General features: G+C 41.6%; 5 protein-coding genes and 1 long non-coding RNA gene across 19 annotated transcripts; 3 read left to right on the forward strand and 3 right to left on the reverse strand.

Moving 5' to 3' along the window:
• Window positions 1-2245: 2245 nt before the first annotated feature.
• Window positions 2246-22687, reverse strand: C10H12orf50 (chromosome 10 C12orf50 homolog). Its single transcript, XM_028746089.2, has 13 exons — window positions 22604-22687; window positions 18779-18855; window positions 16782-16901; window positions 15623-15746; window positions 13099-13257; window positions 12453-12530; window positions 12247-12360; window positions 9632-9742; window positions 9398-9505; window positions 7481-7588; window positions 7064-7267; window positions 4979-5068; window positions 2246-2880 (listed from the first exon to the last, which is right to left on the reverse strand). The coding sequence occupies exons 2-13, from the start codon at window positions 18848-18850 to the stop codon at window positions 2855-2857; spliced, it is 1314 nt and encodes a 437-aa protein (XP_028601922.2). The 5' UTR covers window positions 18851-18855; window positions 22604-22687; the 3' UTR covers window positions 2246-2854.
• Window positions 21451-30038, forward strand: RLIG1 (RNA 5'-phosphate and 3'-OH ligase 1). The gene is made up of 7 exons (XM_028746087.2): window positions 21451-21655; window positions 23048-23165; window positions 23853-23948; window positions 26698-26814; window positions 27367-27564; window positions 27994-28163; window positions 28789-30038. The coding sequence occupies exons 1-7, from the start codon at window positions 21566-21568 to the stop codon at window positions 28975-28977; spliced, it is 978 nt and encodes a 325-aa protein (XP_028601920.2). The 5' UTR covers window positions 21451-21565; the 3' UTR covers window positions 28978-30038.
• Window positions 30039-30325: 287 nt separating this feature from the next.
• Window positions 30326-84418, reverse strand: CEP290 (centrosomal protein 290). 13 transcript variants are annotated; one of them, XM_077934782.1, is made up of 56 exons: window positions 83979-84418; window positions 81750-81870; window positions 81566-81643; window positions 74818-74887; window positions 74377-74423; window positions 72787-72930; window positions 71887-71940; window positions 70971-71123; window positions 70104-70286; window positions 69710-69799; window positions 69505-69627; window positions 67017-67037; window positions 66798-66921; window positions 65738-65910; window positions 65017-65179; window positions 64095-64195; window positions 63885-63972; window positions 63199-63311; window positions 62259-62831; window positions 61670-61762; window positions 61239-61323; window positions 60779-60921; window positions 59658-59822; window positions 59102-59251; window positions 58501-58616; window positions 57871-57973; window positions 57252-57482; window positions 56231-56404; window positions 55699-55810; window positions 54899-55104; window positions 54075-54226; window positions 52203-52314; window positions 51616-52071; window positions 50933-51097; window positions 50637-50744; window positions 50370-50504; window positions 49320-49589; window positions 48798-48905; window positions 47502-47701; window positions 45779-45992; window positions 44904-45041; window positions 43004-43225; window positions 42285-42401; window positions 41419-41564; window positions 40903-41058; window positions 39769-39892; window positions 36447-36581; window positions 36122-36208; window positions 35379-35543; window positions 34976-35098; window positions 34340-34512; window positions 33235-33376; window positions 32708-32781; window positions 32512-32615; window positions 31279-31376; window positions 30326-30514 (listed from the first exon to the last, which is right to left on the reverse strand). In XM_077934782.1, the coding sequence occupies exons 2-56, from the start codon at window positions 81849-81851 to the stop codon at window positions 30326-30328; spliced, it is 8091 nt and encodes a 2696-aa protein (XP_077790908.1). In that variant the 5' UTR covers window positions 81852-81870; window positions 83979-84418. The 13 variants fall into 13 exon arrangements, with proteins under 13 accessions (XP_077790908.1, XP_077790909.1, XP_077790910.1 ...); XM_077934783.1 differs by having other exon boundaries at window positions 83970-84418; XM_077934784.1 differs by having other exon boundaries at window positions 31288-31376; window positions 83979-84416.
• Window positions 33372-49233, forward strand: LOC114605171 (uncharacterized). The gene is made up of 2 exons (XR_003708518.2): window positions 33372-33841; window positions 47410-49233. It is a non-coding gene; the product is annotated as an uncharacterized LOC114605171 (long non-coding RNA).
• On the reverse strand, window positions 36590-39759 carry LOC144328972 (uncharacterized). Its single transcript, XM_077934796.1, has one exon. The coding sequence runs from the start codon at window positions 38410-38412 to the stop codon at window positions 37654-37656; it is 759 nt and encodes a 252-aa protein (XP_077790922.1). The 5' UTR covers window positions 38413-39759; the 3' UTR covers window positions 36590-37653.
• Window positions 84419-84645: 227 nt separating the features above from the next.
• On the forward strand, window positions 84646-119370 carry TMTC3 (transmembrane O-mannosyltransferase targeting cadherins 3). 2 transcript variants are annotated; one of them, XM_028746084.2, is made up of 16 exons: window positions 84646-84885; window positions 87088-87186; window positions 91747-91841; window positions 92823-93038; window positions 94051-94269; window positions 96732-96831; window positions 99937-100052; window positions 102262-102434; window positions 104169-104421; window positions 105922-106070; window positions 110276-110396; window positions 111468-111579; window positions 112284-112387; window positions 113379-113548; window positions 115113-115339; window positions 116564-119370. In XM_028746084.2, exons 4-16 carry the CDS (start codon window positions 92850-92852, stop codon window positions 117403-117405), a joined length of 2775 nt encoding a protein of 924 aa, XP_028601917.2. In that variant the 5' UTR covers window positions 84646-84885; window positions 87088-87186; window positions 91747-91841; window positions 92823-92849; the 3' UTR covers window positions 117406-119370. The 2 variants fall into 2 exon arrangements, with proteins under 2 accessions (XP_028601917.2, XP_028601916.2); XM_028746083.2 differs by lacking the exon at window positions 87088-87186.
• Window positions 119371-143439: the final 24069 nt, after the last annotated feature.

Here is a 143439-nt window from a genome sequence, read left to right on the forward strand (position 1 = left end):
CAATCTCTGAGTAGTGCGAGATTCCAGGGATATCAGGTGCTTCCTCAAGGTCCATGTTTCTTTTTGGAAATGAGGGGTTCACAGAATTAACACCCCAAAAGGGCCACAGCCTTGGATTCAAACAGAACTCAGACATTGCTCTCAAATGTTGCTCTGACTCTCTCTCCAACTTGCTGCTTTGCTTCCAGGTCACATCATTGCCACTTTAACTCTAAACTCAGACTTGTCCTTCTAACTATCTCTGAGTTGAGAGGGGGCCAACTCATTGGCCATCTCACACAGAGCCCCCTTTCCTCTTTTCTCCTAATGGTCACCTGGGTCACACAGGAAGCTGGCCAGATTTATATTTTAACACTTGCTGGATTCAGGGGTTAGAGAAGGATCTCACATACAACCTACTTCTTCCTTCCCAAACTCATAACAATAAGCATAAATGATGGTGATGATGATGATGATGATGATGATGACGACGACGACTACCCACCATTCACCAGCAAGTCTCAGGACAGCTTGCAACAATTTAAAACTCAGGATTTAAAGCAGGTTACAGTCTCCGGAATAGGAAGGGACCTGAACACACACACCTCAGGTGTCAACAGCCAAGGTAAAGAGGTACCTCTATTTAGAAATAACTACCAAGAGGGCTCCCCCCTGCAGATCTTAACACCCAAGAGGGTCTGTGGAGAAGGAAGGGGTCTTGAACTCGTCACTGCAGGTCCGTGTTCAAGCAAAACTTTACCTGCAGATTTCAGCAGGTGACAATGTTGTTTCCATGCTATGAAAGAGTTTTTGCCTACTGATTTACCCAGACTGCTGTTGAACTTAAAAGCAGGCCAGGCTCTTTCCCAGGGTTATTTTACTATGCTATGCACATTCACTTCATAACTTGTTTGTCCTTTGTTTATCAAGGGTCAAAATGTTTGCTTTATTTCCATCAAAAAAAAAAACCCTAGCTTGAGAACCTCCTGGTTGGTGCTGGGTAGTCCTATAGAAAAATAGCCAAGCTGTGATAATACCCTCCCCTCTCACTTTTCATTCTGCAAACTAAACTTCTTTGGCAATGGGAAGGGAACTCGTTCTGCTCTTAAGGGTGCTTAACCTTTAGAGTGAATAATATGTCCCGGCTAGCACGCCAACATTTGCAGACATGAAACCTTAATATTGCACATTATCACAATGCAATATTTCTCGCACTGAATTACAAAATTGCTGAGCAGGTAGTAATTGCAAAAATGAACACTTCTGCCTGAAAAAAGCCTGTGAGTATCTGCCCCCGTCCAAGCCAGTTAACAAGAATTACGCATGAGGCCTTTTGGAATTAAAAATTTAAATTGCTTTGGGCTGTCAAGATGTGAAACATAGCTATAGGGTTATGTGGCCTAGAAATTCAAATGTACAGCATCCAATTAGGAAGGAGGGGGGGAAAACAGTTTCAACAACATACTGCATCTTTAGAATGTTAAAATATGATCCTTCTCAAAAAAAATCTAGGTTTTTCTATTGGCCTCAAAGCTGACATATATTCTGTGCTTGTCTTGCTTCTCTTTCTGATTGGAAGTACAAGGTAAGTTAGAATGCAAAGTGTTCAGGAAGATTCTGAAAAAGTATAGCCATAAGGATGTGCCTGTAAGAATGGGCACATCTAATAAGTCCACACAAGACAACAAGTTTAAGTTTCCAGTGACTGTAAAGGCAACAGAATGTGAGATTAGTGCTATGATCCTATTCCTGTCTTACAATGCAGAAGCAATGTAGCAGGGAAAGACAGGTTAAATTGGGTGCTACTTTGCACCATCTTTCTGCTCATGTAGAACTGCAGCATTCTTTTCTTGGAAAGGTCAGGAAGCAACAAAGCTTAACAAGGAGATGTGCGGTGTTGGAAAATCTGGAGACCAAAGAATTGGGAATAAACTGCAAGCATTCACAAGAATTCAGCCACCGCTAATTACAGAAATCCCAAACCACCTGCAGACTTGATATATAAACAGTTCATTTAAAGTCCTTTGTGCACATTTTGCTTGAGATATCTAAAGGCAAAAAAAAAAACACAAAAATCAACCCTCTGAATTTAGGAAAGATAAGACTTGATCATTTTCCATTCTAGCCTCCTCTCTCTTGACGAGAGAATCAGCTGGGCAAATATTATTGAAGCTTAGTGGAAGTCCAACACAAGAACTGGACTCAGATACTTTAGAAGGTAATGTTTCCTTTATTCATTCTTGCCCCAATGTCAAATTTGGGTAGCATGACTACTAAGTAAAAATGATTGCATTAATTGAACTCTCACAATGCTTGCATTTAATGAGCCCCTCTTATCCTCAGAATTTCAGACAGTTATTGTCTGTATTGTTCAGAAAACCACTGAATAAGCATTGTTAGGATTAGGCATGCTGAATCATGGTCTCCTAGAATACAGAAAAACAACAGCTTGTGCATTCATTAATCACAACATTGCTATTTCAGCATTATAGAAAAAGGGGAATCAGATTTGTCTGTCAAAATCTACCATATGATCCGTACTACCATCTCTAAAATCCTGCTGGCACTGTATTCTGGAGGGGGAGGGACATGGAAACTTCTAAAGCTGTTAAACTGTCAAACAATATTTAAACTTTAGTTGCAAAATAACTCATTCAGAAAGATGTGCCTTGTTTACATATTTTTAATACGTATGTTTTAGCCTCTCTGTACTTCCTGCTTTTTGAGTGTTAAATTTTGTCACCTTTGCACCTGCAGTTTAATTCCTTGATAACCGTATCATTTGAATTTTCACTTTTGTTTCCCTTATGATGGCAGTAAGATCAGAATTTCACTTCTTTTTTGCCCTTCCCTCTCCTTCAAATCTGCTTCCACTTTATCTGCTTCCATTTCTTCTGGGCTCTGAAATGAAGATACACACACAATTTGAAAACACAGGCACCCAAAATGTGAAGTTTACAGAATCAAAGTGTTCCACAACAGAGATGCTGTAAACCACTGACTACAATAATATATGGAACTGGGACTATAACTGACATGAAACGGAGCCTCAATAAATTAAAAAATGGAAATAATCTAATTATAGTTGCCAGAGTTTAAAAGTCCATCTATCAGCACCCTGGACAACAGTCTTGGGTACACTTCCTTTGCACAATACAAACTGTTGTCCTAGGGCCTGCCTTGAAGGCACTTGAGGTTATTACTTTACAAAAGCCAAACATCATCTGGGTCTGGTTGGTGCCTGGATGGGTCAATTACTGGGAACCATGTGTACATCTCCTTGGATTCCTTGACGGAAGGAAGATGGGATATAAAAGTAAGAAAATAAGATAAAAACAGATAATACTTGGAAGCAGGCCTCATTGAAAAAGAACTTCAGGAACAAGTTCCTCCAAGCAGAATTCATATTCTACTGTGTATGGCTATTTCACATGAAAGTATAATACATATTAATAAAATTCCTATCTTGCCCTCCCTCCTTCAGGGGCTCAGAGCAGCAACCAACAAAACAATGCAATTAAAAACAAAATAAAACAGTCACATATCCTTACAGCTAATAATTTCAACACTGCCAGAAACAGCATCTTACAGCCGTCAAATGCTTGGGTGAACAGGAATGTTTTTCAATTCCTTCTGAAAGTTACTAAGCACCCAAAAATTTAGTATAATACAGTAACAGATAATACATTATTATAATAAATAAAAACACACTAAAATCAGGCAGAAACGACTGGAAACTAAACTTCAAACCAAACAAACAAAAAGAAAGCTGGACAAATAAATGGCCTGGCACAGAAATGGCTGTAACATGATTTTAACATTGGCACCAGTCATATTCCTTTAAGAAAGGAATTCCACAGATGAGACGCCAACAAGAAGGTTTTATTCCTCATTGACACATAGCAAAGTTTACCCAACAAACACAAATGAAGAAGAGCCTCATCGCAAGATGTTAATACATGGGCAGGACTGTTCCATTTTCAGACCACCTTCTAGATAGAGCGGGGATAGCCAGCCTGCTACCATCCAGCTGTTGTTGATTCCAACTCCCATCCACTCCAGTCAGCATGGCCATTGGGGTAATGAAAGATGAGAGATGTAGTCCACAACATCTGGCACCACATTGGCAACCCTGGGCTGGTTTTAGGCAAAAGTACAGATTGACGCAAGTTATCATTTTGCATATCTGACTGCCACATGTCATCTGTACCCTCTGTTACTCAGGACACCATCACACTTCCCCCTCCCTTTGTGGTTCTGGTATGTTGGTTCAGCTTATCGGATCCCCTCCCAGCCCAACTTCAATCCCATATATCTCATTATAGTTTCCTATCAGACTATATGCTAGACTGGGAGCAATGACGATGGCACAGTCAGTGGAAATGGGTGCAAATGTGAAAGGGCAGCAAGGAAACTCAGGATACCATTCTAGAAGGCACAGGTGAAGTTTCCAAGAAGCCCAAAACAGGTGAAGGGGACTGTGCTGGGAATGGAGGTCAGTGGGATAAAAAAAGGGGGTGGCTGCATAACTACAGTACCAGGAGCTCTGAGGAATCTTTCACATAAAAAAACACCATATAATCTTGATATTTCTGAGATCAGTATTATCTAGTAAAGGACAGAAATGGTTGGGATAACCTCCCATGCAGCAACACTCGAGAGAGAAAACTGTCATCTGCATCCAAGCCCAGTTACTATGTGAGAGTAACAACTGAGAAAAGCAGTAAGGGATGTCCTGAGTCAGTTTGTCTAAATAACACAAGTTTAAAGAACAAATCTCAGATGTCAACACTTTTGCTTCTTATCCCGAGTGTCTCTGGGGCACAAGTGCATAGGCTCCAACACTAAACAGATTTCGTGAGTTCTCCCCTCCTATCCACTAGCAATATACAAAGATAAAGTAATCTACATAATAAGATACTAGCTCTTTAGAAATGTTCCCCATTTTCTAATTTTCTTTCATTTTTAGCAAATACGTTCATATTGGCACTGTAAATACCTGAATGCATTTTTTCCGCTTTAGTATATACTTTAGTATGTGGGCTTCTTTTTCGCCAAGCTGGTATATTATATGCTGAAGTGCACCTCTCTGTAAAGAAAAATACAGTTTGATTTACATTTTCAGCGATAATTATAATCATATTCTGGCAATCTAGTTACACACACACACACACACACACACAGAGAGAGAGAGAGAGAGAGAGAGAGAGAGAGAGAGAGAGAGAGAGAGAGATTTAGCAATTATGTTACCTGACATCACATAAATCATAGATCACTTCGAAAAGCATATTAACCCCAAGGGAGAATGCATTCCATTTTCAATCTGGGAACATGAACTAGATTTTGGGAGAGGGAAAGCTTAACACATATGGGTGGCAGGACCAGTAAATACTTCCTTAAAAGAAGGTGTAATTCCATTGGCTGTTTGGGACTTTTCAACCCTTTAATTAACACAACAACTCCTCCGCCAAATTCACTAATCTTACAGAAGTGCTATTGGGACTCCAAGTATTCTTGGATGAAACCAATTATTTAGATCTGTTCTAATATTCGATTTGGACTGGAACTGCTTTAATTGTCCTGGTGGTTGACTTCCATTAGGAAACAGACAGGAGGAAGATGGCTGCTGATTGTCCAGGTCCTAGCAATAGTGCTTAATCGCAATGACCATGATATACCGTATTTTTTGCTCTATAAGACTCACTTTTACCCTCCTAAAAAGTAAGGGGAAATGTGTGTGCATCTTATGGAGCGAATGCAGGCTGCGCAGCTATCCCAGAAGCCAGAACAGCAAGAGGGATTGCTCCTTTCACAGCGCAGCGAACCCTCTTGCTGTTCTGGCTTCTGGGATTCAGAATATTTTTTTTTCTTGGTTTCCTCCTCCAAAAACTAGGTGCGTCTTGTGGTCTGGTGCGTCTTATAGAGCGAAAAATATGGTACTTCTAGATCACCTGCCTGGAAAAGAACTCATAGGACATTGGACTCCAAAGATACTACAAAGTTCCATCTTATTTCCCACGCTATTTAACATCCATGTGAAAGTTTTGGGTGAGGTAATTCAGATGATACCCAAACCTCTCACTCATTTCTTTTTTATTTCTTTTTTTGCTGAGGTTTAATATAACAAAACAAGAAGAACTACTGCAAAATGACAAAATATCAAACCACACAGAGAATTAACCAAACATGTTTCTGAGCATAACGTAAGGCTTAGAGCTCGCAATACTTCAAGACAAAATTTAAACTAGAGGAACTCATTGTCTGATTTTTATGACATTCTCATTACAAAATTGGCAGAGTTGGGACAGATTTATAAGAAAACAAACAAACAAACAAACAAACAAAATAAACATTAAGAAGGATAAAGACAAAAGGAGAAGAATTAGACCGTCCAAACCATTCTTGCCACATCTGACAACAAATTATCTCTATTTGTATCTGAACTGAATAAAACCCCACCAAATTGCAGCAAAATCTTGTGGTTGTGCCTTGTAATAAACATAAATTATAAGTTGTTGTTTTTTCTTCAGAAATAGCTATTGACCAGACAGAGACATTACAAACAGACAGTTTAGAAGGTTAAAAAAATCAAGTTCTTATATATAACCTTACAAATAATAGATGAGACTGATAGGTAAAAGAACAGTCAACAGTATGGTAAGCCCTGAATTTATGTGGGGTTTATGTTCCGGAGATCATACCTATAACTAGTCAAAACACAACTGGGTGCAAGGGCAGGCCAAACTCTTATCCCCTGGATGCTGACCCACTATCTGCCTCCTATTTATGCTGAATGCACACAAGTTAAATGTGCTCAAGCTGCGGGCTTATTGTACATAAAGCTACCTTAAAATCTTGAGAAAATGGGAGAGGAAACTTTTCCTTTTTAAAAAAGAAAGCAGTGTTGGCCACGAGGCGAACCTGCTGAGGGAAAGCATTCCATATTCAGGGCGCCACAAAGGTAAAAGCTCTCTCTGTGAGACAGTCTTTTGTTTAAGTCAAATTTGGTATAACAGAACACAAACTTAATAACGCAGGCAAACTTCCATGCTAGGAGGAGGGGTCTATGAGACTATGTGCTCACCTGCAGCCAAATTCATCTTGGATTCTTTGGTTGCACCAATTTTACCATAGGTCAGATTGGGTGACCTTGCAGCTGCTGGAGAACTCAAGGAAATACTTCTCCCGCTGGCTCTCTGAGAAGGAACATAAGAAGCATTCTCAGCATTCTTGCTTTGATCATTTTGTTGGCAATACCCTTTACCTTTAGGGTTTGAAGTATGCATTGCTGCAAGAAATAATACGATAATCAATATTTTCCCCAGACTTGTAAGAAGCTACTGAGTGCTGCTCAACATATAGGGCAATGGACAGGGACATGCAATACTAATATGGAGCTCGCCCCTTTTAAGAGATTGCCTCTGATGTTGAACCAGGACCAAATGAGTCGATTGGCCCTGTGTGACTTTTTCGACCTACTAAAAACTGTTTTTCAAAATACCTTTTGCTGTCAACGGGAGAGGAAGGTTTTTGGGTTCCTCAGAAATCCATTTCTTTTTCTTCACTCCTTTAAAATGATGCTTCTTTATGCTTTCAGCATGACTCGTAGCTAAAGGGAAGAAAAAAATGACAACAGGATTTTGCCTCTCAGTTCTAGGGCGTTGAGAAAGGAGGTGGATTCCCAGGGTTGTTTCATGCATTCACTGAGGATTCAGTAAGGGGGGGGGCATGGTAAAGGCCAACATTGCTGTATTCATGACTTGGAATGCGATCCAAAAATGACCAGCAGATAGCTTTACATGCATAAGTATGGTTTTAACAATCCTCCCTTTCTCCTCCCATTTTTATGTGCAGTATAAATTGGCCATGTGTGTGTAGCACACCTAACAACTGAGCTGTTCCCTCATTTACCTGCTACTCAATCTATGTGAGGATGCAGGTGGCGCTGTGATCTAAACCACAGAGCCTAGGACTTGCGGATCAGAAGGTTGGTGGTTCGAATCCCCGCGACAGGGTGAGCTCCCGTTGCTTGGTCCCAGCTCCTGCCAACCTAGAAGTTTGAAAGCACGTCAAGTGCAAGTAGATAAATAGGTACCACTCCAGCAGGAAGGTAAACGGTGTTTCCATGCACTGCTCTGGTTCGCTAGAAGCGGCTTAGTCGTGCTGGCCACATGACCCGGAAGCTGTACGCCAGCTCCCTCAGCCAGTAAAGCGAGATGAGCGCCACAACCCCAGAGTCGTCCATGACTGGACCTAATGGTCAGGGGTCCCTTTACCTTTACCAATCTATGTGAACCAGTGCACAGATGCAACACAATATAGATTTTCCCCACCGCCATTCCAGTGCATTATTACGGGAGGCAGCTGGACTGAAGCAGCTGAAAGGAGCTGTCCACCCATACAGAGAGGGGACACAAAGAATAATTCCATGTATTAAAATGAGGTGGTTGGCATTTTATGCAACTAGATGCCTGTTGTGGAGGTCAATAATGGATATGTTTATGGTGCTCTTTCGCTGGCAGCCAGGGGCATCAGAGGTGGGCACCACGGGGTATTTGTTGAAGCTCCTGCCCTACCAGGTAATATATCATTGGTGCCCTGATTCTGCTGCTGCAACTATTTGGTATTGCTGCCTGTTTTTACCTGTTGCGTCCAAGTGAGTGAGAAGTGACTGGCATAATAAGAAGGGACAGCAGTCTTGGCTTACCTAGTGCACACACACACACTGGGCATTGGTGAACATTGGGCATGGAGGGATAGGGCAAGTGAATGGGCAACTCCAATGAAAATGTGGGACTGTTCAGTAAAGGGGATTCCCTGATCTTGCCTAGCCACCTCCCTCCCCTCCATAAAAGAACCCCCCAGTGCTTCCCCCACCTACAGAATGTCTGAATTTGAGGAAGTATCATGCTGTCAAAGAAGGCTATATCCAGGTTAACACAGAAGCATCTTTGGTGGCTGTGATAATTGGCGTTATGTGAAAAGTCCAGCTGATTATTTCACACATTTAAATGTGTCGTGAAACTGAGCCCGCTATCTAATACTTCTCAGCACGGGCCCCTTTTAGACTCTTGGGAAGTTGCAATGGTTCACTGCATCACAGAACAGGAAAAGTGATCACAGTAATTAATTGGATGATCCTGCCAAAGCTAAACTCCGTAACAAGCTTGTGTTGGCACCAAAGAGAATAGACAGAATGAGCTGTAGCTGGGGGTGGGGTGGGGAATGAACCGAGTGTTAACTCTGATAAGAAAATGAAATTAACCACCAGTACAGTTGAATTCCCTGGCACAAATTATAGAAAAATCATGCAGGCAGCTTGTGCAGATGCATTTGCAAACTGCAAAAAAGAAGAAACATATATCTTTCCAATTCCCCCCCCCCATCCCCCCAAAGACGATACATGAGCTCTGAATACCTTTAATGTTCGAACACTTCAGCATGGCAAATTCTTTTTCTCCATTGAATGCTTTTCTTTGTATCCCTGCAACAAATATATTTCTTTGTGGCAAATAGCAATCACCCCCTACAAAGAGAGACAAAAAAATAAATAAATCGCAGAACTTGTATTTGTATTTTAGTTTCCACTGTCATTTGATTGTCACGTAGATCATAAGAATTTAAATAGTCAATGTACGTTTGAAGTAATTACCTCCATTTTCAAAGGCACTAAGATCAGATCGAGAGCTACAATCTAATGATGCCGTTATCTCCGTTTGCCTTTCTGCAATATTAAACTTTGATGGAACTGCAACGCCATCACCTAAAAGGGCAAGAGACAGAATCGTTGAACTTACTAAACTTATTTTAATAGTAGGAAATGTCCATGGCATAGGTATTACCATAGCATTAGTCAAACTGCTGTTCTGTTAACTTCAGCTTTCCCATCTGCAAAATGGGGATCATAATATTATAAGAATCTAATAAGGATTGCTGAGATGGCATTTGTAAAGTGTTTTGAGCACTTGGAAGATAAATAAGGCTGGTAAATAAGACACTAAAGTTATCAGCCTGCACATTTAAAACAACAACCTAGGCTGCATTTCCATGCTGGGCTACCATGGAAATACAGGCATATTAGCAAGCTATTTTATTATAAATATCTTCTAGCATATGGGTTGGTTGAAGATGAGCAGGGCAATCCACCTCGCCTTCCAACAACCCATTCAATTGCCTACATGGAATTCCTAGTCAACTATGGTGACCAAGGTGTTCCAATTTTCATCTTTTCTGAGTATGTGTGTGAAAAGACCATTTTTCCTTTTCTGCAGATTTATCCCTTCTCTTCTCCTCTTCCTTAGAAGCACATCTTCCACTGCACATCTGAGGACATGTTTAGAGACACGCATGGTAACAAATCTCTCTCTCTCTTCCAGTTCCTTAGAAGCCAAAGTTTACTGTGCCACCATACTTAGATCCCTCCTTCTTGGTCTCCCTGTCCTCCCTGTGTGAAGTCACTAAATCGCTACAGTGGTACCTCTGGTTACGAACTTAATTCGTTCTGGAGGTCCGTTCTTAAGCTGAAACCGCTCTTATCCTGAGGTGCGCTTTCGCTAATGGGGTCTGCCTTTGGTGCACAATTTCTGTTCACATCCTGGGGCAAAGTTCGCAACCAGGAGCAGCTACTTCCGGGTTAGCGGAGCTCGTAACCTGAAGTGTTCGTAACTAGAGGTACCACTGTATTTTGTTATTCCCCAAGTAGTCTGCAGATTAAACACATCTATCGCAAGCAAATGTGGCAACAGATAATGCACAGCAGTTGACAGAAAAACACAGTTTAACAAATCAAAATGGATTATTCCGCAAGCAGCTTTTTTGAGAGGGTCACTGTTAAACACACCTCCAAAGAAAGGATAGTGACTGAAGCAGGCTTTTTAGGTTTACAGTCATTAAAGGCTTGTTCAAAATATAAAGTCACAGTGTGGTGCCTCTTTACATTCAGTGGGGTCCACTCTGAAGTCAACACACTGATGAATCAGCAAAATAAATCGGTGAAACTAAGTTGAGCCTTCCACTAAATATTTTCTCCTTAAATTGACTGGGCCAATTTAATGATTTCTTCATTTTTGTCCAAATTACTGTTTCTCATCAGCACTTCCTAAATATTATTATTCCTGAGTTCTCTTATTTTAAACATATATTACAGGTTCTTTTTTCCTGACTGCTCCTTTAAAAAACCTACTGGGGAAAACCCTGGGGTCACTAATGGCAGAATAATTTGCCCATTTACAGTGAGCAATGACTTCCATCTCTATCTAATAAAAAGAAATCATATAAAAATATACATTTTTCTCACTTTGTTAATTTCCTTTACATGACCAGTATTGTTTGTTTTTATTTAGTTTGTTGAAAACATTCCAGGGTGGTTTACAACTCAATAAAAACAGTCCATTAAATCTGAATAAGTACAGTAAAAATAGTAACAACGAAAGTAGATGGGGGCATTTGTATCAATGTTCAGAGTTTGTTTGTTTGCTTGCTTTACTTAATTCAGTTGATTTTGAAATTATAGTAGCAGATTCTGATAGTTTACCCTCACATTAATCAAGCAGCTTCAAATATTTAAGACAATTTCAATGAGCCACTTATATTAGCATCTTACTTTTAAAAGAACAAGAACAAGACTTCAGCACATATATCACCATACCTCCTGGACCTGAAAACTCAGGACACATAGTACATCTGTCTTATCTGGATTCAACTCAGTTTCCTGGCTCACTTCCAGCTGGCTCCAAGCGCCAGTTCAGCACCTGAATTGCCTCTTGATGGTATAGGGTGAAAAAGCTGAGTGCCACCCACAGGACTTCTTGGGGCACACACCACTTCCTACTGTAGCCTTTTAGACCTTTTCCACGGGTCGGGTGAGCATTGCTCCCGGGAGGGAGGAAGGAGTCAATAGACACCGAGGGTCTCTACACTACACTACATGTCTCTACACTACAGTCCTTTTGGAGAACTGTCTATTTATTCCTACTGTCTGCTTCCTGCTACTAAACCAATTTCCGATCCACAAGAGGACCTCTCCTCTTGTTCCATGACTGCCAAGCTTCCTCAGGAGGCTTTGGTGAGGAACCTTATCAAAACCTTTTGAAAGTCCAAATACACTATATGTCAACCAGATCAGCACTAGCTATATGTTTGTTGACACTGAACTCATTAGAGTTAGTAAGTTAGTAAGACAGGACTTGCCCTTGCTGGCTCTGCTTCAGCAAGGCTTGTTCTCCTATATGAAAAATAAAATAGAAGTTATATTGCTCAGGTCCTTGCCTTCTTGTAAATCTCTGCCAGTTTCCATGGGTTTCAAGAGCTCGTTCTCCAGGACCAAAGGTATGTTTTTTGTTAAGTGGTTTTCCTGAGAAGTCTGAATTCTGTAGTATTCTCCTGTTTCACCCCAAGGAAGAGAAAATGGGGGCAGTTACCAGAGTGATATCAGCTGAAAAGTGAGATAACAGAATCAGAAATCACATTCTTACCAGATTTATAACACATTTCCTTTATTGCCTTTTCTTCTTCTATGTCTTCTGGTGTCTTAGACAGTAAATAAGAGGCATCTGTAGGGACCGAATTTCACAGAGCTTACTAAGCAAAGACCTTGCCAGATATCTTCTTGTACCATGTAAAGCAAAACTTAACTGCAATTGCATTCATAGTACAAATTGCAATATAATTTTTTACTGGTGGGGTTCTTCAACTGGGCTGTATTCTCGAGGAATTTTTTCAATATTCTGGATAAAATAATATTATTGCTTAACATTCTATTTTTTATTAATAAAAGTTAGAATCCTCAATTCAGCTGTAATTTATTTTAGGAATAATATTAAATGCAATAGGCCAATTTCTATTATCAAACAGGGTTGGTCATTTATGAAATATATTAACATTACTTTGGGATACATATGGGTAGGTAAAGTCTAAAACATTTTTTCTTTGTATTTGTTAAAAGATTGAAGTCATTGCTTGGGATGGGAGCTTTTAAATACTATTACAGTTATCACAAAAACGCTAAAAAACCTCTAATATAATGTTATATGAGATCCTATTTTGTAAACTTTTTCTAGGTAGATTCAAATTGCTAGAAACATTGAACAAGCACACAAAAATGCCTGGCAAAGTATTTACATTTCTCCTCCTGTTCTTCTTCATCGTCGTCCTCAAGATTGATGGTTATAATCAGTGGAGGATGGATAGGTCTTAATGTGTTTTCTTGACCTTTTGTGGAATCTTGATTTTGGGCAGGAGGTAAAATCCCTTCCTGAACTTCCCTTTGCAATGTAGAATCTATAGGAAGGAACTTAAATTTCAGTATAAAACTTTGAGTAAAACTTTGAAGTCCTCATCATACTTAACTCACTCATAAAAGCCAAGACAGTGGTTTGGTTTTGCTCTTAGACACATATGCAGTGGAAACATATTACAACTTGGGCCATCACCTAACTATATCATAGTTGATTAATTGTATGAATCCTACACAGAGCATTGATTCATATGCCTACTATTCTGTTCTGTTGACTTCACTCCTATGCTAGTGTGCAGAGGATTGCAGCCTATTAATTGATTAAGGTTGCAACCCTATGCACACTTACTTGGGAACAAGCCCAATCAAATTCAGTAGGTTTTTTATTTATTATTTTGATTTCAAGACCACCCTTCACCATTCATGATTCTAGAGCAGGGTACAACATAAGACCCCAGTACTATCAAAGCACCAGTGAAAGCATATATCACAATTGAAACCTCAAATACAAATATGCAACCTTTGCAACACAGTAGGCACAAACCCATAATCTCACAGCTGGCCATATCAATTTACCTCTGTTGACATGAGGTGGGCCTAGACTTAAGAGTGTGCCTTCAAATGAATACAACAATGGTGCCATCACACTCATGTTAATCACTTCCTTTGCTACCTCTGTAAATCTAGAGCAGGGTTTCCAAAACTTGTGTCTCCAGCTGTTTTTGGACTGCAATTCCCATCATCCCTGACCACTGGTCCTGATAGCTAGGGGTGATGGGAGTCGTAGTCCAAAAACAGCTGGAGACCCAAGGTTGGGAAACCCTGGTACTGTATAGACAATTCTATGCCCTCTGCCATTACAGTGGTGCCTCCGGTTAAGTACTTAATTCGTTCCGGAGGTCTGTACTTAACCTGAAACTGTTCTTAACCTGAAGCACCACTTTAGCTAACGGGGCCTCCTGCTGCCGCCGCACCACCGGAGCACGATTTCTGTTCTCATCCTGAAGCAAAGTTCTTAACCCAAGGTACTATTTCTGGGTTAGTGGAGTCTGTAACCTGAAGTGTATGCAACCCGAGGTACCACTGTATCATAGCTTTTTGGGGGAAGGGGCTTTTATTCCACCCATTTCCTCTCCAATCAGAGTTAGTTCAGAGAAAATATATTTCTTCTGAGCAGGAAATGCATGTGGAATCCATCAAGAGTGGAATGGAAATGCACATGCATTTTGCAAAAAAGATACATGGCAGAATTCAATCTGTGGATCTTTCCTGCAATATTCAAGCTGATTCTCCCCACCCCACCCCTGCTCATTATAATACAATGCTTTCCACATGTATTCTTCCATATACAAACATATTAAATTGGAACCATATTCTTGTGTTTGAATATAAAATGTAACATTCATTCTTCGATGGAACATGTACACTTACACTTTAAAAAAATAAACAAACAGAAGATCCTGAAGTTATGCAGTATGTAAAATATTGCGCTTGAATTCCTCAGTAGCACAGATATAGACACTGGCAGCACTGCAACTGCCAGCCACCTCTCCCCCTCCTCCCAGGATTATCCGTGGTGCTGCTGTAATGGGCTGGCTGGAAGCAAAGGGGTTGCTTGTCTCCAATTGGCCCCTGGTGGTCACCATGGTTTCACCCCTTTAATGCAGTATCTGGTTGTCAGGTCCAGCACCTGTATTACTGTGGGGATGGCAAGGTAGGGCAGTAATGATTGGCAGGGGGCAGCAACTCAAGTCCATCTTTGGGGGTGGTATTGGTGACATTATGCTGAGGGTCCACTCAGCCTGGTGCCTGCCCTGTTCTTATCCATATGGATGGGCCATTAATATGTTGCCCCATTTGCCTTGAATTCTAGACATTCTACTAGTGATCTACTAGTGATGCCATCCATCTCTAGTTCAGACAGCTGCTCTAGAAGGATACATGGTCAATGGTATCAAAAGCCACTGAGAGGTTGAGAAGAATTAACAGGGACATGTTTCCCCTTTCTCTCTCTCGACAGAGGTCATCACCAAAGCAGTTTCTGCACCAAAACCAGACCTAAACCCCGATTGAAATGGATCCAGAAAATTAGTTTTTTTCCAAAAGTGTCTGGATTTGGTCTGCCACCACTTACTCCAGAACCTTGCTCAGGAAAGGGAGATTAGCAACCGGCCAGTAGTTAATTAGGTATTCCAAATCCAGCGAAGGTTTTACCACTGCCTCCTTCAAGAATGTTAATCTTGAAAACACTGACCTCATTCTGATGGGTTAGGCAACAGCCCAGAGTATTTCAGTGTGTAAAAGACAGTGTCCTTCTACAGTGATGTCCTTAATATTTTAAGACTAGACTCTTCTCTAGAACATTTATATTTCAGTTTTCCGAATATGTAAAAAAAATATTGTACTCACCATTACTAGGTGGCAAAAAAAGTCCATTTATGTTACGAGGTTTCCGGTGATGGAAGACACAACTGATTCTCACACAGCCCAATGGCTGTGTCTCCCAGAAACATGAAATGCTGTTGTATTTTTGCTATGGAAAAAAGAAAAAAAAGGTGGTTCCATATTTAATGATTACAAAACACTAAAGCGGGTCACGGCTGGAACACTGGAATCCATAAAACTAGACAGTGAAGAGCAATGGCTGAGAAATTGCTGAGAAGTCAAAGGCAGCTCTGTCCCTTATATTTTGCAATGGAAACTTGCAGAGACATCAATAAAAGATGTGTGAGAATGTGATCTTATTGAAAATGATTTGGCTGATTTCCCTACCCAATCAGCTATCAAAAGAGAATCAGGCTTCTGGTTCTTTATACATTACACATTTTCTGTTGAATCTAAAGGTACGCTTCCAATCACAGGAGTTGTGTGAGGAAAGTAAAGCTCAATCCAAATTTATTGTTCTACTTGTGTAGAATACGAGCACTTGAACATTTGCATTATAACATATTGAGCTCTTCCACTTTTGCAGAGCACTGCTAGTGGCTTTATCTTGTGAACCACCCTGAGACCTTTTGGTGAACGGTGGAATATACATCTAATAAATAAACAATAAAGTGAAATAAATATTTCCCTTCTGCCCATTTCCTTGGGTTCCAACCCATATGTGGTATCTGAGAGAGGAGGATGTTCCCCTGCCCAGCTTCCTTTTAATCGACTTGAAGCGCAAAAACAAGTTGCCACTAAATTTAAGAAGACTCAAGATTTGACTAAAAAGCTCATTTTTCTCCTCTATATTCACTGCAGTATAAAAACATTCTATTCTTGCAGTGCAAAGAAGAGCGTTATGGGAACATAAAGCTGTAATAAAGTACAGATGAAGGGATCCTTAAAATTCAGTGAATTCGTTCAGCTTTTCAAGTGGGGTAGAAGGTGTGAACCAGTTCTATCTTTAGGTGATAAAATGATGTTTGACTATTTCCAAAGCTGGGCGTCACAGGAACATCATGCATCTTAACTGTGAAACTTAAGATGTCACATCTGCAGCAGCAGAGGCGAGAGACAGCCAATAAATGCTTATAATAGATCTCTTCACAAGAGAACACTTCAAAGCGCTTGCCGTTTCTACCTGTATTTCCATATGTCTAAATTTGCAAAGTTGATGGGAACATCTCCCCTCTCTCCATAATGAGCACACGGTGTCACTACCAATGGCTTTTTCACAGTGACGGAATCGGCACTTTGATCCCTGAATAGAGAAGAGAGAGAGGTTGGAAAATTCGGCCAGGCAGCATTTCTTTTAGTGTTCTTTAGGCTGCCCTTCAGTTTCCAAAAACTCTAGCGTGGATCACAAACAAACAATTAAAAATACAATAAAACTCCAGTCAGAGAACCAGCAGAAAGGCAGCAGTGCAATAAAAACCAAGCTGAACTAATAAAATAACAAATAAGATTGGATTATATCAGATTATGTGACATGCTAGAAGGCCTGAACAAATGAAAAGCACTTTTTGGCTGGCACGAGAGATACATCAGATGTGGTGTCAAGCAAGCCTCCCTCGGGAGGCCACTGCACAAACAAGGCCGCTGGGGTGTGTGGGTGTGAAGGAGATAATGACCCAGACCACCAGAAAGATCCAGTTCCACCCCTGCCTTAGGACAAAGACTTGCTGCAAGCTACTGATCAACAGTTAGAACCTAGACATTATGCACAGACAGTATGGGCCGGAAACCAATGTGGAAGCACATTTAACATACTGAAAGGGCTTTGTAGGTGTAGAGTATTGAGATGACCATGCCAGTGGAGCGCATTGATATTTGAAAACTGGTGAGGTGTAGGGACTGTCTGTAACTGAAGGAATTTCTCGCTAGTGTTTGCAAGTGATGTGGAAGTAGAATGGTGGGAGCCTGAAAGGATGATTAGCTAACTGTAAATATTGTTTTGTTTTGAGGGACAATGATGGTCCAACTTAGGAAGATGTATATCTATATATACTTAGTCACACAATTCATTCATTGCTAATGGGAAAAGATCTTCATAACCGATAAACAGCTAACTACACATAGCCTTGTATGTTCCAGATTTTTTGTTAATCTTGTCAGTTATCTCCTACTGGGGAAGCCTTGTGATCACCACCACTCTTTTAAGCCATATTTGTAACGGAAGAAAATTAATTACGGGAAGGCTGCAGGCCCTCTTTAGCCTTCTAAATGGGATGCCCATTTGAACTTGGAGAAGGTGAACACTCCTCCTGAATGGGGAGAGCAGAGGAGCAGCAAAAAGTAGTTTGCACTTTCCATAATTATTGTGGGTTTCAATGGAAAAGGCAAATGAACATTCCTTCTGCCAATGACAAGGGGAGAGAAACAGCAAAAGTAACCTGCAGTTTTTTAAATGGTAGAAACACAAAGAGGTAAATCAACTGAGACCTGAGAATTTCAAGGTGGAATTAAACAAAATGAAGCATTTGTGCTCTCTAGGGCCTCCTTTGCCCATTGTGGGAATGCATGTTTGCTTTTGCTGTGCAATCATCATCATCCTATTACAAAGACAACTGAAGTCTCTAGTGCTCTTTCTTATTCAAAGGGAATGAGACTCCAGTTTTCTACACGTACCTGGGATTTGACTCTGCTGAATGGAGCTTCCACACAAAAACACACAGAATTGCTCTCTGAACCCTTCAGCACCATCCCTGAAACATCTCACTACTTGGAAAAGTGGAGGGCACATAACAACATGATAGATGCAAGCCATTATAAATTGTGCAGTATTTACCTTTATACAGGTTGAATGAAAATAGAAATAGCAGTCATCCCCAACTTCTGCCATTGCCACCTCTTGTGCTTCTACTCCACTGCCTTTAGAAAGGTCTCAATGCAAATGTAAGAACTATCAACGTGTAAGGAAAGAACATTCCCTTTTGTTCTGAATACAGCTGTATTCGGGATCTAAATTCTATTTCCTCTTAAAGGGAGACCTCCAGTTGAGAGTTTTATTCAAAGGGTTACTTATACTAATTGTAAAACAGACGGTACCTTCTCCAGGTTTGTTGAAGTGCTCACAGATTGAGAGTGGTTGCTAGACAGTGCGCAAATTCAAACTTCCAGAATTTCTCTCATTGTTACCTTGGTTCTTATGACATCATCACAAAGGCCACCATACGACCCCTCAAACTGGGAGTGCTCGCTTATTTTCATCGCTCCTATGTTTAAAAGAGGAAGAAAACAGTGATTTTTGTGTAGCCCTTTCATCTCGTCGTACCTTAGTTAAGTCAGTAGAATTCAATTAAGAGAAGAACATCTGTAACTTATATAATTAAGAGAAGCACAAGGATGGGAGTGAAAGCAAATGAAAACATCAGCTCCTGCCCTCTTCAATAATTGCCTGCCTGCCAAAGCCTTGGTTTTTAAATATATTTTGATCATTGATCGCTGCTGACTGGCATATCTACCCTACAAACTGAAGTTACCTGGGAGTGATTCTGTACATTCCTGGAGGGAGGGATTCCTGTTTTGCCTCCTTTAAATTATCCTCTCCAGTCCCACAGAGTTCTGTTTGTCATTAAATGACAAGATTATTGGAGGATTTGGAGTTCAGTGTCATTAGTATTGCAGTTAATACTCAGTTACATCTCTGCTTTTCCTCAAATATTAGTGAAGCAGTGGAATCCCTGAATCATGACACAAAATCGGTAACATGCTGGATGAAGGCCAATTATCTAGAAAAGATATGGATTAAGGTGGTTAGCAGGACTCTGGATTGTGGAATGAATGGTCTACTCAATATAGAATCTCACCCCTCCTGAAAGAACAAATTTGCATTCTATGACTTCTGCATCTGGCCTTATTCCTAGACTATCAGGTGGTGGTTGTGATCAGGAGTAACTCCTTCTAGCTTCACCCGGTACACCAGCTGCAATCTCCTTTGATGATGCAGCCTTTGTGAACTATGCTTTGCAATATCTAGATTGGATTAATGTCCTGGAAGACTTTGCTGGCCTTTTCCCACCTGGCCTGCGAGGGCGGTATATTTTTATATTTTATTATTATTTTATATGCAGACTGTTCAATTTGGCTGTGCACTTTTTAATGCATTTTGGTTATTGCTTATTACTGCTATTGTTATGTTTGTAATTATGCAAATCTTTTCAAGTTGTAAGCTGCCTTGAGCCTGGCTTTATCTATGGAAAGGCTTTTAGGTCATAAACTTTTAAAGGGAGTTGCTTTCAAACTGGAGAATGTTTGTTTTAATCCTTGTAAAAAAAAATATTGTTACTATACTTTTAGTTATATTTACAATTAATATTTTTGTGTGGTTTCTTTGATAACTGTTGTTGGAAACCAGTGTACATGTTTAATAATCACAGTTTACATTTTATACAGGACTTGTTTTCTGCCTTAAAAACTGAGCTAGTCACACCAAAGAACACACAATGAGTTTAGAAATAAGTTTTAAATAAGTAGAACATTAGAAGAAGAAGAAACAATGAGAAAAGGTTAATGTAAAAGACTGGTCCTGAACTTCTTGCTATTAAAGCTTGGGAAAGCATAGAACAGTACCAGCTGCAGCTATTCAGACTGTGTATGCAACCTTATAAAGCATGTTTACCCTAATGGCTCTTGTAGTTCAGTGGCACCTGGTGTTCCTTCCTTAAATGAAACCATGAATAAGTCATCTGAATGAAGAAACAAGCTGATTTGGTATTATTTTAAAATATATTAATATATGTGGCTAGTATCAGTTCTCCATGTGTTTAATAACACTGAAACCCTAGAATTCCACAGTCAGAAGGAAGTTCCATTGTTTGCAGTGGGGCTACCTCCCACTTAATCTGTATGTAATTGAAGCCAAAAGTAACATTGATCTAATTCAGTCTATTGCTTGACATGGAGAAAGGGCACGCTTGTTTTTATGACAGCTCATAGTATAATAATAGAGAAGCAAAACACTTCTGCTGAACAGGCTACATATCTAATAGAATATTTGTAACAGTAACTTGTGAACATACATTTCTCTACAACCCTTACATTTGATTTTAAAGACTAGCCATCATTTCCCCAAAGGGAAATCACCTGAAGACTTGTCTATGAAACACAGAAACTTTTTCAGAGTTACGGAAGCAAACCGCTGGACACATGCTATAGAAAATGAACTAAATTGCCCGTTTAGATGTAACTACATTACCAAACAGCAGCTGCAGGGATAAACATCCAGTGAGTGCACGGATTTAGCCTGAAAAATGGTATAAACTCTGGAGATGTAACGTGTGTGTTGCCAGTGCCCTCAAAAGACGGCTCTCCATTTGAAACATTGTTCAAGGACAGCCCTCTATCTGAACGCACTGCTGGAGTTGTCCAAATTCATTTTTAAAGTATATATGTGTACAGCTTTAATTCTATCAACTTGGCTTCTTCTTTCTTTTGTGCGGCTCCTCTTTTTCACTGCCAGCCGCCTTGAGTCCCGTCGGGGGTGAAAGGCGGAGTATAAATACTAACAAACCAAGTGGAAAAAGCTGGCCATCAACAGGGAGCACCTGGGTGGTTGTTGTTGACTGAAAAGCCATGCGGGTCACTTTGCTCATACTTTTCACCGCTAGGGGGAGATGTACTGTCTTATTTCCAAGCACAATCATTTCTAACTCTTCAAGGCTGTCATATGCAAAAGCTGCGCTCTCTTTATTAGGGACGAGCGAGCGGCCCGACCAGCCCCTCTGCGCTGACGTCACGCGAGAACGAGTCCCTCAGCTTCCCTCCCGGACTACATTTCCCGGCACCCCTTTCAGCCGGGCCTAGCTACGCCTGCTGCTCCGGTCGCCGCCGGGGGGAGGCAGCCTCTAGGCCTGCTGCTGCTGATCACCGGCGTCGCGCGCTGGCCGGCCGGCCGCTGCCTGCTCCGAGGCCGGAGGGACCACCATGAGCCGCCTGGGCTCGGTGCAGCAGAAGGTGGCCTGCCTGTTCGTGACGCAGGTGAAGGAGGAGCCCTCGGCCAAGAGGGAGCGCCAGGTATGCGGCGGGGAAGGCAGAGCCAGCCCCGCGCCCGCCGGGGGAAAGAAGAAGCCAGCGCGGGGACGGCGCGGGGAGGAGGGTCGGCAGCTGGGAAAGGAAGGCGCTTCTTCTTCCCCGACTGCCTTCTTGATCGCCTCGCCTCGTGTTTTCATCCCACGTGAGGCGGCTATTATTATTATTATTATTATTATTATTATTATTATTATTAAAGACCCTGCAGCCTGTGCTTCGCATGCAAGGGCACTTTACCTGCGTGCACCTATCTTTGTACAAATGTCTGCAGGAGCGAAATGGCCCTGAATGTTTTGAGGACGTTTTGGGGCCCCTTTCTCTGTTTCCTAGCCCTTGCTAGGGGGGGGGGGTCGTTAGTTACTTGGGCATCATATTTGGACCAAAACTTAGCTCGGCTTAGCCTCCCCCCACTCCAAAAAAATCCACCCATCCACCTTGCATCTCCCCTTTCAGAAATCCCATACAGTATTTCTAGGCCTGCACACAACATCAACACCACCACCCCTCCCTTGGAATTTCTCATTTAAGTGAGTCTCATTTAACACAACAGGTGTATCTTACTTTATTTTTGCACCTGCTGCTCAAGTAAGCGTGCTTTGTTTGTCATTTACATTAATCTACCTAAGTGCCATCAGTAGCTGGAGTGGGCTGGATACTTGTGAAGGTGAAGATCCCTCCCTGCTTTCCCTTCTCGGACATATTTTCGCATTCAGTCTGAACCATTATAATGCACTGAGCGAGTTCCTTAATAACTTTTCTGTATTCAGATGCTAAGAAACAGCAGTAACCGCAAGCCATCAGAATACATCTCACTCTTTCTCTGCTTAAGTTTGATGGAAGAAAAGGTTACATTACAAGTTGGATTTTCGTAGTGTAGCCATCTTTTAATCAGATTATCCCTGTGATTTCAAAGTAATAAACATAGCTACGTACCATTATTTTGTTGGTGATGCGGCTTCTAATTTCAAACTGAAGCCTTGAGAGCAACTGTTGTTCCCATGATAAATGATGCATGGAATCTTCGTTGCCATGGATATAGTAGCTTTTAAGATTCTGTAACCCTAGGCTTGATTCCTTCAAAATGGAGAACCCTCTGAAAATGACTTTGAAATTCAGTAGAAAACAGAGTCTACGTTTCATCCTGTGAATTGATGTTGTTATCGTTATTTATGAAATTTATATACTGCTCTTCATCTAAATATCATAGGGCGGTTTACAACATAGAAATGATGGCTGTACAGTGTCTTGGAATCAATGTTATTAAGAATGAAGGTTGCTGGGTTTGGGGGCAGGCGTGGGGGTGGGGATGGAGAGCTAATTCTTGCCTTGAAAAAAAGTTATACGTCCAAAATACTTTGACACCTATTTTCTCCTTAGCCTTTTAAAGTGCTGGCCACCGAAACAATTAATCCAAAGGCATTAGATGCAGATATATACAGTGCGATCCCAACTGAAAAGGTGGATGGAACTTGCTGCTACATAACTACGCACAAAGGTAACGTGAAAGAGCTCTGTTAAGTAGTCCTTTTTATAGTGAAAATATGCTGTACATAATTCAAAATATGGGCTTTATCCATACTGAATTCATGGCTAAGGGAAGTGTTGGACTCCTGTCCATGGTCAGAGGCTGAAAGGTAGGGAGGGCAGCCTCCTTCATTTGCCCAGGCTGATGGAGATGAGTACATCAGCCCACACTATCTTCACTGATAAGAACAGTGATAGCCTGATGTCACTGTAGCCACCTTGGGCAAGCCAGACCTTGGGCAGTTGGCTTAGTCGCCTCCTTCCATTTCTCTGTAGGGTTCCCCCTCCCCCATTGAGTGAGCAAGGTCTTCCTCACCACATATTGATTGGCAAAAGGGACCGGCTGTTCTCTTCTCCCCCCTGCACACGACTCCACTGGGCCCCATGCTTTCTCTAGACGCTTTTGTAAGTTTCCTTTCTCTAGGCCAGCGTGGAAGCACGGGGCTACTATCCCTCTAGCAGGCCAGCAGAAATTTGTGTAGATCCGTAACTCTTGTGGGTTTACTTCCAAGACTGTTGTAAGAGGTTATACGAGCAGCTGCTCCATGCCAGAGTTAAAAACAATATTCAGTACTTGTTGAAGGCAGTTGTCTAGTTTTTTGTTTGTTTGTTGTAAGGAACTTCATGATAAATTTTGATGCCATTTTGTTCATTATAGGGCAGCCATACCTTTGGGCCCGGTTGGATAGAAAACCGAACAAGCAAGCTGAGAAAAGGTTTAAACGTTTTGTGCACTCAGCAGGCGACTCAAAAGGTTGGTAGCTGGGGGGTTTTTTGGTAATCAAGAGCTTATTTATTTATTTTAAATTTTATTGGTTTACAAAAGTACATGTCTTATCTCTTATGGTTGTACTATCTTTCTTACAAATCAGTTACATTTGTTGTGAGACATTAGTGTTGATTACAGTATAAGGTTGAGGAAGAAGAGGAGGAGTGGGGTGGTGAGGCTTATATTCTTTTGTATAGTGTACGTGTGGGGTTTTGTGTCAATGTCAACTGGGTAGGTTTTCGTTTTCTTTCTATTTGTTTATTACATTTCCTTGGCAGTGAGATGTATTGGGGGGCAGGGTGTGGCTGGTTGACTGTGGTTGGCTGCAGTGGGGTTCGTTTGCATTGGGGGGGGGGGGGGCTTGTTGGGTCAGGTAAACCAGATAGATTCATATGCTGTCAGTAGATTCTTGTTGTCTTGTTGGGCTGATAAAGGGGAGTCATACTGGGGTGAAGGCATCCTCTTATATTTGTCCCTGTGTCAGTTTCAGTTTATTGGTTAGCTTTTCTATCAAGGCCGTTTCCCATACAATTTGATACCATTGGTTCATGTTTACTCCTGAAAATTCCCTCCAGTGTCTGGCTATGAGGCTTCCGGCTACTGAGAGTAGGTGGGTTATAAGCTCTATATATAGTGTGAGTGGTCATTATGATCTTGGAAGATGTTCAGTAGGGCCAGTTCTGGGGTGAGTTCTAATACCTGTTTAGTTATTTTGCATATCTCTTGTAGGACTGCTGTCCAGAAGGGTTGGATTTTAGGGCATTCCCACTACATCTGGAGGTATCTGCCTGTGGAGGTGCAGCCTCTCCAACATCTTGGTGAGGTTTCTGGGCATATCCATGCCTGTTTCCGTTGTGTTAAGTACCACCTGTAGATGAGTTTCAGAGTGAGTTCCCTTCTTTTGGCTTATATGGACTTAAAGGGCGGTTTAGACCACATTCTAGACCAGCGGTTCTCAACCTGTGGGTCCCCAGATGTTGTTGGACTACAACTCCCATCATCCCTGAGCTCTGGCCTTGCTAGCTAGGGGTGATGGGAGTTGTAGTTCAACAACATCTGGGGACCCACAGGTTGAGAAAGGCTGTTCTAGACCATTGTGTGGGGTTTATTTCATAGCATATGTCATGCTCCCATTGTTCTTTGATTGCATCAAGGGGGGTTGTGGGATTTTGGAGCAGTATTTTATATATTGTGGATACCATTCCTTTACTGTGTCCCTCTGCTGTCAGGAGGTTTTTGAAGGTGGCCAAGGACCTAGTGGCTGCTGATTCTACTGTTGGATTGTTTAAGAAGGCATGCAGTTGATGATGTTAGCCAAGGTATTTGTGTGTCCCCTAGTTCATCCTGTATTTCTTGTGTTAGTATGGGTTTGCTATTGTAGAAGTCTTTTAGACAGTGTTGGCCTTTGGCTAGCCTGGTTTTTATCTGGAGGTTTTGTGCTGCATGTTGGAATAGTGGGTGATAGACCAGGGGGGTTAGTGGGGATGGGGATAGTTTGCCTACTTTTCCATTCCATGCTTTAAGCATGGACTGTTCAGTGTTGTGGAGATTTTCTTTAGTTTGTTTTGGAGAAATGGTGATGCTGTTGTGGGGATTCTTTCGATGGTTTCTCTCTTCAAGTGGACCCATTGTTTCGTCTCGTCTTCTAGAATATACTGGATTATGTGGCGTACTTGGTTGGTGATGTAATATGATTCTATTTTGGGGGTTCCCCATCCTCCTTCTGAGGTGGGGAGGCACAGGTATTTGCGGCTTATTCTTGGCTTTTTGCATGAGAAAATAAACGAGAGTAGTTTTTTCTGCCACTTCTGGAGTTGGGCTGGGGGAATCCAGGTTTGTAATAAATAGATTAGTTTTGGGAGGGTGATCATTTTGATCATGGCTATTTTGTCCGAGAGGGTGAAGTTGGTGTTGTTCCATTTCCTCAAGTCTCTGTTTATTTGCCACCATGTGCACGTGCTCCTTTCTTCTTGTTGACTGGAATATCAACATTTTTAGGAGGAATGTAGGAAGGTTCAAAAAGTAAATGCTTCTAAATGTGTGGGGCTGCCTTTAAAAGGTGACTTGGAAGCTACAATTAATCCAGAATGCAGCAGCTAGACTGGTGACTGGGAGCGGCCACCGGGATCACATAATGCCGATCCTAAAGGATCTACATTAGCTCCCAGTACATTTCCAAGCACAATTCAGAGTGTTGGTGTTGACATTTAAAGCCCTACAAGACTTCAGCTCCGTATACCTGAAGGAGCATCTCCATGCTCATCATTCAGCCCAGACATGGTCAGTTCTGAGGGCCTTCAACAAGGAACCACACAGGTGGTATTTTTGGTAGTCACACCTGCCATGTACATTGCATGTACCTCCTGCCAGATGTCAAAGTTAAACAACTGTATAATTTTTCATAGACATCTGAAAGCAGCCCTGTTTGAGGAAGTTTTTAATGTTTGATGTTGTTGCTGCTGCTGCTGCTTTTCCTGCATTTTTGCTGGAAGTCATCCAGAGTGATTGGGGTAAGCCAGTCAGATGAGTGGGGTATAAGAAAAATAATTATAAATACAAATGCAGAATCAGCATTTTAATACCCTTGATAATTCTCTTAACAGAGCAGTCCATACTACTTAAATTTATAAAATCCATGTAATCAATTGTTATTGCCAGTTTTTTTGTCTTAGGATAAATTGTGTTAATACTTGAGAAGATAGATAACAAGTGTATTTCATATTCTTGCTTCCAGGATTTACTTGGAATATTGAAGATGACTTCAAGCCTGTCCCTGAATGCTGGATTCCAACAAAGGAAATAGAGTACTGCAATGGAAAACCTTTTCCTGATGAAAATGGACATATTCCAGGTAGAAAAACATAGCTTAACACCAGAAAAATCTCTTCCAAACTTTAGTCACTTGAATACTTTATGTAATAATTTATTAATTTACTCATTCAACAATTATAACTGAAAAACAAGCCACCCAGATAAATTTGTTCTAGGGTGGCCTATAAATATTGTAAACAAATAAGTTGGGAATTACCATGTCAAAAGTCATACTTGCATGGTGAATTAGTCCTTGTATAACCTATTTCTTCTTCAGGTAGCTTTATATATCTTGTTTACCTTCACTATATTATTGAGGGACTAAGGTTGAAATATCATGACAGGGCTGATCTGAATAACATGAATTCTCCAGATCACACTGAAGTGCAATATTGAGACAGAATTGTTGGAGGCATTCCCTAGTGAGCAATATAAATTTGGATATATGCAAGACCTCAGTGTCCGATTAGAGATTATTTTTTAACCATTGGTTTTTCATATTTGAGCAATATTAATGTTCATATCACCTGTAATATTTTTATAAACAATGGAGCCAACCTAAATAGGGGGGAAATATTTTGTTTTTTTACAGGCTGGGTGCCAGTGGAACAAAACAGCAAACAATATTGTTGGCATACCTCTGTTGTTGACTATGAATTTGAACTAGCGCTCATTCTGAGGAATCACACTGAGGAACCTGGTCTTCTGGAAATTAGTTTAGTGCCCTTATCAGATCTCTCAGAGCAAACTCTGGAGCTTATTGGAACGAGCATTAATGCAAATCCATATGGTAAGCATATCTTATATTCATCAACAAGATTTTTCTGAGAGCTTTATATCAGGCACTGGTAATAAACACTGTGTACCATTATTGCAAACACAATCTTTTAAGAATTACAATACACAGCAAAACCTTTGGCAAGCAAACATATTAATATGCAGCTTGTTTGAAGTGTTTACAACTAAACAAATAAAAGCATTGTGTTGATAAAGCCTAGGGCAATGGTCGGCTGAGCTGCAGCAAACAGAAGGTTTCCTGTCTGTCTTTAGCTGAATTGCTCAGACTCTAGAAACAAAATATTTGGAAAACGTCTACATGGAGCCCAAGAGAGTTGGCTAAGGGAGCATCATTGACGATTAGGAAATAAAGGTGGGACTTGGGAACTTCTGTAATACAATAAAATAGTTGATTGTATTTGTTTAATAATCTTTTAAATAGGCTTAGGAGACAAGAAACATCCTATCCACTTTCTCGTACCACATGGAACATTTCAAATAAAAAATGCCCCTCCACTGAATCATGATGACATATTGTCTTGGTTTGATGAAAGCAAAGAAGGGAAAATTGAAGGAATTGTATGGCATTGTGCTGATGGAAACTTAATTAAGGTAATTCTGAAAGATTTATTGAATAACCAACATCTTGATTTTATCTATGAATGAAAGGCCTTGAGTTCAGTAGCTTCAACATGCCGCCAAGTTTATTTTTAAAAAATTGAGCAAAGAAGAAAATGGATTTTCAGCTGCAATTGAAAGCTTAGTAAAAAACCCCACCAAATTATGTTATCATTTAATTCCCTAGAAGCACTTTCACATTATACATGAATGCATTTCAACATACCAATGCTTACAGAAAAAGTTGCATAGAAGATGCAAATATACACACGTGAATCCATATAATACTTTGGTGTTTGCTCATCATTCAAACTATTTGGCTGTTAATTTTTCATTCTCATGGCTTTCTTCTAAAATAAAGCCTCCAGAGTCATTTCCAGATGTCAGTTTTGATTTGGTGCAATTTGTATCTTCTATTTTATGCTTGTCATGTAATTTTGGAGAGAAGAATGGAGTAGCTGTTTCAAACACAAGTAGGAAAGAATGAAGCCTTCAATCATCAAGAATTTAAAAACCTGTCTCAGTGATTGAGTATTAAAATGGGTCCGTGCAATTGTTTCAGACTCTGATCTGGTACTTAGTGCAGTTAGTAATGTAATTGTGTTTTTTTTCTTCATAGCTCCATCGGCATCATCTTGGTTTGTGCTGGCCAATTGCAGACCCTCATTTGATTTCTCAGCCAGTTGTTATCACCTTTAGTGGTGCCAAATACGACTATAATTTTGAGCCAAAGACACTTTTCCATTATTTTTCAAAATTGGAGGGACAAAGATTCAATAGTCTCAGAGATATAGTAAGTAATTTGTGACCAAATTATTTTTTTATTAAAAAAAGTAGCCATCTGTGTGATTGTTCATTCCTTAGGGGATGTCAAAAGGTTTCCATTGTTGAAATGCAATGTAAATAGTATTTAGGCAACACATGGCTCAATGTGTATATAACAAATATTGCTCCTTATTATGTAGCAGACAAGCCACAAATAAAAATCTATAAACTTTTGAGCGTTGTTTTTTTTAATTGTGTGGGAAACGTACCTATTGAAGTGATGGTAACGTACCTGAAATCTCCTGCTTTTTGTTTTAAATTATTGTATAGTTTGTACATTCAGTTGTGGTAATGACTAGTTTGTATGGATGAATTTCTTCTAGCAACGTATAACTGAAAAGCATATTTAAATTTTGCAACAGATGAAACTTTAAAGTGAAAGAAAAATTTCCAAAAGGCTTTTTTTAAACAGAATGCTTTACTGTCAAACTTTTGAGGAGTAGAACATCATTCTTCACTAACTTAGGGTCAGTTGAGTAGCCTCGGGGTAGCTTTCTGTTTATATTTTATACTCTGCTACAAATATTGTAGCAAAATACTTGTGTGCATTATATCAATTCTGAAGAGTTACTGTGTGCAAATTCATTGCTGTTTCCTCAAAAATACATACGTGTAGTGATTTCGTTGCTTCTATATATTTTCAAAGGAACAACATATATCTTATGAGTAATAAAAGTAAGATACATGTGTATATGTCATGGAATACAATGTTTGAGAAGCCACTGGCATTTGTTTTAAAATGTTTAAATTAATAAGATACATTTCTTTTGAAATACATATGTTACAATACTACTGTACATTGTTTGCTTAAATGATGTCAGGGCAGCTTTACGTAAAGTTGCTTCTGATAATGAAACTAAAATTCAGTCATACTAATGGAACGCAAAAAATGAGAAGTAAACTTGTTTAGCAAGTTTGTATATATTTTATTAGATAAAGCCCATGTTTCTGGGCTGTCAGTTTTAGGGTAAATAAGCATAAAACTGTTTGAATAATACACTAGTAATGAACAAATGTAGAAAAATAAATAATTTCTAAACTGCATTCAGTTTTATACCTTCACTGCAAGCACATCAATGTAAGATCTATAAAAATATAATACTGACTATATAATAAATTAGCACAAAAAACAAGTATAATAGTACTATACCTTCATTCCTTACTTTTGCTTCTGTGTTTGCAGAAGTGAAAACAAGCAGTAACTCATGGAGATGCTTGCTTTAGCAAGAGCTGAAACACAAAGCTTGTTTGACCCCTGACATTAGAATGTTCTTGTTTCTTTTCTGTGCCAAGTCTCAGGTCTTCTTCGAAAACATTCTGTACCTTTTCATTTAATCAATAGAAACTCTGGCTGGAATATCTACCTGAACACCAAACTGTTCAGAAAGTGTTTTCAATTTCTCTTCCAAGAGAATATTTTTTTTAACTTCTTCATTATAGTTGTATTTTAGATCCTCAATTTCTTCAAAAAAGGATGGATCAAAGTGGTCCAGTTCATTTTTCAGCTTTCTGACTTCTTCCTAACGAGGAACAGCAAAAATTTCACACAATAAATCCTTACACATTAAATCCTAACAACTTCATCTCAGATACATGTGCATTGTTTCATCTTTCGCTTGGGGCTTTGATGTAAAATGTAGGCCATAAACATAATGGGCACAATCCAGCCAAAGTTAAGTACTTTTAAATCCCAGAGATTCTAGTGGGGATATAAGAATGTAGCTCTTTGCCCACTAAAATCAATGGGACCCAGAAGTCTGGCTAGCTCATGCTCCGAGTTTAAGAACATGGATGCAACTTTTCATTGTAGCAGAGGAGTGAATCTTCAGGTGGGTCGTTTCTCTTCATTTTGCTAGGTAGGACTGTAGAAATACAGAAATGTATCTGTGGGAGAGAGCCTTGCCTTAGCTCCTATAGACAAGCTTTGGGTTTGCTTTCCCATTTTCTCTGCTTGCTGGAACTTCATAGTCTTTCTTCTTGCTAGATCTACTCTCAAAACCCCAAAGCTTTGCACTTGGGAAAGTTTCACTATTTTTTCCACAGAATTAGGTTAAAAATCTCTGGTAGTATCTTACCTTTGGGAATCTACAATCCAACATGGGGAAATCTCACCTGTCTTGAAAAGCTTGATAGGAAAGAGGTAACCTGTGAGTGGCAGGTGAAATATCTAGCAAGGAATGACTGTTAATAGCTTGCCTCAAATTGTGGGTAATGATAGCTAAAACACATTCTGAAAATCTTCTCAATAAACAGATACTTATCTGGAAGAAATTGGAATATTTACAACTCTTACATGAAGTCGCTGCTGTTCTAAATCGGAGGTTTTCAACTGTGTCTTGAGGCTTGTTACCTCTGCCAGTAGTTTATAGTTTCCATCTTTCCCTAGGGATTCAAATGGAAGATTTTCCATATGTATGTGTGTGATGAAGATGCCTCAAAAGTTACAAATTAGCTAGAAAGTCTGCTCTCTACTGCTACAAAGTTAATAATTTACTGCAAACATTTACAGGCAGCTCCTCATTTACACACCTTTGATTTGCATGCGGTGCAAGACACCAGGAAGTGGTACCCAGAAATGGGGAGCATCTGGTTAGCCAAGTGCTGCTGTCCCATACATGTCAGCTGTGCCTGCTATGCCACCACTGTGACTCCTGTGAGCGTAAGGGACAGCAGGCCTTGGTTGAGGACTCCTCTCCAGGGTGCTTCCATTTTACACGACTTCATGTCCAGGACATGCCCAGGAGCGGAACCCCCACGTAAATAGCGAGTCACCTTTACATTATTTACATAAGCATATTGTTCAGGCATCTTCAGACAAATAGTCTAATTGCTCATGTGTTTACTAGGCTTGTACCACAGGCAGTTTGGCCTACTTTTTTTCATACATGTAGGTAATACTCATAGGTTTTAGAGGCCACTTAACAGCCTTATGTGCAACAGCTGTATAACCTCAGAGTACAGTAAAAACTACCACTACTTTCCAGTGTTCTGTTCTCATTTTCCTGAAATGTAATATTCTAAAGCTAATGTGATTTCCCTCAATAAATGTAAAGTTTCCAATAAAAGTGGAGTAAATGAAGCCGTTTCATTGGTCCAGCCAGGTGAGTAAATAAAGTCCTTACATGACAATTCAAGATGAGTTTTATCATTAAATAAAACCAGGGAGTCCCAGGTTTTCTAGAGCTTCACCTGAGTTGCTTTGTGACAAAAAGTGGATATTCTGGGAGAATGGTTCTACAAAAACTTAGATACTGCTTACTGTAATTTACTTCACATTCAAAAACCTATTAGTCAAAAGTCCTAAACCTTCCCTTGCTTGCGTGGAAGGCACTTTTGCTCACATACGTCTACCATTTCCTCCCTCTTTTAGCCGTCCACACTTCATTCCGCATTGTTCAGATAAGTCCCTGATTCTAGGAAGTAGCTTTTCAGAAGGCTAGACAGCCCTGTTGTGTGAGAGAAGCTTCTTTATATTTAAGTCTTTGGTAGGTTTGATCTGTAGTATTTTAAATGTTACCAGCTGCAAATCCACCATCTTCCTTAACTTCAGTCTGTTTTCGAGAACTCTCCACCTGGTAAGCTAACTCTGCCTTTTCCTTTTCCAAACGATCATTGGTTAATCTGCAACCGCATAAAACAGGACAAAGATCTAGATAGTCCTCAATATTTTTCCATGTAGATCTATAGAAGAAACAAGCTTTTCTTCGCTTTACCTGAGAAGCTGAAGTTCTTTGGCAAGCCCTTGCTCTGTTTTGGCATCCTCAGGAAAGTGTTTGAGAAGTTCAACCTTTACATAGAAGAAAAAAAATACTTTTATTTTAACATTAGAAATTTCTAGGTCTTTGCCAGATTGCCTGTAGCAGAACAAAGAACCCAGAAGACAAAAGTTCAGCTCCTGTGCTGTCTGGGGTTGGGGTTGGGGTTGGGGTGTGGCGTGTGGACAAGAACAGGTAGTGCATGCCTGCCTCCAAAGGAAAGAAAATGCTAGAAAGTAATGAATTAAAAAGCTGCTGAAAATAAAACTATAAGGGACCCTTAAAAAACAACCCTGTTCTTTGTAAAGCCAGAAGACGTGACACAAACAGAAGATGGTGCCATTTCAAATGCAAGGCCTTTCCTCTAGATGAGGAGAGGAAAGTACAGCATCCTAAACAAAAGGTAGATTGTGCATTAAAAATTTGCAAATAAAATATAAATTAAAGATGGTTGGCAAATTACACCCAGAATCATGTTTACTTACCTGTTCTTTTAAGATTTCAATATATTTTTCATTTTTTTCTTCACACTCTGTGGATTTCTGTAATGCCTGTTTAAGATCACTAATGGCTTGAGTTTTTTTGGCAATATCAGCTTCCATTTCTTTCATCTTATTTTCATACATTCTGAAAGAGAAAATTAAGATCTGTTCAAAACATTGTTTCTAGACGTTAGAATAAAACCTTAAGCTGCTATTATCAAGGGAGTGCAGCAAAGAGGGATCATTTTACAAAACAGTGTGGGAAAGATGTTTTATATGTCAAGACTTGCTGATCTACAAATTATATTAAGGCACCACACTTTACAAATTTTTCATTAAGGAACTTGTGCAACTTGCATTTATTTTTCCATTAATATACAAAGCAGAAACATCCAACTAATGACATTCACACGTGGGAGAAGATATAAATAAGGAGGGTGGGCAATTTTTTAGCCATTTCTCTTCAGTAAATATGAAACCAGTATGATGCTTTATCAATTTGGTGATGGTGGCTTTTTTTTTTAAAAAAAAGGATACTTTCCCTCTTTCCAACATTGTTGCTCAAAGTTCAAAGAAAATACCTACAATATGAGAAGAAATCTATATGATGGTGAGTATTCATGAGCACACCATTTTCTATGGACCACTTGATACCTGTTAGTTGCTGGGAATCTTGCAAAGTATCCTGGACTAGGCAGAGCCTGGTTTGATATAGCCAAGGCGTTTATTATATTCTTTAACTGGAGTGCAAATTAAGGATAATTTAACTATCAAAAAGTCCCAAAGTATGTCCTCTTTTAACAAATGTGAACGTGTGAATGGACTCTTAATAAAAATAAAACCAACCTGAAATCAACTCACTCCTATTGCACACTATATTATTCACAGTAGTCTAACAACAGTCAGCAACTGTCCCAAACAGCATTTCATACACTTTCCTAACTCGGTTATGTATGACTGACTAAATAAGTATACTGTATACACGACTCAGGATCATATACTGGATATGTACAATTTTTTTATTACTTCTGAAAATAAGTCTCGTTTATTGGCAATAATGAGGAAAATAGACAAGCAAAGCTATCCAATTAATCTTCCAAGTTCTTACCTTGTTATCACAATGGATTTCCCACCCTTGCCATCAGCTCCCTCAACCTGCAGGTTTCTGCTTTCTGCCAAGCTTAACTTCCTTATGGTCTCTTTCAGTTCTGCAGTCAATTTCTCATTTATTATCTCAAGATTATTCTTTGCAATTCGTAGCTTCTCTGAATTCTCTGCTTCCTAGTGACCAACAAAAAAACCCCCAAGATATTGCATGCATTGAAATGGTTCAGATGGAATTTTTCAAAACAGGGTACGCCTACACCTTATGTCAGTTTAAGCACCGTTCAGTTCAAACGAGTTGTTCATTATATCCGAAATGAGAAACTGTTTTAATACATGCTTACAAACCTAGATCTCAGAAACCATCTTTGTTTCAGATGTAATGAAGAACCCTGCTCTGAATGAAACAGAAGTGTTGAAGCTGTTGTGCAACGGAAGTGCAAAAGGAGAGTATTAATTCCTACTTGCTATATACCATGCTTTAACATGCCAGGGTTTTTATGCCCCAAAGGATCCATTGTAACAAGGAATTTTAAAAAAGCTATATTAGATATTCTAAGCTAGAAGGCCTTTGTGTTTTGAGAGAAGAACTGAAAGATAATAAGAATACTTCATGATATCAACGTTTTCACAGATGTACCTTTTTCAGCTCCTTCCGGATTCTCTCATTTTCAGCAATTATCTTTTCTGTGCCTTTAGTTTTCAGTTCATAGCGCATACTCAATTCCCCTCCAAGGTGAACTTTTAGTTTTTCCATTTCAGTCTTAATTCAGAAATAAATAAAAAAGAGTATTGGTTATCTGTCACGTTGATATTGCTACAAACTGGAAAAAAGCACCGTGCCCATTTAAGTATAGGAAAAAACCTCACACCAATTTATAGACAGCTGTGTGTAATTCTTTAAAAATCACCAATAAGTTTAAAATAGAATCCTACACTGAGCTTTCCATGTATACATTGAAAGTGCTGACATGGATCTTATATACATTAAATTTTTATATTAAAGAATGAAATCATACTGCTTTGAAAAGGGAATATGTTACCTTTAAACATTCATTTTCTTGTTCAAGGCTGGCCAGTTTTTCATTGGAGACTACTCCAGGTGCTTTCTTAAGCTCTTCGTTTTCTCTCTGAACTCTCTCCACAACCTTTTTCATCAAACCAATTGTTTTCTCTAATTCTGGAATAGTTTTCCCACTTCTTCCAGACTATACAACAAAGAAATATTTGTCATTTTCATGTCAAAGAACTCCAGTTATTAGACAGCACCAGTTCATTTTCATTTAGTTCTCACAGAATCTTTAGCTTTTTCTGAAACATTAGTTATCAAGGGTTGGCAAGCCGGAATTGTGTTTTCGCAGGACCACCTCTATCTATCTTTCTATGGATGATAAACTTGGTCATGCAAAAGCCAAACGTTCCCTATAATCTTAATGCAATCAAGACAACTCAACACTTGGCTCGAAAGTTCTAGCCCTGAAACTCATCCATCCAGAGTCACATGCCCAGAAAAGTGCAGATAATTGCATTCCCTTTTAACTCACTTGGAAATTTCCCTTTCAGCTGCCACAGTGGCATTTTGTTCTCTAAGATAGCTGACTTTAATCCTGGGACTCAGCATTCTTTGAAGCAGAGGCGTATGTGACTCCCAAAGTTAAACATTTCATATTGTTTTTTGTGTGAATAGTTAATAGCTATAAAATAAGTATGATTTAGGAAAAAGGAAACAAAATATTTGGTTTACACTTGTTCTTAAAATTTAAGCTCCACAATGTTTAATACATACCCCTCTGACATTGCCTAGCTTCCGCTCAGCTTCTGCCTTCTCTCGTTTCAGGAGCTCACACATTTCCCTTAAATCAGCTACTTGGTTCTAAAGAGAATAAAATAGTTTTACCCAGCTGAAAACTATACTCTAAAAATTATGCAGTTTACACTGAAAATAATTGATCAGAACCATTATTATCTAATGAATTTTTCTGTTTGGGGTAAATGAAGGTTATATATGTGACTTATCATATAAATGATTCATAATGAAAGGACTCATGAACCCCAAAGTATATATTGGCATTCCGTGGCACCCGTCAACACACTGCATGTTAAAAATATACCTTTAATCTTGGCAAGTCTTTGTTGGCCTGTTCCAGCTGGAATCGTAATTCCATATTTTCAGATGATAGCATTAGGTTCTCCTTTTGAAGCTCTTGTTCTTTTTGATATTGATCATCTGATCCTAATCCTGATGTCTTAGCAAGCAGAAAAGGAGAAAGATTAGTATCAAAATGCTGAATATTTGCATTGTTTCACTTGACAAATAGCAATGTAATTGTAACATTCTGGTAAATGCCTGATCAGTTTATCCATAAACAGATCAGGCATTTACCAGAATGTTACAATTGCATTGCTCTTTTTGTCTTTGGGTTTGTCACTGATATATGGCGTCTGGTACAACACTTGTCAAAAAGAAATGTTGCTCACTGCTAAGGCTTTAAAGGGACTAGCAGTTTGAATTGTGTTTTGAAATGGGCTAGAAGCCCATTTCCAAGAACAGTCCCAGTAAGCAGAACTAACAGCAGCTGTCACATACACATGCGCATTATACACATATGCATTATAGTAGTGAATCCTGGGTCCTATTCACTCGATAATTCCGTGAGTACTGTTCCACTGAATTCAACCAGAATTTAACAGTAATATTTGATTTGAGCTCAACTCACTGCAACACCTGCCATGGTTCTGTTATGAAAATATTATCTACTTTGTACAGCTAGCCACTATGCACAGAACTGTATGCTAATATGCTGCTCATGGTGGCTAATAACTACTTGCAGTATTATATGCACAAATAAGAAACAAATTCAAGCCCTACTTGGGTGCACATGCAACACATGGAAGGTGGTACGGCAGGTGGCAGGGATGCAGCAGAGATATCAAGGCTAGCTGTTTGGGCCCCTTCCGACTTCCCTCCCAGTGACTAATCACAGGAGGGGCCCCTTTTCCAACTCTACAATTCTATGACTGAACATATAGGGCTTGAACAAGCAACAGCAACAAGACACATTCACAATGAACCATAAACAACGCTCAGGATATATGCTGGAATATTTCTGTTGTAGAAGTACAAGCTCATATTTTAGTACAATTTTCTACATTTCATTCACTGTCCTGGATGATGTGGCAGCCTATTTCATCCTATGCACTTGTATTCTAGAGCAAAAAGCCTCAGGTGTGGACAGTTACTATGATGGTGCTGTAGGTTAAACTAGGAAATGATGGGGTTTCTGGTCACACTACATGACAGACTTCAAGCAGGATCAGCTACACAAAGGATTGGTAAAGGGGAAAAGCAGGGAGTTCTTGTTTTTGGCAAACCTGAGGAACTTCACAAAACTCTGGAATCAGGTCAGCCCTCTCTTGCTCAGTTTGATGGCTCTCACAGGCATCTTCTACCATGATCTCATCATTATTTTTTTCAATTTCTGTATCAGAATCACTGGGCTGATTAGCAGCTTCCTCCGAGTTAGGCTGAATGGAGCTCTTTCCGTCAGGACAAGATTCATGCCCTGTTGCTTTTCCTTGTTCACCATCACCTTCATCTTCTTCATCACCACCACCGCTGCCACTAGAATGCTTGCAAGTTTCTTCTGTTTCTCCTTTGGTTATTTCACATTCTTGGTCAATTTTCTCTTCTTCAGCAGAAGAATTTTTCTGTTCTGCATTCTCTTCAAAGGAACTCATTTTTGGAGAGCTGCTCTTTTTACCTTCTGATGCTGCCTCTAAATCCACTCGATTTCCCCCATTTTCAAAGTGCTGTTCTGGAATTCCATTGACAGTAACACCTTTGGCAGTCTGATGGGATTCGTCTGTAATATGCGTCCCCTCATTGTTCCCATCGTCATCTGTGTTAGTCATATCATCAAAAGCTTGGTGTCTTGACTTGGTGTTGCCCAACAGAGTCCTCTTAGGCAGATATTTCAGATGTTTGTGCTTAGTGAATTTGTTAGTAGTAAGAGAAGTATTAGCCAATGCAGCTGTCTCACATGGAGAGCTCTGATACAGAGAAAGGTAATGTTGCATAAAAAAAAGTAGCAGATAGTAAAGGAAGGATGACACCTATTCACATTAATGTAACTTAATCGGAATATAGCTTAACTGCAACAAGAAACAAGATGCAAATCAGGATGATGTGGACTCGTTCAGTACATAAATTTTATCTGGTTTCAGTTCTCTAAAGCTTAATTCATCCTCTGCTTCCACATGTCTCTAAACTAAGCTGCCATATTCAAATAAAAAAGGGAATTTCTTTTCCTGTCCTTAAATCTAACAGAACTTTGTGATCCATCTAGTTCAACATTCTGTTTTTGACCAGTCAGATGCTCCTGGTAGGTACTTCACTGTTTGTCCCTGCATCTAATACTCTGAGATGCAGACTGCCTCTGAAGATTGAAGGTTCCATTTAGTCGTAACAAAAGAGCCACTAAACAGACCTTTGAGTTTGTCTATTTTTTTTTCAAGTTATCCAAGCTAGCAATTATCACTGTATTGCAGTAATGACTATTATAAGCAGACCATAAGTGGTTTGAAGAAGTATTTTCTTTTGTCTTTCTTGAATGCACTGCCACACCAGCAATTTAACAGTGCAACCCTGAATTATAACATTAAGAAGGAAGATAAAATTTTCATATTTTTTTCCATAACGCTAACAAGTTTTAAAAATCAGTATCATACTCTCTTTAGCCTTCTTTTTGAACTTAAAAGCCCCCCAAATTTTATCCTTACTTAAGATGCGAGTTGGGTCCAACCCCTTTTCTAGTTCTTGAAATAGCAAGGTTAAAACTGCACAATATGTGTTTGCATCATAACATAAGGATACACTGACACTGATTTTATATCCTTTTTCTAAAATGTGCCTTACTCTGAATTTGCATTTTTCACTTCCACTAAGTTCAAACCTTTAAGTGGGGGTATTCAGATGTTACTAAGTTCAGTGTATCTCTTTAGTGGAGATGGAATTGAAATTCCCTTTTTATCTAAGCCTGCTCAGGCAGTAATTCTTCCCCCATTACAGGACCTTATATGCTTTCTCATCACCCCTCAAGACAGGCATTGATGCTTCAATCTTCTCACTTCAGTCCTTCCAATATAAAATCTGAAGGTTCTCCTAATGTTAGTACAACGCTGTCATTACAAAACAACCAGGTACAGACCCATTGGTGTTCAGAATTACAAAGCTTTAAGCACCCGGTTTCTGCAGCACTTGCACAGGCATTAAAATTCTCATCAGCTGAGATAAAGAACAGAAACAAGACACAATGAAGGCTACAAGTTACACAATGAAGGCTACAAGTTGAATGTAAACACACACACACACACACACACACACACACACACACACGGTTGCATGATTCAAGTAATAAGAATAGATTAACCTACCGAAGGTCTTGAAAAAGTGTCTCTGGAAAGCTGTTTCTCCAATACAAGAAGCTTTTCTTGTAGGTATCTGTTTTTTAAGTGTAAATCTTCTACAACAGAATCTCGAGGGACAGCATACTGTGTCCTGCATAAAAAGCATGTGAGATTGCAGAACCAGTGCATGACTTGACATACGATTTACATTTTTATAATTATTCTACTTAAACATAGGTAAAGATGAGTAGCATTAGATATGCAGCAGCTTTCCTATAATGCACATGCTATCCTACAGCATTACATAAAATATATTTATCCACACACCTATTGATCTGGTTCAGATGCAATGCTAAACTATGCTTTAGTTTTACATGCATAACTCTCGGACTTGTAATGTACACCACCCATTCCCCTCTCCTCCTCCAACATGACCATGAACAATTGAACAGAAGGTTTCACTTCCATTTTCAATTAACCACGATTAATCATTTCGTCAGAACTCCTAAAAATACATATTTCTGCACTGAACTTGTTAATAAGAGGGTGCCACAGAAAACTTTAATCCTCTTTTAAGAAAATACCTGTTTGTGAAAAAGCAGCATTCCTTTCTAAAATATCAAGAGTAGCCTAATTTGTACATAAAGCTAACCCATAGCTGTTTAGCTAAAGTATGGTTTTTCTGAAAATCTGAACCCAGCTTACTACTTTACCCATATTTGTTTCTGCCAACAAACCATCTTGTGAAGCCACAATTGGTTATTGGGTTACAATGATTTGGAGTAACGCCCAAACCCCAAAGCTGTGCTTGACCATGGTTTGTTGAGCCAACTCACCCCAACCGCTCACCAAGCTACAGTCATGAGACAAGAACAACTAGAAAGCAAACTAAGCTTTAGAAAAATAAGCTGTGGCTTGTTTGCCTGTCTGCTTCTTGAACAAAACCATGGTTAAAACAAACAAGTATCCAGCATAGTGTGTACATTAAAACTAATTTAATTTTTTAATGCCATGCTTGTATTAATTCCTCAAAATGGTTAAAATGTTCAGCTTCCAGGAACATTGCTCTCTTGAAATGTACTGAATATAATAAATCAAAAGTGCCTATTTAGAAAAGACCACAAAAAAACAGAGCACACTTTTTTTGGTAATATTTCTTACTTCAGGTGAACAATCTCATTCTCCAAATCTATATTTCGTTTTCGTAGCTCTTCCAGCTCTCTCTCTGATTCAGAGGCTCGTACTCCTACAACCTGATCAACAGTAACACCACAGTTCTTGAGTTTCTTCTGCAAAGTAATTTTTTCTTTATCCGCCCTGTAGTATTTAATGGATTTTCATTAATATAATGGTACATTTGCTTCCATACAAAATAACATTTGAAGATTAATTGGTCTGCTTAATCTGATGCATGCCTACTCAGAAATCATTCCTACTCAGTTGAATGAGATTCCCTCTCAGGAAATGTGTACAGGATTGCAGCCCTACTTGAGGAAGTTTTTCCCCAGGAGTACCTACAATTAGGAGATCTAGAAAACTGTGCCAGTGGACTACATTTGAGAAAGTGAGATCTGCAGCCTTACAGACATACAATACACTACTATAGCACCATGTCCTTGTGCAATAAATAGTGGTATGTCATATTGCTGTAAGTTTTGTTAATTAAAGTAAGCTTACTTTGAAAAGAGTTCCTTTACTGTGTTTAACTGTTTGGCTAAGGACTCTACTTCCTTCTCCTTTTCTTTCAGTTTGTTCCTCATTCCTTCCATTTTCATCTGCCATTTCTTACTTTCCTCCCATCTAATTAATTCTTCCTTAGAGCTCTGCAAAATGACCAAAAACAAAAATGTAAAGTACTCCAATGTTATTTCTAAAGAGTGAAAACATCCATATTTAAGTCTGCTTATTTTTCTTTAATAAATGCACGGATAAATGTTTGATGTGCTGCTTTTTCTATCCTCTTCACTGTGGAATCGACCAATCGATAGGACCAATCATGCTGTCTGACCATTCATTTATTCATTCATTTGCATTCTGCCTTTGGGGGCACAGCCTACCTAAGAAGCCTTGCAATATCAAAACAGTATAAAACACATCACACATAGCATTAACAATGATCTAAAACGGGTAGGCAACCTAAGGCCCATGGGCCGGATGTGGCCCAACTGCCTTCTCAATCCGGCCCACAGACGGTCCGGGAATCAGCGTGTTTTTACATGAGTAGAAAGTGTCCTTTTATTTAAAATGCATCTCTGGGTTATTTGTGGGGAATAGGAATTTGTTCATTACCCCCCCCCCCAAAAAAAGAATATATAGTCTGGCCCACCACATGGGCTGAGGGATGGTGGACCGGCCCACGGCTGAAAAAGGTTGCTGACCCCTGTGCTAAAACAAAACTTTAACCCAACCCTGCCCACAAAGTATTGCATTCATAACAAAGCAAAGGAGTCATTATAATGCAACCCCCCCCCCCAAAAAAAAACCCAACATGACAGTGAGAAATGATGTAAGCTAAATTTATTTTAGTCGTGCATCTCTCATACCTTGTCCTCTCTCGGGGTTTTCATTTCTGACTCATCACTCTTCTTTCCTAGTTCACTTTCCAACTTCTTAATTTTTCTTTGAAGTTCCTCTATCAGGCTTTGGTCATCAGCTTTTCCCTGAAAAATTGGGAAAAGTTTAAACTAACTTTAATTGCCATGCATCATGACTGTGGACACTGGGAGTATTTTAGCAGGTATCACCACTGCACAACCAGATGCGATATGCAAACTCCATTGAAATAATGCAAAATACACAGTGGCTGTCTTTTCTGGATTATGCTCTTAATTAGAGAAGCACTGGCTCTAAGGAATGATTATATATATTACACACACACACACACACACACATGCACATAAGGGAAAATGCAAGCGTTCTACACATGCAAATATTCTTCATTCAAATAACCAAGTTTAATGCTTCAAGTATATAAATAAGATTATAATTAAGATTTAAATCAGACACAAGCACAGATACATAGATAAGATGGCTGATTTGCACTTAATCATAGTTGCCAGGTTTTTATTTATTCAATTCATTTATATATTGCAAACTCAGATAAATATATATGCAATGTACAAAATTCTCAATTAGAACCGAAACAACGTTCAGATGATTTGCTGCAGTGCAAAACCAGCCAACCAGTGACTCAAGAAATATGCAATTTATTTGTATACTACCAAAACAATGTTCTTTGTTTTATAATTCAAAATTTATTTACCTGAATTGCATTGGTTAGCCTTTTAATCCGCTTTTTCAGTTCTTCATTTTCTTTTTCCATCTCTTCTCTCTCCCTTAGAAATTTAGTGTGGGCTTTAACTTTTTTCTGAAGCTCGTGATTTAAATCATCCACCTCATCTAGTAATGAATTCTCTTTATTTTTGCTTAGTTTGAGGGCATCTTTAAGTTTTGAAAGTTGGTCATTTAAATCTTCTAACTGAATCTAAGAAAATATTTTTTTATGATATATTATTTCCAGACTGCCAACAAAATGAACAAAGAAACAAATGACAATGCATGCCATGTCAGACAATAAACATTTGCTAATATTGGGTGATATCATGGTCTATTAAACCCAGAATGGATCCACTGAAAACAAGATACAAGTCAACATACAATCTCTATTTGTCTACTCTGAATGTGACTAATCTTAGATATCACCTACTAAAAACACAGTTCTAAAAACCCTGACCCTGTACATTTTTGACCAAATAAAAGCTAAAAGGAGAGATCCTTTTTTTCTTAACCACACCAAATACTCTGTTGCATTAAGACTCTATGCTGCTGGATTCAACATCAAAAGCTGGGGCGTTGGTGCATCAAGCCCAGTATGATCAATTCTTCTAGGCAGCACCTGTCTTTTGGAAAGTTACTAACTGAAATAATTTTAGTGGAAATGCTAGAGGTACAATCCAGGAATATATGTACAGTGGTACCTCGCAAGACGAACGCCTCGCAAGACGGAAAACCCGCTAGACGAAAGGGTTTTCTGTCGCGGAGGCGCTTCGCAAAACGAATTTCCCTATGGGCTTGCTTTGCAAGACGACAGCCCATAGGGAAATCTCCGGGACAGCGGGGAAGCGCAGCGCGTCTTCCCCGCTGTCCTCGGACCTCCTCCGAAGGCTGGCGGCGGGGCGGGGACAGCTCCTCCTGCCGCCGCCGGGCTTCGGAACGATGCCCCGATGCCGGTCGGCAGGCGGGAACGCCTCCCACCGCCGCCCGCCATCGGGACCATGCCCCGATGCCGGGGGCGGGCGGGAACGCCTCCCCCCGCCGCCCGCCATCGGGACCATGCCCCGATGCCGGGCAGCGGGCGGGAACGCCTCCCCCCGCCCCCCGCCATTGGGACCATGCCCCGATGCCGGGCGGCGGGGACGGGGCGGGGCATGGTCACCGCCGCCGGCGTTTAAAAGCACTCTGGGGAAAGCAGCGAAGCGCGCTGCTTTCCCCGAGCATCGGGAAGTCCGGCGGGGGTCCTTGGGATTCCCTCCCAGCCCCCGCCTTTAAAAGCACTCTGGGGAAAGCAGCGAAGCGCGCTGCTTTCCCCGAGCATCGGGAAGTCCGGCGGGGGTCCTTGGGATTCCCTCCCAGCCCCCGCCTTTAAAAGCACTCTGGGGAAAGCAGCGAAGCGCGCTGCTTTCCCCGAGCATCGGGAAGTCCGGCGGGGGTCCTTGGGATTCCCTCCCAGCCCCCGCCTTTAAAAGCACTCTGGGGAAAGCAGCGAAGCGCGCTGCTTTCCCCGAGCATCGGGAAGTCCGGCGGGGGGTCCTTGGGATTCCCTCCCAGCCCCCGCCTTTAAAAGCACTCCGGGGAAAGCAGCAAAGCGCGGCGCGCTTTGTTGCTTTCCCCGGAGTGCTTTTAAACGCGGGCGGCTGGGAGGGAATCCCTTGGACCCTCGCCGGACTTCAAAAGAGCTGCGGGAAGTCCGGGGGGGGGGGGGGGTCCAAGGGATTCCCTCCCAGCCCCCGCCTTTAAAAGCACTCCGGGGAAAGCAGCAAAGTGTGGCGCGCTTTGTTGCTTTCCCCGGAGTGCTTTTAAACGCGGGCGGCTGGGAGGGAATCCCTTGGACCCTCGCCGGACTTCAAAAGAGCTGCGGGAAGTCCGGGGGGGTTCCTGCTCACCCTCAGTTCCTTTGTTTGCTTGTCAACGATCTGTTGTACGTTCATGTGTGCCTCTTTTTGTGATGCTACAGAAATAATCTGTTGTTCTGCAGCAGCTGTCATTTCTCCTCGGAGCTCCAGAAGTGCTTTACTCAAAGCCTGAAAAATATTTATCAATCTTAAAAATGATTAAATTTGATGAAAAACAATAAACACAAATCCTTTTAACATCTAGGTCAACATTTTGCAGTTATATGCCTATGTGCTTTGCTGGACAGCTAAAGAAAGAAAGCAATTTTAAAAAAAACCCCAACAGGGATAAAAAACAGGAATAAGATATATGTCTATGACATATAGAGGGAAAAGGTTAACAGTACATAGAGTTAATATTAAGTTTAAATAATAAAGTAGCCTAATATTCAACAAGCTCTCTGCTTAATATATTGCCATCGTTTCTGGTGGCAGTTAACATAAGGCAGTAAGAAGAGTCATGCTGGTTCAGACCAGTGGCCCATCTAGTTGGGGTAACCCAGTCAGATGGCGGGGGGTTTACAAATAATAATAATAATTGTTCAGCATCCTGTTCTCACAGTAGGAAACCCACAAGCAGGATTTAAGCACAAGAGCATTCTCCCCTCCTGTGCTATCCAGCAACTGGTTAAGTGTTTGGAGTGAAGTTGAGTCCACGACATTCAAAAAGTTATAGAATTCAAGCCAATGTTCCCTCAATTAATTCTTTATTGTTCTTATTTCACAAAAATGTCTAAAATATACTAGACACTGTATGTAAGAAGAATGAGTAGGTCCCTGCAGAGAGGCTCACAATAAAAAAGGTGAAATAATTCTGTTAGAGAAAATGAGCTGGTTTACACCCAATTACTAGTTTCCATGCTTACCTTCTGCTGTTTCTCTTTTAAGGCTAGCTGATTCTTCAGCCGTTCCACTAGATTTTTCATTGTAGTTGTTGGAGCTCTATTATTTGCTTCTCTTTGGGCCTCCAGCTCCAGTTTTGCATTCAGTAATTCTTTCTCCATCTGTGACAACAAACTTCTTAGCTCATCCACTTCATCTTTCAATTTTTTCACTTCAGATGCATGCTTCTCTTCAAGCCTAGCAGAGCAAAATAATAAATAATAATGACATCCATTGGCAAAATTGAGCGAGTTCCAGATGGACTAACTAGGCTGAAGTATTGCATCGTTTCGATTATAATTATACATTATTCCCAACAGCAGCCTAGAGGAGCAACACACTGTCAAACTGTCTTTGTGATAAGCAAAGTCAGCTGTGTTCTCTCATTTATTTTCTTCATAGCTCATTAACAAACAAATGTCCTCATTTTATTTCACCTCGTGGCTCAAAAATCTACTGTTCAAAACATATGCTTAGGAGGAGAATCATCAGGGTAGTCCATGCCACCACCCACCGCATAAAAATCCTGAGAGCTCTGCCAGATGTCTGCTTGTTAAGTTTCATGTTTGAATGGGGTTTATCAAAGCTGAATCTAATGCATGTGACCCAGAAATGAGGAAACTGGCCATTCAGATCTTGTGGGACTCCGTTTCCATCAGCCCCATACAGCGAAGCCAATGGCCAAGGAGAATGAGAACTGTTGTCCTGCAACATCTAGAAGGTCATGGGTTCCCCACCCAACTGTACATTGATTCTGTGATGCACAGACTGGAGACCAGTGAATGGATTCCAACTGGTCAAACCTTCCAGTAATTTGAAGGCAAGTAGTTACAATCCAGTCACGTATACTTAAATCTAATTTGGGGAAAAAGACACTATATAACAACCCCAGTAACAGGTTTAATTATGGAGGGAAGGACACTGTCTACATAATGCTTATTCCAGAGCAATGAAGCTGAACTAAATAGGACTACAGGCTATGGACTACAACCAATTTTATTCTTTTAACGAAATCCTATAAAAACCAAAGGGTGGTATCCAACGAAGCAGTTCCACTAGCCCAAGCAATGAAACTTATTCTCCCTCTCCTCTCCCCATGCAATCCATAAATATGTTCTGGGGTTCCCCCAGAGCAGGTTGGGGGGCCTGGTGGGAGAGGAAGCTCCACAGTTCAGCCAAAAGGGCTTGTGCAAGAAGAACTGTTAGTTGGATACTGCCCAATGAACTGATCTTTTCAACATACCTTTAAAAGATAGTGTTGCTGCTATTATTAATTATTATTATTATTATTATTATTATTATTATTATTATATACTGCCGTATGCCTGGAGGTCTCAGGGAGGTTCACATAAAAAGATCACAGTATATAAAATAAAAATAAAAGCAATAACCCAATAATACGCCCCGCCAAAGAGCCACATTTTAAAAGGGTATGGGATGTTGATCAGGTCAACCAAAGGCCTGGTTAAAAAGGAACATTTTTGCCTGGCGCCTAAAGGTGTATAATGAAGTACTCCTGAAAACAAAAATAACCTATTATTTTTATATAATGAAAATGAGCTCTATGTTTAAGCTGAATGCTTCCCTCTACAATTATTTATATTATATATTTTAGCCAAGGTTTTCTAAAGACTGATGAAACATGACGACTCTCAAGATCTCAGCAGATCATTTACAGAATGAAGTATAATTCTAATCTACACTTACTGGACCCTGATGTTATCAAATTCCTTGATTTTTGCCAAAGTAATCTGCTTTTGCTTCTGCAATTCGGACGATGTTTTCTTTAATTTGTTCAGAAGGGATCCAAGGGAACTGTCCTGTTCTGCTACAGTTTGCTCCATCTCTGCCAGACGAATTAAATGTTTATTTGCTGGGACAGCTAAAGATGGCTTTTTCACCAACTCCTGTGGAACAAAACAGGTTATCTAATGAATAAATAAATATCCCATTGTTTGTTTGATATTACTGTTTAACTCATATCCTGGATGTAATGCATAAACTAAGATGCATGATATATTTGCATCTTAACTAAGTTGAGGTACAATACGGCTCATTTGCCCTTATTTACCTGGTAAATTCTTGCAATATAACCATGTTTTTCATTCGCATGCTGTGAAGCCCTAACAATAGCTTGTCTAAAAATAGCATTTTACAAAAATTCCTAAAAATGGTTTCCAGAAATCCTTTTTATTACCAGTGTGTGTTTTATTACTTTTCTATCATCAGGAATGCAGTACACTATGGCACTGATGATATCATAAGAAAGGCATCTTTGTTGTTTTAAACATTGGGCCACGGTCACAGGATATGAAGTCATCACTGCAAATTTGGGGCCCAGATCCTTAAGAGCTTTATATGTCAATTCGTCACTAATGGTGCCCCAAAGGCTGCAGAAAGCCAGTGGAAGCCTGATGGAACTCAGTGGCTGGAACACAAGGGCTTCTGATTGATTCAGCTCACTCAATGGGTGGGACAGTGATCTCCGTTGACTTCCCACTTCATATGTATTCCTCTTTAAAAACAAACAAAAAAAATCCCAAGGTTGTCTCCAACCCATGGGACCAGCGTTTTGACGGTGGGGTGGGCAGCTGTAAAGAGACAGCTTCCACAAATTACCGTATTTTTTGCTCTATAAGACTCACTTTTTCCCTCCTAAAAAGTAAGGGGAAATGTGTGTGCGTCTTATGGAGCGAAAGCAGGCTGCGCAGCTATCCCAGAAGCCAGAGCAGCAAGAGGGATTGCTGCTTTCACTGCACAGCGATCCCTCTTGCTGTTCTGGGTTCTGAGATTCAGAATATATTTTTTCTTGTTTTTCTCCTCCAAAAACTAGTCTTGTGGTCTGGTGCGTCTTATAGAGCGAAAAATACGGTACTTTACATTTGAACTTTGCTGGATCCAAGCAAAAAGGGTAAGAAATCACCATTTTTCAATTCTGTCCCCATCTTATCTTCATTCCCCAAATCCTCAAATGCATAAATCATGAACAAAACTTATACTTACTAATGCAGTTTGCTTGAATTTGTTAAAAGAACTGTCAGCATGTATATCTAACTTTTGATGTAGCACTCTGAGGTCGTCTTCATGTTTCTTTGCAATTTCCTCTTGTTCCTAAATAGTGCAAAAATATATATATTTGTTTCTGTGTCCATTCTATTCTACAAAAATTTCAAATAGTTAATCTTGTCACACTAAAGAAACTGAAAAGGATGTCCACAACAAAAGGCAATACTCTTCAAGTTTTCCAAACACAGAAGTCACTTTTAACTTCCTTCACTTCCTTATGCTACGTATTCAGGACTTTCCCCCATGAATGGCACTCAAAATAATGCAGTCCCAAGTCATGTTGGAAACACCAATTCACACAAATGGCACCTCTGTGCCACCACTGCCCAGTTCAAATGGCCCTGTGTAACCCAGCATTTTCCATTCATTTATTCATTAAAAAAATTCTGCAAAGCCCTTCAATTCAAAATTTCCAGGGCTGTTTACAATAACAGCTCATGCATTTTGTATTGTAAATACCTCTCTTGCTTTGGCCAAAAGGTGTTGGTACTTTTTCAACACTTCCTCTTTTTGATTTAATCTCGCTTGCATATTTGCAATTGTCTGGTGCGCAATTTTCAGAGCACGAGGAGAGGCAGCAGAGTCCTCCTCTTTTGGTCCAAGCTCTGCTATTATTTTCTCTCTCTCTGATGATGCTGGCAATCGAAGCCTCAGTTCATTTATGATCCTGTCTCTGGATAAGATACTTTGCTCCGCTTTCCACAAAGCAGCTTCTTTTTCTTTCAGTTTCTGTAATAAAATAAATCTCTGTTACCAAAAACGACAAAAATAATTGAGAGGATTTCTTCTTCTTTTTTCAACATGGAGAAAAGAGTGGGGAAATAAAGGCAAGTGGGGAGCTGTGAAAAACAAGTGGTGGGGGCAGGACCAGAATAGATAGATAGATAGATAGATAGATAGATAGATAGATAGATTATTCATCTATCTTATCTATCTATCTATCTATCTATCTATCTATTTTTAGGTCAACAGAACTAGACAACCAACAAAGAACATCACAGTATAGCTGTTTTAATCAAAGGCAGGAGCAACTGAAGTGCATTCTGGGAGCTACCTGCTTCCCAAGACATTGTTCCTGCCTTTGAGCAGCAGGTGGAGTCAAAGCCCAACCTGATAGCCTGGCGCCTTCATTACATATCTTTAAGTGCCAGGCCAAACTGTTTCTCTATAACCAAGCCTTTGGCTGAGTAACATTCTGCAGCCTTTTAAATGGGTTTGTGGAAGAAATTATTCAGGTTTTTTTCCCTTTTTGTTCCATTATGAATTTTATGTTCTCATCTTATATTTTTACGCTGTGAATCACTGTGTGATCCTTGGGCGAAAGGTGGCATACAAATTTAATAAATAAAAGGTAAAAAAAAAGGTTTTAAAAATTGAACAGCCATGCCGCCTTCTGGAGTGAGAGGAAGGAGCAATGCAACTAAAGATACCTTCCTCTGCCAGAGGCAAAATCTCTACTCTATAAATCACTAAAAGCATATGATTCAGTTAGCTGAGCAATCCAATCACCTCTTCTAAGGATTTGCAGGTGGCTTGCACTTCCAGGATAGTTCGGACGTGTTCTCGTATTTTCCTTAGAGCTTGCTCAAGCTGATGTGCAAGGGGCAAGCTGGGGTCTGGAATTGATCCTGTAGCTTCATCAAACTGCAGAGAAGGAAACAGAAAGGGTTGTTTTGCGCAGGCAGGCGGAGACCCCCTCCCCCAACCCCAGACGACAGCCGGGTGGAATAATGACACTTGACGTGTTATGGGACTTATCAGTACGAAATCAGGTACCTTCTGAGCAGTTCTAATTATGTCCTTCTGCTGACGGTCATAAGTGTCGAGCTGACGTTCTAATTCTACTTCTCTTTGTTCCCAGGCCAACTGCCGCTCCTCATGGAACTACAAGATTTAAGGGGTTTAATAAGGACTGTACACAGCCTCTGAGCAGCACAAATATATGCTAGATACAGGAACATTGTTCACGTTACACGCAGCAAAACTTTTGTAGGAGTTTTCTCTGCAGAATTTCTAAAGTTACATTATTATTTTTAAAAACCAATAGTGCAACACCACTTGCTTTTCTGTACCTTGCTCTGCTGTACAATTTCTTCTTCCAGGTTATTAATGGTACGGTCGTATTCAGAAAGGATATTGTTCAAATATTTAATCTCTTCCTTTTTCTTGGCTAATTCGCGGTTCATTTTAAGGTCCTGAAGACGAAGCTCTTCAATTTTCATATGCCATTCAATTACCTGACAATACACAAATGACCAAATCTGACAACAATTTAAGGACCAAACTGATTCCAAATAATGCCAAACTACTGCAGAAAAAAAGATGAACTAGCTCATTGTGGTGTTTCTCTCAAAAATCAGGAGAATTTGGTTGAAAGGAGTGGTGGTTGGGAAAAAATACATAACCATGTAGAATCCTTGGTGCATGGGTAGAGGCACAAGCAAGCATCTCATGAATTCTTTGCATTTTGGCCTAGATTAACAAAATGAATGTGCGCATGTGATTAAATATGAATACAAAAGAATCTGAGTGATGAAGCACTAATGGACTACAACACACATTCAAATGGGGGTGACTGACATTTTTACAGTGGAAATTGACATTCTGTCAATTGACATTGATAAGCAGATGCTGCTTTTCCCTCTTGGCTAATCAAGGCAATAAAAATGAAAAATCAAATCAAACAAACCCCAAAACTTTATCTGAACTGAGAGTCAATTCTCAAATATATAGTTAAAGTTGTAATATTGCAAACCTTCTGTGCTCCTCTTGTATCTTTCAATGTGGCTATTAGTTCTTCTAATCCTTTTAACTTTGTCTCCAGCTCCAGTGCTCTGTTCTCTGCGTTTCGGCGCTCCTGCTGAGCAAGCTGGACCTCATCCATAGTCTTAAGTTTGTCATTCTGAAGCTGGATCATAGTTTTGGAGAACTTCTCCTGCTGAGCCAGGGGCAAAGCACCACTGAATTGTCGCCGCAGTGACTGTACAGTCTGGCGGAGATGCTTAGCTCTATTCCTCCCCTCGAGTCGTGTATAGTACAATGCTTGCTCTTTATCATCCAGTTTCTGCTCTAGGCGCATATTAGCCACCTCCATCTTCTGAAGTTTTGATATGGCAGCCTCTAACTTGGCCACAGCAGTGGCTTCACTGACCTGAAGGGCCACGATATGCTGATGTAATTTTGCAACAAGTGTTTTTTCATCTGATTGTGCCTGAATAGCAAGTAAGATAATATATATATATATATAATCAAATGCATTCGCTAAGCATTTACACAGTATTGGGCTTATTATCTGTGTCACAGGGGTGAACGGTTATGCTTCTAAGCAGAGATAGACCATACCTGAAAATCCAAAATCTGCATTCTGAGCGATTCCACTTCTTTCTCTCTGGATTGCTGGCGATTCTCCAAAGCATCAACTTGCATCTTGGCAATATCAGACAGCTCTTTTAGCCTAGCAAGACAAGTGAAACCTATTTACCAAAAAATACTGCAAGGGTAACAGTATTCCCTTTTTCTTTTCCCCCCAATATGCAAATAATAAAAAAACAGTACTGAAAGGATATATGTTGAATGGAACTGCTGGACATTTAAGGCTAGCAGATGAAAATGTCTAGCAGATGAAAAAGCTGTTTGATTCTCTATGCCTGAAGACTGTTTACAGGTTGAGAATGTGGTTAAAACCTGGAACATTGTCACAACAGCACTGTCACTAGGTCCGTATGCAGTGCCACATGGAATAGTTGTGTCACATAACACGACTGAGTTTTGATGCTATAAATGAGCTGTTTACATTAAGTTGTAGCCCACTACATACTGGTTGCATTCACATGCAACACGGTTTAAAGCTATGTGGACAAGCTACAGCAAGCCTGAGCAAAAGATCTGACTTTTGCATTCTCCTGCAGGTTTGGTGAAAGGACATCTTCAGAGTTTACTTTCCCTTTTAAAGACTCTTGACTTAGGATTACATTTCAACCAGGTACATTTCATAAGAAGCCATTTTCAAACCCTAGGTTCTGCTGGCTTGTGAAACCATTGTTTGATCCTTGATTTGTGCATAACGCCAAGCCAAGATTCTGTAAAAGTGATACTATAACTTAGCAGAGGTCTTCTGAATACAATGGCGAAGCAGGGCTCATTTAAGCCAGGCACTTCATTTGGGCTCATTGAGCTTCATCCATACAGCACTAAACCATGATTTCACATTACAGTCATACCTCAGCTGACCGCCGAAACCCGGAAGTACCGGAACGGGTTACTTCCGGGTTTTGGCAGTCACGCATGCGCAGAAGCGCCGAATCGCAACCCACGCGTGCACAGATGCAGTTTGCGAACGTGCATCCCGCATGGATCACGTTCGCAACCCAAGCATCCACTGTACAATGCAATCCAGACCACTATGTTAAACACATGTAGGTTTTTTTTATAGCTGCTTCCAAACATAGATTCTATTCTGTGGAATTGTATAGGTTTCAGTTGCTGCTGCTGTATAATTTTTTGTAATGTTTTTATATATTTATTATATATTTTATACCTGCACACTCTGCCTTACAGGCCTTTTCCCACCTCGCCTGGGAAGGCTGGGCCCTGACTGACTTCAGCTACAAAAGTTGAGGCTGCTGAACAGACTCTTAGGTTGTGATATTGTTTTTGTATCTTTATTTTTGTGATTTATGTGGGTATTTTCAATTTGGTTGTGTACTTTCTGATATGTTTTATTTGTTGTTATTACTACCTTTGTTAATTTGTCATTATGTAAATATTTTCATGTCGTAAGCCACTGTGAGCATGGTTTTAACTATGGAAAGGCAGACTACAATTACAATAATGCGTGTTTACTCTTTTGATTATTTTATCATAAAGCTGCCTGAAAAAATGACCGATAAAATTTAATTAAACAAAACTAGAGCAGCATGCATACACAACTTCAACATTTCTTTTGCAAATCTTCCCCAAAGACCTCCCAATTACTCTTTAAACTTCCCCCAAGCAGCTCCAAGATGAGGAATGGTTGGGTTTTAAAGTGAAAAACTGGTGTCATTCCCCACAATTTTCCCTTTAAAAGGCTCCCATGACATGTGTGTGTGCGTACAAGGGAAGAGGGGGGAAGTTCTAGAGGGAAATTCAAATAAATTTGGAAGTATTCTCTCCCCCCCCCAACTCTTCTACGCAGGGCTGAAATCAGAGTAATGCAAGAACCTTTAAACTTACTTTGATACTTCAATCTTGAGCTCAGTTTCACTTTTCTCCAGGTCCATAATTCGACGTCTATCTGCCTCGCTGACTGCTTTACTCACACTGCTTGACAGTTCATCTCGCAAAGACTGTTCCACTTTCTGTGCTTCAAGGTTGATCTTTGTAAGCTAACACATGGCAGGTTTGGTAAAGATATTCAGAATCAGAACACTACATTCAGTCCAAAACAACAACCTATTAGTACATGGGTAGCCAACATGCATTATCAGGTGTTTGTGGCACGCTTTGATAGGATTATGAGGACTCGTGGCATCCACAGCTGGCTGTAATGTAGAACACCAGCATGTCTTTCCTGGGCTGAATTTCCGCCTGCTCTGACTACTTCAAGACACAGGAGACTTACAAACACTAACTACAAACAATCTTGGATTCAGCTTGTGACAAACTTGCCAAAAAACGCCACTCTCTTAGTTCATGTGCCTCAAGAATTAACTGGGCGACAGAAATGGAATGAGAGCCTTTCAGCAGAATGCACCAACATCCTGCGTATTCACATTAATCCACCGTTTATTTCTAACTACAGTTTAATGTGATGTTTGGCTTGGTCATAAAGCCATTTCTTCTGGGTGTTAGGAATTTGTCAACCTTATATGCATACTTCCCACCTTACTCAATAGTGTCTCTCAAACAGTGCAACATCTCTAAATGCATCTAGCTCCAAGAAACTATTTGGGGGGGGGGGCACACGGGGGAATGATAGGAGTAATTAAAGAGAACAGTATGCTAATGCATTTTCCAACACCTTAAGCAAACTATGTAATCACAGCTCAGCAGCCAACCTCAGCAAACTTTGTTTCCAGTTCAAAATTACGTTCTTCCACTTGTTTTAATGTGTTCCGTAAGTGTTCGTACATTCGCTGAGAGTGCTCTGCCCTTTGCCTTTCATTTAGTTCTTTCATTTCCAGCATAGTAATTTTCTTAGAAATAGAAACAATCTCACTGTTTGTTATTGCTTTTGTGGCTTTATCTGTAGAACTGTCTCCTCCTACAAATTGACAATAATATAAATGGAAAAATTTAGTGACAGACACATTTTTAAAACCAAAGTATATAAAATCTGCAGTACAGAACAGAGGCAGAAATCTTCAACTTTTTCAAAATATTTAAACATCTTTTGCATAGTTTAGAACTGGAATATCATTTATAATTGCCCTTTACCTTGTTTAGTTATTATTACTTCCCTTTTTTATCAAAGGGACTGGGTTGATCTTTTCAGACTTTGGCAGAATCTTGAAAGGATATCTCACTTCTAATACACTACAGGGGTTGTCTTTGCAAATAAAACACTCTAATAACAGGTAAGTTGTACTAATAATCACAGATGCCTTTGGGAATATATTGAGATCAACATCATTTTCCCTTTTATTTTTCCCTTTAAAAAAAGTTCTAGACTTGTGTGAATACCATTTAAGAATACTAACAAACTTTCAACTGAATGTTTGGATTCTTGTTAATTTAAGAATAAGAAGGCTTGTGTTTCAAAATGTTGTTCAACTCTACATTTTAAAATACCAGGTTTACAGAGAAAACATGTATCATCCCATTGCAATAAAATGATCATCATACACAATGCACTCACCCAATTTTGCTGTTTGTTCCCAAGCTTGTTCAAGTGTATGAAGTTTCTCTTTTGTAATTTCCAGCTCCTTGTTTAAAGACTCAATCTGTTCTTTCAGGGATGCATTTTCACGCTGTATGGTATGGCAAGATGTAGCACGCCAAAAACAATTTAAAGACAAATTAAAATATAATAACAGTTTAAAAACAAAAATACTGCTTTGTGCAAGCGGTGAGAGAATGTTAGACACCAATTAAAGGGATCTATCCATACAGTGCTTTCTCCTAAGTTAAAGCGTAAGTAGCTTTCAAAAGAGATCACTATGAAAATCACACCTAAGTATACCCTTCCCTCTCTGTTTTTATAGTTAAAGCACTAGTGGTCTGTAATAGTATTTGGGGAGGACAATAAAAAGATTGTTTTCCTTTCAAATCCTGCCTACAATATTAGGCAGCTGAATCTTCTGCTGGACCTGTACCACCTACATAAAAAACAGATGGAGAAATGTAGATACTCAATCTAAAGTTATCTCAAAGTAGCATGGTAGTATTACCTCTAAGTGCTCCAAATTAGTTGTTCTTTGAACAAGCAAGTTATCTTTTTGTAGCATATCCCTGTATTTAGCCGTTAATTCATTATACTGTTTATTAGCCATTTCCAGATCATTCAGAGGTACACAATCATCCAACGCTTTCTGCAATGCTGCCATCTTGAAGGTTGCCATTTCCTGAACAAAGAAGGAAGAAACAGTCTATATGGCATTCAAAAAAGGAGGAATGCTGAAAGTGCACTCAAAAATACCGCAGGTCACTAGGAATATAGAAGCTAAACTGTATTGTGAGAATAGCTGTGGCATATATTGAAAAGTGCAAAAACAGCTTGGATTTTGCAGAGACACTTGGAAAGAGTACATGATAAATCCTATTGAAAAAGAGAAGTATCGAGGCTCCACACAATCAGGACATCTGATTTGAGTAGGAATATGACCCATATTCAAGTGTCATATAGGGGGACGCGGGTGGCGCTGTGGGTAAAAGCCTCAGCGCCTAGGGCTTGCCGATCGGAAGGTCGGCGGTTCGAATCCCCGCGGCGGGATGCGCTCCCGTTGCTCGGTCCCAGCGCCTGCCAACCTAGCAGTTCGAAAGCACCTCCGGGTGCAAGTAGATAAATAGGGACCGCTTACTGGCGGGAAGGTAAACGGCGTTTCCGTGTGCGGCTCTGGCTCGCCAGATGCGGCTTTGTCACGCTGTCCACGTGACCCGGAAGTGTCTCCGGACAGCGCTGGCCCCCGGCCTCTTAAGTGAGATGGGCGCACAACCCTAGAGTCTGTCAAGACTGGCCCGTACGGGCAGGGGTACCTTTACCTTTATGACCCATATGGTGCTCTTATGAGCAGTTTGTGTGCAACACTTGGGATTCCTTTTCAAATGTTGGGTGGCACACAGTCGGTGCTGCCTGAGGATGTGATGCTGGAAATGGTTCAGGAAGCACAACCTCACTGCTGCTTTGCATACAAAAGCGTCTTGCACACAATCGCCATCTGAGTAGAGCTGGCATGATATATAAAAACATACCTTGAACCTTTGCAAACGGCCAATCTTTTCTCCCACTGCAGCCTCCACAGCTATTAACTCGGCCTTCATCTTCTCATTCTCTTTCCGGAGATGCTTCTCCATTTCAAGTACAGTTGTGTACTGCCTTGCCAGTGACCTTTCATTTACCCTCAGAACAGTTATTTTTCTACTGTAGTCCGCAAATAGCCGTTTAAAGTCATCGCTACTCTTTTCAAGTGCATCTAATAAATTCTGTGGGAAGATTAAAAACGTCACTGGAACTGGGATGTGAGTATTAACACGTATTTTAAGCAGTCAGTGGCCTTGATCTAGCTAAACAGAAGCAGATACATTGGTGCATAACAGGCCTCTTCTCCCCTCCTCCCAGTCCTATGTACTCCTGGAAAAGCCACTCCTGAGAACTGCATGAGATGAGACATGGGCATGAGAGAAATCACTGCAAATCTCCCCTCAGAAACCTTGCCAGACCCCACGTTATTTTTTTTTAAATAATCCAACCTTTAGAAATAGCTTTTCAGGAGATGAAAGAGCCCATAGGAGGAAGGAGGTGGGAAAGCCTTGTCGTCTCATGTGGAACTTGTCATTCTTGTCATCCCATGAATATAGGATCACTACTTACATAATATTCTTTTATTTTTACATCATCTTGCTCCTTTTGATGTTCCAATCTTTTCTTTTCTTCTTGTATTTTTTCACCAGCAGTATGCCAATGTTCCCTTTCACTAAAATAAGTAAATGGATGTTTTGTAAAACACATTATTGCAACTATTGTGTCATATTGTACTAGGTAAAATCTGAAATCTGAAAGTTCAGAACAAAAGATTTATAAGCTGCCAATAGACGGGGAACAGATTTTGGAAAGAGCAAGTTAACTCTTCCATCATTGCAGAGCATGGCTGAATATAAGCATTATGTACTAGAGCTGAACAATCTTTGGCACCAGAATTATTAAGGGTATTTGAAACCCTTTTAATTAATTTATATTTATTTAATATGAATAAAAAACTGTATTAATAAACTTTTTTATTAAGTACTAATTTATTATTTTTTTATTAACAACATTAGTTTGCTGCCCCATAACTGTTTTCTAGAAAAAAAATACAATTTTTGTTCCAAAAAAGATAAAAATACACTATTTAACTGTAGTGTTTGATTTTATGGTTGCATTGTAATTCACCTAGATACACCTTATTTATTGTAATTCACCTTCTTTGGCTACTATACCAAGATATCATCCCCAGAATTATACCTTTGATATTCTTTATACAGCAAGCCTTGCTGGTGGCGGGCAACTGCAACTTTCCTTTTATAATCTTCTAGCGCTTCTTCTAATTTCTTCAGCAGCTTCTCTTTATTTTCCAGTTCCTAATGATACACGTCAAATTAATTGTATGACATATCTCAGCTTCAATTCTAATGGATATAAAACATATAAAATGGAGTGCCTTCCTATAGCTATATGCTTTCTGAATTAAAATATTCTACAGACTGACCTCATCACATATATTTGTCTGTGGGAAAAGTTGCAGTTCAAGATGTAATATCACTTTTCACCTTAAATAATAATATCAAGGTTATATAAAAGATATGTGAACAGGATTTTGTTCCTTTCACTATTACTTTAAAAACCATTGATGAGATACTGAACTGCCATGAATAAGAAACTTTGAATATAGAATGCTCTGTTTTTCATTAAAATACTGCCTGGCTTTGAAACCACCATGGTATATACATACATATGCACATACGTGTGTGTGTGTGTGTGTAAGAGAGAGAGAGAGAGAGAGAGAGAGAGAGAAAATGGACAAACATGTTAAGATACACCCACTAGTCAGTTTTAAAGTATTTACCTGCAAAAGGTATATTAAATATTCATTCTGTGAATTTATTATGTTTACACTAGATGGAGCCATTCCTTCTGGAAGATTTACTGCTTTGAACACCATACCAGCATCTTCTGATTGCCGCAGCAAATGGATCTCATTTTCTAAAGAGGCAACCTGAAACATATAAGCAACAATATCACTGAAAGCGCAAAGAATCACTGAAAAACTTTAAATATGTTAAGTATATCATTTACATGTATTGCAAAATATTGTCATTACTAGCCAGAAAGCTTACACCAAATAAAAATGTTTCTGAAGCGCCACAATTTTTAAAAAGCTGCTTTCAGTGATGGTCAGATGAGCAGCTGTTTGGGTGTGCAGAAGTTACAGCATCACTATCAGGGTCCCAGTACGCACCCATAATCCCCCACACTAAAGCAGCACTCTTTCAGTGGGTCCACCTTTGTCTATCAATCAAATCTTGCATGACACATATGAGAAGCTGTGGATAGAAACCCATGTGTACTTCACTTTGTATTGCTACCTAGGCTACTTTTGAAGGCTAAGATAGCCTGCATACCTTGGCATTTGCTTTTGAAAGCTGATTGGAAAAATTCACTGCTTCTTTTTGTGCTTCCCTCAGTTCCTTCCTTAATTCTTCATTTCGTCCTGTTAGTTGGTCAACTTGCGTCTTTAAATGTATGCTAGCATCAAAGTTTCCTTCTGTATTCTTTAATTCAATTGCCTGCCAACAATTGATTCACCATAAAAGTAAGTAAGTGCTTTCAATGAAGTTAAACTCTCTTCTCCTAGCCCTACATGGAGATACAAGTCTGGTAAATTTTCCCATGCATAGCATGCACTCTACCAATCGCCTAGATTCCTCCGTTAACAAACACACACCAAGTTCAATTAAAACTATATAGAGCCAAACAGTAAATCTGGCCATTTAAAGAGTAAAACATGCTATCTGCATGAGGAATAAAACTGCAATGGAAAGGAATATTGCAAAAGTGTGATTCTACATATGGCAAATGTATTGGGGGGGGGGGGGGTTGGACCTTTTCTGCAACGGTTAATTCCATTACCACATGATTTGTATAGCGTTTTAGCACACAGGACAGACAAGATTCAAATTGGGAAGTGTAGCTCAGTTGTTTAGCCGCTGTACTACAGCAGCTTGACTACTATGCAAAGCAGATTCCCCGAGGGCAGACTACAGCATTCCAAGCTACAAATCCCAACACCCATCCGTTCAGTCGTTCCTTTCTTCCACTTTGCCTATCAAAGGGAGAAAGCCAACGCAGATTGGCTCTTCACACTAGGACCATTTGCTGAAGAGGGATGAGAAAGGCTCAAGAGAGATACCCCATGCCTTCCAGTGCAGACCATGTCATAGTTGGAGAGAACAGCCTCTCCAGATAGCAATTATGTAGGAAGGAAGCAAAATCCTTAGAATTTCAACACAAGTTTGCAAGCACCTGAACTATATTTTTGCTGCCTTTGTTGTTTCAAAAAACATTCTACAACCTGTTCAAAAGTATTTTGGTAAGGATACACTTTCCCCTCCAAAACCCAATTTCCTTTATTGTCTCATACCTGTGTCATGACGTAAATAAGGCAACCAATCATGAAATCTCTTTAACGTTTTCAGCTAAACAGATTCAGCTAAGCTAACTAAGTAATGAAATACAGACTTACATTTACTAATCGTTCCAGACTAGGAATGATTACAGCAGTTTCTCCACCTTTCACACCTGGATCTTTCTGCATGTCCTTTATAGCTTGTAGGATTTCTTTCATGCCTTCTTCAAGGTGCTTATTTTCTTGCACCAATTCTTTTACTGCAATTACATTACATATAGTTCACTTCCGCACACTTTGCAATGGACAATTGCAAGTTCATATGTATTTCAGCTGGGTTTCTAATTATGGTATCCACACTTCCAAGAGGAGATATTAATGAATTTTAGCAAGAGTTGTTACTCAAAATGATTCATTCAGAAAATATTTTCAAACTTGGATTCTTTAAAGTCAATGTAGATACTACACGGTTTGCAAGATTTATAAAACAAAACAATAAGATGATGTATTTTTGCCTGACTCATTAACCATTGCTTTAGCACTCTTATTGTATAGGTAAATTAAAATTTATGCTTACATTTCAATTGAAACTTGGCTATCACGGCCCTGTTTTGTTCCAAGTCCCTGTCACGTTCCTTTAATTCTTTGGTAAGGTAGTTATTCTGCCAATAAAAACAGAATTACCATAAAAATGTGTTTCCAGAACTTTAAAAAGGCTCGTTTTTCAAACTGAGTTGTTGAAAAAATGTTAAATGAGACAAAACATCTAACCTGCATTTTGAACAATGTATGACAGCATATTGCATTTCATGTATTTCAAACAAAACAGCAATGTTTTTGTAATAAGGAGAGATTAATAAGAATAAGAATGTTTTTGTAAAAAGGCAACACTACAATTTGCATGACAGTATATTCAGTCAAATAATACTAAGTTATTAGAAAAATACTTATTAGTCTCTTAATATGAACTATCATGACTTTATCTCTCAGGGGGAAACCCTGAACTACCTCAAACTCCTGGCTCCTGTGTCTGTCAAGCTCTAGCTCTGCGCTTTTATTCAGGGCATTCTTGGCGAACAAGTCTTTCAATATCTGCTCGTTCTAGAGAACAAGTAATAATTAATGCATTTGAATTTCAAATCCTAAAGACTTTTATAGTCTATATGCCTCACAATTCAGTTTTAACTATTTATAGTTGCCTTTCATAATGAGTCACAACAAGGTATCTATCAATAAGACAGTCACTGCCATTTTACTGGGATGATTTTTTTTGTAATGATGCAATGATACCACCATTCTCAAACACTTTTATGGGCGAGTACAGCCAATCTTAACATCAGACAGTGACAAATAATTGGTTCAGGTTTCTGAAGTCCCAGTCTTTGTGCCTTTACTCTAGAAAGCATACATATATATATATTTATTACATGTTTGCAAATGCGGCACATTCGTCTGTATTGCAGTGGATTAGTTTTAAATATGAAATTGTTTTACTTGGTAATCACTTCAAGATGTTTCAAATGAAGCAATTCATAAACAAAACAAAACAAATCAATTATGGCAGGCACAAATTTAAGCACATATGAAGATGTCTCACCTCTGACCTAAGGAACATTAATTCACTCCTCAACTGCCTTATAAGACTCTCAACTCGATCTATCTGATATGTATTCATTCGCAAGCCACAATCGAGTCCTTCGTCCATGTGTTCTACTGGCCATGATTCTGGAAAATAGATCTGGTCTTTCCCCATCTCTCTCATATCAGTTCTTAAATCCAACAATTTTATTTCAGAATTGTCCTTCTCATCTCGCAACAGTACCTCCTGCACTACGTAGGAGGACACTGGCTTTCCAAGCAGAGAAAGAGGCAGCCCTTCCTGGAAATCCAGTGACAGGGTCTGAACCCGAGGTGCTTCAGGTCTCTTCATCTGCCTTTCCTGTCTTTGTCGTCTTTTACTAGCCCTTTGTTTCCCTTGCATAGCAGAAAATGATAGTGGACTGTCTGCTCTCAGTTCTTTTGATTCACTGTAACTGACCGGACATAAAGCTGTCCCTAGCATTTCTTTAGATTGCTGCTTTACAGAACTGTAAAGTTCCTCTATTGTAAAAGACTCGGAGCCATCACAGTTATCATTCACTTGTATCTCTGAATCAAGCTGAAACCTCAACTGAAAAGAAAAAAAGATATGCTTTCACTTTTCAGAGAAATAAATTTTTAACACGTTCCAGATCTTCTCAATCCATTCCTCAAAGTTTTACTTTTTTCCTCTGTTGCCTCCCACAACTCTGAGGGAAAAGAGTATTGTTTAAGGAGAAGCTGTGTTTTTCTTTCTGTATTACAGTAATGCTATAAAGATTAGCATTCATTATACGTGAAAGCAATTAACAAGATGGCCACACATTAAATAATTTCAATATAGATTTTTTTTGTATACAATGCTTTATTTTTATTTTTTAAAAAGATAATTCAATGATACTCCAATCTAAGAAATCAGTCAAAATGGAATTTACAATGAATAAAACTTAGGCCATTACCTTTTCTTTAACCTCGTCAACGTTAACTGTACTCATAAACTCAAATTTACTCCTCCTCATCTTCAGATCTTCAGTAAAGGTATCAATCAGCTGTAGGTCATCTGTATCCAATCCTAATCAGAACAAAGTTTACAAGCAGTACTTTAAAATTTAAAACAATGCAAGGTTGACCTCAGTAGCGATAAAAAGTCTCAAAAGCAAGTCATGTGAAAAAACTCTGTATGTAACTTAAAAGAAAGATCTCTTATTATCTCTGAGGAGCCTGCACCACAAAAACATTGGTCCTCACGCATCCAACCTGATTTAGGAAGGGATTAAGGGGGCTAGATAGAACACAGATAGGAATTGGCCAGCCCAGATGCCGAGATCTCACAGGAGCTAGATATTGCTTAAGTGAAACAACAATTTAGCAGATCATATTACCTAGGGAGGTTTAGCATCTCCCTCTAGATATATATATTCAAAGGCAAATGCTATAATCATCTGTTTAGGACTGTCATAGAAACCAAAGACCACACTAGATTCCCAACAAGAGTTCAATGAATTTGAGAAGGATTGTTTAATTCGTTTCCTCAGAAGTACCAAAAAGTCATTATTCAGACTGTTCCAAGAGATAAACTAAGATGTTCTTCTGGAATCACCTATTGTTTGCTGCATGGCGCAAAGTAACTTCAGAGACAGCCTACCTAATGTTGCAGCTCTTCTTCCTTTCTCCTGAGCCAGTTTACGAATATGTTGCTTCAGGGCAACTCTTTCTTCTTCTAGTCTTTCAATCTGTAATGTATTCAAATGCCTATTATTATTATTATTATTTCAATCTTATTGGAACGGTATGGAGATGAATCAACTGAGATGCTTAGACAAGAAAATCACAACTATGTCCATTTATCACTTGCCTCTTTCAGCAGGATTTGGTTTTCAGCCTTGTACTGCTGCTGTTTCAGTGCTTTGCTGTTTCTAAATTCCGTTAAATCAATCATTGTCTTGGGATCAAGACCTGAAATGTAATACATTGCAGAAATTTGTATATTCAGTTAGAAGAATTCCAGTCAAGGATGATGGCCTGAGGGATCTAGGGTAGGGAGGGAATTGTTGTCCTACATATCACTCAGTTGGATATTTTTGCTAAGATCCTCATTTAGCCAGCCACACCAGGAGCAGTCCTCAGCCATTGCTTTCAGATTGTTCATTAAAGGCAGCAATATGCTCTAGAATTCTATAACTGCACTCTCATATACACTTATGAACATGCACTAGGTGGCAGTTCTAGACGTTTTCTAACAATGGCAAATAAACCAACTCTCAGATCCTAGTGAAATGTTTCTCACACTGACCCTGGTGCAGCAGTGAGAGACTACTACTTCTGTAATTAATTATTTGTACTTTCCACTTTTGGCACAGGGGTCATAAGAAGCCCTGGATCTCTTGCTCTGAGGGGGGGAGAGGACCCAACCTTATGATTACATGATGTCAGATGGTCCTTCCCCACTGCCACAAAAATTTCTGCAGTCCTTGTCCTAACACTGGAGCTTCAGTGCCAGTAAGTCTAAAAATATGGGTTTGCTGGGGCCTGGTTCCTAAAGATCCAACACATTTCCAGTGTCCCAACATGTTCCTAAACCAGAGAGTATGATAGCCCTGGAACAGGAGTAGTTTCAGTCCCATTTATTTCACTTCCATTGTTTCCAGTGAGAATAAAATAATTAAGGGGGAAATGGAAAAGGATGGAGCAGCACAAGAGGATCACCCTGGCCATAGGAAGGTTATCTAAGGGCCGCTGTACAATTAAATATCTTCAAGAGTTAACATGATACATACCCAGTTGTCCACGGAGGTCTTCATTTTCATCAAGAAAATCATTGATTTTAAGTTCAAGTTTGTTAACTTCTTTAATTAATGTTTCAATTTCATGATCCCTTATTTTAATTTGCTTTTTTAAATCTTTTATTTCAGCAACAGCATCTTCCAGGCCATAAATTCCCTTACAAAAGGAAAAGCAGATAAACTAAGAAGTGCATTAACCAAATGGATTAACCAAGAAATATAGTAACACAAATTCACGGAAGATAAGGCTATCAAAGACTACTAACCATGATAGATATGTTCTACCTCTACTGTTGGAGACTTTTGAATATCAGCTGCTGGAAACCACAAGAGGGAAGAGGGTTGCAGCTTACAAGCTTCCCACAGGCATCTCATTGGCACCATGAGAACAGGAAGCTGGACTAGATGGGCCACTGGCTTGATATATATATGCATAATTAGACTTAATGAATTTTCATCTTTTCTGTGGTTCTGCTATCATGATACAAGACATTGGCCTATTAATGGTCTAACAACTTTGGCTAATGTAATATATTCAAGGGAAGGGGCAGATCTGGCATGGACAGAAATTATAAATAAAGAAAAGGACTCCAGGACAGATTCTTTCATCACCTCAGAGACATATTATTTAAAATTATGTGTGACCCATTTAACAAATTTGCTATTAGTCTTCACCATACCCTTTTAGAGTATTGTGTCAGATCAAACTACATACCGATTCATAATCTCTCATTCGTTTCAGAGTGTCAATAAGTTCTTTGTCCTTCTCCCTTGCATCAGCTTCTGCAAGTTCTGCTACCATTTCAGCTTCTTTGGTTTTCTGTTCCAACATATGTAATTTCTCTTGGATGTTCCCAATATGGCCCTGTTGAGCAGAAGATGACAGACCTAAAAAGATACAACAGACGTCCATAGAAAGTTGGTGAGAAACTAACTGGAAGACATACTGACAGTGAATGAAAATTAAGAGAGAAACTCATAGCGAGTAACAATTAATCAAACCTCCTTCCCATCATAGATATCTAATCCAGGAAGGGGAGAGCATTAAATATTCAGTCTTGCATACAAAAGCAGGAGCTCTGTAAGAATTTGCTCCCATGCAATAAGCAGGACCAGAACTGGGTGAGGTTTTCTCCAAAGGAAGGTCAAACATCTGCAGTTATAAGGACAAACCTGCCTGTGGAATGTGTGAGACCTCAGGAAGAATGGTTTATATTCATAAATGCACCATAAGACATCCAACAGGAAATGAAATATCCATAAAAGGTTCAGGCCATTGGTAGGGAACCTCTGGGCTTAATTAGATCCAGCAGGACATTTGGAATAACCAATACCTACCTCTCCCATACCTAACGTCTTCTGATGCAGACATGGCAAAAGCTTCAGCTACTAGGAAAGGAAGAATCCTCCTTCACAGCCATGGCGTGAAGTTTTAATCACCTGACATCATATTAACTCAGGTGATTGACTGGTGGGTGGTTTGGCCCACTTGTGGAAGTGGCCTGCAGAGGACTGGCCTCTGCATGTGGCCCTCCAACTGGTTGAAACATATCATTATGAGGCCATGCAGACATAATGCTCCCACTCAGTAGTGGTCCACAAGAGTATGTGCTTTCTTGTCTCATGCACAAAATCCACAGTATTAGTCATGATAAATGGGTTCAAGAATCATGGTTAACACTAACCAAACTTGAGTCTTAACCAGGTTATAAAATCAGTTTCAAATCCAGTCAAAACATATGGCTAAAGTTACACAAAACACAAAAACAAGTTACTTTTTTCTTTTTGAAGTTCTCTTTTCATGTCCTCAATAAGCACTGCATTCTTTTCCATCTCTTTCGTATACTGTTCAACCTGTTCCGTGAGCAGTTTGATCTGACTGTCTCTTTCTTGCACACCCTGAAAAAATATAATTTGGTACCTAATTAATAGCACTGATAGTAAGCCATTAAGAAACAAAAGATCAATGTTAAAAGAAAAACAGAAGTACTTACAACATAGAGTTCTGATATTATCTAGAAGAACGACAAGGAAAGGCAAAAGCAGCAAAAATAAAAGCAGAGAGGTAAAAATAAAATGCACATCCTGCATCATCATAAAAACGAGGAACTTTTTTTAAAGCTAAACTCAATTTAATTTGTACTTTGGTCCAGACAGATATTACTTACCTTATACTGTTATATGAAAACAGAACTAACATTTTAACTGCATACAACAGTTTTTTTCATAATTTACTCCAGGGTAACATATGCCAAAGAGCCACATGTTCGCTACTATGGGTGCACCGTGCATGCATGTGAAGTTTCCACATTAAAATTATAGTATAAGAATTTTCCAGGGGTCCACAGATTTTTGGGGGGAGAAGTGCTACCACCCCCCTCACTCTGCGCTTTTGGAGAAAGTACAAGCAAAAGGTAAGCCAGAGGTTGCCGTTCATTGCTGAAGGCCCCACAGGCAGGAACAGGCAAAGAAGCTGGCATGCTTTCAAACAGGGCCACAGCCCCATTGATTAATAGTGACCCTCAACTTCAGAGCTAAATGTTTCGTGTATGAAGACCATTAGTTATAGTTGGAGTGGATCCACTGAAATCAATAATCTCAGGTTAGTTTAAATTCCTTGATTTCAGTGTGTCTATTCAGTGTGTGACATAGCTGGGTATAACATAAGATTATAACATAATAAAATGTAAACATGTGAAAGAAAGTATAGTTCATGCTGGAAAAGATATATATATGTTTCAGCTGAGTTTATAGTAAGTTTTAATACATGCAGCTTATTAGAAAATGAAGCACTGTTTTAACAGATACACATTTTTGGTCTACAACACCTATTAAAATCCTAACACGTGGAGAAGTCATCAGATTTCCCCTCCAAATGAAACTTACCGTATTTTTCCCTCTATAACACGCAGATTTTTTCTCCTAAAAAGGAAGGGGAAATGTCTGTGCGTGTTATAGAGTGAATGTGTGGTCCCTGGAGCCGAAAAATCAGGCAAAAATCAAATCGCGCTTCACGGAGAAGGGAAACCTGAAAAGAGGAAGCGGCTGCTTTCCTGCATTCTGCCTCAGGGTCTTACTGCCCACCCTCCTCTGTTTCCTTGCTGTGTTTGCTGAAATGGAACAAAGAGCAGGGAAAGCCCCTCCCCTCCAGGCAAGCAGAGGGGAAAGCAGAGTGTAGTCTCTGTGCTCCGGTGCTGCTGGGGGAGAGGGAGAGAGAGAGGGGGAGGGAGAGAGGGGGGGAGGGAGAGAGAGAGAGAGAGATGGCTGGCTTGGATGGGGGGAAACTTTTGCCTTTCTTTCCTCCCTCCCGTTAAATCCCTCTCTTGCATTCTTAGCCAGCTGCTTCTCTGCACACCCCTCTCATGTCCCTTCTTTGTTTTTCCTTCGCTCCCCACTTAAAATGTGGTTACAAAGCATAGATCCACATGGATCCTCAGGATCTTTGCATTGGGTCACCCCAAATTCACCATCAGATCACATAGCATGTCCATGGCTACAGCCTGCCCCCCAAAATCACGTACCCACTGTTGCCTGGGGCTGCAATGGTGCAAAAACGTGGTTAAAAAGCATGGATCCACATGGATCCTGAGGATCTTTGCATTGGGTCACCCCAAATTCACCATCAGATCACATAGCATGTCCATGGCTACAGCCTGCACCAAAAAAATCACGCACCCACTGTTGCCTGGGGCTGCAATGGTGCAAAAATGTGGTTACAAAGCATGGATCCACAGGGATTCTCAGGATTTTTGCATTGGGTCACCCCAAATTCACCATCAGATCACATGTCTGTGGCCACAGCATGAAGCACAAAAATGATACATCCACTGTTTCATTCAGAATGTTTTTTCCCTTGTTTTCCTCCTCTAAAAACGATGTGCGTGTTATGGTCAGGTGCGTGTTATTGAGCGAAAAATACGGTAGGTTTCATAATTCATAAGTAGGAACCAGTGACGGTGAACCAGTGAACCTACTTTATAAGTAGGAACCAATTTGAACCAGTGAAGGCGGTGAAGGTCTAGTGTGAGTGTCTAGAGGTGGTTGGAGGATGGATGGTGGCTAACAGATTGAGGTTGAATCCTGACAAGACAGAAGTACTGTTTTGGAGGGACAGGCAGGTGTAGAGGACTCCCTGGTCCTGAATAGGGTAACTGTGCCCATGAAGGACCTGGTACGCAGCCTGGGAGTCATTTTGGACTCACAGCTGTCCATGGAGGCACAGGTCAATCCTGTGTCCAGGGCAGCTGTCTACCAGCTCCACCTGGTACGCAGGCTGAGACCCTACCTGCCTGCAGACTGTCTCACCAGAGTGGTGCATGCTCTAGTTATCTCTTACTTGGACTACTGCAATATCTCCCCTCTAAAACAGGGACACAAAGTAAACTTCTTCTGTTCATTGTGTTGTACTCTATACTCATGCATAGATTTCTGATGTTTAACACAAATATTTGTTTGGTTTCTTCTTATTGGAGAGAAAACTACCTGCTGGAGGGCCATAACGCTGCTCTTGTCAGCATCAAGGTGGGCCATTTTCAGCTTCTCTCTCAGAGTTAACAACATTTGCTGATACTCAATGATTTCTTCATCTTTAGAAGCCAAGATTCCCTGCAAAGTAGAATATGGTAAGGTGGAAAATCTTCAACAAAACGTAAATCTTAAAAGGTAGCTGAAATAAGATATGTAATACCTTCCATTCTTCCACTTTTTCATTCACAGCTGCCATGAGAGGGTCATCTTCTTCATTCTTTGCTTTAAGTTGCTCCATTAACTCATGCACCTGTGAGGTACCATCGATATATGATGCATGAAATATGACGTATGAAAATACAAGCTATGAGTGTGTTACTCCAAATGCATTAACAAAGGGAATCAATGGTTATCCAGTTTTTACTCTATTTGCTTACTGAATCAAATACTTATTTAATGATCAATTTGTCATCACTCAGTGGTCACGCAGGATGTGTCATCTTTCTGATTTGATCTTTCTGTTTTGGTCCATTGTGTTCCAATTTTAAGGTCTTTTATAGTTGTACAGTATCTTTACTAATCTGCTTCTGGAAAGAAGGTAGGTTACATTTTACCTGAAACTTATACTGTTCCTTTTCCTTTTTTAGTTGGTCCACAACAATGTCAGATTGCTGCACGATAAGCTTCATTTTATTGTACTCATCAGTCATCTTTTCCATTTCTTGCACCGATTCTTCTAGATTCTTCCTCATTTCTTGATTCTGAGCCTCTAATTTTTCATTAGCTTCAGTCAAACTCTACGAATTTAAAAGTAAAATATTTATAATGAGAAACCCATTTCAAAGTTGAAAAAAACCAGCTCTGGCAAACTCCAAAATGGACTGATAGAGCCAACCCTGGATCCAAGTAAAGTAGGATTAATTTTTACCACAAGACCACCACAACTGACAACCACTGCTGAATCCACTGAAATATATTACTCACTTACTTCTTAACCCCAAAGTCTAAAACAAAGCCATCTGCAACATTAATAATCAAGAGATCTTAAGAGCCATATCCTAAGTGTCATATTAACATCCATCTAGAAAAATTGGAGCGATGCCATCTTCATATCAGCGGAAGATACAAAAGTCACTGAATGCTGATGTTTTAAATTCTTCTGCTATTTTTGTGCTGCTGATTGTATCAATATACAGCAAAAAACAATTGGAATAATTTTTAATACGCTGATACTTATATGCTGTTTTGGTCATTATTGTAGAAAAGCAGGATAAAAATAAATTAAAACACCACTGTAACAAATTTCTCTAGTTATTGAAAGGGGAAGTACTCATCACAATAACCCAAATTCCTAACTAAGTATCCTTGGCACAAGAAAGACTCCGAAAGTCCACTAGATAGAATGATACAGTCCGAAGATTTATATTAGATTCAAAATTCTGAAAATAAAGACAAGACAAGGGCAACCCCTTTAAGAGTACCTGAATTTCATCTAGATACTGGACAAGCTCAAAGTTCTTTTTTGATAACTGTGACCTGTAATCTGATTCTTCTCCTCTTCGTGAAAGAAGCGTTTCTTTTTGTGTATCTATCTGTCTCTGATAGTCAATTACATCCTGACGAAGTTGTTCATTCTGCATAAGACAAACAGGAGGAATTGGGAAAATTATACAAATCAAGCATTTGAAGTGTGCCAACAAATACCACAAGTCAATGTGTGATCTACAGTATCTGAAACAAACTACAATATCACACACAAATATATCCAATAATCCTACAAACTATTAAGCTGAATACTCACCCTCTTTTTTCTTCGCTTTTTCTTCAAAGGAAATAGAGTAGAATAAGAAAGAAAATCAAGGCTAATTAACATATAACTTAGGAAAGCTTAAAAGTAAAAAGAAGAGAGCTGTTCATAATTGGCCAGGAAACATCAAAAAAGCACATTAACAGCGTAATGCTATGAAATTTATGTTGGCAGTGGCTAATAAGTTAAAGTGAGAGGTCTTTGTGCAAGAAGGTGAGGACTTCCTTTCTCCTTGCATCAGAATTCACCCATCGCAGTGATTTAAATCATTCCAAATTAATGGGCCTAAATTTAAAAAATATATTTAGGACTTGGATACAAGCCAGAAGTAAGAAATGATAGACAGACAGCAGGTTAGAAGTACAGTGCCTGATAAAACAGTTGTGACAGTAAGACAAAGAAAACAAGCAGGTTATAAAGAACACCTATGAAACAGAAAATACTCCTTAGTAACACAAGTCCTTGCCTCTCTACAACAGAGTCTCACTCTAAATTATTTAAAATACTATTTTAAACCAGAGGAGGGAGGGAGAGCTGCATGCATGGGAGGGAAGGTCAATCAAACATTGATTCCAAAGTTCTTCACTAACCTCCCTTCTCAACTTGCTGTTTTCATTTTCTGCATCCTCATTCCGAAGAGCAAGCTAAAACAACAAAATTAGTTAGCTAGGAAAATGTATCAAGTACAAAACGAAGGCATATTTTCCAGAAGTATCAATACTCCTGGAGTACATGAATAGTAAATATTGTATTATATATGCATAGATAGGTAGGTAAATAGATACACACAAACACACACAGGGGGAGGGCAGCTCCTGCTCGCATTTCTCATCAACCCTTCCTACCAACTACCCCAACAAATCCTTCAACGCTATTGCCAGTCCACTTCCTTTACAACTCACCCAAAGCCTGCATCCCCTCACAGCTCCTTAAACCCATTCAACTGATCTCAGCCTACCTGCCAACCCACCCCCACCATATTGCCAATCCCTCTCCCCTCGCAGCTTGCTCCAATCCCAAGATCCCTCTGTACTGCTGCCACTGGGGAGGGCCAGGGGATTGAAGAGAACAAAATATTTCATCCCTTTGCTCCTCTTAAAACTGTACAAGACTGCACTGCTTTACAGTGGTACCTCGGGTTACATACGCTTCAGGTTACAGACTCCACTAACCCAGAAAGAGTACCTCGGGTTAAGAACTTTGAATGAGAACAGAAACCGTGCTCCGGTGGCGCGGCAGCAGCAGGAGGCCCCATTAGCTAAAGTGGTGCTTCAGTTTAAGAACGGACCTCCGGAACGAATTAAGTACTTAACCCGAGGTACCACTGTATATTTCTTATTTCCCGGTCTCATAGTGTATACACAACCTCTGTTTCGTGCAAATGCATACATCATTAACTTTTTCCCATTTCTATTGCTATTATTCAATACAAGTCTTCAATTTTATATTATTTTCCAGTTTTACAGATGTCTACTTAAAATACTGCATACCTGTTCATTGACTTTCTTTTCTTTCTCCAGCTCCTTCTCCATATCTGCCAACTCTCTGTCTTTTTGTTCCATCTGCCTTTCCAGCTGACGGATCTCATCACGCAAAAAGCGAGTATCACGACCACCAGTAGATCGATGTGCTGCCTTAAAACACCATTAAAATATAACAAGCTATGAATGTGTTTCCAGTTAAGGTAAGCAGGATAGTACAGAACTGTTTTAATCAACATTTCAACACACACACACACACACACACAAACATTTTGCATTCATTCATTCTGCACAAGTTGGGAAAAGTCAGGTTATACCTGACTTTAATCTAGTATTTGTACTGCAGCATATTTCAGCTTCAAAAATTCAAATGGTTTAAAATAAAGGTATGCTTTAAAGGACTAAGGTAAAGGTAAAGGGACCCCTGACCATTAGGTTCAGTCGTGGCCGACTCTGGGTTGCAGCGCTCATCTTGCTTTACTGTCCAAGGGTGCCGGCGTACAGCTTCTGGGTCATGTGGCCAGCATGACTAAGCCGCTTCAGGCGAACCAGAGCAGCGCACGGAGACACCATTTACCTTCCCGCCTGTTTATCTACTTGCACTTTGACATGCATTCGAACTGCTAGGTTGGCAGGAGCTGGAACCGAGCGACGGGAGCTCACCCCGTCGCGGGGATTCGAACCGCCGACCTTCTGATCGCCAAGTCCTAGGCTCTGTGGTTTAACCCAGAGCGCCACCCGCATCCCCTTAAAGGACTAACTATGCACAATTATATATGTTTAGCTGTTTTACATTCCCACTATGTTTAATACATGAAGGAAAATCGAAAAGTGATTTTGTCATAGCGTGCAGTAGGAACTTGCCTTTGCTACATTCTAAAGGCACTATGCTACAGATGAAACCTGTGATCAAAATAGCTGTGATTTCAACCAATAAGGGTCTGACCTTCCTACAGTTAAGCAAATTTAAGTCCTGCTTATTTCATTTGCCCTTTGAAATTGCAGGACACGGTTTAAAAGTATCTAACTTTAAAAGGTTGAATTACACACTTACAATTATAGTTATGTCCCCAAATGTTCTGTTTATGTTTAATCAAATCAAATCAAATCAAATGTTAAAAATATAGACTAGAAATGCAATCCTATTCTCCTCTACAATGTTTATGATTGGAAGGGGTTAGGATTATATGTAGTTTCCTCCCATCCTCCAAGGGGAGACTGCACAGAACGGAAGCTAAACTTTCCTCAGGCACAGGGAAAGCTATCACCAGCTGTTCTTGCTAGTATGAAGCTGGGATGTTCCACAGTGGGGTTTGGGTCTCATAAAGGTGTCAATTATTGAACCCATCAACAGTGCCAGACTGAGGCTGGCACAGCAGAAAATATGTTCTTTCCCACTCCTTCTGCCCTGGCCAGAACGAGCCAGCAGGACTTGGAATGTATTGGTGGACTTGCTGTTCCACTCCACCACTGCCCTGCCTCTCGTTAGGATTGCTTTGCCAATGCCCATTAAAAAAAAACTTAATAATGCTATACATCAAGTAGTACCACCAAGAACAGAATAAATAGTATAAAATGCAACTTTACATTTTGGCATACCTCTAACTCCTTTTCCAGTTTCATCACTTTAGTTTTTAACTGATTTTCTGTTAGAATAAACAAGACACACAAAATTACCAAAATATATTTCCATAAGCCTCCAAATGAAATCTACAATAAGCTTGGTGGCAACCTCTACTAACATTGCAATGAGTGACTTATTTAAATCAAATTTTAGTAACAACAAAATTGAAGCTACATTATGATACTTTTTGTTAAAAAAATACTCTTTACATAGTTTTGAAAACAATAAAACAAGCAATAGAGGAGAAATGGCAAATCACATGTTGATGGACTGTCACTATAAATAACTGAACTCAGGAACTTAAATATGCTTTAACTTCTAATGGAAGTTTCCATCATCATCTACTGACCCTGCTGAAAATTGTAAATATACAAGTGTACACGTGTGTGTTACTTATCCACAAAAACTGATGATACCAAATTTGGCTTGCTCCTCCCCAGCTTTCTCAACTTCTTCCAATGCCAGTTCTACTTCTTGATTTTTCATCTACAACAAAAATAGAAGTAAGACAAGTGCCCAGAACAAATAATTACATATGAAGCTACAAGATTACCGTATATAGACTAAAAGAAGATGCATGTTGCTACACACAAGTAAACACAATATAAGCAAAACAAAAAAAAATCCTTCCAGTAGCACCTTATAGACCAACTAAGTTAGTTCTTGGTATGAGCTTTCGTGTGCATGCACACTTCTTCAGATACACCAAGAACTAACTTAGTTGGTCTATAAGGTGCTACTGGAAGGAATTTTTTTTGTTTTGACTATGGCAGACCAACACGGCTACCTATCTATAACAATATAAGCAAGCAGAGTGTCAGGGAACTGCCATCGGAAGGACAGGAGGTGCAAAGGCTCCCTCAGGTTGAAAGAGACGAAGCAGCTGAAGAGGGAACCAGTAGGGGGCGAGCAGGAACTTCCAGGGAAAGTGAGTCGGAGGGGTGGCTCAGAGACGTTTCCAGCGAAAACAGTGGAGAGGTCTCAGGACCTCCTATAGGGACACCCACGCCTCGCCGGAAACTGTCACGCAGAGAGTCCAGAAGACGTGTTTCCGTGAAAGAGCTTTTATGTTGGAAACGTTTCCGAAAGCAACCACTTTCGGATTCTACTAGCGATTGACGCAGCCATGCCGGAGGGGCTCCGTCACAGGCAGAGGTTTGAAAACCTGATCAAACTCTGAGGGACTTGCATTTTACGCACAAGCAGCTCATCATCCCACCACAGCAATCCGAAAGTCCCTGAAAGCCAGCTTGTGCAAGCAGCGGCATCATGAGCGACCCAGCCGGAACCGGAGGAGCAGGAGCAGCTGGAGGAGGTCCAAGCCTGGAAGAAAGGTACAGGGCGTTGGAGATCCAGCTGGCCATGCAAACGGCGAGGCTTGAGGAGAGGAGGGCTCAGGATGCAGAAAAGGGAAAGGAGAAAACCACCTCGATAGCCAGAAAGGTGCCAGGATTGGTGCAGAAATTCGGGGGAGATCCCAGAAACTATCATGCCTTTAGAACTGAGATGCAATACGCTCTCAACCTGCAGTATGATGACTTCCCCGACGAGGAATCGCGAGTGGCTTTTGTAATTGGCCATCTCGAAGGGGGGGCGAAGGATTGGGTTCGACCCCTGATGGCAGTGAATAATGAGATACTAAAGGACACGAGGAAGTTTTTTCGTGCCATGGACCTGATGTTTTCCAGTGACATTGAGCAGGGGGTGGTACGAAGGCAGTTAATGGCTTGCAAACAGGGGAGCCGATCTGTCCGTGAGTACTGGACTGAGTTTACTATGCTGATTCATAAATTGGGGTGGGACCTATCGGCGGAACCCATCCAAATGCTTTTTGAAGAGGGGCTTTCTTCGGCCGTTAAAGATGAACTTTCCCGGGGGCCAAGGGCGGAGTCTATGGATCAGCTGACCAAATCTGCGCTGTCCATAGGAGCGCGCCAGGAAGCGAGAGCTTTGGAAAGGCGGGAAGGGAAAGGAGAACGTTGGAGGGAACTGCGCATTCCGGACATTCCAGAGCCACCTTTCCCGCCGGCAGAGCCGATGGAAGTTGGAACAGCGCGGGCGCGCGCAGTTTCAAATCCCAGTGAAGGGCGGAAGAAGGAGGGAAAGAGCGCCAAGAAATGTTACCTCTGCCAACAGCCAGGGCACTTTGCCAGAGTCTGCCCACAAAGAAAGGAATGGCAAGGGATGGCAGGAGCTGTGGGGGAAAGGGAGGAGGAAAACAAGGAGCAAGTAAAAGCCAACGCCTGGCTGCCACCGTCGGGGCACAGCAGCCAGGCCAAAGAGCAGTGAAAGTGCCCACGCCAGAACCACCCAGACCTGCTTTAGTGATAGAAGTGTCACTAGAGCTGCCAAATGGACACCCCCTACAGGTCAAGGCGCTTTTGGATTCAGGCAGCTCCTGTAATTTTATGAGTAAGGAGTTTGCAGCTGAGCACCAGATACAGACCATCCCTTTAAGTAATCCCTTGCAGGTGACCACGATTGATGGCAGAGAGCTGTTGGGAGGAGAAGTTAGCCAACAGACTGTCCCGATGATAATGAGGGTGGCAAGGCACACCGAACGGATAGCGTTTAATGTGGCCACCTTGGGAGGAGCTCCCATCATTTTGGGGATGAGCTGGCTGGCGCTACACGATCCGCTAGTGGGCTGGCATCAGAGGGTGGTCTCCTTTGGGTCAGCGCATTGCCTAGAACACTGCAAGCAGGGGAAGGTTCAGGGCGGAGACAGAGTCACCCTAGCCGGGATGGAAGTAATGGGCAGAGGGAAGGTGCCCCCGCAATACGCAGATCTGAGCAACGTATTCAGCGAAAGGGAAGCAGACAAACTGCCGCCGCATAGACCCTTTGACTGTCAAATCAACCTACTCCCTGGGGCCCAACTCCCAGTGGGCAAGCTGTACGCCATGTCCGACAGGGAGATGCAGGAGCTGAGGGAGTTCATTGACAAAAACCTGAAGCGAGGTTTCATCAGAGAGTCCCGAGCGGTGGGGGGCAGCCCAGTGTTTTTTGTGGACAAAAAAAACACAGATAAGCCGAGACTTGTGTGTGACTTCAGGGCCTTGAATGCAGTGTCGGAACCCCTGGCTTTCCCTATGCCCCGAATTGATGACATTTTGACCAGGGTAAGGAAGGGAAAGATTTTTACAAAGCTGGACCTGCGGGGGGCGTACAATCTGATACGCATAAGGAAGGGAGATGAATGGAAGACCACCATGTTCACCCCTTTGGGAGCCTTTGAATACCTCGTTATGCCCTTCGGTCTACAAGGAGGCTCCGCGTGCTTTCAAGCGTTTATTAACCACGTTCTGGGGCCTTTGCTCTACAAGAACTGTGTGGCCTTTTTAGACGACGTGTTGGTGTATTCGGAGGATGAGGAGCAGCATGTGAGGGACGTTCGAGAAGTGTTGGGCAGGCTGCAAGCCAACCAGCTGTGGGTGAAACTGGAGAAGTGCCAGTTTCATACCAAGGAGGTGGAATTCCTGGGGTACCGCTTGTCAGACAAGGGATTGGCCATGGATCCAGGCAAGGTCCAAGCGGTACTGGAATGGAAGACACCGAAGACCAAGAAGGATGTGCAAAGATTCTTGGGGTTTGGGAACTTTTATCGGAAGTTCATCAAGAACTTTGCCCACTTGACGGCGCCCATCACCGACTGCCTCAGCAGCAAGAAGAAATTTGTTTGGACGGCGGAGGCGGAGCGAGCATTTGAAGAACTGAAAAGGGCTTTCGCCTCGGAAGAACAACTTCTGCATGTGGATTTACGAAAACCCATGAGAGTGGAAACCGATGCGTCCGACCGGGCGGTAGGGGCGGTACTTCTTCAACCGGGGAGGAGTATGTCAGAGTGGAGACCGTGTGCCTTCTTCTCGCGGAAGCTGAATAAATCCGAGAGGAACTACACGGTGTATGACAGGGAACTACTTGCCATTCACGAAGCGTTCCGGAGGTGGAGACATTTATTAATTGGGGCACAACACAAGGTGCAAGTGTGCACCGACCACAAGAATTTAGAGTATTGGAGAACAGCTCGAGTGCTCAACCAACGACAAGTGAGATGGGCACAGGAATTCTCTAAATTCAACTTTGAAATTTGTTATGTGCCAGGTCCAGAAAACGTCAGGGCGGACGCTCTCTCACGCAAACCAGAGTATTGGGAGGGGGAGGGGGCGATTGAAGAGAGACATGTCATCCCTGAGGACCGCTGGGTGTGTGGGGCGGCGCTGGTGGGGCAACGAGAACTGGTAGAGGAAACGGAAAATGATGAATATGCCCAGGATAAGCTCAGAGGACTCAGGGGGGAGGGCGAGAGCCCCGAAGGTTTTGAGGAAAGAAATGGGGCATTGTATTACAAAGGGGCACTGTATATACCCGAAGGTGAATTGAGGGGGAGAGTACTCAAGCAGTTGCACGATAGCCCCACGGCGGGACATTTTGGGCAACACAAGACCATGTGGTTGGTTACCAGGGAATTCTGGTGGCCCAAGGTGAGGGAAGAGGTAAGGGAGTATGTAAGAGGGTGTGACCAATGTCAGCGAGCCAAAGGGGAAAGACGGGCGCCGGCAGGGTTATTAGAACCATTACCCACACCAGAACGGCCTTGGGAAGCGGTATCAATAGATTTTATGACGGATCTGCCGAAGTCCAAGGGGAAAACAGCCATCATGGTAGTAGTAGACCTGTTAACAAAGATGTGCCACTTTGTAGCATGCTCACATGCAGTCACAGCGGAAGAAACAGCGAAGTTGTTTGTAGAACACATCTTTAGGTTGCACGGGGCTCCCTTGAGGGTGATCTCAGACCGCGGCAAACAATTTACTTCCAGGTTCTGGAGGAAGCTCATGAGCTTGCTGCACGTGGAAGTCAATTTTTCAACGGCCCGGCACCCTGAAACCAACGGGCAGGCGGAAAGAGCAAATGGCATTCTTCAACAATATCTGAGGTGTTATGTCAATGACAGAGAGAACGATTGGGTCGAAAAGTTGGCGCTGGCAGAATTTGCCTACAATAATGCGGAGAATGTGTCCACAGGGATGAGCCCCTTTTTGGCCAATTACGGGTGTCACCCCAGGGCATTTCCAGGGGAGGGAGGGGAGAGATGGAGCGTTCCAGCGGCTGAACATTTTGTAGAAGAGATGGAAGCGATCCATCATCAGCTCCAGCTCAACTTAGAAAGGGCCAAGGCACAATATAAGAAGCAGGCAGACAAGAACAGAAGGGAAGGTGAAACCATAAGGGTGGGGGATCAAGTGTGGCTGTCAACCCAAGGGTTGCCGTTCAAAGGGGGTTGTAAGAAATTGAGGCCCAGAAGATTGGGACCCTTTGAGGTCATTCAGCAGGTCAACCCGGTGGCTTTCAAACTCCGGTTACCCAACCACATGAAATTGCACCCAGTGTTCCACCGGTCGTTACTGTCACCATACAGGGGGGGACGTGAAGGGGAGCACGTCAGGGGACCAGCCTTGGAAGAGAGGGAACGCAGCAACCATGTAGCGGAAATCCTCGATTCCAGGTGGAAGGGAAATCAGGTAGAGTATTTGGTGGCGTGGGAAGGGGAACCGGAGTCAGAAAACACCTGGGTGACTGCAGGGGAGGTCAATGACGAGGTTTTAACAGAAACGTTCCACCAAAGATTCCCTAGGAAACCACAGCTGGTAGAAAGGTTTAGGAGGGAGTACTTCGGCACCACCGACGAGGAACAGGAAATGGAAGGATTCACGGAGTCGGAGTTGGAAGAGGGAATAGACTCCGAAGACGAGGAGTATCGAGAGACGAGGGACAGTAGCAGGTGGAGGGAAGTGTTCGAAACTTCGGACGAGGAGGAAGGTTCTTTCAGGGGTTTTACTTCCTCCCAGCCCGGAGGGGAGGAGACGGGAGGGGGTGAAGGGGGCCCTGGAGGGGAGGTGGATGTCAGGGAACTGCCATCGGAAGGACAGGAGGTGCAAAGGCTCCCTCAGGTTGAAAGAGACGAAGCAGCTGAAGAGGGAACCAGTAGGGGGCGAGCAGGAACTTCCAGGGAAAGTGAGTCGGAGGGGTGGCTCAGAGACGTTTCCAGCGAAAACAGTGGAGAGGTCTCAGGACCTCCTATAGGGACACCCACGCCTCGCCGGAAACTGTCACGCAGAGAGTCCAGAAGACGTGTTTCCGTGAAAGAGCTTTTATGTTGGAAACGTTTCCGAAAGCAACCACTTTCGGATTCTACTAGCGATTGACGCAGCCATGCCGGAGGGGCTCCGTCACAGGCAGAGGTTTGAAAACCTGATCAAACTCTGAGGGACTTGCATTTTACGCACAAGCAGCTCATCATCCCACCACACAGAGGTTTTAATTTGGAGGAATGCATCCGTTATAAATTTCAGCAGATCATATAAAGCAAGCAACAGGGAGCGATTCATCCATCTATTTCCAAATGTGCCCTTTTGAAAAATGACCATGCCCACTTTTCAGCTCCTGTGGGGTTGGGAATGGATCCATGCAATCCTTAGCTCAAAAAAAAAAAAAGAAGAAGAAAAAAGAAACCACTATACTATGCATCAGAAACCAAGAAACTTTCTCATTTTCACACTTGACATAGGAATTGGGTAGAAAACTTTAAGACCCAGGAGAAAAACTCTAGGGAAATTAGACTGTTTCCTAACAGGGTTATTCAGACTAAGGACTGGGAATCTTTCAACAGGTGTACACCTTTCTGTAGACCAGTAGGACAAAACTCAAATTACTCAGGGCACTGTCACTAGCATTCAAGAGGGTTGCACTACTGCATTAACTATGAAAAAGCATTTCTGTCACATTTTTCCTAACTGCATTTATCAACCAAAGGAACTGTAGATGGGCAGGCCAAAATGACATGTTTCACCTCAAAATTCTAATTTATCCCTGTAAAAAAACAGTAATTACCCTGTGACCCAAACATCAGAACTTCCACTATAGATTAAGTGAAGAAGACTGTCTTTCCGCAACAAGATGGACTTTTGCCACGCCCCTGCCAGGAACAACTGCACTTACTACTGTTGGGGGCACCTGCTGACTTGGCTGGAGGGGAAAGGCTGCAAGCAGAGAGTTTGCCCTAGGATGAAGGAAATAGACTCTGCATTGCTGCCTAGCCTGGAATGGAAAGCTCATGCAAAATTTGCTTCCTAGAAGTAATTAGGACGCATCAGTACTGACCCTCATTAGTGACTGAGAAATTTTAAAAAGCTGAATTAAACGTTCAGGGTTCTCATCCTTCAGATCGCTTCCATCAACCTAAAGATAAAAGCAAAATACTTTATTACTATTAAACAGTTTAATATTAAGCATTATATCCATTTAGTTTCTTCACATAAAATGCTCAATTCACTGTTCAAAATACCTTAGCCAACATCTCCAGCAAAGTATCTGCTAGCTCCTCCTGACGAGGTAAAGAATCAGGATCTACTCTCATAACCTTCTTCCATTCTAAAATGGGTGCCATCTTGAATGTTCATTTATCTCTGTACAAAAAGAAAAAGAAAGGTATTTTGAGAAGACATGAAAATATCCACAAAGGTAGTCATTCCCTTTACAAAGATATTTACAAAGGAAGCAAAAGACATTTACAAAGATATTTACAAAGGAAGCAAAAGTTTACTAGACATTATGTTCATGATATAAACAGAAACACAAAACAGGTCATTATTAGAATCAAAACATTCTTGCTTGTGTGCTCAAGTGCTTCAGCATCATTTCCATTTTTAACATCTCTAACTGTACTAGGAGTAGTTACAGATAAGACAAGAGAGGGAAAGGACAACTCTAACGGCATAAGTGCATGGCTTTGTTGATCTCACATGGGATTGAATACCACAACTTTAGAGTCGCCGCTAAGAAAACCCTAAAGTACAGACAGTGCCTTTTGTTTTTCATACAGTAGTTGTGAGGTTTCCACATGCCACTTCCATCCCTCATCCAACGTAGCATATCCGTCAAGTGAGGATAACATCGTAAACCATCAAACTTGCTCCCAAAGAAGACCGGTGATGGCTACCAGCTTGGATGGCTTTAATTGCTCATCATCTAACATTGTGTATGCCATCAAATGCCAACAGTGTCCTTCAGCTCTCTATATTGGACAAACAGGCCAAACCTTACGCCAAAGAATAAACGGACATAAATCTGACATCAAGAATCACAAGACAGAGAAACCAGTAGGAGAACACTTCAATCTCCCAGGACATTCTATACAAGATCTCAAAGTAGCTGTTTTACTACAAAGGAATTTCAGAAATAGACTGGAAAGAGAAGCTGCTGAATTGCAACTCATTACCAAACTTAAAACCATGGAGAGACCTGGTCTGAACAAAGACATTGGATTCTTATCTCATTATACATGACAAAGCCATTTTTCACCTTCTCACCCCTTGCTTTTTCCTGTAAGACCTACTGCAGTCGTTAAGAGTCGTCAACAGGCTCATCACAGCTATCTGCCAATCACCCATTCCCACCACCCTTCTGAGTAATACCCCTCCCCACCTTCTCACTATATAGAAGGATCTGGCAACTTCTGTTTCAGTGTATCTGAAGAAGTGTGCGTGCACACGAAAGCTCATACCAAGAACTAACTTAGTTGGTCTTTAAGGTGCTACTGGAAGGAACTTTTTTTGTTTTGTACTAGGAGTAGTTCAGGAGGAGCACTCACTTATAGGAGGGACCCTCCTGAGCATACAAGAGAGGGAAAGGACAACTCTAACGGCATAAGTGCATGGCTTTGTTGATCTCACATGGGATTGAATACCACAACTTTAGGGTCGCCGCTAAGAAAACCCTAAAGTACAGACAGTGCCTTTTGTTTTTCATACAGTAGTTGTGAGGTTTCCACATGCCACTTCCATCCCTCATCCAAAGTAGCATATCCGTCAAGTGAGCATAACATTGTAAACCATCAAACTTGCTCCCACAGGAGACCGGTGATGGCTACCAGCTTGGATGGCTTTAAAAGAACACTGGACAAATTCATGGAGAAAACCATTCATGGTTACCAGTCAGAATATGTTACTCTGCTCTGCTGCTACAGTTGGAGGCATTAGAACCAATTGCTGGGAACCACAGGAGGGGAGAGGACTATCTTGCGCCAAGGATCCTGCTTACCGGATTCCCACAAACACCTGTTTATCCCCTGTGAGAACGGGATGCGGTGCCAGGTGAGCATGGCTCGTTTTTTATGTCCTTACCTGATGCAGTGGGCTCAAGGCCACAACCCCTATGGTCGTGAAGCGCACACACTTTCAAGCGAGTACACCTTAAACCTATAGAGGTATATAGCTGTACCTATAGTTCAGGGGGGGTATATAGCTGAGGTATATAGAGGTATATAGTTATAGGTATATAGCTATATAGAGGTATATAGTTGAACCTATAGTTCACGGGGGGGGGGAGAAAAGATTAACAGATTAGCTGGTCTTTCAATGTCTACTACAAGACTCTCTAAAAGGAGTTTAAACACACACACACACACACACACACACAGGCCTTCGCCATAAACCTTTCGAAAGCGCCTCTAGACCCTCCGAAGTGAGTCAGCTGGGAAAGGAAGCGAAGCTATGAGCCTTTTTACCCCGGATACCTAGGATGCGGAGGCTCCACGCAACCTCTCCTGCGCGCTTCGCAGTGAGCCAGTAGGTTTACTCCAGAGGAAGCGGGTCGAGGATTGCAGCCATTTGTTTCCCCAGGCAAGGAAACGCCTCTCCGCTCTCGGAGCCAAACGGTCAGCGAGGAGTGCAGCCTAGTCCCCCTTCCGGAGCCCCGCCTCGCCCGCCAGGTGCAGGCGACGTTAATCCGCGTTTATTTGTTCACGAAAACATCCCTCCCTCCTTCTGCCTCGCTGGTTTACTCAAGTCGTTCACCGAGGAGGCGGAGCAGGCCGCTGCTGCTAGGCGACGCCCTCAAACACTGCTCGCCCTCAGCCGGAAGAACCCGGATCTTCTTAACTGGAGCGAGAGCCGAGTCAAAACTCCCGCGGGACTACAACCCCCATCATGCCCCAGCCGAAGACCACAAGTCCCGGCATGCCTTGGGGTGAACGGACCGAAAAGGAACAGCAGCGATGTGGCGCGCGCTGAGGCTGACTCCGCACTGAACAAGGGCAGGCGCGCTTTCCCGAGTGAGCGTGCCTGCGTGCTTGTTCACGGCATGCCGTGGCCTTCAGCAGGGAAAAGATACCGCCGCCGAAGGAATCTTAGGCTAAAGGGCGGGAGCCACGGGGAGGACTACATATCCCAGGCTGCTCCGCGCCGGCCAAGAGGCAGAAGTCGGCGGAGTATCCACCGCTTGGAATGCCGGGGGAGGGAGTCGGGCTTCCCAGCATCCTTTGCCGAGCTCCGTGGGTGACAGGGGGAAGTGTCCGCGCGTGCGCACTTGCGGGAGGGAGGCTCCAATCGCTCGCCCCGGGTTCGGTTTTCCCAGGGAGGTGCGGCTGAAGCACCAGCGGAGCGAGACATGGCGGAGAGCGTGTGCATCGCAGGCGGACCCAGGTACAGGATCGCGCGCAGCTAAGAGCTGCGGGGAGAGTCTTGGGTCGGGGTTCTGAGAGAAGAGAGCGGCTGGCTCTCTGGCCCCCACGCGACGGGGACGGGAGAGGGACGGAGGGGAAGAGGCGGGGGTGCCTGGCTCTGCCCGGTGCGGTTTCTTGCGCGTCTCTCGAGGAGAGCGCTGCAGCTTCCATGCCAGGTACAGGATTCAACCCGATGTAGGGATGAATCTCCTTTGCTTTTGGAATTGCGCGCTGGACCTCGCGTGCAATTCAGCAGCTCGCGGTCTCCCTTAAGATGGGAGGATGTTCTGCTAAGATACGGTCGTCCGAAGGAAAGGCTTGCGGTGTATAGCGTGAGTGTTCACACGTGACGCTTGTGAAGACCCCCGAGTTAAGTCGTGGATTTCTTCGTGCATATCATGGGCGTGATGGGGGGCGGGGCAGAGAGGAAAGTGCTCTCTGTGTAGAAAATAGTGCAAGAAAATAGTTGCACATGCCCCATGGGAAAACCTAAGTGTTTCCCAACTGCTTAGTGCACCGTAGGCCCAGCACAATCCCGTGCATCTTTACTCGGAAGCAAGTGTTTGTGCATTCCATAGGATCTACTCCGGAAGTAAGCGAGTTTAGGATTGCACCCTCAAGCTGCAGCGAAGTTAAATGGCTGCACATTAGTTCCAACTGAGTGATACGATTGGTTACATGGGGCTTAAGCGCTACTTTCTCTTACTTTCTCTGCATTTATACTGTGGAGATTCCAGTTACTGTGTAACAAGTTATGAGCAAACCTTACAACTAGTGTAACGTGTGGCGTTTTTCGTTACGATGTTGATTTCATCAAGTAGATAGTAGCAATGCAGAGTAAAGTGACTGCTGTTATGTTTTGTTATTTTACAAGCTGTAACATTTGTTAAGGAATGCTTTGGAGATCAGGCTGCACGAAACTCATTTTGGAACAGGAAGAGGGTAGAGGAAATATATACCCGAGCACACACACAGTAATTATATATAAACTTGGGTATCACTTTCCTTCTGCATAGATAATTTATTAGCAAGGTTTACTGTTGGTGACTGTATCTATACTGTATCTATTCACCATTTACAGACTATGAGCTGGGGGGGGGCTGAAACTTTGAGGCAAAATGTGGTTCTGACTGCTTATCCCCATCTGCAATGTTGCTTTGTTTTATTTGACCTCTTATCATAAGCAGCCTTGAACAGCTTGAGTAAAGAACAGTCCAGTAATTGGGATGCTCAACAATACTGAACCAAAGGCATTCTAATTGTCTTCTTTCATTATTCATGTGTCCTTTTTTTGTTAGCATAAGCCTGACAAGGAATAATCTGTTACATGTGAATATTCTTGATATTATCAGCTTGTCACTTCCCAGACTCTCTCTTTAAGAACCAATAAAAAGATCATAGCTCTCTTATAAGTGCATTATTGCTCTTTTTATGCTCGGAGAGAGGCTTGCATACCTTACAAACAAACATTTTAAAGCAATTAGTGCAATTCAGAATGCCAAATGGTCGGTTCAAAAGTAGTAATTGACTCTACTCCAGTTCGACAAATATGTTTTTAATATACCGTATAACTGGATGTGGTGATTCAAGCCCCAGTCCAATAGCTTTTCTATCTACGCTGTGTGAGCCCAAAGACTTCTAACTGTCCTGTGGGACTTCTAAAATTTTCTCTTCCAAACAACAGATTTCCACACCATATCACAAACTCCTTTTGAAGATTTTGGGAAGGGTTGTAGTGCAGTGCTTTGCATTCAGAAGGTTTGATTGGGAATGTTCCACGCCTTGAGAGTTGTTGTCAGTCGTGCACTGTAGACAGTATTAAGCAAGATGGACTGACTCAGTATGAGGTCACTTCCTGTGTTGCTTGCTTGAATTTTAAAAATGAAAGCACCATAGAATTGTACAGTTGGAAGGGAACCTGAGGGTCATCTAGTCCAATCCCCTGCAATGCAGGAATCTCAACTAAAGCATGCATGGCAAATGGCCATCCAGTCTCTTGTTAAAAAACCCACGGAAGGAGAGCTCCCAAGGGGTTCCAGCTGTAACTGTCAGAAAGTTCTTCCTGATATTTAGTTGGAATCTTCTTTCTTGTAACTTGAAGCCATTGGTTCAGTTCCTATCCTCTGGAGCAGGATAAAACAAGTTTGCCAGCAGTTCAAACTCATACTGTAAATGTTTCTAGGTGTGTGATCCTCTGGATGTGTAACGAGGTGTGAAGAATGGATTCATATTACAATTCCGCACTTCATCTTCCTATATTTGTCAGATTACCATCGGAAAGGTCAGCATTCTAGATCTTCCAGTTTTTTGCCTTTATGCAAAGTATAAACTTAAAGCAATCCTGTCAAAAAGCAACAATCAAAAATAAGAACCAGCAGCAGAAATTATACAGTTGAAATCTGCTAAGATAAAACATGTTTTGTTTCCATATAAAAAGACACCAGGAAGGTATTCCATAGTCCAAGCACTACTGCCAAGAAGGCTCTGTCTCTCATGCTTGTTCACATAACCACCCAAGATGTTGGCATAGAGAACAGCAGCTCTGGAACAGACCCTTCTTGAGGTAGCAAGGCTCAAGACTGTTTAGCAGTGATGGCCAAACTTGGCCCTCCAGCTGTTTTGGGACTACAGTTCCCATCATCCCTGACCACTGGTCCTGTTAGCTCGGGATGATGGGAGTTGTAGTCCCAAAACAACTGGAGGTCCGAGTTTGGGCTTTGAAAGGAGCCTGGAAACCAAGAAATCAGTGAAATTGAAACAAGGTTGGAGTTCTGTGCTTCAGTTGTTGGGCTGCAGGCAAAAGTCTGACTACCACATTTTGAAGAAATCAACCTTTCACCATTCACATTTTAACAAGGCAAGTGCACAATAGGCTTCTTCCTCAAAACAGTTTGTAGCACACGTCTTTCTGTTCACAGTGAGTGAATTCAGGAAGATTTACATCTTTGAGTTGCCCTATATGATCTATTCATTGTCTTAGTTATACTATCTAGTTTTGTGGAACAATATGTCCAGACACTTCAGCTCTCCCATAGTGCATTGGTGCTCAGCATTGTCATCTGAAATGTAATCCATGGTTCATGAGCTGTCTGAGTGAATCTACAGAGGGATGAGCCAGACCCATGACTCATTTTTCCCAACACATTTTATTTCTCATAGTTAGCCAAGATCCCATCCATTTGGGGAGATCCTTACCTTGGATGTTAGAAAGAAATGAAGCACAGCCATCTTTGTAATGTCCAAAGGGCCATTCCAGGCCTGGCAACTCTCTTTCTAATCTTCTCAACATACTATATTTGAAACACCTGTTGGGCTACATGCAAGATCTGCAGGCGCTACAAAGAAAAGGTCCAACTGATGTTTTTTACAAGCAACTCTTTAAGTGATCATAAGTCTTAAAGTAGTTTTGTGCAATGGTGGTCAAACCCTTTACTGAAGGGGAGACTCCCAAAAATTCTTTCACCTTTGCAGGCAGACTATATTTTCAGTAGCGAACATTCTCCTTGAGGCCTAAAAAAGGGGCAAGACTAGTGGTATAATTCCAGTTGCCTGCTCTTGCATAATCCCTCTTCATTTGAGACGAATTGTGAAATCATTTGTAGCTGAGTTAGCAAGATGGGAAGATGCTGAAGATATAAACAAATGATTCCCTTGCCCCCTTGACTCATGGGAAATCCTTGTCTGTTCCAGGTTCTCTGCAGTAGGCTAAAGGTAAATTCACTGGGAAATGCGACATTCTGTGTCTCTAGAGACCTTTCCTGTGTGCGTGTACCAATACACAAGTAGTCCATGTACATGCCTAGGGATGAAGTATTACCTTGTCAGCTACTTATTTATTTCATATAATTTATATACTGCTTGATCGTAGAAAAGAACTCAAAGTGGTTTCCAAAAAAGGTGCAACAATGATATTTTCAGGGGGGGAAATACAAAGTGGTTTCCAAAAAAGGTGCAACAATGATATTTTCAGGGGGGGAAATACAGTCATACCTTGGGATTAATACGCTTCAGGTTGAGCGCATTCGGGTTGCGCTCCGCGGCGACCCGGAAGTAACGGAGCACATTACTTCCAGGTTTCGCCACTCGCGCATGCGCAGACGGTCAAAAAGACATCACGCACATGTGCAGAAGCGGCGAATTGCGGCACATGCTGTCACATCTTACGTTATGTTCAGGATGCGAACGGGGCTCCGGAACGGATCCCGTTTGCATCCCGAGGTACCACTGTATACAGCAATAGTTTTAAACATGCGAAAAGTGAAAACAAAAACAGACTGAAACAAATTAAAACTTGCACCAGCTTTCTAAACAACTGGGTAGGCTTGTCTGAACAAGAATGTTTCTAGCAGGTGCCAGTAAGAATATAGTGAAGGTGTTTGATTGACATTAATAGTCATATGGGTCATATGAAGGCTCAGTTGCCTGCCTAGTCTCTTGGGTAGCAATGGGGAACCTGCGGTCTTCCCAATGTTGTTGGACTCCCAACTCGCACCATTCCATCCAGCATGTCCAACGATCTGGGGTGATAGGAGCTATAGGCCATCAACATTTGGAGGCCCACAGGTTCCCCATCCCTGCTGTAGTGAGAACTTGGTCCATGATGGCAGATCAAAGGTAATCTTCTCAAGAGCAGTCTGTGTAGCTTCTGTAGCTGAGGATGCCAAATGGTTTTCTCTCGTGGTTAAAGTGTGGAACTAGGACCTTGAGGGACCTGGGTTCAAATGCCTACTCAGCCATGGGGCTCATCTTGGGACAATCATTGCTTCTCAGTCTAACCTACCTCACAGGATTGTTGTTGGGATTAAATCAGGAGAACCACGTATGCCAACTTTAATAAGTTTTTTTTAAAAAAAACAAAACTAATAATGGGGAGAATCTAGCTGCATCTAGCTCTTTAGAAATGATCCATTTTCAATGTAGATTTTGACTCCTATATACACCTTTTAGTTTGTATCAGAAGCCTGCCCATTTCCCTTTGGGTGCCTATATCCTAGCGACATCTTCCCTGACATAAAAATTGCATCCCTTCTGTGTGCATTATGGCAGGCAGGTCTCCATTTAATTGCTCTTTAAATAGCACTAGGAAGAAAAGAAGACAGAGTTCTCTTTGTTGGTTTTCATCTTTTCTTTTTCTCCTCTGTAGTGTGTTTCTGGAGATCTTAACTGACAGCTTGTGAACTTTCTGATGTTTGGTTGTTTTTATTTTCTAATTCCCAGAGTGTGAGATACATTCACTGTCTTCTGATTTCTCACCTATGCATCACACCAAATGTGTGTGTGTGTGTGTGAGAGAGAGAGAGAGAGAGAGAACCTACTAAGCGTGTTTTAATTCTCTGCTGTAGAATGTTAGGGATGTGTGTTTTCTGGAAAATGTTGGCATAGAAAACATTCCTAAGTAAATTGAAGCAATTTACATGGAAAAATTTATAATGCCCTAGAGAGTAATCTAGTATAACATGTTTATTTTACTTATACCGAGTCAATTAAGCTAAAAATGGTTGCCGAATACTGTATTTGCAATTGGAATGATTAGCAATGAACTCAAAAAAAATGGACAGATTTCCATGGAAAAGCAAAGCGCTAGAAAATTCCCACCCCACATCACAATTTTTTATTCCATAACATAAATGTGTACTGTACTGGAAATGAATACTTCACCTGACGTTCTGAAGGACACAAATATGCAAGATTCAAGTAGGCAGCCATGTTGGTCTGACGTAGTCAAAAGAAATAAAAAAAATAAAAAATTGTCCAGTAGCACCTTAGAGACCAACTAAGTTAGTTGGTCTCTAAGGTGCTACTGGACAATTTTTAAAATATTATTACAAATAGGCAAGCAGAACATTGCACAAATGGAGAGACTCTCATATTCATACTGGTGCTTTAGATTGCTCTGTGCACATATATGCATCTGGCTGTGATCAGTGAGGTGAATGGCAAAGAGCTCTTGCACAGAGATCTTTATGAATGCTGTGTATTTTTGACTCTGCGCCCCCCCCCCCAAAAAAAAAAGATGCACAAAGAAAATGTGAATTTTGTGCAAAATTAAAGCAGTATAGGTATATTGTTCACTTTTGTAAAACTTGACCTGTTTCTCCTAGTCAGACATAAATTGAATTTTCTCTAGGTGAAGCATGGGCTAAACCTCTGAGTTTATGATCCCTCTTCTGAGCATTCTTCACACACTTTCAAGACTGACTTTAAAGCTTTTGTGAGCAGAAGAGGAAGGCAAGCAATGTTTAGCAACATCTGCTGTCCCTTGCAGCCCCTTGGGGACTCCCCCAATCCTCTGGAGCAGATTTATGGGATGTAGGGAGGGGGAATTGCTAAAAACTTCCTCCCCACTCCACCTAAATGTTTAACTGTACATGTGGGACGTGTACATTGTAACATGCTACAATAATATACCAGTTCTGATATATTAGAGACCAAGTTTGTTAAACAGGTATCTTCAAATGTTACTAGTTACTGTTTATTAATGTATAAACTGCTTATATGCCAAGTTGAATTCTAAGCTATTTACATCTATAAAATCAATTATAAAATAGATATAAACTAATGGGGTTCCCTTTGCCAGTTGGAAAGCTCTATTTAGGCATTGAAACAGAAGATGGTTTTGGAAGTAATTTAAAGAGTGGTTTCCTAAATTATTTCCTGTATATATGATTATTTGTATACGATCCTGTTTGTTAGACCTTGCAGTATTTTAAAATATATATTTTGTCAGCTTTCAACTATCTGGGTGTGAGGGCTTTGTAACTGTATGGGGAAATCACAGTTCTTTTAGCAAAATGTTAACTATCTTGCTAATAATAATAATTATTATTCCCTGTTTTTCTAGTAAAGATCCATAAAAATCCAGTGCTGGTCACAGTGACTTCAAAACAGATTTTTAAAGAAGAGAATGCTTAAATGAAGAGATACTGTGCTTGAAACGTAAGTCAAAGATTTTATTAAAGATGTTCAGCAGACGCTGGTCCTCAGGTTCATACTGCTTTAAATTATTACATGCAAACCCCAGATAAAATCTAGGTAGTTGTTTCCTTCTAATATAAAGAGCATAACTGATTATTATTTTTTAGCAGCAGGCATTCTTTGTGTTATTTTGGGGCATGTCTCTTTGTTCCTGAGATCAGAATGTGAACCCCAGGTTGTTAATAGAAGCCAGTATCTGCAACTAATTCCCGTATTGTTTATTTATAATGTGGTTGATCTCACTGATGGAGGTGGGAAATGACCTGAAACCCTGACAAGCAACAACTAGTGAAAGAATATTTTGAATTTTCCATAAATTTGCTTCTGGAGACCAGCACCTTACAGTGGTTAAGAGACAGAGCTATGAAACTATAGCACTGTGAGCTAGGAGTAATTATTTACTGCTGGGATACTTCAGTTGGTGGAGCATGAGACTCCTAATCCCAGGGTTGTGGGTTCATGCCCCATGTTGGGCAAAATATCCCTGCATTGCAGGGGATTGGGCTAGATGACCCTCAGGGTCCTTCCAACTCTACAATTCTCTCCTTCTATGATTCTTATAAACTCAATCTAGCAGCTCAATCTTAAGTTTGTATTCTCATAAGGAATCATCATTTGTGTTCAGTAGGGCTGACTCCCAGGTATGGGATTGCAGACTAAAATCTTATCCCCTTGCCACCTAAAACAGGGATGAACGCTACTACCCTGACTCCTCTTGTTGTCTCAGGATTCAGGTTTGTAGGTTTCTCCTTTGCACCATTCATATGACCGCACTGGTAAAATACCAGTAGGTGAGAACACTGAAATATATGGCTTGGATTTAAACACTCTGAAGGGCACCAGGTTGGCAAAGGCTGTGCTAGTTAAATTAGCCATTTTGATTTGCAAATGCCGATTTTTATGGGGAAAAAAGATTAAGACATGTTTGAATCTGTTCCACAGCTATAATTTGTGAGAGCTCCGGAGAAGATGGCTTATGTTAACCTAAAGGAAATTGCACTAATAGTTGGAGTGGTGGCAGCTTGCTATTGGAACAGCCTGTTTTGTGGCTTTGTTTTTGACGACGTTTCAGCCATTTTGGACAACAAAGATTTGCATCCTTCCACTCCGTTAAAAAATCTCTTCCTGAATGACTTCTGGGGGACTCCTATGTCTGAGGTAACTGATTATCATCCTGTAGAAATATTGACAGCATTTTTAAAGTGTCTTGCTGAGCTGAAACATTGGCCACATTAGGACAATCATATATTGGCAAAGATATAACAAGGCACAGACAGAGAAGGGAAAGAGTGGCTGGAACCCCGAACAGAAGCCCTCCTATCTTCAGCAGTTTGTTGCAGGGCTCTGCTTGTATGATCTAGACACCAAGCCCCATCTGCAAAACTGCACGGTTTGCAGTAAACAAATAATCAAAGGACATAAACTTGCAGGGGAGTTGGATTGTGTTCTTTTTTTATGCTACTGGGCTGAACAGGCAGACTTGGGGTGAATGCATCCATAGCTCAGAAGGACATCAAGGAACCTCCCAAGCTTCCCTCGAGTCTTCTCCGCAAGCCAGCAGACTTGAGAGAGCAGTAGGAAGGTCTCACATTGTGTTGAGCTTTATTAATGTAGAGTATGAGGCTTTCTTATGAATTCTGTACAATGCCCAGCAGTCTCAGGGGCAGGGATTTGTGTGTATGTCAAACAGAATCCGTTCTGGAAGTCCGTTCGTCTTCTGAAACGTTCAAAAACCAAAGCGCGGCTTCTGATTGGCTGCAGGAAGCTTCTGCAGCCAATTGGAAGCATCAGAAGCCCCATTGGACGTTCGGCTTGCCAAAAGAACGTTCAAAAACCAGAACACTCACTTCTGGGTTGGTGGTGTTTGGGAACCAGAATGGTCATCTCCCAAAGGGTTCAGGAGCTGAGGTACGACTGTATTGCTTAAGGTAGGGTTTTTTGCCGCTAGTGACCATATTTGTGAAGCCTGCATCTGAGCAATACCTTTCTGAATGTTGGGAGGTTTTCTTTTATGGTGTCTGCCTTCTTGGGAAGACTCAACTATTTGCAATGCGTCTTGCTTTTAGGCTTCTGATTTTATGCCCTAGTTGAGCTATTTTACCACAAAGATGGATATATCCCCCCCCCCCAGTTCGATCTACATGTGGGTCTGTGTGTTTTTGTTTTTTAGGAGCGAAGTCACAAGTCATACAGGCCGCTCACTGTGCTCACGTTCCGTTTGAACTACCTGTTCAGCGAGTTAAATGCTGTCTCTTACCACTTCCTGAACGTCATCTTCCATGCAGCTGTTTGTATTGTCTTCCTCAAGGTCTGTAAGCTTTTCCTGGACAGCAGGAGCAGTTTGGTTGCTTCCTTACTGTTCGCAGTGCACCCAATACACACTGAAGCGGTAAGTAAGCCTGAAAAGGCTCCGTTGAGTTCTTGTTAAAGAATAGTTCTCTTAATGACAAATGACAAACTGTCAGCAATGACAGTCTTGTATCTATCTTGGGAAGGAGAATAGGAACATAGAAAGCGGCCTTGTATTGAGTTGGACCTAAATCAGACCATGGTGTGTTGAATTTGTCAACTTTCAAATTCCAACAATCTCAAGAAGTTGGTTTGGCACGGTAAAAAAAAAAATCCAAGAGTACAACTGGAGCATTTTTTTTGTCATCTTCTCTGTGGTAGGTTTCAATGACAGGCATTGAAGTAAGCTGTCACTTGTCTTTAAAATGAGCTTACCTTGTTGGCTGTGGGAATTGTATCAGGGTTAACTACAAAGAGAATTCTGCTAGCTACATAGTTCATTTGCATGAACAAATCCTTTGGATGATGGCCTAGATTAATATGTTAATTTCCTCTCTCTGTTTCTTTCCACCCCTGTTAGGGCATGGGCTGAAGCTCAGTGGTATAGCTCTTCCTTTGCATTCAGAACGTCCCAGGTTCAACCCCTGATTTCTCTAGACTGGCGGAGGTCCCCTCTCTGTAATCCTGGAGAGTTGTGGCCAATGTTGACTATACAGTGGTACCTCTGGTTGTGTATCCTTTGGGTTACGCATGCAGCAAACCCAGAAGTATTTTTCTGGGTTTCGCTGCATGCACAGAAGTGCTCTACCGTGCACATGGACAGAACAGGCACCTCCAGTTGCGAATTCCTCAGGATCCGACCGGAGCTCTGGAATGGATTCCATGCACAACCGGAGGCACCACTGTACTGAGCTATAGGGTCTAACTTCATATAAGGCAGTTTCCTTTCTTCTTGTTGCAATGTTCAGTTTGGGCAGTTTCATAAGCCTGACTGCTCCTTGAGCCCCTTTTCAAAAGATACACTTTGTCTGTGAGTGCCATCAATATCTTAGCTTTTGCATCATGCCCTCCAGATCTGGGGAACTCCAGCTCCCATCATCCCCAACCAGCAAGTCCAGTGCTCAGGGATGCTGGGTGTTGAATTCTAGTCAGCTTTTCATTGTCTGGTTTAGTGCTTCAAAGGCAGCAAGCGGCACTTTGAACTAGACCAGGAAACAAACCAATGCAAAGGGTATTACGTGCTCCCATCACTTGGTTCCTGCAGGCAGCTGCCTTCTGCACCAATTGAAGCTTCTGAATTTAGCCAGATAAATCAGTGTAGAGCAGTGCTTCTCAAGCTATCTGATCTGGGGGACTGGCAATCCCCTCCCTGCCCGCCATATGCCAGGGGCCTGTACCATACAGTGGTACCTCGGGTTAAGAACTTAATTCGTTCTGGAGGTCCATTCTTAACCTGAAAATGTTCTTAACTGGAAGCACCACTTTAGCTAATGGGGCCTCCCGCTGCCGCTAGAGCACAATTTCTGTTCTCATCCTGAAGCAAAGTTCTTAACCTGAGGTACTATTTCTGGGTTAGCGGAGTCTGTAACCTGAAGCGTATGTAAGTCGAGGTACAACTGTATTTGGTCCATGAAGCACCCTGCCCAAGCTGGGCTGTGATGTTGTTGTTGTTATTTATTGAATTTAAATACTGCCCTATACCTGGGAGTCTCAGGGCAGTTCACAGATGCGGTGATGGAGTCGCTGAGGACGAGCAGCCAGTGACTCACAGACCAGCACCAGCCTGTGTACCATCACTTTGAGTAGCACTGGAGTAGAAGTTTAACCGTGGATTTGAAATGCAAGTTCTAAACATGGCTGATCAGTTGTAGAAATAAACAACATTGAAGGTTTATAACAGTCAAACTCCAAGCACTCAACTCCTGGGAGATGGTTCTGCTAACTGAATATGTTCTATGTTCCTCTGTGGTGCTTTTATAAGCTACTAAAAGCCTCAAAAAATGAACAGTGCATTTATTAAGGCAAAGGCCAGTCTTCCCAATCTGGTGCCCACCAGATATTTTGGGCAATAACTTTATTCGGCACCAACCAGTATGACCAGTGTTCAGGAATGGTGGTGGTCTTGTAACCCTTGGAGGGCGCCCTGGGAAAGGCTGAGCCCTCTAGAAATTGCTGCATGCATGTCTTTTTGAGCAAGCACTTGTGCATGTTGCACATGATGAGACTATAAATGCATCCGCCAAAAATGTCATTGGTTAGGCATGCTTTCTCACCACGTTTTGTACATAAAAAACAGAGCAATCCTAATTAGGATTTGAGTACTTCCATTTATCAGCCACATGAGGGCACAATAATGCTGTACTTGACATCATCCGTCGCCAAAGTAGTGGAAGCTCATTCCACTTGTCTTTGCTTTCTTATTTAGTTTACTTTTGGTGCAGGTGCCCCTGAGGATTGCATTTATCCTGCAGTCTTTGTTCATCACTTGCATAGCTGGTTTATCTTCTGTCTTTACATCCTAATTTTGTTTACCTAATGATCACTCTCTCCTCTTCTGTTTAGGTAACTGGTGTAGTGGGCAGAGCAGAGCTTCTCTCCTCCATCTTTTTCCTAGCTGCTTTTTTGTCATATACCAGGTCCAGAGGTCCAGAAAACACGATTGGTAAATACCTGCTTTGGGTCATGTAGTTTTATTCACAGACACAATGACCTCTAAGGGTGTAGTCCGCAAAAGAAAGCTATCAAAACTGCCCTTTGTGTTGGTCTCTGGTGCTCCCTTTCCTTCTGTCAAAGGTGGAGTACTAATAGTGCAGTCCTAATAGTAGTAGTTCTTACTACCAGTGTTATACCAGTAGTAGTACACTACTGGTAAGAATTAGTGAGTGTGAGTAAGAGGCACTCTTCTTAAATCAATGCATTCTGATTGTTTTTACTCCTCATTCAAACCCTGTTTGGCCTCAAGCATCATTAGGAACATAGGAAGTTCCCATTGGTTATCCATTGGAACATAGGAGTCAGACCATTGGTCCAACCAGTTCAGCATTGCCTTTGCTGCCTGGAAGTGGCTTTTCAGGGTTTTAGATGGGAGTCTCTCTCAACTCTGCCTGGAGATGCTGCAGGTGGGAAAGGAGCTGCTAGGATGGATTCTTTTCATCTGAATGTGCTTGTTAAAATGCCAGTTTTTAGGTTCATTATTAAAGGAACATATAGCCCTACTTGCCACCTCTAAAAACTTCAGAAACACGCAGTGTATACAAGGATTGCTTTATAAGTCTGTGTCAGTAGGTGAGAATGATACATTATTGTTAGCTTTCAGTACAGTAGTACCTTGGTTCTCAAACGCCTTGGTACTCAAACAACTTGGAACCCAAACACTGCAAACCCAGAAGTAAGTGTTCCGGTTTGCAAACTTTTTTTGGAAGCTGAGCATGCTCCCTTTTGGCTGTTACGCTGAGGTCTGTCTGTTTTTGCTATTTGTTTTGCATTTTTGCTTTTGCGGCTCTTTTTGTTTTGTTTTTGTAACTGTGTGGAACCCAGTTCAGCTACTGATTGATTGATTGTGTGACTGCAGTACATTGTTTATTGCTTTCATTTTGTGGATCAATGGTCTTGTCAGAAAGTAAAATTCATGTTAAGTTGCTGATTTAGGGGTTGTTTTTAAAAGTCTGAAACAGATTAATCCATTTTGCATTACTTTCTATGCGAAAGTACACCTTGGTTTTGGAACGCTTTGGTTTTGGAACGGATTTCCGGAACGGATTAAGTTTGAGAACCAAGGTACCACTGTACTAGCAGTAGGAATGCGCTTTGCTCAACCCAGTATGATTGGCTTGCCCACCTCATTTAGTCTACAAAAGGATAAGGAAATTGATGATCGCTCCCAAGTCATAAAGTACAGTGGTGCCTCGCAAGACGAAATTAATTCGTTCCGCAAGTCTCTTCGTCTTGCGGTTTTTTCGTCTTGCGATGCACGGTTTCCCATAGGAATGCATTGAAAATCAATTAATGCGTTCCTAGGGAAACCGCCTTCAGACCAGGTCCGGGGACAGTCTGTCCCCCGACCTCTTCTGAAGGCTGGGGGGGGGGGGAACAAGGGCTTTTCTTCCCACTGCCAGCCTTCAGAAGGCTGTTCTGAAGGCTGGCGGTGGGAAGAAAAGCCCTTCTTCCCACCTCCCGCCCCGCAAGCTCCGGGGACAGGAGGGCTTTGCTGCCGACCGCCAGCATTTTAAAAGCCCCTGCTGTCCCGGGGCGATTTTAAAATGCTGGCGGGCGGGAGCGAAGTCTCCGCTGCCCCGAGGAGATTTTAAAATGCTGGGGGTCGGCAGTGAACGCTTCGCTCCCGCCCGCCAGCATTTTAAGATCGCCCGGGGCAGCGGAGAAGTCTCCGCTGTCCCGGGAAGGCAGGCGGGGGGAGCAAAGACTTTTGCCCCCGCCTGCCTTCAGAAGAGGTCCAGGACCTCGTTCCGATGCCCGGCGGCGGGGTGAGAGGTTCCCGCCCCCCCGCCCCGCTTCGGAGCAGCGTTCCGAAGCGGGGCGGCTGGGGCAGGTGTTCTCGCCCCCCCGCCCCGCTTCGGAGCAGCGTTCCGAAGCGGGGCGGCTGGGGCAGGTGTTCCCGCCCCCCCGCCCCGCTTCGGAGCAGCGTTCCGAAGCGGGGCGGCTGGGGCAGGTGTTCCCGCCCCCCCCCCCGCCCAGCTTCGGGGCAGCGTTCCGAAGCGGGGCGGCTGGGGCAGGTGTTCCCGCCCCCCCGCCCCGCTTCGGGGCAGCGTTCCGAAGCGGGGCGGCTGGGGCAGGTGTTCCCGCCCCCCCGCCCCGCTTCGGGGCAGCTTTCCGAAGCGGGGCGGCTGGGGCAGGTGTTCCCGCCCCCCCCCCCGCCCCGCTTCGGAGCAGCGTTCCGAAGCGGGGCGGCTGGGGCAGGTGTTCCCGCCCCCCCCGCCCCGCTTCGGAGCAGCGTTCCGAAGCGGGGCGGCTGGGGCAGGTGTTCCCGCCCCCCCCCCGCCCCGCTTTGGAGCAGCGTTCCGAAGCGGGGCGGCTGGGGCAGGTGTTCCCGCCCCCCCGCCCCGCTTCGGGGCAGCGTTCCGAAGCGGGGCGGCTGGGGCAGGTGTTCCCTCCCCCCCGCCCGGCTTCGGAGCACCGGGAGAAGCGATCTCCCCGCAGCCCCTTGCTTCAAAAGAGGTCCGGGGGCAGCGGGAAGTGCTTCCCGCTGTCCCCGGACCTCTTTTGAAGCAAGGGGCGGTGGGGAGAAGCGATCTCCCCGCAGCCCCTTGCTTCAAAAGAGGTCCGGGGGCAGCGGGGAAGAAGCGCTGCGCTTCCCGCTGCCCCCGGACCTCTTTTGAAGCAAGGGGCTGCGGGGAGATCGCTTTTCCCCGCAAACCCTTGCTTCAAAAGAGGTCCGGGGGCAGCGCGAAGCGCTTCCCGCTGTCCCCGGACCTCTTTTGAAGCAAGGGGCGGTGGGGAGAAGCGATCTCCCCGCAGCCCCTTGCTTCAAAAGAGGTCCGGGGGCAGCGGGAAGCGCTTCCCGCTGTCCCCGGACCTGGGGCTGCGGGGAGAAGATCGCTTCTCCCCGCCGCCCCTTGCTTCAAAAGAGAAGACCCGCTGTCCCCTGGGCAAGCTTCGTTTTGCGAAGCAAGCCCATAGGGAAGTTCGTCTTGCAAGGCGTTCGTCTTGCGGGGTACCACTGTATTGCTAATGCTCTTAGCATTTACAAATGACACCTTTTTCTTTCCCTAGATTATTTGCCGGCTAACCATTTGTCTCTTTTGCATTGCAGTGTGGACTCCTATTGCAGTGACTGTGTTTCTGGTGGCTGTGGCAACATTATGTAAGGAACAAGGAATAACAGTGGTGGGAATCTGTTGTGTCTATGAAGTATTTATAGCTCAAGGGGTAAGGAACTTGTGCAATCTCATTCTAAGCCTGTGGTTAACCCAAGAATTGTGCACATTTCTAATTTTGTGATAATACGCCGTGCTCATGTGACCACTTATTTTATTTTGTCATGCTTGGGTGGGTGGCTTGCACCCCTCAAAAGGTTTGTGGCAGCATAGAACTAAAAATCACCTCAAGATAATCTAGTCAATCTTGCTGTGCCAGAACAGACAGACTGAAAACATTCCAAGCTGGTTGACTCACAAGGTACAGTGCCACTGTTGGAGAAATTTAAAAGGGGTTCCTAGGCTGCAGGTTACCCTCCCAGAAACCAAAAATAAAAATGATGCAGGCTTCAAGTGAAAAAACAGGCCTTTATTGAAATACCAGTGTGCATAGGGACAGCCTCAAAAATGAGGAGGCCGTAAAAGAACCACATCCAAAGAAATGGGCTTTTATACATTTCCAGTTTACACACATGATTTCTATTCACAAATCAAACCAAGCAAGCTTAATAAATGCAACCCATCATCCTGAACCAATAAAAATATTTTGGCTCCTCAGATCAGTCCTCATCATAATATCATGTAATTACATATAACCGTTTTTCAGTGTCTTTCTTTATTAAGACTTTGATTAATTTTCCTATTCATTAAACGTCTCTCAGGATCCTCTTTCACCTGTCTTCAAAGCAATTCAAGATTAATCACCATCTAGAGATGTTTTGAGAGCATCCCTCCCATTTAGCCAGTTGAACAGAACTTCCTTAGCATCATTCCACCCTATTATAAAATCCTGGCTTTTCTTCTGGCTCTTCTGAGAAGGGCGGGGCAACTGGGGAGGAGAGCGCAGACTCTTTCCTATTTCTAGAGATCCACTTCTGAGCCAATAGGGGAATAAGTAATCAAATAATCACCCTTCGTAAATGTATGCTGCTTACAGTATAAAAGCTGGGGGGGGGGGGAGCATGCAAGCACCCAACAAAATATCAATAGAAATGTTTTCAATTTAAAACAGGCCGACTTTTTAATTTGGTGATCTTTAAGACTTTTTAATCAAGGTTTAGAAGTTATAATTGCGGTGGTTGAGAATGAGACAAATAAATTTCCTCTACCCCCCCCCCCCCCCAGTCCTTAAAATTAACTTAGAAAACATGCTATCCTCGCGTTTCTTGAATCTACCTGTTCTCTTCTTTACTGAAAAGGTTCTCTGAAGTTGTTCATAATGTGTGTATATGCAATATCTGCATTCTTAGATATTTTGCAAGTTTTGCTAATAAATATTGTGGGGCAGGGGACTGTCACAAATTGGATTTTGGGTTGTGTGTTTTCCTTCCTACTCCTGGGCAGGAACATAGGTTGGCCATCTGTGATACATAGATATAGATAGATAGGCAGGTGGATGGATAGATGGGTCAGTGGGCAGGCATCTTTCTCCCTTAAAGCAAAATAGTTAGGCCTTTATTTTCAGAAAGATCTTTTGTCTGAGATCCAACAAATGGGGAGGGGGAATCCTTAATTATTTGGCGATAACTAGGCGGTGCAGTCCACACCTCCAGGGCCAGACTGCCCATGAGGCACACTGAAGCAGCTGCTTTGGGTGGCAAAATCTTGTGGGGCGGCACTCCCATGGGTGCCCTGCCACCATTGGGGTTGCATGGTGGCGGGTTCCCCGGAGATCTCACCAGAAGCTGCCACAGCTGTACAACCTCAGTAAGTGAGGCGGGGGCTGCGAAATGGGATGGCTCATCCCTGTGTGCTGCACTGGCATGTCACGACTCTCCAGAGAAAGCAACTCAGCCTGGCAAACCTCCAAAGTACATGACAGCAGGGGCACTGCATGGCCCAGCAGCCATGGAGTCGTTGCAGAGGCTGCTTTGACTGAATAGAGCCACCACAAAAGCTTCCAGCAGCTGGAATCCATAAAAAATACAGCAGCAGCAAACCATTAATGGCATCCATAGAGGCACTTCACTCTTGCAAGGCTTGTGGACAGTACTTATGGCTGTGCTTACTTTATGCTGCCTCTTGTTGCCTTTATGTGACTTTATTGCTTGCACTTTTATTGTACGCTGTTTGGGGAACTTCAAAACTGAAAAGTGGTCTATCAATTTAACTAACCATAACTGTATTCATTGCTGGTGTTGGTTCATGGCAGTGAATGGCACTGAAAGGTTTACTTTGCTTGAAAACTAAGCTTTTTCTCTCCCCCTCCCCTTTTTTTCCAGTATACCTTGCCTATTCTTTGGGATACAGTGCTACAGATTCTCCGAGGCAAAGGCAGCATTCCTTACTGTATGCTCCAAATGCTGTTGAAGCTGATAGTTCTGATGTTCAGTACTCTGCTTCTTGTTGTGATCAGAGTCCAGGTCATTCAGTCGCAGTTGCCAGTGTTTACAAGGTAAAGAAAAAGCACCCAGTATATCATTAAGGGATGGGGTGGCGCTGTGGGTTAAACCACAGAGCCTAGGACTTGCCGATAGGAAGGTTGGCGGTTTGAATCCCCGTGACGGGGTGAGCTCCTGTTGCTCGGTCACTGCTCCTGCCAACCTAGCAGTTCGAAAGCACATCAAAGTGCAAGTAGATAAATAGGTACCACTATGGCGGGAAGGTAAACACTGTTTGCATGTGCTGCTCTGGTTCACCAGAAGCGGCTTAGTCATGCTGGCCACATGACCCGGAAGCTGCACGCTCACATGCACCCCTCAGCCAATAAAGCAAGATGAGTGCCGCAACCCCAGAGTTGGTCACGACTAGACCTAATGGTCAGGGGTCCCTTTACCTTTATATCATTATGAAATATTACAACTTGGTGATGAGTAAGTTTCCACCAGATGTCCGCTTGAATTTATTGCAGAGCTGATATTCTTTTATATCGTTAGATTTCTCTGAAAACTAAGATATGTCCCTAACTCATGTCCTTAAGAAGAAGATATGCAAAGCCTGCTGGATCAGTCCAGTGGCCCATCTTGTCTGTCATCTTGTTCTCACCAAATGCCTACTAAATCACAATTTAGTGTTTCACAATGAGCCTCGGCAAGTCTTGGGCTTGAACAACCCCCCTCCTCTGGCAGAGCCACAAGGAAGGATTTGAAAGGTTTTGTGTACATTTTAGATTAAACACAGCTTTCCACACTGGCTAATCTTTACTTGTTCTTGCTAACCATAGTTATGATATGAAGAGATCTTATTTTCACTGACTGTAGTAGAGATTAATAACCACAGTTTCGGGTTCAGGCAGCATGCCTGTTAACTGTGGTTAATCTAAAATTGAAGTGGAAGCTTCCAGTCTCATTGCAAATACGCTAGGAGAGAGGGGAGGGAAGAAGTTTCTTGTGGCTCATCTTTCTAACTCCAAGCCATGGCCAGTTCTGTCATTGCAGATGGAATAAAACAATTTTTTTAATTAAAGGGAATGCTAGCCATTCTTTTGCAAGTGACCTCATGGTAATACTTCAACCTTGTTCTTGATGACTGGCTGCATGGCTGATGTGTGTTTCTGACAGAAGCACAGTTCTACACCAGTAGCTCATGCTATTGAGACAGAATGTATGAGGCAGGTTGATTCTATTTTATAGTAGTTCAGGTGGATAAGAATGCAGCCGGACAACGACTAGGCTATCTCTTTTCTTCAGTGGTTTTTGTTCTAAGGTGAGGCTCCTGAAGGAGTTGCTGGGGGAACAGACAGGCCTCAACTTGACCTCTACTTGTGACTCATTATTAGGTCATTGCAAAGACTTGAAGGCAAAGGGACTTACACACAGGCTGTTAGAAATCAGAAGGCACATGTAGCCTCCCCCTTGCAGGCCAGATGTACTCTTGCATGATTCACTTGTGGACTTCAGTACACTCTGAGGTTCTCCTTAATCCATTCTGGTCGCTGAGCAGCAGTGAGAAAGAGTATACACTGTCAGATTCACTTTACTGTTATGGCCCATGGCTTACATTTGTTAATCTTGGCAAAGCTTGAACAATTATGGAGTTGGATATTTCAAGATTTTTCTCCTCACTCCAACTTTTCTTACAGCAAATTACTATGATTTAAGTTCAGAATCTGCTGTTCTTTGCAGTCTCTTGGGATCTCCTGTTACTCAGAATGGTTTAAAACAGAACCTTTGTTGTTGCTTTGAACTAGGTTTGATAACCCAGCTGCTGTCAGTCCATCTCCTGCAAGGCAGCTGACTTTCAACTACCTCCTTCCTGTGAATGCCTGGCTGCTTCTTAATCCCTCGGAATTGTGTTGCGATTGGACGATGGGCACCATACCGTTGGTAGAATCTCTTCTAGACATCAGAAATGTTGCCACCATCGCCTTCTTCTGCTTTTTGGGAACATTGCTCGTCTTCAGCCTCCGCTATGCTGGAGATTCTTCCAAGACTGTGTTGATGGTAAGTGATGTCTCGCTGTGATTTAGAATTGAAATGGAAGAATGGTCCATGACCAGAATGCACAGGAGAAAATCATCTTGGCTATTCTTTCAGACAACCCTTCCCCTGCTCCAGTCTCCTGGTGCCTGTCTCCATCCGGCCACTGTACCTGAAAGTATTCATATTCAGATTATAATGGAAACTTTTTTGCAGGTTTCTTCATGAATCTGATTCTGAGAAGCTCTTTAAGTCTAACACTAGACGCATCAAAGGGCCCTGAGTGCCAGAAAATGAAGATGCATTAGTGTTGATAGAATGATTCCTTAAAGTGCTGCTTAAACTGGTTAACAGGGAAATCCATTTCCTTCATTTTAGAGCCTTTGGGTATGAGCTGTGTTCATACACCTTTTAGGGGCCATGCACCAGGGACTTGCACTGCCAGATTCCATTGCTTCATATTAATTGATCCTTGCTACATATGTGCTCATTCAGCTCCACTTTGCTTCCTTTGTTAGACCATTTTGCGTTCATTCACTGACATGTGGGTCCTTTTGGACCTGGAAAAGGGTAGAATGTACTGTCGAACGCGAGGGCCAGGAACAGAACCCCTAAATTAACTCTCTTTTATGTATTCCTTACCACCACCTAGTAGGTCCTAACATGGCTTTCTATTATTTAGCATGACAGCATATCAAGCCAAGTTAGATCAGTGCTCCTAAGAATGTTATTGGTAACCATCAAAATGGTACATTGTATAGCTATAGTTTAAGGTTGCATGGTATGTAGTGTTTGTCAATAGTTTGCCATTCATTTGCCCCATTTTTCAGTGTATCTCTAACTTTGCACTGTCTGCTTTGCAGTGTGCTTTCGTGACTGCCGATTTCCCCCTCTACTCTTATCGCCCCTTGTAATGTATCCCTCCCCTCCCCCTCGGTAATGTGTTCACGCAATGTGGGCCGTGTTGGCAGCAAAGTTTTTTTTGTCAGGTTACGACGACATCATGCCAGTAGCACTAGGAACAGTGTGAACATTAGGACAGGATGATTTCTCTCTCTCTCTCTCCCCCACACGCTCATTCTAGGGATGAATCAAAATTTGTGAACAGCAAGGATGCTGGCAGCTGCTCTATTACTTGTTAACAGCCATCCCTGCTACAGAAATGGTGTGAGAATTCAAACAAAATTCAATATAGGAGCAGTCCCCCGGGCGATTCAGGACTCTTGAGTAGGCATGTCTTGCAATCTGGATCAGCTGAAGCCATAAAAAGATTTTTCTTCCGTTCATTTTACAGCTCACTTGTTCTACAGATTTGATCAAGTGTGCTGTTGGTCATGGTTTCGGTAGAACTGAAGGCATGCAGTTTGCATTTCAGAACTATTGTTGTTTTATTATGAATGTCAGAGTGCCAAAGAAGAAAGGTGGTGGTAAAGAAATGTAGTGAATAATACATTATATGAATATATGCACAATTTGCAATTCTAGCTAGTGTTTGTGTGTCTTTTTTTCTTTTGCTTTTTTTAGGCACTTTGTTTAATAGTGTTGCCATTCATCCCAGCCTCCAACCTTTTTTTTCCTGTTGGCTTCGTAGTAGCAGAGCGAGTGTTGTATGTTCCCAGCATGGGATTCTGCATGCTAGTGGCCCATGGGTGGAAAAAGCTCTCAAGCAACAGGTAGGTTACAAGTTACTGCTTGCGGGTGAGACTGGGGTTCACGGGGCAATTTAATGTTGTGGCGTTGCATGCATGGCAGCTGTCTCTGTGGCTCAAGCTCTTAACTCGCTTTACCATCTTTTTCCATTAACATGATTAGCAAAGTCATGGGTTAATGCGCCCGTATGTGTCATTCCATTTGGCCAGGAGGCCATTTTTGTGGATATCCCGTGACAAATGTGACAACTGCTACTCTGTCCTTCAATATGAGGATAAAGCTCCAACAATAATTATTATTAATATTTAATAATTTATAACCCGCTCTTTCTAAAAATGCAGCTTGAATAAAATCAACACAGTACAAAGTAATACCATTTTTTAAAGTCTGATGGAAATCTCTCTCAGTTGTATGCAGTGTGCATAGCAGGAAATGGCCTTGTTTAAAATGTAAAAATATTTTGAAAGTAGCTATTTAGTAATTTGCAATGGACACCTATGTTTGCCTACCCACCATTGCATTCAATGAGGCTTACTCCCTAGAAAGTGTGCACAAGATTGCAAACTTAAAATACTCTATTAGGCAGCAATCTTGTACACACTTACCTGGACGCATGTCCACGTGAACTCAGTGGCGCTGAGGATTGCCCTGTTAAATCAGTCTTATAAAGAAGCCTACAGAATTTTCCACCAAATATGATAAAGGGGTCTTTTTTATATTTGATTGAGTACTTCTTATAACTGAAACATCATGTGGCTATTATAAAATGGTTGTGTTTTCAATTTGAGAACAGAGCTCCTGCTTTTCCATAAGTTGGAACAAGGAAGGAAAAGCAGATTGGGGAGTCGTCTCCATTGTAGTTTAACTGTACAGCTTCGTGAGGCATGTTTTAAAATCCATACTTGTCTAAAAGAGTAATTTCCTAAAATACATCTCACTAGCTGACATTATAGTTTAGGGATCACTAACCCAATGCCCACAGGCACCAGGTTGGTGGCCCTTGTGTATTAATGGCTGGCACTTCCTTTGTGCATAGAGGAATTTTTCTAAATGGGGAAGGAGGAGAGGCTTGAATATTGTGGGTGGGATGAGATTGAGAGAGGTTCCCTGTGGTAGAGAGGGAAAGAGAGAAGTGTGTGTGTGTGGTCTTTGTGGGAAGGAGGTGTGGCGTGTGAGAGAGGAAAAAGCGTAAATGGCAAGTGAGAAATGGTGTCTATGAGTGTGGTCTGTGAGAGACAGGGAGACATGTACAGGCAAGAGCAAGTGAGTGTGGTATGGTCACCTCGTATCAATCTCTATTATGATTGATGAACCCCAAACCTGTGCATCTTTTGTATATTTTTCCTGGTATTGGGGTATGCTTCTTCCTGATAGACGGCAATAGCATTGTTGTGGGGAGGGGGACCATATTGTATGACACCCCCCCCCCCACGCACACACAGTCAGGACCAGCTGGACATAGGTGACTTCCTATGGAAGCTTGAGGTTGTCGCAGAGGCAGTGAGGATCAGCAAGGACTGTATTTACCCTAATTTGTGTTGGGCAACTGTTGCATTATAGATTATGGTAGTCCCATCCATGGTAGGGAAATAGGGTCCACCAGTTTGCGCATTGCCACCAGTGTCCTTTCTGTATGCTGAAGAGCACAAGGGCACTTTCCCTGCAAACAGGACCCTTCTTGCTTTGAATCTTATTCCAAGGATTCTAGTAGGCAAGGAACCCTTCTTGAATCCTTGCAATATCCCTCTCCTCTCAATATCCCTGTCCTGAACTGAGCCACATGGTCACCCTGCTTGCCTATTTTCCTATATAGAAGGGGCCTTAGCCTTCATACGCAACAATAATGTGTGTGCATACACAATACCTCCATTGACACAAATGGGAAAGCATGAGCAGGAGATCTATATCTGCACCTCAGATGCACACACAGAGAGAGATCTCTAGATCAGGCTTTGTGTTCTCAAACCGAGAGTCAGATATGTTTTCAACATCTCTTTGAAAGAGCCATAATTGCTTTCCAACATTGTACTTGGTGTGAAGGTATTTGTTACAGCTTACTAATTACACTTCTAGCCACGCTAATCCTAATAATTAGTCTCAGATCTTTTTATATCAAAGAAACAAATGATTAATTTTGTTTCTCTCTTACATTGCTCTCTCTTTTTAAGAATGAGAACAAAGAAAATGTAAATTAGGTGTATCTAAGGAGAATCTGTTCCAGCTTGACTTTACTGGAGGGGGAGATACTATCAGTTGCTGATTCCCCCCCCCCCAACAGATTTTTAATCATTATTATGAAATGAGTTGCAGTTTATTAGGTAATTAAAATTCCTTTTCAAAAGTACATTTTCATAATATCAGGGGCTATATATAGACACAGAGTAATATCTGTGAATACCAAACATGCTCTCTAGCCTTAATCATTTGAATTCGTCTTAAGAGCTTAGCAAGATGTAAAATAACACATCATTTTGGTAATTTATTTCATTTCTCCCCAAGACTGCGGAAGATACCATGAATCCATCAGCAGCCTTGACGTGTATATGAACAGAGGCATGTAAATTGCAATACTTGCTTCTGATGGGATCACAACCACAGTGAATCAATACATGGCAAGAATTCTGAATCTGTGGCACAGTAATGTGGTTTTCACCAAGCGTTGTTCTGATTCCAGCCCCGTGTGAATTGTACCAGCAGCCTGTTGCTTAACCGGTTATTGTCTCAGCACACAAACAATACGGTAGATGGTGGAATATGATAGTTGTGATCTCCCTTTGAAAGCCACTCTCTACATGTTGTGCTTTTCCAACTTCTTAGTGCATTATTCAGTGTTGCCTAAACATTGCTCAAGCTCTCTGTCCTTTGATATTAAAAGTAAGGTGATCATTATCTATCAACAAGGATCAGCCTGGAAGTTTCAGTACTTAGGGTGACATCCATGTGTAGTTGCCCTTGTCCGCCCCCATGCCCGCTCTCAAATCTGTTGCAGACTCTCTGGAGCAAATGTTAAGGTTGCAGTGGGTGGGGAGTGGGAACCACCTTAAAATTAAAAGAGGCCCCCATTAATGCCACATTTAAATTTTCAGTGGTATTTTATTACTCATTATTTAAATTATATGTCACCTGTTCTTTCTCCTGTTCTGATTCCCTCCATTCAGATGAAGGTTATATATGGTCTGTTTCCTTTTGCTTTGCCTTTTGCACCTTCACATTTAGTGCTGTTTCTCTAACTTCCTTTCGTGAAGTAACCTCATCCTCCCTTCTCTTCTCTTCTGCTGCTGCTGCCTAATTGTTGTCTGCCCTCTCTCCTGCTGCTCATGGTCCCTTCCACTGCTTACCCCTTATTAATGTCTTGTCTGTGAATTATTTAGATTGCCTCTTGGATGAGTACTATAAAACCACAGAATTTCTGGAATGACATGAACAGCAGAATTATTAGTATTGGTCCATGAAGCACAGTATTAGTGCTGGTATTTTTAAATCTGGAAAATAGTATCAATAAGAAACCAGGCAAGGAATAACTTTTACAAAAGCAGCAGAAATACCTTACTGGTATTAAATGTCCCAAACCATTAACATCTCTTTACAGAAATCTGGTCAAATGTTTCAGATTGCTGTTTATTTGTCGTGTAGGCGGACGTCTTCATTAATTTGGCCATTACAGCTAGATCCCAAATCTTTGAAAGCCGTTATCTGACAGTTGGAGGATTAAGAGTCCTGCCATTTATGGGGAGTTAAAGATTATAGCCACAGTTTATAGACGTCAAGCCAGTTCACAATTCTCTCAACACAGAGAGCCTTCCAAGCATCCTAACAAAATCCTCGGAGAATTGAATGAAAGGATATAACCAATTATAGCATTAAGAGCAGAAATGACTTCTGAAAAGTCTTAATCCCCAGTTTGAAGGGTGGATAAAAATCAGCTGCAGGTTCAGAGCATTTCAGGCACCTTAACATCCGTATTTTATTTTGCTTTGTTTCCAAGCTGTTTGAAACTATGTGGGCAACTCCATGCGGCAGGCTCTGTACTCTAGTGGGGAACTAAGTGTGAAAAGGTGGAGTAAATGCATGACTCTGATGGGGCTGGGTGGCCAAGAAAGTAAGATGGGTTCATATGGGGCAAGTCTGGTATTTGCTTGCACGGTTGGGGTGTCTATCATCCAGTGATAGAAATGGAATGAAATGTATTTTTTTAACTTGCTCCTCCTGCCTTTTTCTTCCCAAACAGTGTCCTAAGAAAGCTATCCTGGGTTTGCCTCTCTATGGTGCTGTTTATCCATGCCTTAAAAACCTTGCACAGGAACTGGGACTGGGAATCGGAATATACACTGTTCATGTCTGCCTTGAAGGTACAATATTGCGATTCCAACTTTCTCTTACTTCTCATCATAGAAAAGAACTTCAGATCCGTAAAAACCCTGTTGGGTGTGTTCTGTACAGTGGTGCCCAGGATGACCAAATTCTCTTGGTGTTTTTTTCTTCAAATGTGAAACTCTGAGCTTCATATCTAAAAGTGCACATCAAAAAATTGTATTATGGCTTCTTACAGATCGTTCATTTAAAACCCAGAAAGGGTTCCTCAATATAGCCCCTTAATATAGTGTTGAATTGAAATCTGAACTTCTAAAGGGGGTTGTGTTGGATATATCTGTTGTTTGACAGGTAAAGCTACTGGGGAAAATACAAGTTTCAGTTTAAATCTCAATAGAGTCTCTATAGGAAGAAAGTAGATAGTCAGATTTCCCAAGCGCACATGAAATACATTTAGGGGGAAAGGATACCTGGATATTACAGGGAAACATTGTTGTGCCTGCCCCTGTTTTAGATTTAACAGGCATTTTCTGCACAAGCCGCTAGGAAATATGTGTGTGCATTGCTGTAATCCACCATGAGTTAAAAAAATCATTTTTCTATTATGAGTTCTGTAGATTTTTTTCTCTGCATTGAGTAGCTCAGTTTCAAAAGTCCTTTGAAGTTACAGTGCACACATGGAACTCCCATGTATGAAAGACGGTCCTACACAGACAGGTACTTAATTGAGCACAACCCTACAGCATAGTGTGCACCAAACGACTTCCACAAGTGCAGTAGAACTAACCCCCCCTTCCTTCCTTCCTTCGCTTCCCTGCACACCACCTGCCATATCCCCCAAATCTACTCCAGAGTGTTGGAACTCCAGAGCAGATTAGGGGGACGATAATGTGGGGGGAGAGGGAGGGAAAGTACCCTTGTGCTTGGAAAAGTCATTCCATGAGGACAATTATTTGGTTGGATATGAGTGTTATCCAGTTCCCCTCCTCCCAGTCCAAGGGATTTGGCAGATAGGCTAATGCTTTCAAAATCAAAAAAAACTGCATTACTTAAATTTGTATGGCACATGCCTGTGTTGGATGCACTTAACTTTGTTTCTCTGTGGTCAGGTAAATAAGAACAATGCTAAACTCTGGAATAATGTGGGCCATGCTTTGGAAAATGAAAAGAATTTTGAAAGGGCATTGAGATTCTTCATACAAGCCACCCAAGTGCAACCTGGTGAGTTTGGAAAAAGTTTTCTGGAGGGACTGGCTAGGAAATAAAGATTGTAATCTATCTTTGCATAATTACAGACTGCTTAATACTGTGAAGTCATAGGGGGTCTGTATTATTTACGAGGGTGTATGGCTGGCTAGCTTATTTTGTATCCTCAGTTCAACAATAGCAATATTTCAAAAAGGTATTGAAAGGGGTTTGTAACTGTATTGTAAAACAATATTAGCCAGAGAAGACATTCACACCATGCCTTGTTTCTGCAAAGTTTGGTTCATTTTCCAGCTATTCTTGTCTTGTGCCTTCATAGCTGGTGAATGTCTAGAGTGGGGATGACCAAACAAACTATGGTTAAGGAAAGATGACAGCATTGCACATTCCACCAAGCCATAGTTTAAACGAATTAAGGTTTGTGAGCTAATAGGAAACCATGTCTTCAGATTTTGGTTCTTTGGTAGCAAACATATTTAAGCCACTGGGCTGGGTTTGGACAATCGAACAAGCCAAGGTTTTGTTTGTTTTTTAGCAAACGATGGCTTTATGTTGTATGAGAACCAGGCAATTGTATTCAACATACTTGGCATAGGTGTTGTATTCTGAATAAAACTTGTGCCTGTTTATTATATCTTCGGATGCCATTTAACATTATTCCCAAGGCAAATGTTTTTATGGGAAAAGAAATATGAATATTTGTTTCTTTACATGTGAAGATGACATTGGTGCCCACATGAATGTAGGAAGGACTTATAAAAACTTAAACAGAACCAAAGAAGCTGAAGAATCTTACTTGATTGCAAAATCATTGATGCCACAAGTAAGTAGGACAACAGTTCTTCAAATGTACTTTCAGTAGATCCGGAATATCATTTTAAAAGCAACAGAGTTTCTTCTTCCTTTTCATTAATTATTTGTGTGGATTACAGCATCCTGACTTAACCTTTCCATTATCTTGGAAGAACATATAAAATTGTGGTCAAAAGAAGCTGTGCATTTATTTGCACGATTCATCAAGATCCAGAATTTCAGTCGCTTTTGTACAGTGTGGAGCAGCAAATCTTTGAAAGCCTGCCCGAGTGGTAGCAGTGGAACTTAACTCTGCTCTGCTTCCTAAAATTTCTGCATTCCTTTTAAAAAATTACAATAATGCAGTCTAGATATTGCCTGCAGGTCATTCACTGCATGGCTCTGCAATGACATGTTTACTTTTGGTGCAAATGGAAGTAGCTCTTTCATTGAAAATAATATTTTGAGATATATCTTTGTTTAAGCAGTTTTTAAAAGATATATATAAATCTGCTGTTTTTACTACATAGCCCTGGTTTGCAAGTCACTTTAAACCATAGTTAAGATTAACCGTAGCTGAAAGGTGAATGGGCAAGCATACTGGTGCACAGGTTGAAAATCGTAGTCTCTGCTGCTGGAAGCTAAGTTATTATTTTCCTTAGTGTTAGACACAAAGCCAGATTTGTGGTTTCTCTCCCCAAAAAATGAGCTGTAACCAAGGTTTTGTTTTGGGCTTGCTGCTCGTGATTTGTCAAGGGAAACGAAGTATGTGCTTCGGTTCAGATGCTAAACCAAACCATGTAGCAGAAGGGAAGAGCTGTGCACCAGCATGTTGTGTCCTTCAACCCGTAAACTGTAGCTAAACCTAACTATGGTTTAAAGATATGTCTGGACACCGTTGCTGATCTTGTCAAAATAAATTGAAAAAATTGTCCAGTAGCACCTTAGAGACCAACTAAGGTCTTGTCATTCAGCTCATTTTAATGCCTTCAAGGCCTAAGAACAGTTTCTTCTGCTATCAGATTATTCCAGGTAAAAAATACGCTGCCCGAGTCGCTCCTAACCACCTGAATGTTTATATCAATCTTGCAAACCTGATTCGAGCGAATGAGTCTCGCCTTGAAGAAGCAGACCAGTTATATCGCCAAGCCATTAGCATGAGGCCAGACTTCAAACAGGCGTACATAAGCAGGTATTTATTTATGTTCTGAGATATTTCCAGGCATTCATTAATGTAAGTAAAATAGTGTGCTGTGAATAAGGGGGCAAGGTATATTGCTTTAAGACATCTCTCAGCTGGGCAAGAGGGTTATCTCTTTATAACCTTGGGCCTTGATGAGAAGAAAGTGCCTCATAACTTACTATAGTCTTTGCCAACCTGGTGCCCTCCAGCCATTTTGGACTACAGCTTCCATCATCCCCACCTAGCAATGGCTGCCCTGCTGCATAATAATGTTGTCCTTCACATAGTTTTTTTGCTCCCTCAGCTTCCCAGGAACCTGGTCCCCATTTCCATTGACCGTCTCCTGTAACAATCAGCTTTGGCAAGATGCATAGGTGTGAAAGGTTCAGGTTCAAAGTTACTGGAGCAGGAAAACATTTCACATTTCCCTATGTTTCAAAGGAAAGGAATTAGATTACCATCATCTACACTGGTCACTTAAAACAAAAAGTTTTGACCTTATGATTCAGCATCAACAAAGATGCATAGTTAGAATTCCCTACAGATGTATCTCCTTCTTTGCAGGAAATACCCTTGCACACAGCCAGAGCAGCACACCATTATCCGTCCATATTTAGCGTTAGATTCTGGACAGAGACATGTTTAAAGTTCTTGGTGTAGACTTGTCATAACACTACAACTTATTTTTTGAGATGATCTGGGAAAGAATACATGTCCAGTCTCAAGGGCTTTCCCCTGTACACTGGGTCTAACTCCAGCCCCATGACTGCTTGGATAACACAAAGGAACTATTTAGAATGAGCAAGGAATGTACTGCTGCAGCCAGCCAAGCTGGACGGGTCCTCCTTTTGCATCTGGTTGTAGCTCTTCATCCTGTGCACACTTCAGATAATAATAAAACAAAGGAGTTCATGAGCTTGGAATGCACTCTTGAAAAGGCCAGGCTGGGCATTCCTTCTCCTTCCAGAATGCTATTAAGAAATGAGAACAGAACCCTTTGGCACTTAAGAAGCTGACTAAATGCATCATGAGCAAAATAGGACAGAGGTGGGGAACCAGTGTCCCTCCAGATGTGGTTGAACTCCCCTCAGCCCTAGCCAGCATGGTCAGTGGTCAGACATAGTGGAGTCCAGAGAACATCTGCAGGGATTATCTGCCTCCAAAATTGACTCTTGAAGGGTGTAACTGCAAGAGTGGGCAAGCCCATAGATCAGCCATGTCCAACCTGGTACCCACCATGGTGGTTGTGGGACTGCAAAGCCCACCACTACCGATCACTGGCCATGCTGCCTGGGGTTGATGGAAGCTGAGGTTCAAAACATCTAGTGGGCACCTGGTTGGGAAAGCCAGCCAATGCTCATGTTGTTCATTTCTTTTAGGGATGTGTAAATCTATTTTACAAATTGATCTATGTTGATCTCAAGTAACAAAGGCCCCCTTTTCAACTTGAGATCTTGTTCTTCTAAAGAACCTGAAGATGTGGGGCCATCCAGTTAGTCTCTCACTCTGGAAGCTCTGTGTCTTACTTTGTATTCAAAAGACGTCAGACTCATTGAGTTTGATTCCTCAACAGGGGCGAACTGCTTCTGAAAATGAACAAACCTCTGCAAGCCAAGGAAGCATACCTTCGAGCCCTCGAACTGGATAGGAGCAATGCAGACCTGTGGTATAACTTGGCAATTGTTTACATTGAACTGAAAGATCCGACGGAAGCTCTGAAGAACTTCAACAGGGCATTAGAACTGAATCCTAGTCATAAACTAGCACTATTTAATTCTGCACTACTAATGCAAGAATCCGGTATGTGTGTGTTCACTTAAAAATCACAAATGTATTACGTGCACACCAAGGGCTGTGTTATGTTTCTTAGGACTCAGCTATGCAGCTGCAAATATACAAATGTGACTCTAGATGATGATGGTGAGCTATGGCAAATTCAATATATTTTTCAAAACGTTTTTTTAAAAAAAACATTTCCACAGCGTTTTTTTATATGTGTGTAGATTCCACCTTAGCTTGACACAGAGCACATGAGTACAAAACAGTCCCTGAACCCCTTTAAAAGGTGCATGAGCAGGACAGTGTTTTATCTACACCTCAAAGTACAGCAACTACACCTCAAAGTATAGCAATTAATACAGTTGGCAGTGTTCAATGATGTCTCCTCCGCTGATAGAGAACATCAGTTGGTGAAGGAGTGTGTAAGATGAGTTCCAGTGATTTCTCTTCGTCCCTACCCCATGCCCTCCCTAAACCTGCTCCAGAGGGTGCTGGGACCATCCAGAACAGATTGGACTGGGCAGAAGTAGGAGTTGCCAAAAAAAAAGTCCTTTCCATCCATGGAGGAGACAACATTGAATTCTCATTCTTTTCAGTCTGCAACACCCTTGCATGGTTAAGTAAATCCTGAGTACTATTCCAGTTTAGATTTAATACTAATGTGAAATTACTCATGGCTTTGCCTACAGCATAAGTTTTTCTTTCTTCCCTTTAGGCTCAGTATTACCATAGCCCCCCCTAAACCCTCTTATTATTCACTGAGGGGTTCTGGTGAGTCTTTTATTCCTCCAGAACAAAATCTCAGACTCTTCTCATCGTAGGACAACAATGGACACCATGTGCTGTGTTTGACTGCCATTTTCTAGTTACTGAACCCCTCAGAATTCTGTATCCATGGCATTCACATCTCTCCTGTCATTAGTGACCTTGTAGAAATCACTTCCTCTTCGGGTCCAATTTTATGGGTCTGGTGTGCTGCAATGTCTTCCTGCAATGTCCTCCTTTTGCATTCAAACTCAGTTGCTGTCAGTCGTTCACTGAAGCTCTGTCTCTCCATCTTCCCATTATTATTATTATTATTATTATTATTATTATTATTATTATTATTGGAAAACAGAGCATGCACAGCATGCAGCTAAAACTACACAGTGATCACTTTCGTTTACAATATATTCATGCTCTGTATTGTCACAGCTGTGCAGCAAAAGGACAATTTCATAATACTTTCCCCCCTCTTTCCTTTAGGTGATGCTAGACTTAGGCCGGAAGCTAAGAAAAGACTTCTAAATTATGTGAAAGAAGAGCCTCATGATGCAAATGGCTATTTCAACTTGGGCATGCTTGCAATGGATGACAAAAAGGATGCTGAGGCAGAAACCTGGATGAAAAAAGCCATAAAGCTGCAGCCGGGCTTCCGAAGCGCTCTGTTCAATTTGGCCCTGCTTTATTCCCAGACTGCAAAGGAGTTGAAAGCTTTGCCAGTTCTGGAAGAGCTGTTAAGATACTACCCTGATCATACCAAAGGTTTGATCCTGAAGGGAGACATTTTGATGAACCAAAAGAAAGATATACGGGGAGCTAAGGAGTGTTTTGAGAAGATTCTGAAAATGGACCCTAACAACGTACAAGGGAAACACAACCTTTGTGTGGTTTATTTTGAGGAGCGGGACTTGATCAAAGCGGAGAAGTGTTTGGTGGAGACTCTGGCTTTAGCGCCGCATGAGGAATACATCCAGCGTCACTTGAGCATAGTCCGAAGTAAAATCGCTTTGCTCGGTACCGGAGAAGCAGCTAGCATTCCCGCGGAAAAGACGACAGCTTCGGAGGTAGGGAAAACTCCTCCTGAAGACTTGAAAGGGGCAAAAAACAAAAACTTGAAAGTGGCCAAAAATGAACAGAGGAGCTCTCGGACCACAAACAGTGACAGCAACAAAGGGCAGTCGAAGCCCAAGAAACAAGGGGAGAAGAACACCACAGACAAAGAGACGAAAAAGAAGTCTACAAAAGAAATCAAAGACATTGAGAAAAAAAGGGTTGCCGCTCTGAAGAGACTAGAAGAGATTGAGCGTATATTGAATGGCGAATAATTTCTTGGGAATACCTCCAGTGCCAGAGGTTTTTTGCACCTACTTCCGGGGTTCTGTGCGCCTGTGCGTCTTATGTTCAGTCGGTATGACTACTAGGCAGCTTTTGAATTTGGAAAGAATACTGAAACCATATCACCTTTAAAAAGGAAAAGCAGGAGAAGGCTGTTCCTACTACACAAAGAAATAATATGTCATAAAAATAATGGATTTTAATTAATGTTTTTGGTTTAGGGTATTGAACATAACTGACAACATGGGGATTTTCCAGGTACAGCACCTGCAGTTCTAATGCTGCTGTTGAGAACTGCAGGCCGACTCACAGGAAGCAAGCCCTGCTGAACTCCAGTGGTGCTTGCTTCAGAGTAAACCTGCTTAGGTCCAGGCTGCAAATGGCTAGCAATCAGGTATCTTCAGTTCTTCGTGTCCTCTAAAGAACTGTCAAGTGCTAGAAGGCAATTTTTTAACAGGGGTACCTCAGGTATGATGGCTTCCAGGCTGACTGTAAGGGAAATTCACTGGTGCAAATGATTTAGGAACGCAGCTTTCGTTTGGATAACTTTCTTTGCTTGGGTTTACTCATCAAGTCATTGGTGATTTTTATAGTTATTAAGTTATGCATCATACAGTCCATTTCTACCTACACCCTGGAATTACAGGCATTCCAGAATGTGTTGAAGGTTAACTAGGAAATATCACTCATGTTATGTATGTGCATGCATGCATTTTGTAGTTTTTTCAGTCCTGCACAGATCATATTAAAGGTGCAGTGGTCCGCTAAGCCGGGGGGGGGGGGACATCCCTGCAAAAACCCCACAGAGGTTTGTATTCAACAGTGACACTCAGTTGATGATAAGGGTTTCATCAGTGGAGCAGAGAGAGAAGCAATTTTCAACTGTTTTCCTTCCCCCTAAAGCCCCATCCTTCTGTCACCCACTGGGGTTTTCATTGGGAGGAGAGATTGCTGAAACTTGCTTGCCTTCCCATTCTGCCTTACTCCCAGCTGAGTGGCTCCACTGAATATTATTCAAGCTTATTGAAATTCTCTGCCCCTTATGCTATTTATTGCAATCCTATGGTGCTCTTACGTTTTAGAAACAAATGTGATTGTTTCTCAACAGCCCCCAGCCATGCTGTAGGGAATCACTTTGTGTGAATCCAGTGTGGAAAATTTTGTTGGTTTTCTTTTCCCCCTTTGCTTTTCAATTAATCAATATTTGTGGGGCATTCTGTGCTTTTCAGTTTCTCATAAATTGACTCCCAAAATTATATGGATTGCAAAATATCACTACTCATTATTTTATTTTTTGCAATCACTGTAAATGTGCTTTAAGTTTTTGACATAAACCAGTGCTTGTCTGTCTGCTGTTCAGGGCTGTTCTGCCATTATTAAGGTTGCAATCCTGCACTCACTTCCTTGAGAATAAACCCCACTGGACTTAATTGGGAAGATCCGTAGCTCAGTGGCAGAGCACATCATTTGCATGCAACAGGTCTCAATCAGCCCCTAACAGCTGTAGGGCAGGCTGGAGAAAACCACTTCCCCAGGACACTGGAGGACCACCTGATCAGCCTTCCCCAACCTTATTCCCTACAGGTGGTTTTATACTACAGCTCCCATAATCCCTGGCCATTGGTCATGCTGACAGAGGCAGATGGGAGCTGTAGTTGAAAACATTTGGAAGTACCAGGCTAGGGAAGGCTGTGCAGTAAAAGCACTTCCTGGTAGGAGAGAGCATGCAATGTGTGTGGATCATCATGTGTCCATAAAGCAAATTATGATGATCACACATACACATAATATATATTCCGTTTGGAAATGATGTGTAATCTCCAGATTCTGCATTGTTTCCAACCTTGAAAGACTGACTTCTGGTTTGATTGCTAACACACTAAATGTTTCACTTTTCATGTCAAAAGTTCTAGGGCTTTTAATTAAATATTTATTCAGTCTGCTAAGTTTTCAAATGGTTTCCACTAACGACATTGTTTTCTAAAATGAGTTAACCCAATTCCTTATGTGAAACATGGATTGAGAACTTCTGCATTTTATATTGGCGGCTATGCATTCCCCTCCCCCCATCTAAATATATTGTTGGATTGCCTAAAAAAATTGCTGCTTTTTGTTTTGTTTTACTGTGAGCTCTTCAGTGTGTTCAACACTGGGAAGTCAAGAGTAACTGATGCAAGCAAACATTTTTCATCTTGTATTTAAATTGATCGCATGAAATACCTTGGAATTAATTTAGTGCTCTGAACACTCAGGGTGGTTTGTTTGTTTGTTTGTTTGTTTGTTTGTTTGTTTGTTTGTTGGAAAAAGGGCAGCCACAAGACCAGACAGTTTGTGCAGACCAAAAAAGGATTTCAACTTTTACCATATCACAAACTGCATCTCAAGTTCCCGCAAGTGCAACAAAAAATCCTATGCTTTGGAAGGAATAAGAACAAAGGGCAAATGCTACCAGTCATTCACATCTAAAGTATGACCACAAAACACAACAATAATACATGTATTTCTTAATCCCTGGTTAAGAGTACCAGGATTCTATGTGCCAGTGACTTTTTATTCAAAGTAAGCAAGAGATAGTTTAGGCATCTGAAGGCTGGGCTTTCATTTATTCAAAGTATAGTTCAGCATACTTTCAGAAAGCTGTAGTTGAAGCTGTGTATATACCATATACACAGCTTCAACCACAGCTGTAGTATAAACACCGACAACTGGGAAACACTGGCCTGCAAGCGCTCCGATTGGAGAACAGTCTTTACCAAAGGGGTCATGGGCTTTGAAGATGCTCGAACTCAGGACGAAAGGTAGAAATGTGGTAAGGGGAAAGCACACCTTCACTGTGATCAACTCCCACCTGGAAACCTATGTCCCCACTGTGGAAGGACATGTGGATCCAGAATTGGCCTCCACAGTCACTTACAGACTCACTGTTAAAACCGTGTTCATGGAAGACAATCTTACTCGGCTATGAGTGATCGCCAAAGAAGAAGAAGATACCAACAGTTCAAACTTGGAAGCAGATTTTAGTGAAGTGAGGCCTTGTAGGGGCAAGTGACCTCTCCACCTGGATTTAGTATTTGGAGCATCTCTATTTAGAAAACTTTGTCCACACAGCCAGAAAAGGTAAAAAAGACCATCTCAAAAGGATCTGGACAATGCATATGCATGTGGGGAGCCCGTGGTCCTCCATCATCCTTGGCCACACTGGCTGGGAGCTGGAATGCAACAACATCCCTGACTTCAGCAAATCTCATATGACTTATCACATGATAGTCCTTTGATGCACAGAGCTAACAATCCCTGAGTTTCTGGGGAGGAGGTATTGCTGCTAAACCACTCTGAGAATTGTAGTTCTGTGAGGAGAACAGGGGTCTCCTCACAGTTTTCAGCATCCTTAACAAATGACTGCTCCAATATTCTTTGGGGGAAACCATGTCTGTTTAAAGTAATATGATACTGCTTTAAATGTGTTGTGCAGATGGACCCCCAGCCAGGTTTCAACCCAATAATTGTATTCAATGCCCGTGTTATTTGGCCTTGCAAAAATATTGGGGAATGCAACAACTTCCAGCATCTCTGGGATTAGGTAGGCAGTGAGTATTCCAAACTCAGTGTGTGTGTGTGTGTGTGTGTGTGTGTGTGTGTGTGTGTGTGTGTGTGTTTTAAAGAAAATAAGTTTCAACATCAGTCTTGATAGTCTTCAGTTTGGCTTAAAAAAATATCAAACCCTGATCTGAATCACTGCACCTTCAAAGGGCCCTTTTTCAATGGATGGCTTAACCCCAGAGCTTCCTTTCCTTTATGAACACATTTTCGTTCTCTTGCTTTTTACTCACCTGCCCAATGTAGCAAATTTCAAGAGAAACTGCGCAATCAAAACTCTACAACTTTTATGAATGATCAGACCAAGGGTCAGTGAAAACCTCTGTAAATAGAACTCTTGTTTATCTGAATGTGTGGAATATTTTGGACATCTGGGACAATTCGGACTAGTTAAGAGTTCTTTCTTTCCTTTTTTGTAATGAGGACAACATTTTCAACTCAATAATAATAATATATGAATAATAATCCTAACTGCATATTAATATCTTAACTATAGCTGTGTTCAGACCCACATTCTGAAGTTTAGCTGCAGATGGAGAAAGGGAATGCATACAAACAAGCTCTAACCCCCAGAATCCCAGGGGTGCTCTTACAATCTTTGCATGGTTAGCACAAAAGTATAGGCTGGGTTTCAAACTGTGTTTAACACGCTTAAAAACCTGCCCACAAACAAAAAATCTGATTTATCAGAGTTTTGAATCATGGGAATAACTAAACTGAGCACCCTTAAAAATCATGTCCAGACCTTTGTAGTAATTGTACAAAGATCTGAAGAGCAGCCTAGGCACCAGGATGCTAGGTGCGTGACTTTTATTTGCTGCTCTGCACCACCACCAGAATAACCTTTTGTGTGTTCTGGCAAATATTTGAGCATCGCTCATGAAATCTTGGTTCTTACAGTGGTCAACAGCATGCCATCCATTATTGGTTTGACTAGGATGCTAGCTTCAAGGTCTTCCCCACCTTCTCGATTCATCCTCACAGCAATCCTGTGAATTATGTTAGGTTAAAAGACTGTGACTGGTCCAAGGCCACCCAGCAGGCTCCATGCCTGCATGAGAATTTGAACCCGGTTCCCAGTCCAACATTAACCAAAATATCACACCACATAAGACTCAAATAAATAGTTTGAATCACACTGGTGAAATCTTATTTCAACACTGTACCTGAGTGCAGCAACAATCTGTCTTGCAGCAGCTTGTTTCCACTCTATACCCTTCGTGGCACATGCTAGAGGGTGGATCGCAAGACCTGCCATTTTCCTCCTGTAGGCTTATATGTTTCCTTACTACAGTCTCTATTTTTGAATGTTCAACAAGGCTTTCCTTGGAACAAAAGGCTATATTTGAACAGGAAAAAGATCATGGCAAAGCATCAACAAAGCTCTTTAAACGATGCAGATTCATTTTAACTTATCAGTACACTGCTTTGTAGTTATAGTTGTCACTGTGTCAGGGAAAATCTAATTCCAGCTAGCTTGCTCATGGAATCTTTTCTCTTTCGGTGGCCTTCCATTGTATGCTTTTATAAACCTATGTTTTTAAAAAGGTGTCAAACTGGCTACCTTGATATACCTGGAAGGTAGTCCAGCTGAACTCAGACAGGCTTATTTCTGACTAGATATGCATATGATTGCTTGGTAGGACTAAACTTCCCTGCATTAGCTGAAATTTTGTTCCCCTTGTGTTCTGAGAGGATAGATGGACAGTGAGCTAGAGAACATACTTCAGGCATATGTAGGATTATGCCTCCACAGGTAGCTGTGAACCCAGGCATAGACACTGTGTTGTTGGATGAAAGGGAACTGTGAACATTGAACCATAATAACAGACACAGTGCGGCTTGCATCTACGCAGCATGTCGCTTTTGTGCTCATCAACTTATAAAGAGCTGGTGTATTTTAAGCTGTGATGACCAGGGTACCTATATTTGTAGTTCATTCATGTGCACAATAGGGGAGATTTTGGGGAGGAAAGGATCACAATTCTAGGAAGTAGCATACTGTACGTGTGACTTTTGGTTTCTAAATATTTTAAGAGCATTCTCACCTTTCTTTTGGGTTTTTTTTTTTTAAATATATTGGTAACTGCAGTGTAGTTTTGATGCCATAGCTTTTCTTAACAATAGCCTTTGTCAAGGCAACAATGAAATGCTTAAATATAAAATGTACAGTGAGTGAAAGCAGAGTTTTTATCAGTATTATTTGTTGCTAGAAATTAACGCATTTCACCCTCAAAATAGACATGGAAGAGCAATGAAGCTGAAAAACACACACACACACACAATAATAATAATTGAAGTTGGTTCTTCTGTGTCAGCTTTCAGTGTAGCAGCTTCTGGTGTGTGGGTGTATCGCTGTGTATCAGCTCAGAAAACAGCAACCATTTCGTGCCAATTCTAGAAGCATTTAATGACTTCTCTACAATTGTTTAAAAGTGTGTACCCCCTCATTAGCAGTCAGCAGAGGTCTGAATATAGTATGTGCAGAACTGCAGGGTTGTGAGTGATTGGAGGAAGCAGGAACTTATGAAGTAAGATGCCAAGCACTATTCTCTAAAAGGTACAAAATTAAAGGATATAGAGGGAAACTATGTATAGTTAAGAGTGTGGTGTGCCTCACTGTACATTACTGCAAGTCAAAGAACTGATAGATAAAAATCATTAAGCATTGTTTTGTTCATGACCTCACCAACAATGCAACATCGATGCGATGCAAATTGCATAATAATTCCTGGAACGAAAGTGAATGTGTGTGTGTGTGTGTGTGTGTGTGTGTGTGCGCGAGAGAGAGAGAGAGAGCGCACACAGATGCTGTTTCTATGGCATGTGTAAAGGGTCATGTTTCTAGCATCCCCATCTATTAGCATAAACAGGAATATATTTTCCTGGAATACACCCAGGAGACTATAGCAGCTTTCATCAGCTCCATCCAGCCCAACCAATGGTCTGGGACAATGAGAGTTGTCATCCAAAACTTACGATAGCTGGAGCGCTACCTGGCTGAAATGTTATACACCCATTGAGCTGAGACTAAGTCCCATTGAATTTAATGAGATTTACTCCTGAGTAGATATGGATAGGATTGCACAAGATTCCATTGGCAGCCCAAAGTCAGGCACCAGAGACCTGGAAATGTCCACTCGTCCCATTCTGCTCCATCTTTCCCCAAATGGAAATTTCAGCGTCTGTCAGCTCCTGGGAAGCTGTTGACAACCATCTCACCTAGGTATTGTGTGTCCTAGGGATGGTTTGATCTTCATTTTCCCATTCCATCTGCATGTTGCAGTTTCAAAATGCCATACACATGGATGCTCATGGCACTGACAAAAGTGCCATGTGACGAATACTTTGGGTCTGTTATTACATTAACTGCTGTCAGCTCTTCTCACTATCCCCCCCCCCCGTTCTTTCCACTGCATGGCAGATGTTTGCTAATTGTGCAGATGTAGTGCAGAGGCCTCGAGAGGTGATGAGACCACTGTTTCACAGTTTTGGTGACTTGTACGCTGGACTGAATGGTGTTTTTTCTCACTTCAACATTAATAAAACCCAATCCAAGGGGGAATGGCGATGACAGACTCCTAAATGCAACGTAGCAGCAGCCAAGTCTAAATGTACTAATGGATAGTTTGTTACTACCTGCCAGACTAAATTGCTACCAGATGAGGTGGCTCTTAAAATTCGGTTTTATTAGTGTGATAGCAATGGCATAAAATTAAAGCTGCCGGGATGCATAACTCTACTTACTGGAACTGCTGGCTTGAATTGTGGTTTACTTTGGGACAGCCTTCCCAGTCTTTGTTTTGTGTGTTTCCCAAAAAGATAACCCTCATCCAGTCCCACCCAGGATTCAGGAGAACTTTCTGATGGTAAGAGCTGTTCAGTAGTGAAACAGACTCCCTCAGAAGGTTGTGGACTCTCCTTCGTTGGAGGTTTTTCAGCACAGGTGGAATGAGATGCCAACTTCAATGTACAAGGCAGTATTAATTTTACGTACCTGTGGATTCACTGTATATATGCAGGTTGTAGCTTCGTACAGTGGTACCTCGGGTTAAGAACTTAATTCATTCTGGAGGTCCATTTTTAACCTGAAACTGTTCTTAACCTGAGGTACCACTTTAGCTAATGGGGCCTCCCGCTGCCACCGCACGGTTTCTGTTCTCATCCTGAAGCAAAGTTCTTAACCCGAGGTACTATTTCTGGGTTAGCGGAGTCTGTAACCTGAAGCGTCTGTAAGCTGAAGCATCTGTAACCCGAGGTACCACTGTATATCATCTGCCACCTGGACAGCTCCTACAGCTTTTACTCTTATTTTCCAATCAAGTGTTTAGCCTCCCAAGTTTGAAAATGTGCAAATTCTGAAAAGTTCTTAGGTGTGATCCTCTTGCATATTGCTATGGAGAGATGTAGGAGTGTACATCTTGTAAATGTAAACAAGTTTCTTTTGTTGGGTATGTGCTTTCATTTGTAGAACAAAAAAGTTTGTTTAGTGGTCCACAGAGACTCCTGGCAATTCTCAGATGGTCTGCATGGAGGCGGGGGGGGGGGGGAACAACTTTGAGAAGTACTGAATTAGAGACCTAGGCAAGATCCTTCTTTAGGTGTTCACGCCATTTTATTTTTTATTTTATTTTTGCATGCAATGGAATAGCACTTTCCCATCTGCAAAGGATTGTGGGCTGTTATGAAAATGAAGTGCTGCCTTACGGAAAGATAGCTAGATCTTTCAACTGACAATTTAGGTTGCCTTAGATTCCACTTCAGGGACAGGACGTGCAGGGTATAAATAAGTAAATACAATGTTGTTCTAACATCAAAGCTATTAAAAACAATGCAGACACCCTGGAAACAATAACAACACACAATAAAATGATGTAAAAGCACTGTAACAAGTAACAATGTCAGGAAGCAATGACATCATTCGGCTATGAGAGTTAAACCAGTTTCAGTTTACTATGTAACCACTCATAGGACTGGTTTTTGCAATCTCTGCTCTGTTGGGTACAATGGAGGAATGGGTGCAGGCTTGCGTCCACTCCATGCATTTGACATAATGTTTGATATGAGTGTACCTACACATATACATCAGATCAGGACCAGATTTAGGTTTGATGAGCCCTAAGCTACTGAAAGAGATACTGGTGGTGCTATGGGTTAAACCACAGAGCCTAGGACTTGCCGATCAGAAGGTCAGCGGTTCAAATCCCCGTGACAGGGTGAGTTCCCGTTGCTTGGTCCCTGCTCCTGCCAACCTAGCAGTTCGAAAGCACATCAAAGTGCAAATAGATAAATAGGCACCGCTCCTGCGGGAAGGTAAACGGTGTTTCCGTGCGCTGCTCTGGTTTGCCAGAAGCGGCTTAGTCATGCTGGCCACATGACCCAGAAGCTGTACGCCGGCTCCCTCACCCCAGAGTCGGTCACGACTGGACCTAATGATCAGGGGTCCCTTTACCTTTACCTAAGCTACTGAAGGTACAGTGGTACCTCGCAAGACGAATGCCTCGCAAGATGGAAAACTCGCAAGACGAAAGGGTTTTTTGTTTTTTGAGCTGCTTCGCAAGATGATTTTCCCTATGGGCTTGCTTCGCAAGATGGAAACGTCTTGCAAGTTTGTTTCCTTTTTCTTAACACCGTTAATACAGTTGCGACTTGACTTTGAGGAGCAACTCATAGAACGCGGTGTGGTAGCCTTTTTTGAGGTTTTTGAAGACTTTGGTGATTTTTGAAGCTTTTCCAAAACTTTTCCGACACTGTGCTTCGCAAGATGAAAAAAATCGCAAGACGACAAAACTCACGGAACGAATTAATTTCGTCTTGTGAGGCACCACTGTAATGGGGCCCTTTATATGTCCAGCTGTCCTTTGTCAACAACAAATTGTCACTGTTTTTTGTGTTGAATATATGCTATATGGTAATTTATGGACCTAATAGGTATCTAAAGCCATTTGCACATAACAAAATATGTATTTTTTCAAAGTAATTGTTAAACTGAAATACAATTAAGAAGAAGTATATTAATAGTAATATTTTAGGGAGCAGGCTAGCAGGCAGGGCCCATTACTTACATCATAGGGGCATACACAAGACACAAACACTGTTGCTGTATGTAGGTTTTATTTTGTTGTTTTTTTTTATCTTATATTTTGGAAATGTACATCCAGGTTTTTTTCCTTTAAGTTTTTTTGGGGGCCCCCAAGAGAGTGGGGCCCTAAGCTATAGCTTGTTTAGCTTATACGTAAATCTGGCACTGCATCAGATGCTGGAACCGTCCCATTTTATATCTCCTCCTCCACACCACACAAAAGGATGCTGGTGATGCTGGAGACCTCCCATAAATCCAGAGCCCATTTGGGAGAACATGTGCTATTTAACCACAGCAGACACTCTTTCTCAGCAGCATACCAGGGAAGCATCTAAGGATAGAGAGCTAGTTCATGAATATAGCATGCAGTGCTCTGCCTAAGCTGAACAGTTGCTGTGGATCATTTTCTCTGATTTATTCCATTCTTTGTGAAGAAAATTGAGTTTGTTCAGACTATTCAATGTCATTTCTACTTGATCTTGGAAAGAGGAGCTGGGGCAATATAATTTACTACTGTTACCTCATTTTAGAGAGATGAGGTCTGCATGTACAAATCCATTTAAATGGGAGCACTTTGACTTCAGCTGATTTAGTGCCATTTGCTTCAACAGAGTAGCTGTCTTTAAGTATTGTGGCTGGTTGATTTGGAAGTGAAATGCAGGAGTCTGTTGTTCATCGAGGTCACAGCTTGTTAAGAAAGCAAGGCTGCAATCCTTGAATTCAATATGACTCACTTCTGAGCAGGCATAGGAAAATGTTGTCAATCTATATTCTGCATAGATTACAGAACCTTAAAAACTTTGGCTTAGATCCTTGATCAACCAATAATTTTTAGATATCATTTATTATTCCTTTTAGCAAAACTGTTAAGCTTTGCTGAGTAGATTTTCTTTTTTCCCCTGATCTTTTCACTTGGCATGCCTTAAAAGATGCTGGCATGCATCAGCGTTAGGAAAGTGTGTGTGTACACATGTTGTTGTTTAGTCGTTTAGTCGTGTCCGACTCTTCATGACCCCATGGACCAGAGCACGCTAGGCACTCCTGTCTTCCACTGTCTCCTGCAGTTTGGTCAAACTCATGCTGGTAGCTTCGAGAACACTATCCAACCATCTCGTCCTCTGTCGTCCCCTTCTCCTTGTGCCCTCCATCTTTCCCAACATCAGGGTCTTTTCCAGGGAGTCTTCTCTTCTCATGAGGTGGCCAAAGTATTGGAGCCTCAGCTTCAGGATCTGTCCTTCCAGTGAGCACTCATTGTATGTGTGTACACATATATACACACATACACAGACACATGTGCACATACACGTTTCAAAAAATCCAGCTATCCCTCCTAAAGGTGTAGCAAAATAAATCCTGATTAGATTGTTCTGGAAATAAAACTGTACAATGCTGGCACAAACACTTTGTGAACTTCAGCCTAGCAGAAAGTTTTCTTGTATTCCTTTCTGTTGCGGTGGGTGATGGGAAGGCCTGGGTTCTGCTGAGGAGATTGTGAAAAGCATCAGAGGAAGCATGTGCCTCCTAATGACCTCTAGTAACCTGTAAAATGGAAGTAGAATCGCAGAGTTGGAAGGGACAATGAGGGTCATCTATTCCAGTCAAAACCCCTGCAATGCAGGAATCTTTCACCCAGTGGAGGTCTCGAACCCACAATCCTGAGATTAAGAGTCTCAAGCTCTACTAACTGAGTTATCTTGTAGATAGGCTTTCTGGAAAGGATTAACTATGCGGTGCTGTCCCTTTCCCTCTAGTTATTCATTTCTTCTGTCTACAATCTCTAAGGACAGGTTTTTCTCATGCAAGGTGTGCAGCTTGTGTTAACCACCTATTAGGAAGGTCACTGGGGGTGTAGTTCTTTGAAAATGAATCTGCATGACACTCCCCACAAAAGGTCTGGGACAGTCAGTCGTGCAGTGTGCCTAGCTGAGATTCTTGTCCATGACAGGAGGCATGAAGCTAAGCCTTTTCACATGATTTATACTTCCTACAACAGAAAATGTCAACAATAATAGGGCAGGTGACTTACAGTCATAAATGTTGCCATAAACCAATTGGGAGTAATTTTATTTCCTGAAGCACAATTGTAGCAAAGTTCATGTTCAGCGGTAGCCAATTAGTCCAGGGAAATATATAGTTAATACCTTTGTTCAGTGCAATTACCTTTTACAACCAGCAGTCAACTAAGATTGTTATATTATGATGTTAACCCTCTAAGGTGTGGATTCAGACATGCATTTCCCATTCCATCCCAAATCAGCAGTCAGTTAGGTCATCACCAGTCAAGTGAGTTAAACAGAGTTAGGGCGCCTTACGGAATACAGGGAGCAATTGACTGCACAGGCAATGCTGGACAGACAAGCAAAAGTCTTTCATGTGTTGAGTCTTTCCAGTAACAAAGGTGATAAGGAATGGACAGGTATGGAATATTGGCCAAATGTGTTCAATCAGAAAAAAACCAAAACATTATTTACATCAATTAAGGATTGGAAACTTCTTATGGACTTTTTGTGTAAAAAAGAAACTGAACTTGTAAAATCTGGATTTAGAGATTGAAAAAATAGTGGTTTATAGAAAATAGAATAGTTGGATGTCAATCTGAGTGAATACTTTGAACAAGTTATTATACAGTGGTACCTCGGGTTACATATGCTTCAGGTTACAGACTCCGCTAACCCAGAAATAGTGCTTCAGGTTAAGAACTTTGCTTCAGGATGAGAACAGAAATCGTGTTCCGGCGGCGTGGCAGCAGCAGGAGGCCCCATTAGCTAAAGTGGTGCTTCACATTAAGTACAGTTTCAGGTTAAGAATGGACCTCCGGAACGAATTAAGTACTTAACCCGAGGTACCACTGTATTTAGCTGGCAGACAGAGAATCAGAAGTCTTTTTGTCTTTTTCTTCCCTTTTTTCTTTTTCTCTTTTCTTTTTCTTTCTTCCATTTCTTTTTTCCTTCTTTGTTCTCTTCACTCCTGTTTCTTTTTAGATTAGAATTTTAAAATATCTTTTTTTATTCTTGTATATTATAAAAAATATACTCAATAAAAAAGTATCTTAAAAAAGGAATATTGGCCAAATGTGATAGATTATCTGCATAATCCATTTAATATCTGTCCCAACTTTATTAAAGGGCAACTTGTAATAATGTGCTGCTGCAAATCAGTAAGAACAACACAACTTGTACTAAATACATGTCTGAACCCTCCACTCAAAAAACAGCTCTTTTGTTATCGTGGCAATGGTTTCAATTTATGGCTCTGGCAGACATAAGACATTATGTAATTGTGATGTCTGTCACATGTGACACCAATGTTCAAATGAAATGAGGAGAGTTAGTGAATTTAGCGTTGGTTTCTCAGCTGAGAAGGTATAGGCTGGCTGCTGAAATAAAAAGGTCAGTTAGAGTTCTTGAGGCTATTAAAGATAATGTATCATGGCCATAACATTTCCGCCATCAGCTCTTGCACTGCTAATTTTAGCAAAATATTGATTTGTCTGTTGAGAAAGGGACAGCGCAGATTTTGGGCATCATGACATGAGTTTTTATTTTTTTATTTTATTTATTATACAATAATATTATTTATTATGAAAATCCTTTTATTTTAAAAATATTAGTCACAAGCTTTTCTTGCATGAAGAAACTTCCGAAGCGACCCATAAAATCTTAGCACAAAAAGTTACTCATTACTGTTTGTGTTTTTTCCCCAAAACCAACACTACATTTTCTCAATTTTGTATTTTTGAACCTGTAAATTAATGTAGAGAAGAAGGCAGCAAGTGACATCTTGTGACCTTTATTTGGCACTAGATTTTCAGCTCGCTCGGTTCCAAGGAGGAAGAGATCCCTGACCTTTCAAAACTGGCAGCAGAAAGTCATGCTAGAATCTTCATGGTAGTTTTGCATGTATAGGGAAGCTTCCATGGGGGTGGGGACAGTTTTGGGAGAAGTGGGTGGGGAATAATCAATCCTCCGCCTCAGATCTGAAATGGTAAGTAGACCAGCAACAGCTTCATCACATCACTAGGGCTGTTGCTCGTGTAGGTGAGTGCAGTTTTCCCTGCCAAAATACTCACAAGGCAAAGGGAAATCGTCCAAAACATCTAAGCATTTGGAGGGAAATAGATGCACTTTTGTTTATTTTCATAGCTGAATGCGTAGCTTTTTTCCTCCAAAATATTGGGTCTCTGGTTACAGTGTGTGTGTGTGTGTGTGTGTTTAAGAAAGGCACTTTTGAAATCTACACATGGACCATGGACGGACATGGTACCATCAAGAGATGACTTTGAGGGCAGACATCTAAATCCTGCTCATCAGAATGAACAGGAGAGCCCTCAAACTCAACAGGATTGGCTTACCACATTTTGAAGCATCATCTTAAAAGGGTGGCAGTAAAAGACCATTAAGGCCAGACTCTAAGGTAAAAGGTAAAGGACCCCTGGACAGTTAAGTCCAGTCAAAGGCGACTATGGGGCGTGGCGCTCATCTTGCTTTCAGGCTGAGGGAGCCGACCTTTGTCCACAGACAGCTTTCCGGGTCATCTGGCCAGCATGACTAAACGGAACGCCGTGACAGAAACCAGAGCACACGGAAATGCCAGTACCTATTTATCTACTTGCACTGACATGCTTTCGAACTGCTAGGTTGGCAGGAGCTGGGATAAGAGTGACAGGAGCTCACTCTGTTGTGGGGATTCAGGCGACCGACCTTCTGAATGGCAAGCCCAAGAGGCTTAGTGGTTTAGACCACAATGCCACCTATGTCCTTAGGCCAGATTCTAACATTATGTAAGTGCAGCATAGTGGTACAAGAACAGACAGTTCTGGTTGCATTTCATATGAGGAGTTGTCATCAATGTAGTGTTGGCACCAACACCCAGATCCCTGAGTGACAACATTTAGTATTCTTGTGCACAAATCGGAGAGAAGCAGGGGTCAGGAGGAGCCTTGAAAAAGCTGGTAAGGGCAACTGAGGCCTTATGGCGAAGACAAAACAGTTGCCCACTGCTTACGGAATTTAGCTTGGAGCAAGCAGTATGATCCTAAAATCACCAATCTTCTGGCCAAAGTCATGCTTTGTTTATTAATTAAGTTGGTTTTTCTGATGTAAGAAATAAAATTCCATGGAGAAGAACTCAGTTGAACCATCTGGCTTCTGTGTTTGTGTTGGTTAAACACATGCATGTAATATGTTCAACAAAGAGGGAGGAAGCCAATGAAGAATTTCATGCTTGACTTCAGAGAGAGAACAAAAATAATATGACCATAGGACTACAAAGGAAACTTTGAAACTGAAATGCATGGCATATCCTCCAAGTGCCCCAATTCTCTAGGGACATTCCTATTTCCCCTGCCAGCAGTGCCACCGCTGAGCTCGGGGAGGAGGATGAGCTGGTCTGTGTCCCAAATGGTGGCCGTGGCAAGGGAAGTATCCTGTTGTGTAAGCAGTTGTGTAAGTACACAAAGAGAAGGAGACAAGTAATTAATACCTTTTCAGCCCAGGAAGGAGGAAGAAGAAGAAGTGATAATGGAGGGGCTGGATTTCCAGGTTTCTGTGGCTGTGAGATGTGAGAAGACATCATCCCTGTATTGGAGATTTGAAGTTATTGGGCCAGAAGGAGAGCTTTTTAAAGAGGCAGATATTAGATTCTCAAACCCTTCACAAGCCACCTGATCTGGTTCTCAAGTGCTTTCACAGTTAATTTATCATGCTAGAATCTTTGTGTCTGAGAAGTCAAAGAAGTGTGTATCGCAGTAGCTTTCAGAAGTAGATGTTTATTGCTACAACAATGGGGGACTGTAGAATTCCATGCAAGACACAGAACTGGGTTGATAAGCTAGGATATTATTTGAAAGTTTTCTTTAAAAACTTGGCAGGCTCTTCACCAACTCCTGGCCAGCTTTTTACTAACTACTGCATTATGTTTCAAAAATGGATAAACTTCCTAGAATTGTGTGAAGACTCTTTAAAAAACAGAACTCCATGCAGTCATAACATTTTTTTTTTTAAATGAACACACTCCACTGCTTTACAAATTCAGTACCCTTATAAAATTCTGGTCTTTTGTGTTATTGCATATTGGGTATATGGAACTGAATTTTTGCAAGTGGGTTGTGCTTCATGGAGTTACAGTTTGTCCTCTTGTGGTGGCTTCCATTTATTGTGGACTACAACTCCCATCAGCCTCAGACAGCATGGTCAATAGTCAAGGGTGATGGGAGCTGCAGTCCAAAAATTTGTAGGGTACCACAATGGCTCCTTCTTCAGTCTGTGCCTCCTTCTCCAGCTGTACAGATTTAACAGAGAATAACAGAGGGGAGAAGAAGCAGGCTATATACCTGGAAAGGTGTCGTTGCATGGATGCATGTGATAGTGGTGTAGTAAGCACTGAAAGCAGGGCTAGAAATTGAAAGGAGGAGGTGGGGCAACCAGTGGGGGAAATTATCACCGTAACCACCTTTGTTATGGAATGGCACAGGAGCAAACCTAACTGAAGCAGAAAGCAAACACAGCATTTCTCACAAGGTGAAAAGTAATACCTGCTCATTGTTTTTTCAGATGCCAATCACAGTCAAAATGGTATGTGCTGTGATTAATAGGAGTGAGCAGCAGCATACTGTTACTTGTGAAGTTATAACAATTGCATTTCACACGGTAAAGGAATTTGCAACCCTATTTGTTGTTGTTTTTTAGTTTGCAAGATTAAAGTACTGCACAGTGTTCTATTTTGGCAGCAGCACAATTAGTACTACATCTAGAGAATATTGGTTAGAAATATATATCAGCAGCTTCTGCTTTTAAAACGAGGAAGGTTTATGTTAGTTGTGTGGGTTCTCAATAAAGGGAAAGTTAATATTGGCAGCTTCAGGAGTTTATCAGTTAAGCCACAGTCCCAAGAGTTACACCCACTCCAAAAAGGTACACATGATTATCCATGCCTGCTTGATGTAGGTATTAAGGAGGAGCCAACAGGAATCCACATCGGTCTTTGTTTTCTTTGCTTGCTAGCAGCTAGCTAGTTTTAAAAAGCCATGGGGTTTTTTTGTACTTAAAAATGCTAATAAAAGTTGGAACAGCATATCATTTTACACTGGATCAAGTGCAGAGCTAATGCAATGTGAACATAGATACACACTGAACAGAACTGCCCTCCTCATATGGTGGTGGTCAACAAAACATGAAAATACAATAAAACAGGGAATATAATAAAACAGTACATCTTTCAATATGACTTTCTATAAAAGACCAACAGTTCTTTTCTGAATGTATGACAACCTGATACAGCTAACTTACCCATTACATCCACATAAGCAAAATAAGCTGGATATTGAATAACTTTGTACAAAGCTGGTCTTGAATGTTTACTTGAATTTTGATGAAACAAACTACTCACTGACTGCTGCTAATTTATTGTGACTACTGAACAGAGAGAAGACTAGACTGTTAGCATATGATAATGTGGCATTTTCCTTTCCTTTTTATACTTCATTTTTAAACAAATCATATGAACCTAATAAACTTTAAATTAAATAGGCCCTTCAGGTTGGGCCAAAAGAAAAAGAAAAAGAAAAGCCAACTGAGTTGGCTCTATTTCTAATCCTCGCTCTCCTTAAATCTGAGGACAGGGCCATTCAGACAAGTTCCTCAAAAGGATGAACCTAGTACCTAGACAGATTCATGAAACAAGAACAAAAGGGGAATTTGCTTTGTAGAAGAGATAAGGAAACTCTCTGTGTTTTCATTGAAGCCAGTGTTGAATTTTTCATCATGGTTCTCAGGAAGTCAGTGTTTCATTGCCTGACTTAGATGCTGACACTCTCCAATTCCATTGGTCTGACTTCTTCATTGTCCATACAGTCCATATAGTCATTTCACTTTTCATGATGTACACAGAATCTGAATCCTCTGATGTAAAATATAAACAGGATGTACTAACTGTCCACAATATTGCATACAAGAGGCAATGACTCTAAAGGAGTCAGCTCCATCATTTTTTGAGTTTGTTTTCAGCAAGCCTTGGTTATGGCTTAGATCTAGGGAAGGATCAGCAGAAGGGTGGTGGTGGTGGAAGGCAACAGCTTCCCAAGTCCCTCAAAAAGCCTCTCCTAAATTATACTGTGGAGGAGGAGTCTAAAACCAGAGGCACCTTCTGTGACCAGGATCCAGGCATAAACCTTGCTGAAACAACAACAACATATTATTTATACCCCGCCCATCTGGCTGGGTTTCCCCAGCCACTCTGGGCGGCTTCCAGCAAAATAAAATACAATAATTCATCAAATAAAATACAATAATTCATCAAATATTAAAAGCTTCCCTAAACAGGGCTGCCTTCAGGTGTCTTCTAAAAGTCAGATAGTTGTTTATTTCTTTGGCATCTGATGGGAGGGCATTAACAGGGCAGGCACCACTTCCTACAAGGCCCTCTGCCTCGTTCCCTGTAACTTTGCTTCTCTCATACAAAAGAGGGAACTGCCAGAAGGCCCTCTCATCTCAGTGAGGGAACTGCCAGAAGGTCCTCGGCGCTGGACCTCAGTGTTCCGGGCAGAATGATGGGGGGGGGGGAGACACTCCTTCAGGTATACTGGTCCGAGGCCGTTTAGGGCTTTAAGGTCAGCACCAACACTTTGAATTGTGCCCAGAAACGTACTGGGAGCCAATGTAGGTCTTTCAGGACCGGTGTTATGTGGTCTCAGTGGCCACCCCCAGTCACCAGTCTAGCTGCTGCATTCTGGATTAGTTGTAGTTTCCGGGTCACCTTCAAAGGTAGCCTCACGTAGAGTGCATTGCAGTAGTCCAAGTGGGAGATAACCAGAGCATGCACCACTCTGGCGAGACAGTCCGCGGGCAGATAGGGTCTCAGCCTGCGTACCAGATGGAGCTGGTAGACAGCTGCCCTGGATACAGAATTAACCTGTGCCTCCATAGACAGCTGTGAGTCCAAAATGACTCCCAGGCTGCAAATCTGGTCCTTCAGAGACACAGTTACCCCATTCAGGACCAGGGAGTCCTCCACACCCACACCCCCCTGTCCCCCCCAAACAGTACTTCTGTCTTGTCAGGAGTCAACCTCAATCTGTTAGCTTCCATCCATCCTCCAACCACCTCCAGACACTCACACAGGACCTTCACTACCTTCACTGGTTCTGATTTAAAAGAGAGGTAGAGCTAGGTATCATCAACATACTTATGAACCCCCAGCCCAAACCTCCTGATGATCTCTCTCAGTGGCTTCATGTAGATGTTAAAAAGCATGGGGGAGAGGACAGAACCCTGAGGCAGCCTACAAGTGAGAGCCCAGGTGTCTGAACACTCATCTCCCAACACCACTTTCTGGACACGGCCAGGAGGAAGAAGTGGAACCACTGTATAAGAGTGCTCCCAGATCCCAGCTCAGGAAGACTTGGAATGGAAAATTGAAAATCTGGCCAGGGGTGCCTTTTGTGAGCAGAGTTCCTGCTGTTACGGAAGGGGGGGGCATGTCTTCTACACTACAATATATTTGCTCAATTTCTCTAGGACTCCATCACCCCTCCCCTGTCCTCCCTAGGACTCCATCACCCCTCCCCTGTCCTCCATAATCTCTCAAGTAAGGTGTCAAGACCCTAATCCTGTCAAAAATCACTCTGCCAAACCTTTCCTCCGGGCAATGCCAGGTGACAGACTACGCGTACATGGACCATTGTCTTCTCAGGATGTGCTTATCTGCGCATATTTCCAGCTCTGCATATTCCCCCCTCCCTCCTCCATACCTCCAGCTCTCTGCATATTCCCCCCTCCCTCCTCCATATGTTAATCCAGTGTAACCCAACCTCCCCTTAATGTATTCATGATGTAATCTGTGTAACCCAACCTTTCCTTAATGTATTCATGATGTAACTGGGATGTATTTTGCACTGTATTCTGGGACATGGAGGGAGTTTCAAAAGTTCATGTCACCCCTTTCTCGGGGTTCAATCTCGTCTTGAACCTGTTGCGCAATAAACTTGGATCTTCTGCAGTTTGCTCCTGTCCGGCTGAGCTCATTTTCTTCCGCAGGGAGCCGCGGACACTTAGTCCGATGAGCTGGGTGGCAGAATAGCCCCGCACCCAGATTTTAGCCATAACACTGCTCATGGAAAGTGCCTTTTCTCAGTCTTCGGTTAACTTCCAGTCTCTGCTCAACCTCCCGCACCACTTTCTATCCCATTCCTGATGGTCAGGAGAAGCCATGGGGCTAACAGGGTAAGGAGCAGTGGGAAAGCCCCTTTTTACCAATGCTTCTCTAGCATCAAGGCAATATCTTCTAACAGTCAACGCCATGCACCAGTAAGCCATTAATTGAGGAAGTTATAGAACTCCAGATGTTACTAATAGAAGATAGCTAATTGCAGTATACAAGGAAAAGCAAGAATGGTGGTAACTTTTGCCAACCACCACAATGGAAGAGCAAGTAAACCATTCATACAGTCCACAGCCATTGAAGGCAATTAATCATACAGTTGCACTGTCATCATTCATTTATTTGTGTCTGTGTAAGAGCCAATACACAGAATTTATGGAGACCTTTTACAAGTTTCTTATTTTAATGAAAATCTGCAATCCACAGCAAAGGAAAGTCCCTCCCCTGTAGGGAGTAAACCAGTTTGAGGAGGGTGTGTTTGAGAAGAAAAACAGCTGGAGGGAAAAGTAGGCATTCGTTCACCACCCACCTTTTTTTCGCTCCCAATTTCAGCTTCCAAAGGCTATGTTTCATTTTATGAAAGTTACACAGAATTCTGGAAAATGTGCAAATTGGCACAAGCTCAAAAAACAAAAAGGTTATGCAGGTTTTATACGAACTAGTTCATGATGATAGGAACATTTTGTTTTCATATTTGAAGACTGAAATGCATTGCCCAATACCCATCCATCTCTGTTGACCTGCCATGGTCTACCTGACTTCTCTTTCCTTCTCTGTGTGAAAAACTCTACAAAAACAGCGGAAAATATGTGACCCCCCCCCCCGGGTCAGTGATTATGAGTCCTAAAACATCAGCTTCATATAACCAACATGTTTAACTCTAAAGAATGCATGAAGGGGTTAAGAGCACAGAATAAGCTGTCCCCCCAGGTTTAACTTGGGAAGAAGGGTTACCCAACTCTTTGTTCTCTTTCTTCTACCATGTGAACCATATCAGTAAGGAGGTTTAAGAGGGGTGCTCCAAGCTTAGACTGTGTGGTTTCTTTGTGTTTCTATACAAAAAAGTTAGAAACATTTACCATTTCAGGACCTAAATTATGCAGTTGTACCTCAGGTTAAGTACTTAATTCATTCCGGAGGTCCATTCTTAACCTGAAACTGTTCTTAACCTGAAGCACCATTTTAGCTAATGGGGCCTCCTGCTGCTGCCCCGCTGCCGGAGCACGATTTCTGTTCTCACCCTGAAGCAAAGTTCTTAACCCGAGGTAATATTTCTGGGTTAGCGGAGTCTGTAACCTGAAGCATATGTAACCTGAGGTACCACTGTACTGCCTATCTTTTCTTGCTGCTGTATGGAAAAGCACATGAATCTGACCTTTGAAGAGTTTTTAAGTAAAACATTTTTAACTTATCAAATATGTGGTCTCTTTCTATGCTAAGGGAAGTGGGGAACTTTGGAAGCAACTTAGAAGGGGATATTTTAAAAGCCTAGCAGCTTATATTTCCATGTTTTGCTTGGCTGAATGTTTCGTGATTTTAATTCTCTGCTGGGACTCTCTCACCAAATATTATTTGTCCCAAACCTTGATCTGGGCATCCAGGGAATTCCCCCTTTTTAATTATACCATATCTAGTATTTATACTTTTAACCAAGCCAAAAACTAACATCATGTGACAGCCCCATATCCTAGTAGTGAAAAGATGAATCAGGCACCTTCACAAACCTGCCCTAAGATAAAACTATGGAGAAGTTCTATAGTTTTTAACAGACCATGTAGCATTCTGAAAGGTCAAATCTTTGGCAGTCTCTTCATTTTAATGTTATGTTAAAGTAAGTAAACACAGTCAATAATTCATTTCTTTTGTAAAAAGAACAGATGAATAATGAAGGAAGGTTCTGTTTAAGAAGTGTGGGGAAATCATTTATTTACTATACTGTGATTTCATAGACATTTCATCAAGAAAAGGTTGAAGAGCATTATTTTAATATGGAAAAAGGAAGCACTACAGGTTTTTCTTTCCCCCACAGGGAGAAAAAAAAGGCCATAAAGAATTATGCAAGAGTCTTCTCAGGTAAACTCACTATTTAAATAACTTTTTTTTTAATCTCACAAAGGAGTTCAGAATCACGTACATGGCCCCTCCATTTTATCCTCACAGCAGCTTTGAGGGGTAGCCTGGGCTGAAAAAAAATGGTGACTGGCCCAAAGTCACTTAATTAGCTTCATGGCTGAGTTGGGATTTGATCCAAGGTCTCTAAGTCCATGTTCAAAGATTTTCATCCTCCCACTCCCCTCTTTGTTTTCAGTTTAACTGTGAATCTAAGCATTACATCATTGGTTAGTTCTATGCTATGATTCTCTGTTGGGAACAACAACTGAAGCATGAACAGCTAATGATCTTAAAACAACAATAAAATCAAAAAAGCAATCATAATGAAAAACAAAGACCTATCAATAAAATGCTACAGGACATATGAATAACTAACCAGCAACAATTAACTAATACCATGATCTCATCTTATGTCAGACCACCAAAAATGTGCTCCAAAACAGCCATGCTTTTAGATGCTTGCTAAAAGATAAAGCATTGTCTGTTCTGAATCCTGCTGTGGTTTGTATGTGTCCAGAAAAATCCTTATTCTCCAGGAGAACCTGGAGTAGTCCCAAACAGCCCACTCCATTACGCAGCTACAAAATTAGATACCAGTCTAGAATTGTTTATATCAGAGAAAGGGGGCTTTTCCTATAAGGGGAAAATTACAGCTACTTTTACTTGGTCCCCCGAATGCCCATTTAAAAGCTGTAAAAAAGGAACTCAGCAAAAACTGGTTGGTTTTTACAAGCCATGATGATCAAGGGCAAGTCAAGTATCACATTTACAATTTCCAAAAATCTTACCCCCATCTTGCCCAACAAAATGGCACAAGCAGAAACTTCAAATACAATCACACCTGGGCATGCAAAACTGCCAGAATCTGAGTTGGGAGAAATATGAACAACTGTATCTGTAAAATATCTAGGAAGCTGGGCACAGCAGTCCATTGGTGGTTATTTACCCTTTGGGAAAACTGAATGTAATAAACCCTTTCCTATTTGGCAGAACTCAACTAGAGGATGTCGATCAGATGCTGTGGTGCCAGAGAAAAATAGATTTTTGCCATCATCACATAGACTTTAGGATGTCCTCTAATTTGCACTCAGTGTATGCTCTGTCTCTCTCTCTTGCAACTTCATATCTTGGAGCTCCTGTGTTCAAGCCAAAAGGGCATCAGCCACATTCACACCATATATTTAAAGCACTACAATCTCATTTTGAACAGGCAGCATTTCTCCCAAAGAATTATTGGAGCTGTACTTCATTAAAACTGCTGAGATTTGTTAAGAAGTCCCTCACGGAGCTACAATTCCCAGAGTCCCCCATCAAGAGTAATTGATTCTTAAACTAATCTGAGAATTGCAGCTCTGTGAGGGATCTCCTAAAACCTTTTAGCACCTTTAATGAAGTACAGTTCCCAGGATTTTTTGAGAGAAGTGCTGCCTATTCAAAATGGGATTTTAGTGCTTTAAGTGGTGTGAAATGTGGCTGTCTTTGTTTTCTTGTCAACAGAGAGGCCATATGTGCATTGTCATGTACAAAGCTTAGTCCTGTTCAGCCATGCTCCTTCCATGCACTCAGTTGTGTGCAACTGCATTTAGCTGCACTCACAGAGCATCCCTCCAGTATTTGTATGTGTGGCTGAGCATAGATAGGTCAGGATGTGGCCTGCAGGTGTACTCCTCCCTCGTGCTTAAGAACACGGGTTGGCAACCTAAGGCCTATGGGCCACAAGCAGCCCATGGAGGTCGTTTAACCGAACCATGGACCCCCGCCACCTGCTCAGGGACCCCTGCCGCCCGCTTGGTCAGCTCCTGTGCGCTGTGCTAAACCAGCGCAGAGCAGTGCCCACCTTCTGTGATGCCAGCCAGCTTCGCGTTGGCTGCACGCCTCCTCCACACCAGAAGGAGTGCCAGAAATAGCGTTTGCGCATGTGTGCATACATACACACACACACACACACACACACTCCAGCCACTGCAGCATCTGTGGGGCCCTGAACTGGCCCAAGCCACAAAATCTTTGCTGACCCCTGCTTAAGAAGGAAACCTCAAGAAGAAAGGCTGTGGCTAAAACCATTGGGTCCACCAAGGTAGTGATAACCCCAAATTCCCAAGGCATCTCCAAATCATTCTAAAAACCAAGTGGATTCACAAGTCTCTGTGGGTGAAGCATCATAGCTCCCATGCACAGAACGAGCCTAATGCAAACAGAAACTTTAGCAACTTGCAGGAGAGGACATGCCTAAACTCCCTTTCCCCACCTACTGTGATCCTGGTAATCATCAGCCAAACTCCACAGTGACTGCTATTTGCATTTTTTAAAAACAAATAAATGTGCATGCCATGTTCAAGGAGTCATTTAATGTTACATCTAGCTTGACCAATAAAGCTGAAGTGTTTAGAACTATATCGTTCCTGTGGAGTAATGAATCAAAGGGAGATAGACTTGGGTAATACTTAAAAATCATGGCAAAAGACCAAAATGTAGCTAAATCACTTGGACTCCGAAATGTACTGCACCAACCTCTGATGCTGTTACCACAAGACACACCAGTATGTGCTGTGCAGCATTGTCATAAAATGTGATATCACACCTGGATTGCAGTTACAAGTAGGTAGACGTGTTGGTCTGCCTTAGTTGATACAAAATTAAAAAATTCCTTCCAGTAGCACCTTAGAGACCAGCTAAGTTTGTTATTGGTATGAGCTTTTGTGTGCATGCACACTTCTTCAGAAGGATTGCAGTGATGCTCCAAAAATCTCTATGCCACACTAGATCATTTCCCACAAAACTCATTGCTGATGACTACTTGCAAGGCTATGAGGGTGTAGGGTGAGCTACAGATGTTACAGTTCTGTCTTTAAGGCAACTATTAAAGTCGCATGAACCCTGTCCCCAAATGAGTTCAGAAACCCATGGGAAAGGGACAGGAAGGTTGTCTTCAGCTGGACCATGACTCATCTTTGTAACTTATTTCCGGCTATCATCAGCCTAGATATTGGCTGGAAATTAAGCAAAGGGACTATGGTCAAGTCTAAAGGGAGAAGGTTTGGGGAGGGGGGAAGGAAAGCAGGGGGCACAAGGACTTCCGGCAACTAAACCTACAGGGAGTAGTTTGAAAACATGTGGTCTATGTCTACTTGAGGCTCAGAAATGAAACAAATCTGTGGGTAGGGATTGGAGAGAAATTCAATTCAGGTCTCCTTTGAAACTGAGCCTATCAAATTCACACTTTCTGGAACAATTATGAGAACTGAAACACATATATCCCTTGAATTTTGCACTTACTGTGCAGTTTGTTAACCTTTGTTTACACAGGCACACAAAATGCAAATATGTTTTTAAACGAAGCGCTGCATCTGGTAAGCACGTGACGGAGAACTTGGCAAGCATCTTTTCAAGCAGGACTGTTTAGATCCTTTCACACGCAGTCTGTTCCTCAGTTTTATGGGGACACAGTATCGTAGGATTCAAGACTTCCTTTCAAACAAGTCCAAATCCTGGTGATAATTCTTTTGAAATCCTTGAAATATTGCTTGACCTTCACATTACTCATAAAAGAAAGCTTATGGAATTAGGCTCCCTGAACTCTTTCATGTTTTCTGTTCCTTCTTACAGATTTTAGGGAGCTTATTGTTAATTGCTTTTAATACAATTCTAAACACTATAATGCCATCTCTACATTAAAGTATTCCCCTACTGGGGAAAAGTTAAACAACACGAGGATTTTATCTCCTTTGGATGACAGAGAACTCCCTGGAAACTTTTTACTGCCTTTGTACTATTTGCCAATATTTGCTTGATTTACAAGTGGACAAGCAAATGATGGCAGTCCTATAGCAGGCAGTATATCTGCTTAGCTTGATTCAAACAATTCCAGAGAAGGTAAAAAAAAAGGTAAAGGACCCCTGGACAGTTAAGTCCAGTCAAAGGTGACTATGGAGTTGTGGCGCTCATCTCACTTTCAGGCAAAGGGAGCTGGTGTTTGTTCACAGACAGCTTTCCGGGTCATGTAGCCAGCATGACTAAACCACTTCTGGGGCAATGGAACACTATGATGGAAGGCAGAGTGGACGGAAACACTGTTTAC

Source organism: Podarcis muralis, chromosome 10, assembly GCF_964188315.1.
Source record: "Podarcis muralis chromosome 10, rPodMur119.hap1.1, whole genome shotgun sequence".
Lineage (NCBI taxonomy): Eukaryota > Metazoa > Chordata > Lepidosauria > Squamata > Lacertidae > Podarcis > Podarcis muralis.

What these genes read in the sequence shown, in the direction of transcription:
- C10H12orf50 (XM_028746089.2), bottom strand. Translation starts at nt 18,850, where the DNA reads ATGAAAATAAGCGAGCACTCCCAGTTTGAGGGGTCGTATGGTGGCCTT. An exon ending in GAAGTGTTCGAACATTAAAG is followed by an intron (nt 7,589 to 9,397) that starts GTATTCAGAGCT and finishes TCTTCCCTTTAG; the next exon opens with CTACGAGTCATGCTGAAAGC. An exon ending in AGCGGAAAAAATGCATTCAG is followed by an intron (nt 2,881 to 4,978) that starts GTATTTACAGTG and finishes TCTTCATTTCAG; the next exon opens with AGCCCAGAAGAAATGGAAGC.
- CEP290 (XM_077934782.1), bottom strand. Translation starts at nt 81,851, where the DNA reads ATGGCACCCATTTTAGAATGGAAGAAGGTTATGAGAGTAGATCCTGAT. An exon ending in GGCTAACCAATGCAATTCAG is followed by an intron (nt 42,402 to 43,003) that starts GTAAATAAATTT and finishes CCAATTTTTCAG; the next exon opens with GGAAAAGCTGATGACCAAAG. An exon ending in AAACCCCGAGAGAGGACAAG is followed by an intron (nt 41,565 to 42,284) that starts GTATGAGAGATG and finishes GTCATTTTGCAG; the next exon opens with AGCTCTAAGGAAGAATTAAT.
- TMTC3 (XM_028746084.2), top strand. Translation starts at nt 92,850, where the DNA reads ATGGCTTATGTTAACCTAAAGGAAATTGCACTAATAGTTGGAGTGGTG. An exon ending in AAGTATTTATAGCTCAAGGG is followed by an intron (nt 100,053 to 102,261) that starts GTAAGGAACTTG and finishes CTTTTTTTCCAG; the next exon opens with TATACCTTGCCTATTCTTTG. An exon ending in ACTACTAATGCAAGAATCCG is followed by an intron (nt 115,340 to 116,563) that starts GTATGTGTGTGT and finishes TCTTTCCTTTAG; the next exon opens with GTGATGCTAGACTTAGGCCG.
- RLIG1 (XM_028746087.2), top strand. Translation starts at nt 21,566, where the DNA reads ATGAGCCGCCTGGGCTCGGTGCAGCAGAAGGTGGCCTGCCTGTTCGTG. An exon ending in CTCAGCAGGCGACTCAAAAG is followed by an intron (nt 23,949 to 26,697) that starts GTTGGTAGCTGG and finishes TCTTGCTTCCAG; the next exon opens with GATTTACTTGGAATATTGAA. An exon ending in TGAAAATGGACATATTCCAG is followed by an intron (nt 26,815 to 27,366) that starts GTAGAAAAACAT and finishes GTTTTTTTACAG; the next exon opens with GCTGGGTGCCAGTGGAACAA.
- LOC144328972 (XM_077934796.1), bottom strand. Translation starts at nt 38,412, where the DNA reads ATGCAACATTACCTTTCTCTGTATCAGAGCTCTCCATGTGAGACAGCT.